The sequence below is a fragment of the Dipodomys spectabilis genome, unplaced genomic scaffold, assembly GCF_019054845.1.
Source record: "Dipodomys spectabilis isolate Male_0828 unplaced genomic scaffold, ASM1905484v1 ptg000039l, whole genome shotgun sequence".
NCBI classification, from domain to species: Eukaryota; Metazoa; Chordata; class Mammalia; order Rodentia; family Heteromyidae; genus Dipodomys; species Dipodomys spectabilis.
This window is the reverse complement of record NW_024870716.1, coordinates 11,774,924-11,896,819: the sequence shown is the minus strand read 5'-3', so window position 1 is coordinate 11,896,819 and position 121,896 is coordinate 11,774,924. Positions and strand designations below refer to the sequence as shown.

The 121,896-nt window shown below is 45.4% G+C and overlaps 3 protein-coding genes across 5 annotated transcripts; 2 read left to right on the top strand and 1 right to left on the bottom strand.

The window, feature by feature from the left end:
* Window positions 1–6,758: 6,758 nt before the first annotated feature.
* Etfbkmt (electron transfer flavoprotein subunit beta lysine methyltransferase) lies at window positions 6,759–14,294 on the top strand. Of its 3 annotated transcripts, XM_042677646.1 has the most exons (5): window positions 6,821–6,836; window positions 7,291–7,328; window positions 7,981–8,386; window positions 10,056–10,186; window positions 13,856–14,294. In XM_042677646.1, exons 3-5 carry the CDS (start codon window positions 8,076–8,078, stop codon window positions 14,197–14,199), a joined length of 786 nt encoding a protein of 261 aa, XP_042533580.1. In that variant the 5' UTR covers window positions 6,821–6,836; window positions 7,291–7,328; window positions 7,981–8,075; the 3' UTR covers window positions 14,200–14,294. The 3 variants fall into 3 exon arrangements, with proteins under 3 accessions (XP_042533581.1, XP_042533582.1, XP_042533580.1); XM_042677647.1 differs by lacking the exon at window positions 7,291–7,328 and having other exon boundaries at window positions 6,759–6,836; XM_042677648.1 differs by lacking the exons at window positions 7,291–7,328; window positions 7,981–8,386 and having other exon boundaries at window positions 6,776–6,836.
* Window positions 14,295–16,635: 2,341 nt separating this feature from the next.
* On the bottom strand, window positions 16,636–62,898 carry Amn1 (antagonist of mitotic exit network 1 homolog). The gene is made up of 7 exons (XM_042677616.1): window positions 62,789–62,898; window positions 51,046–51,178; window positions 44,450–44,594; window positions 28,799–29,016; window positions 27,851–27,907; window positions 24,855–24,966; window positions 16,636–17,100 (listed from the first exon to the last, which is right to left on the bottom strand). The coding sequence occupies exons 1-7, from the start codon at window positions 62,824–62,826 to the stop codon at window positions 17,027–17,029; spliced, it is 777 nt and encodes a 258-aa protein (XP_042533550.1). The 5' UTR covers window positions 62,827–62,898; the 3' UTR covers window positions 16,636–17,026.
* Window positions 62,899–104,729: 41,831 nt separating this feature from the next.
* Window positions 104,730–107,039, top strand: LOC122106232 (golgin subfamily A member 2-like). The gene is made up of 2 exons (XM_042677524.1): window positions 104,730–106,333; window positions 106,421–107,039. The coding sequence occupies exons 1-2, from the start codon at window positions 104,730–104,732 to the stop codon at window positions 107,037–107,039; spliced, it is 2,223 nt and encodes a 740-aa protein (XP_042533458.1).
* The last annotated feature ends 14,857 nt before the right edge of the window (window positions 107,040–121,896 follow it).

The window sequence follows — 121,896 nt, the reverse complement described above, 5'->3', positions numbered from 1 at the left end:
CTCACGGTCTTTCCTGCCCGGGCTGGCTTTGAACCGAGATCCTCAGGTCTCAGCCTTCTGAGTAGCTAGGATTACAGGCGTGAGCCACCAGCGCCCGGCATGTGCAGAAACTTTTTAAGGTAGTCCCATTTGTTGAGTCTCTCTCCAATTTGTTGCGACCCTGAGACTCTGTTCAGGAAGTTCCTGCCTGTGCTTATAAGCTCAAGTGTCTCTCCTACTCTGTCCTGAGGTAGTTTCAGAGTTTCAGATTTGATGTTAAGGTCTTTAATCCATTTTGAGTTGATGTTGGTGCATGGTGACAGGCTGGGTCCACTTTTGGTTTTCTGCATGTGGCTGGCCTGTTTTCCAAGCACCAATAGTTGAAGAGGCTGTGCTTCTTCCATTGTATGTCTTTGGCTCCTTTGTCAAATATCAGCTGGCTGTAAGTGTGTGGTTTTATTTCTGGATCTTCTAATCCATTGGTCTGTTTTTGTGCCAGTACCAAGCTGTCTTTGTTATAATGGTAGAGTTTGAAGTCCGGTATCATGATCCCTCCCGTGTTGTTTTTGTTTTTGCCTAGAATTGTTTTGGCTATTCTAGGTCTTTTGTTGTTCCATATCAACTTTTGGATTGTTTTCTATATTTCAGTAAAGATATAATTGGGATTTTGATGGGAATTGCATTGGATTTGTATATCAATTTTGGCAGTATGTCCATTTTCACTCTATTAAGTCTGCCTATCCAAGAATATGGAAGGTCTTTCCATTTCCTGGTATCCTCTATGATTTCTTTCTTTAAGCTTTTATGGTTTTCATTAAATAGTTCCTTTATATCTTTGGTTAATTCCTAGATACTTATTTTTTGAGGTTATTGTGAATGGGGTTGTTTCCTTTATTTCCCTTTCTGCTTGTATGTTGTTGATGTACAGAAAGGCAACTGATTTTTGTGGGTAAATTTTGTATCCTGCTACTTTGCCAAAGTGGTTTAGAAGTTCTAAGAGTTTGGGGGTGGATCATAAGCAGAAAAAAAAAAGCCGGAAGGGGCTGGGAAGGTGGCTCAGTGGTAGAGCCCTTGCCTTGCATGCCTGAGGCTCTGGGTTCGATTCCTCAACACCACATAAGCAGAAAAAAAAAGCCGGAAGTGGTGCTGTGGCTCAAGTGGTAGAGCGCTAGCCTTGAGGTGAAGAGCTGAGGGACAGTGCCCAGGCCCAGAGTTCAGGCCTACGACCGGACTCAAGAGAAAAAAAAAAGTTTGGGGGTGGAGTTTTTGGGATCATGGAGGTATAATATCAGGTCATCTGCAAAAATGGATAGTTTAACTTCTTCCTTCCCTATGCGAATTCCTTTAATGTCTTTTTCTTGCCTTATTGCTCTGGCTAAGGGTCCCAGGACTATATTGAAGAGGAGTGGTGGGAGTGAGCATCCTTGCCTTGTTCCTGATTTTAGGGGAATTGGTAGTTTTTTTTCCCATTAAGTATAATATTATCTATTGGTCTGTTCTATATGACTTTTATTGTTTTAAGGCATGTTCCTTCTATTCCTATTTTCTCCAGAGCTTTTAGCATGAATGGATATTGTATTTTATCAAAAGCCTTTTCCACGTCAATGGAGATAATCATGTGGTTCTTGACCGTGGACCTGTTGATGTGATGGATTACATTTATTAATTTATCTATGTTAAACCATCTCTGCATCTCTGGGATGAAGCTTACTTGATCATAATGTATGGTTTTTTTTTTTTTTTTTTTTTTGGGTCCGGTCGTGGGGCCTGAACTCTGGGCCTGGGCGCTGTCCCTCAGCTCTTCAGCTCAAGGCTAGCGCTCTACCACTTGAGCCACAGCGCCACTTCCGGCTTTTTTCTTTTTGCTTATGTGGTGCTGAGGAATCGAACCCAGGGCCTCAGGCATGCAAGGCAAGCGCTTTAACCACTGAGCCACTTTCTCAGCCCCTGTATGGTTTTTTTTTTATATATGTTTCTGGATTCTGTTGGCTAAAATTTTATTAAGGAGCTTTACATCTGTGTTCAAGGAGATTGGTCAGTAGTGCTCTTTTTTGTTGTTGTTGTTGAGTTTTGCCTGGTTTGGGGATGTGATATTGGCTTCATAGAATGAGTTTGGGGTTGCTCCCTCTGTTTCTATTTCTTGGAAGAGTTTGAGGAGTATGGGTATTAGTTACTCTTTAAAGGTCTTATAGAATTCCGTTGTGAATCCATCTGGTCCTGGGCTTTTCCTTGTTGGAAGACTTCTGATTGCTTCCTCTATCTCATTGTAAGATATTGGCATATTTAATTGATTTATTTCCCCTTAGTTCAGTTTGGGCAATTTGTATTCCTCTAAAAATGCATCCATGGGGCTAGGAAGGTGGCTTAGTGGTAGAGTGCTTGCCTTGCATGCATGAGGCCCTGGGTTCAATTCCTCAGCACCACATAAGCAAAAAGAAAAAAGCCGGAAGTGGTGCTGTGGCTCAAGTGGTAGAGTGCTAGCCTTGAGCTGAAGAACTGAGAGACAATGCCCAGGCCCAGAGTTCAGGCCCCACGACCGAACCCCCCCAAAAAAAACAACAAAAAATAAAAATAAATAAAAAATAAAAAAATAAAAATGCATCCATTTCTGCTAGGTTTTTCTTCCTTAGTGAGTATAGATTCTGGAAGTAATTCTTTGTAATTGTTTGGATGTCTTGGGTATTTGTTTTAAGTGTTCCTGTGGTATCCCTGATCTTATTGATTTGGGTCTCCTCTCTTCTTTTTTTAGTTAATCTTGCCAGAGGTCCATCAATTTTATTGATCTTGTCAAAAAATGGCTTTTTGTTTTATTAATTTTACTTGTAGTTTTCTTAGTCTCTATCTCATTAATTTCAACTCTTTTGGTTATCTCACTCCATCTAGTAACTTTGGGTTCCATTTTTTCTTGCTTTTCTAGCAGTTTTAATTGCAACATGAGATTATTTACTTGGTCTGTCTCTATTTTTTTTTTGCTGTGTGCACTGAGAGCAATAAATTTGCCCCTTGGGATTGCTTTTGCCCTGAACCACTGGCAAAAAAGAAAAAGAAAAAGAAAGAAATGTTCTCAAGACACTTTTTTGGGGGTACCAGTCCTGGTGCTTGAACTCAACCCCTGAGTGCTGTCTTTGAGCTACACCTCCACTTTCAGCTTTTTGTGGTCATTAACTGGAGATAAGAGTCTCACCAACTTTCTTGCCTGGGCTGGCTGCCAACCAGGATCCTCAAGACCTCAGCATCTTGGGTAGCTAGGATTGCAGGTATGAGCCACTGGTGCCATAGCTGATGTATCCGTCATTCTAATATACAAAGAAAGTTGAGATTGGGAGGACTGAAGTTCTAGACCCGCCTGGTTAGAAAAATCCACAAGACTTCATCTCACTAGAGAGGCTAGATGCAGTGGTGCATGCCTGTGATCCCACCAATTAGAAGCCTGAAATAGGTGAATCAAGGTCCAGGCATATACCTGGGCAGGAATTGAGGCCTTATATTTAAAATAAACCATGGAAATCCAGATACTAGTGGCTTACACCTGTAATCCTAGTTACTTAGTAGGTTGAAATCTGAGGATCATGATTCAAAGCCAGCCCAGACAGGAAAAGTCCATTGAGACTCTTTTTTTTTGGGGGGGGGGGGGGGGGCGGTCGTGGGGCCTGAACTCTGGGCCTGGGCGCTGTCCCTCAGCCCTTCAGTTCGAGGCTAGAGCTCTACCACTTGAGCCACAGTGCTACTTCCAGCCTTTTCTGCTTATGTGGTGCTGAGGAATCGAACCCAGGGCCTCATGCATGCAAGGCAAGCACTCTATCACTGAGCTACCTTCCCAGGCCCCATTGAGACTCTTATCTCCAATTATCCACCAAAAAAAGCCAGAGGGGAGCTATGGCTCAAGTGGTAGAGTGCCAGCCTTGAGTGAAAAAGCTAAGGGACAGTGCTCAGACCCTTAGTGCAAGCTCCAGGACCAAGAGATTCAGAGTTAGTATTTGTGGTTATTCAGCCCCCATGGGTGGGTTTCTAGAATGCCTAAAGGCTTGCCAGGAAAATATGATCTGTGACAAATAGGTATAGGTATACAGTGTGTTCTAGGCACTGTTTAAGGTGTGTGTGTGTGTGCTTTTAGATTTAATTTCTCCTATTTCTACAGGAGGTCAACACTACTTTTTATGTATCTATTTTTATTTATTTTGTTGGTTATGGGGCTTGAACTCAGCCTAGGTGTTGTGGCTACCACTTTAAGCCACAGCTCCACTTTTGGTTTTCTGATGGCTAATGGGAGATAAAGGTGTCACAGACTTTCCTGCCTGGGCTGTCTTTGAACCACATTCCTCAGATCTAAGAGTCCTGAGTAGCTAGGATTACAGGCAAGAACCACTAGTGTCTGACTTCCATAACTACTTTTTTTGGGGGGGGAAGGGGGGGACTTGAACTCTGGGCCTGGGCACTGTCCCTCAGCTCTTCAGCTCAAGGCTAATGCTCTACCACTTGAGCCACAGCACCATTTCCAGTTTTCTGGTGGCTTATCAGAGATGAGAGAGATCCCCAGATGTCAGCCTCCTCAGTAGCTAGGATTACAAGCATGAGTCACTGGCACCCGACTCAGAACTACTTTTTAGTTGTCTTATCGGTGAGAAAACTGAGGCTCAAAGCTTAAGCACCATATCAAAGTTCACCTACATGATAAATGACAGGACTGGAATTTCAGGCACAGGATGTGTCTACTGGGAGCTCAGTTTGTGCTTGGAGTATAATGTCCACCTGCTCAGTACATCCATTTGAAAGAACTTCCATGTCTGATCAGTTCTCTGTGACTGCTATCAAGGGCCCAGCCCTCCCTCTTCTGGCCACTATGTGAAACTGCAGCTTCTTTATTAATCACAGCTTCATCTTGGTCCATTGCTGACCTCAGACCAAGATAAAAATCTTTTAAGATATCCAATCCTGGTTGTAATTAAAAGTTATCTAAAGGTATTTTATCTGAGCTGGGAAGGTGGCTCAGTGGTAGAATGCTTGCCTTGAATGCATGAAGCCCTGGGTTCGATTCCTGAGGACCACATAAACAGCAAAAGCCAGAAGTGGCTCTGTGGCTCAAGAGGTAGAGTGCTAGCCTGAGCTGAAGAGCTGAGGGTCAGCACCCAGGCCCAGAGTTCAAGACCCACAACCGACAAAAGAAAAAAAAAGGTATTTTATCCAGTACTAATGGGTCAGATCTACAATCCTAGCTACTCATGATGCTGAGAGTTTGAAGCCAGCCTGGGGAGACAAATCTGAGAGACTATCCTCCAATTAACCATCAAAAAGCCAGAAGTAGAACTGTAGCTCAAATGCAAAGTTCTATCCTTAAGAAAAAAATCCAAAGCCGGGTGCTGGTGGCTCATGCCTGTAATCCTAAAGCCAGAAGTAGAACTGTAGCTCAAATGCAAAGTTCTATCCTTTAAAAAATCCAAAGCCGGGTGCTGGTGGCTCATGCCTGTAATCCTAGCTACTGAGGAGGCTGAGATCTGAGGACTGCGGTTCAAAGCCAGCCCGGACTCTTATCTCCAACAAACCACCAGAAAACCGGAAATGGCTCTGTAGCTTAAGTGGCAGAGCGCTCGCCTTGAGCTGAAGAGCTGAGGGACAGCTCTCAGGCCCGGAGTTCAAGCCCCATGACAGACAAAAAAAAAAAAAAAAAATCCAAGAAAGCATGAGGTCCTGGGTTCAAGCCCTAATACTGGCACAAAGACAATAATGATTGCAAGCTGAGTTGTGGCTGAAATGGTAAAGAGCCAGCCTTGAGTGAAAAAATAAAGGTTTTTCTAAGGTCATGTCTATAACAATGAGATTGAAGGATATTGTTTTGCACTTAGGAACCTTTACAAGAAACTGAATTAGAGATTTTTTTTTCTTTTCTTTTCTTTTGCCAGTTCTGGGGGACTCTGTGTTTATTCATGTAAAGGTCTTTTGAGTGTGTGTGGCCAGTATTAGGGCCTGCACTCAGAGCCTGGGCACTGTTCCTGAGCTTTTGGGCTCAAGTCTAGAGCTCTACCACTTGAGCCATGTGTCCATTTCCAGCTTTTTGCTGTTTAGTAGGACTTACTTTTCTTTTTCGTTCGTTCGTTCCTTCCTCTTTTTTCTTTTTTTTTTGGGGGGGGGGGGTCCGGTTGTGGGGCCTGAACTCTGGGTCTGGGCGCTGTCCCTCAGCTCTTCAGCTCAAGGCTAGCGCTCTACCACTTGAGCCACAGCGCCACTTCCGGCTTTTGTCTTTTTGCTTATGTGGTGCTGAGGAATCGAACCCAGGGCCTCATGCATGCAAGGCAAGTGCTCTACCACTGAGCCACCTTCCCAGCCCCTTTCCTTTCTTTCTCCTTCCTTCCTCCCTCTCTCTTGCTGTCTGTCTCTCTTTCTGCCAATGTCGCCTCTTCCTTTTTGTCGGCCGTGGGGCTTGAACTCAGGGCCTTGCACTTACTTGGCTTTTTTTGCTCAAGGCTGGAAATCTACCACTCGAGAGTCACTGCCACTTTTTGTCTGTCTGGTCTGGTCTCCAGCTTGAACCCTCAGATATCAGCCTCCAGAGTAGCGTCCTTTCCAAGCACGAGCCACCCGCCCTGGGGACTCGCAGCTGCACGCCGTGTCCTCAGGGGCTTTCGTGTCACCTCCCCCACTCTATGTGGGCTGTCACAGACTGGCACACGCGCTGCTCGCCGGCCAGATGCTGCCCACTCAGCAAACACGCTCGCAGGCAGGGCTTCCCGCCCCCGGAAGTGCTGGACAGGCTTGGCCTCCCCAGCAGCCGGAAGGCGGGGGCGGGGCTTGAGTCCAGAGATCCGCGACTTTGGGGGCCCCATTGCGCACGCGCAAACGAGCGGGAGGGCAGCCCCAGCCAGGTAAGCCCACCAGAAGGTCCGCACGTCCCCTTTAAGATCAGTTCCTGTTCCCTTGAGCAGAAGTGTTTTCTTGGTTGGCTTGTCAGGCTAACTAGATGACCCATGACCTCTCCCCCGTCCTCAGGCTCTGCAGGCCCAAGCTGGATCCCCAGCACCCGCTCATTCCCCACCCCCCGCCAGGCAGGCTGGGGACTGAGCTGCTTCCTGCCCGGCCCTGTATTTTGCTGCTTGAGTGTAGGTCTGTGTTTAAAGTAGGATTTTCCCTGTGCATGTCAGGATTACCCTGAGAAACTTAATTTGCCACCGTCTGCCACAGCCGCTTGCAGACTCTCCTGTTGTCGCTCATTCACCTAGGGTCCGCCCACAAGCACAGGCATTTGTTTTGGAGACAGGGTTTTTCTCTATTGACCCAAGCTGGCCGCCAAAACATAATCCTCCTGCCTTCGCCTTCCAGATTCTGGGATCACAGATGTGCCCCACCATGCCCAATTGGTATGTGTGTGTATTAACTGGGGCTTGAACTCACACCCTGGGCTTTGTCCTTTAGCTTTTTTTCCCCCTAGTCCTGGGGCTTGAGCTCAGGCTGAGCACTGACCCTGAGCTGCTTTTGCTCAAGGCTAGCACTCCACCACTTGAGCCACAGCGCCACTTCGGGCTTTTTCTGTGTATTGAGGAATTGAACCCAGGGCTTCATGCATGCTAGGCAAGCACTCTACCACTAAGCCACATGCCTGGCTTATGTCCTTTAGCTTCTTCACTACAGTCTGGGTTTTGTTTTGTGTTTTTTTTTTGGTCGGTCGTAGGGTCTGAACTCTGGGCCTGGGCGCTGTCCCTCAGCTCTTCAGCTCAAGGCATGCAGTCTACCACTCAAGTTTTTCTGGTGGTTTATTGGAGATATGAGTCTCACAGACATTTCTGCCCGGGCCTGACTTTGAAGCATGATCCTCAGATCTCAGCCTCCTGAGTAGCTGGGATTACACGTGTGCGCCTCCAGTGCCTGGCAGTTCTGGCTTTTTGGTAGATAATAGGAGATAAGAGTCTCAAAGACTTTCCTACCTGGGCTGTCTTTGAACTGTGACTCTTCTGAGTAGCTTCCCAGCTACAAGCATGAGCCACTGGCCCTTCTATCTTATTTTGTTTTCAGATATCTGGAGATTCCAGTTACTATCAAGGTGGGATGCTCCAGTTTGTTCTTGGGCAAGGAGACCCCATTTTGCAGCTGGGTTTTGGAAAGGGCTAATGGCATTGAGCTGTGGCTGCAAAGCTCCCAGGAGGCAGTGGCATGTCCTCAAGGCCTGGAGAAGTGCTGGCTTCTCCCTGTTTCCAGGGCACCGTTGTCCCTGGAGAGGAGCGGGAAGCCCTGTGGACCCAGAAGTGAAAGTGTTTCTGGAAGAGAACACCGAAGTCACCAGCACTGGCAGCCTCACCCCCGAAATCCAGCTACGACTTCTGACCCCCAAATGCAAGTTCTGGTGGGAGAGAGCTGACCTGTGGCCTTACAGTGATCCTTACTGGGCAATCTACTGGCCAGGAGGCCAAGCCCTGTCTAGGTACTGCCCTATTGGAATGGGGGTCGGGGACCGCCGCTCATCCTTTCTCCTCTCAGCCCCTCCAAGGCCTCATTCTCCATCTACCATACTTCATCAAAACCCCAAAGTCACCGAGGCTCACTGAGCCCTCCACTTGGTGGTGGTTTGGATGGTAACCTAGGGGAGGGTTTTATTGTGGGAAGAGAAAAGTCATCTTCTCTTAAGATTAAAAAAAAAAAAAAGCCTCCTACAGTGGAGCATGGTAGTACATGCCTGTAGCATTTGGAAAGTGGAGAAAGGAGCAGCATGAGGTTGAAGCCAGCCTGAGCTATGTGGCGAGACCTCAAAAACTCAAAACTAACAACAAACAATTAGACAAGCAGGAAGCCTCGTCCATACTTGGCTTTGGTATTTGCCAGAATGAGGAGGTCTGAAGCCTCCCAGAGGATGGATTTTCAGTTGCCATCAAGAGAGAAGACAGGAATGATCACCAGTAAATTCCCAGGGAGCCAGAGTGACCTCCACAATGCTCTCCGTTGGTCCTCTCCAGGCTTCACACAGGCATAGATGTAGATTTATTAAAAAGAAAAAAGAGCTGGGTCCTGGTGGCTCACCCCTCTAATTCTATCTACTCAGGAGGCTGAGATCTGAGGGTCGAGGTTCAGAGCCAGCCTGGGCAAGAAATTCTGTGAGACTCTTATGTCCAATAAACCACTCAGAAAACTGGAAAGTGGCACTATGGCTCAAGGAGTAGAGCGCTCGCCTTGAGCTCAAGAGCTGAAGGACAGTGCCCAGGCCCAAAGTTCAGGCTCCACGATCCACAAAAAAAAAAGAAAGAAAAAAGAAAAGAAAAAGCTAGGCACTGGTGGTTCATGCCTATAGTCTTAGCTACTCTGGAGGCTAAGATCTGAGAATCGCAGTTTAAAACCTGCCCATGCAGGAAAGTCCAGGAGACTCTTCCACTAGAAAACCAAAGTGGCACTGTGGCTCAGTGATAGAGAAATAGCCTTGAGTGAAAGAGCTCAGGGACGGCGCCCAGGCCCTGAGTTCAAGCCCCACAATGAACAACAACAAAAAAAGTAGACACTCTTTCCCCGCCCCTCAAAATAACAAAACAAAACCCATGCAAATCTCCTGTGTTTGTGTGAGTACTAGTACTGGGGCTTTTCCTTTTCTTGGCTCTTTCATTCAAGGATACTCTATCACTTGAGCTGCAGTTCTATATCTACCTCTTTGGTGGGTAATTGGAGCTAAGAATCTAATAGACTTTTCTGCCTGGGCTGAATTGGAATTGTGATCCTCAGATCCTAGCCTCCGCAGTAACTAAGATTACAGGCACAAGCTACTGGTGCCTGGCTTGTTGTTTTGTTTTTTCTTTTGTTGGTCCTGGAGTTTGAACTCTAGGCCTGGGTGCTGTTCCTGAACTCTTTCACTCAAGGCTACCTCTCTATCATTTTGAGCCCCAGCACCACTTTCGGTTTTCTAGTGATTATCTGGAGATAAGAGTCTCAAGGACTTTCCTGCCTGGGCTGGCGTTGAACTGCAGTCCTCAGATCTCAGCCTCCTGAGTAGCTAGGATTATAGGCGTGAGTCAATGGTACCCAGCTTTGGCTGTTGTTGTTGTTTTGTATAGTCCTTCCAGAACTTTCCCCATATCCCTGAGATGTTTTTTTCTTCTTTTTGAATCTAGGTATCTCTTGGATAATCCTGAAACTGTGAGAGGAAAGTCGGTGTTAGACCTTGGGTGCGGGTGTGGAGCCACAGCCATGGCTGCCAAGATGAGTGGGGCCTCAAGGATTGTGGCCAATGACATAGACCCTAGTAAGGATTCCATATTGCAAAACATTGAAAACTTAATCCTTTTTTTTCTTTCAGGATATAAATATGTGCAGACATTCAGCAACAGGATCTCATGTAGTTCTGGGTGGCTTTGAAGTTGTTATGTCACCTAGACCAGAATCAAACTCTGTGTGTGCATGTGTGTGTGTGTGCGTGTGTGTGTTTGCGTGCGCACGCGCATACGCATGTGCTTTAGTCCTGGGGTTTGAACTGATGGCTTGGCCTCTGTCCCTGAGGATTTTTGCTCAAAGCTAGCACTCTTGCACTTGAGCCAGAGCTCCATTTCTAGCTTTTGGGTAGTTAGAGATGAGAGTCTTATGGACTCTTCCCTGCTGAGGCCAGCTTTGAGCATCTTCACATTTCAGCTACCTGAGTTGTTAGGTAATGGACACAAGCCATCAGCATCTGGCTCATAGTGTTTATTTTTATTTGTATAAGTACGGGAACTTGAACTCAGAGCCACATGTTCTTACTTGGCTCTTTTTTTTGTTTTTTTCCTGCTAATCCTGGGGCTTGTACTCAGGACTTGGGCACTAATCCCTGAGCTTCTTTTGCTCAAGGCTAGCACTCTACCACTTGAGCTATAGCCAGTTTTGTTTTGTTTTTTCTATTTATATGGTACTGAGGAATTGAACCTAGGGCTTCATGCATGCTAGGTAAGCACTCTACCACTAAATCGCATTCGCAATCCTTTTTTTTTTTTTTGCTGGTCCTGGGGCTTGAATTGAACCTGAGCACTGTTCCTGAACTTCTTTTGCTCAAGGCTAATGCTCTATCATTTGAGCCACAGGACCACTTCCAACATTTTGTTGTTGTTGTTGTTGTTGGTCTTGGGGCCTGAACTCTGGGCCTGAGCACTGTCCCTCAGCTCTTCAGCTCAAGGCTAGCACCCTACCACTTGAGCCAAAGCGCCACTTCCAGCTTTTTTTGTTTATGTGGTGCTAAGGAATCGAACCCAGGGCCTCATGCATGCAAGGCAAGCACTCTACCACTGAGCCACCTTCCCAGCCCCATATATATTTTTTTTTGTTGTTGTTGTTTTGGGTCCGGTTGTGGGGCCTGAACTCTGGGCTTGGGCGCTGTCCCTCACTCTTCAGCTCAAGGCTAGCACTCTACCACTTGAGCCACAGCGCCACTTCCAGCTTTTTTCTTTTTGCTTATGTGGTGCTGAGGAATCAAACCCAGGGCCTCAGGCATGCAAGGCAAGCGCTGTACCACTGAGCCAACTTTCCAGCCCCCCAGCATTTTTTTGGTAATTTATTGGCAATCTAAGAGTCTCACACTGACTTTTCTGCCCAGGTTAGCTTTGAACTATGATCCTCAGATCTCAATCTTCTGAGTTTGCTTGGCTTTTATAATCAAAGCTGTAGCTCTACAACTTGAGGCACATCTCTACTCTTTTTTTTCTCCAGTCCTGGGGCTTGAACTCAGAGTCTGGGTACTGTCCTTTAGCTGCTTTTTGCTCAAGGCTAGAGCTCTAGCACTTGACACAGCACCACTTCCGGCTTTTTCTGTTTATGTGGTACTGAGGAATCAAACCAGGACTTTAAGCATGCTAGGCAAGCACTCTACCACTAAGTCATATTGCAGTGCCTACTTCAGCATTTTGATGGTTAATTGTAAACAAGAGTCTCAGATTTGTCTGCCCAGGCTGGCTTGGAACTGTGATACTCAGATCTCAGTAGCTAGAATTACAGGTGTGAGCCACTGGCACCCAGCATTTATGTTATAATGTTTAAGTAGTTGTACAAAGGAGTTGTCACTTAACAAAGCAGTTTATGAATACAATGTGTCTTGTTCAATGTCACTCTTATCTATTAGAATTTTTTTCTTTTCTTTTTTTTTTGGGTCCGGTCATGGAGCCTGAACTCTGGGCCTGGGCGCTGTCCCTCAGCTCTTCAGCTCAAGGCTAGAGCTCTACCACTTGAGCCACAGCGCCATTTCCAGCTTTTTCTGCTTATGTGGTGCTGAGGAATTGAACCCAGGGCCTCATGCATGCAAGGCAAGCACTCTACCACTTCCCAGCCCTAGAATTTTTTTTCTTATGCCAGTATTAGAAGGTGAACTCGGAGCCTCTTGATCTTACTTGACTTTTTCCTTCAAACCTACAACTTGAGCCACACTTCCACTTCTGGCTTTTTGCTGATTAACTGGAGATAAAGAATCTTAGAGTTTGTCTACCAGGCTGGGTTGAGACCTCAATCCTCACATGTGAGCTTCCTGAGTAGCTAGGATTACAGGCATGAACCACAACACCCACCATATTTGGAATAGTACGTTTTTTTTTTTTGGTCAGTCATGGGGCTTGAACTCTCGGCCTGGGCACTGTCCCTCAGCTCTTCAGCTCAAGGCGAGCATTCTACCACTTAAGCCACAGCGCCACTTCCAGTTTTCTGGTGGTTTATTAGAGATAAGAGTCTTATGGCCTTTCCTGCCCAGGCTGGCTTTGAACCACGATCCTCAGATCTTAGCCTCCTGAGTAGCTAGGATTATAGGCATGAGCCACCCACGGCTGGCAGTACATGTTTTAATACTGGGATACATTTTAGTGTTCTTTCTTCCTCCCCCCTCCTCCTCTCTTTCTCTGGGTCAGTTGTGGGACTTGGCTTGAACTCAGGACCTGGGTGCTGTCCTTGATCTCTTTCACTCAAGGCTAGCACTCTACTTCTTTGAGCCATAGTTCAACTCCCAATTTTCTGGAGGTTAACTGGAGATCAGAGTTCTCTTGGCCCGGTATTGGGGGCTCATACCTGTAATCCTAGCTACTCAGGAGGCTGAGATCTGAGGATCACAGTTCAAAGCCAGATGGAGCAGAAAAGTCTGTGAGACTCTTATCTCCAATAAACCACCAGAAAACCGGAAGTGGTGCTGTGGCTCAAGTGGGAGAGCATTCTCCTTGAGCTGAAGAGCTGAGAGACAGCACCCAGACCCAGAGTTCAAGTCCCAGGACCCCCCCCCCCCCCCAAAAAAAAAAAAAAGAGTTCTCAAAGACTTTCCTGCTCTGGCTTTTTTTTTTTTTTTTTTTTTCCCCAGTCCTGAGCATTCAGGGCCTGGGCATTGTTCCTGAGTTGCTTTTGCTCAAGGCTAGCACTCTACCTTGAGCAATATCGCCACCTCTGGCTTTTTCTGTGTATGTGGTACTGAGGAATCAAACCCAAGGCTTCATACATGCGAGACAAGCCACTAAGCCATATTCCTAGCCCCCCTGGCTGGCTTTGAACTGCAATCCTCAGATCTCAGTCTCTTGAGTAGCTAGGACTACAAGTATGAGCCACCAGTGGTCTGGCCTTATCTTTAAAAAACAAAAAATCCAAAAACCATTTTTACCAGATGATGGAGGCTCACATTTGTAATCCTCGCTACTTAGGTGCCCGAGATCTGAGGATCACCGTTTGAAGCCCAGGCAGAAAAGTCCATGAAACTCTCATCTACAACTAATCAGCAAAAAGCCACAAATGGAGCTCTGCCTAAGTGATGCAGTGCTAGCCTTGAGCAAAAAGTCTTGACAGTGTCTAGGCCTTGAGTTCAAGCCCCAGGATTAACACCAAAAAGGGGTGGAGGGAGAGGTGGGTTAAATTGTTTTTTAAATAAGGTTTTAGAATAGTCTATTGGTTTATATGCTAACCCATTAACTAATCATGATTTTTAAAGTTGCAGGAATGGCTGTTGCACTTAATTGTGAACTGAATTGTCTGAGTCCTTTCCCTATCTTAACTGAAGACATTTTGGATATGGAACAGGAGAAATGGGACCTGGTTGTCCTTGGAGATATGTTTTATGATGATGATCTTGCTGACAGACTCCATCAGTGGTTGAGGAGCTGCTCTCGGACCTATGGAACCCGAGTCCTGATTGGTGACCCTGGGCGCCCCCAGTTCAAAGGACACTGCATCCAACAGCAGCTGAGTAAAATAGTGGAGTTCTCCCTGCCTAAGCCCACCTGTCAGGAAAACAACGGACTGACAACAAGTGCAGTGTGGGAATTTTGGCCTTAAATTGTTGTCGTGCTTTTAAGTATCAATACAATCCTGTGTGGAAGACTGTAATCCTGGCAATTTGGGAGGCAGAGATGAGGGGATTGGGGTTCAAGGCCAGCCTGGTTTGAGACCAGTCCAAGCATAAAAGTTCTCAAAGCTAGGTACTGGTAGCTTATACCTGTAATCCTAGCTACTCAGAAGGCTTAGATCTGAGGATCCTGGTTTAAAGCCAGTCAGGACAGGAAAGTCTGTGAGACTCCTATCTCCAATTCACCATCAGAAGTGGAACTGTGACCCAAGTGGTAAGGAGCTAGCCTTGAGCTTTTTAAAAAAGCTCAGATAGTGCCCAGGACTGATGTGTGCACGCGTGCGCACTGATTTTGAACTGTGATTCTCAGATCTCAGCCTCCTTAGTAGCTAGGATTATATGTGTGAGCCCACCAGCACCCACTCTCAAGTTCTTTGTGACACTGAAACTGTATAAATATGCCCCTTATAAGCCTGACCAGAAGCTGTAATCACTAAATACATCACTAATAATATTATTATTTTGAACACACACACACACACACACACACACACACTGCAGCCAATGACTGTCATCCTCAACTACAGGGAAGTATAAATAGGAAGATCACAGATTATGGCAGCCTGAGCATACATCAAATGATGGAGAGATGTATTCTCCATCTGCTTGCTTGCTCAAGGCTGGGCTCTGTCTCTTGGGAGCCAGTTCCACTTTCAGCTTTTTACTGCCTTGCTAGAGATAATAGTCTCAAGGACTTTCCTGCCTGGGCTGCTTTTGGATCCAGATTCTCAGATCTCAGCCTCTTGAGCAGCTAGGATTATAGTTGTGAGCTATTGACATTTAGCCCAAGTATACTTCAAATAAACTTCATGAGCAGTATGAGAACTTTAACAGCGCACCCTCCTCTCTCAAGTTTGTCAGTCATGGGGCTTGAACTCAGGGCTAGGGTGCTGTCCCTGAGCTCTTTTGTTCAAGGCTAATGCTATACCACTTTGGGCTACAGCTCCACTTCCAGTTTTCTGGTGGTTAACTGAAGATAGAATCTCATGGACTTTTCCTGCACAGGCTGATTTTGAACTGTGATTCTCAGATCTCAGCCTCCTTAGTAGCTAGGATTATATGTGTGAGCCCACCAGCACCCACTCTCAAGTTCTTTATGACACTGAAACTTTATAATATGCCCCTTATAAGCCTGACCAGAAGCTGTAATCACTAAATACATCACTAATAATATTATTATTTTGAACAATCTATTGTCTGTTAGATCAGCTAAGAATAATGGGCTGGGAATGTGGCTTAGTGGTAGAGTGCTTGCATGAAGCCCTGGGTTCAGTTCCTCAATACCACATAAAGAGAAAAAGCTGAAAGTGATGCTGTGGTTCAAATGGTAGATCACTACCCTTGAGCAAAAGAAGCTCAGGGAAGCCCCAGGACAAGAAAGAAAGAAAGAAGGAAAGAAAGAAAGAAAGAAAGAAAGAGAGAGAGAGAGAGAAAGAGAAGGAAGGAAGGAAGAGGCTTTGAACCACGATCCTCAGATCTCAGCCTCCTGATTAGCAAGGTTTACAGGCATGAACCACTGGTGTCCTATTAAAGATTTTTTTTTTGTCCGTCCTGGGGCCTGAACTCTGGGCCTGGGTGCTGTCCCTCAGTTCTTCACTTCAAGGCTAGCGCTCTACCACTTGAGCCATAGCAACACTTCTGGCTTTTTTCTGCTTATTTGGTGCTGAGGAATCGAACCCAGGGCCTCATGCATGCAGGGCAAGCACTCTACCACTGAGCCATCTTCCCAGCCCTAAAGATTTTTGTTTCACAGATTGCTTTATATTGTGAAAATACCGTACAGAGGGGCCTATTAAATACCATACAGAGGGGACTATTAAAGATTTAACTTCAGCTTCTGATACCCTCCTTCCCTTCTGCTCTTGAGGCAGGTTCTTGCTATGCAGTCTGGGCTATAGCCCAAGCTAACCTTGAACTGTAGTCCTCCTGCCTTAGCCTCACAGGTGCTGGGGCTGTGGGTATGTGCCACTGTGGCCTTCCTTTATGTAGCTATATGTTTCTGAGATATAAGTACTTCTTCAAAAAGACCTATTTTTAAAATTTCTCAATTTTTCTTTGTGCATTATGAGGTGAGTTGAACTCGGGACCTGGGCACTATCCCTGAGCTTTTTCACTCAAGGCTACTGCTCTACTGCTTTGAGCCACGGCTCCACTTCTGGCTTTTTGGTGGTTAAAATTGGAGCAAAGAGTCTCATGGACTTTCTTGCCTGGGCTGGCTTTTAGCTGTAGTCCTCAGATCTCAGCTTTCTGAATAGCAAAGATTACAGGTGTGAGGCACCTGCCACTGGCACAAATGGACATTTCAATACTTTGTGAAGTAAGAGCCAGAAATAATCATGGCAGAATAATTATGCTTTTAGAAAGACTTTTACTTCAAAGAGTTCTAAGGTTTATTTGTACTAGTTAATATCTCAGAACAGCTCTAATACCTACAGAGGAGGGTATTTCAAGGGAAAACATCATTTGAAACTTACTTCACAAAACAGTCTCTTTCTCTGCCTGAGTTCATATCAGGATTAGCATTTTATAAACAAATACTTATCAAACAAATACAGACTCAAAGTCGTAGTAACATGTTTAGGAATCTGGCTAGCTTTACAGCACAAACTGCATTCATGGGGATTTAGTCTACTCTCTGAGAGCATAGCTTAAATAACACAATAGTCACGAAGTAATGCTAAATTAAGTGGGCAGCAGATATCTATTGACCCTATCTGGAAGGCAGAGTCCAGCTTTCATTGACAAATTTCCATAACCTCAGTACACAGTCCACGATACTTGCTTTAGTTTGTTTGGGCCTACTAACTGGTCCAAGACTTCTCGTGAGTGATCTATAAAAGAAAACAATGACAGTATATTAATTCACAATAATCAAAGGAAAACAATAATCAGATATAAGTTGATTATTTTTATCTCAGGGTTATTTAAAGTATTAAATATCACCATATATAGAGTGAGCATAGTATACCACTGAATAACTCATGAATTAATGGTAAGTCCTTAGTTTTTTTTTTTTAGTCATGGGGATTAAACTCAGGGTGTGGGCACTTTTACTCAAGGTTAGTGCTTTACCATTTTGAGCCACAGCTCCACTGCCAGTTTTCTGGCAGTTATTTGAAAATGAGTCTTACAGACTTTCCTACCCAGGCTTTGAACTGCAATCCTCAGATCTCAGCCTCTTGAGTAGCCAGGATTACAGGCCTGAGCCACCAGCATCCAGCTTGTTCCTGAACTTTTTTTTTTTTTGCCAGCCTGGAGCTTGTGCACTCTGGGCTTGGGCGCTGTCCCTGAGCGTTTTTGGCTCAAGGCTAGCATTCTACCATTTGAGCCACAGCACCAGTTCCAGCTTTTTTTTTTGCCAGTCCTAGGGCTTGAACTCAGAGTCTGGGCACTGTCCCTGAGCTTCTTTTGCTCAAGGCTAGCACTCTACCAGTTGAGCCACAGTGCCACTTCAGCTTTTTTTGTTTATGTGGTACTGAGGAATCGAACCCAAGGCTTCATGCATGCTAGGCACATACTCTACCACTGAGCCACATTCACAGTCTCCAAACGTTTTTGCACTACATTTGAACAGTGAACCTCCTGGCTTTTTTGTTTGTTTTGTTTTTAACTGGAGATAAAGAGTCTCACAAAATTTCCTGCCTGAGCTGACTTTGAACTGTAATACCTATATCTCAGCCTCCTAACTAACTAGGATTAACAGACATGAGCCACCAGCACCTGGCTTAAATAAAATTTTCTTTTTTTTCTGGTTTTGGGGCTTGAACACTGGGCCTGAGTGTTGTCCCTCAGCTCTTCAGGTCAAAGCTAGCGCTCTACTACTTGAGCCACAGCACCACTTGCCATTTTCTAGTGGTTTATTGGAGATGAGTCTCACGTACTTTCTTGCCCAAGATGGCTTTAAACCGAAATCCTCAGATCTCAGCCTCCTGAGTAGTTAGGATTACAGGTATGAGTCACCAGTACCTGGCTTAACTCAGATTTTTGACAGGTCTATTGTCCATTGCTAGGTAGGTGCTCTGTCACTTAAGCCATGCCAGTAGCCTTTTAAAAATTTTGTTTTCGAGGGGTGCTGCTGGGGATCAAACCAAGGATGGTCTCTGGAAGTCACAAGTTTATGGCAGATCTGGTAAACATAATGAGACTGTCTCAAAGAAAAGGTAATACTTAAGAACGAGTTTGACAAAAGTTAAAATTTTAATGCCTCTAACAAGCTGGGCACTGATGGCTCACACCACTAGTTACTCAGGAGTCTGAGATCTGAGGATCACACTTCAAAGTCAGCCCAGGTGAGAAAGTTGTGACACTCTTAACCAGCAAAAGGCAGAAAGGAGAGCTGTGGCTAAAGTAGAGCATTCGCTTTGAGCACGAAAGCTCAAGCTCAACATCTATGCCAAAGTTTAAGCCCCAGGACTGACACATACACACAGGAGTAGGATCTGCAAACTATAAGCATTATTGAATTAAAGAAGATCTAGGCAAACAGAATCACAATCATTCTCTTGACTGTTTTCTTTTAGGTCAGAAATCAGGATTTGATCTCCATACGTGACGCTTTTGCTGATAGTCTACCAACTGAGGCCACACCTCCAACCCCCCAAGAGTTGGTTATTTTTTTTCTTTTTAAAATGTTTATTGTAGACATGAATCATCAGCACAAAGCAAAAAAGACAGCCATTCTGAGCACAAGTGGCTCACATGCCAACCCAGGCAGGGAAGTCCGAGAGATTTTTATCTCCAATAAACCATGCAGAAAAAGCCAGAATTGGCACTGTGTCCCAAATGGTATAGCACTAGCCTTGAGCCAAAAGCTCAGGGACAGCACCTAGGACCAGAAAAAAGTAAAATAAAAAGGTATTGCTACAATGTCATTATTCCCCAACGTAGCTAAAAATTCACTGCATACACCATCCAATTCTCCACCTTGTCTGCCTCCCTTCCTACCTCCCCCTCCCCCTTCCTTCCTTCCTTCTTCCACTGCTAACAGCCAATGCAATTTTTTTTTTTTTTGGTCAGTCATGGGGCTTGAATTTTGGGCCGGGGCGCTGTCCCTGAGCTCTTCATTTCAAGGTGAGAGCTCTACCACTTGAGCCACAGCCCCACTTCTAGATTTCTGGTGGTTAATTGGAGGTAAGAGTCTCATGGACTTTTCTGCTCCAGCTGACTTTGAATTGTGATCCTCAGATTTCAGCCTTCTGAGTAGTTAGGATTACAGGTACGAGCCACCAGCACCTGGCTAGCCATTACAATTTTTAAAAAGAAAATCAGAGATATAGTTCTGAATTTCATTTTATCTGGTGGTGGTTTTTCAGATTATTTTGTCAGTAGTCCTTTAGTAAGCATGTCACCTAGTTTTATGTAATTTAAGAAATCTGACACTAGATGGCAGCATATTGCCACATAACACAGATGTCATAACCAGTATCCTTAAGCAGCTCTATCACATGAAAATCTACAGCAGTTAGACTAGGGTGTTTGTTGTTGTCGTCGTCGTCGTCATCATCGTCGTTGTCATCATAATCGTTGGTCGTGGGGTCTGAACTCTGGGCCTGGGCCCTGTCCTGTCCCTCAGCTCTTCAGCTCAAGGCTAGTGCCTTGAGTGCCACTTGAGCCACAGAGCCACTTCCAGGTTTTTTCTGCTCATGTGGTGCTGAGGAATCTAACCCAGGGCTTCATGCATGTGAGGCAAGCACTCTACCACTGAGCCACCTTCCCAGCCCTAGACTAGGGGGTTAAGGTAGTGAATAATATCAATAGTTTCTCTCTCTCTCTCTCTTTCTCTCTGCCACCTTCCTTTCTCCCTTCCTCCCTTTCCTTTCCTATTTATTTATTAGCTGGGTATGGTGGCTCACATCTGTAATCCTAGCTAATCAGAAAGCTACCCTCCTACCCATCCCTCTCCCATCCAGCACTGGCAGTGATGGGTCAGATTCATAGCTAGCAAGCTTTAGCACAAACAAGAGAAGCTTCTAATAACATTGTTAGGTCCAAATAGCCAAATGTCCTTATCTTGAGGCCCCAGAACAGTGCCTTGATTCAATAATACTCCCACCTCTTTCCCAGACCAGATAAACTCATGAAGCAGGCACAGACTCAAATGTACTCCCAGTGTGGACCTTGAGCAGATACGCAGCCCTTGCTTCCTCCCTAGCTCCAGCTGTGACCTTGTTTCCACCATTTCTCTCATTCTGGTTATTTCCAAACCACTCCTATTAGACAGTTCTAGTGCTCTTTCAGACCCACTGTGAATATTTCAGAGTGAATCTCTTGCTTTGGCTGAAGGTTCCCCCATGCAGTTGTGTGTGTGTGTGGCACATGCGTGTGCATGCATGCGTGTGCACGTGTGCTAGTCCTAGGACTTGAATTCAGGGCCTGGGCACTGTCCCTATGGCTTTTTGCTCAAGGCAAACATAGAGCTACTGGTTCTACGTTTAGGTGGTTAATTGGAGGTAAGAAATTCATGGACTTTCTTGACTGGGCTGCTTTGAACCAGGATCCTCAGCTCTCAGCCTCTTGCGTAGCTAGGATTACAGGCATGAGCCACCAGTCCTATTGTTGTTGTTTTTGTTTGTTTGTTTTGTTTTCTAATAAACCCATGCTGCTATTCTGTCTGGCCTTTTTCCTCTTTTTGAATCTAGCAGACATTGCCTTCCCTACTGCAGATTTCCTCCTTGAACCATGAGGGTTGTTAGGTCCCAAGAGCCCTTCGCTCTTATCTTGAGGTCCCAGACCAGAGCCTTGATTTACTAACACTCCCTCATTATCCTCTCTCTAACTGGCTGAACTCCTGTGTCTTGAGTTGTGCTCAATTGGGCCTTGAGCACAAAATCCCAGTCCAGCTTCTTCCCTGCCCTCAACTGTGACCCCTCTCCACGAGAGTTATGTCCTACCATTAGTTTTCTTCATACCAACCCTCACCAGACAATGTTGGTATCTCCACTACAAATACACCATGAGTAAGCTAGGAGGCTGTAGCTCTAGCTGGGGAAGGAGGGTTCCCCTTCTACAGGTTTTTCCCCCCAATAAACCTATGCTGGAGTTGAGCCTTCTCTTGTCTACTATGTGCCTTTTTGAACCTAGCCAGGGTAGAGAGCATACATTTGCCTTGTCTAGAGTGTTAGATTAGTATTAAAATCTATAACAGGCCGGGCACAGGTGGCTCACACCTGTAATCCTAGCTACCTACCTAGGAGGCTGAGATATGGGGATCACCATTCAAAGTCAGCCCAGGCAGGAATCCCCATGAGAATCTTATCTCCAATTAACCATCAGAAAACTGGAAGTGGTGCTGTGGCTCAAGTGGTAGAGCACTTGCCTTGGACACCCCATGACTGACAAAAAAAAATAAATCTAAAACAGTTTTTTTTTGTGTGTGGGGGTGTCTGGTTGTGGGGCCTGAACTCTGGGCCTGGGCTCTGTCCCTCAGCTCTTCAGCTCATTGCTAGCACTCTACCACTGGAGCCACAGTGCCACCTCTGGCTTCTTTTTTTTTTTTGCTTATGTGGTGCTGAGGAATCGAACCCAGGGCCTCATGCATGCAAGGCAAGTGCTCTAACACTGAGCCACCTACCCAGACCTCTAAAACAGTTTTAAGGACAGACATGAGAGAGTTTTAGTGGTAATAATTCATGAACTATTAGAGAGAATATTAAGAAAAGTTGGAACTACAGGTCAAGTAGGAGAGTACCAGCCGTGAAGCAAAAAGACAAGGGAGAGCCCCAGGCCCTGAGTTCAAGAGTACAACCCCACACCCAAAAAAAAAGAGTACAAACCCCTGTGTGTGTGTGTGTGTGTATTATTATTATTCTTAAAAGAAAAAAAGCTAAGCCCTGGTAACTTATGCCTTGAGATCATCTAAGGATTACAGTTCAAAGCCAGTCCAGGCAGGAAAGTGTGTAAGACTGTTATCTCCAATTAACTGCCAGAAAATGGGAAGTAGAGCTGAGGTTCAAAGTGGTAGAGCACTACTTAAGTATAAAAGCCTAGGCTCTGAATTCAAGCCCCATGACCACCAATTAAAACACACACACACACACAAATCCTGAGCAACAAATCTCTTTTTGAGCCAGGTTCTAGTGGCTCATGCCTGTAGTCCTAGCTCAGGAGGTTCAGATCTGAAGATCCTGGTTGGAAGTCTTGAGAAACTCATCTCCAAATGACCAGCAAAAGACCAGAAATGATAGTGTGGCTCAACTGGTAGAGCACCAGCCTTGAGAGAAGAAGCTAAATAAGTGCATAAGGCCCTGAGTTCAAGTCCCAATACTAGCACACACACACACACACACACACACACACACACACACACACACACACACACAAAGAAGGAAGTTAGTGCCATCTGTTTATGAAAAATTAAGCCTTTTAGAAAGCAGATTTGTAGGGCTGAGAATGTGGCTTTGTGGTGGAGTGCTTGCCTAGCATGCATGAAGCCCTGGGTTTGATTCCTCAGTACCACATACACAGAAAAGCCAGAAGAGGCGCAGTTCTGGCCTTGAGCAAAAGAAATTCAGGGACAGCGCCCAGGCCATGAATTCAAGCCCCAGGACTGGCACAAAAAAAAAAAGGAAAAAAGAAAGCAGATTTGTAATTAAAGAAAACATTGAGCTGAGTGTAATGGTTCATGACTGTAATCTCAAAATTTAATAGACTCAGGCAGGAGGATTGTGAGTTTGAGGCCAACCTAGGCTAAATATTTGAGACCCTGCTTAAAAAAGAAATAGGTCCAGGAAATGGAAACAAGCATTCTCTTCATTGCTGTTTTCATTTTCTGTTCTTTTTGTCTTGTTTTATCTATCGTTGGGAGGGTGAGGGGAGGCACAGAAATGGAGGGACAAAGAAGTGGTACTCACTAGACACTATGTGGAAAATGAACATACAACGTGTGGCTGAGGCTGGGAGGAAAAACTGGGAGGAGGAGGGAAGGGGTGACATTGTCCAAAAAGAGATGTACTGTTTTGAAAAAAATTTTTTTTTCTGGTCCTAGGGCTTGAACTCAGGGCCTGGGCTCAGTCTCTGAGCCTCTCTGTGCTCAATGCTAGCGCTCTACCACTTGAGCCACAGCACCACTTCCAGCTCTTTCTGTTTATGTGGTTCTGAGGAATTGAACCCAGGGCTTCATGCATGCTAGGCAAACACTCTACCACTAAGCCACATTCCCAGCCCAGAAGTGTACTCTTTACCTGACTTATGTTAACTGTAACCCCTCTGCACATCACTTTTATAGTAACAGTAATAAATATTTAACAAGTAGAGACAATGAAGATAATAGTTACCTGAGAAGCACCCTATGTTGTTCAGTGTGCATGTGAAGTTCATATGTATCCACTGGGGTAGATGTACAGACTTTTAGAATTGGACCTAAGAATTAAAGGACTTTCCTACCTCTGCTGGCTTCAAACGTTAATCCTTATAACTCAGCCCCCCTGAGCAGTTAGGATTATAGATATGAGCCACTAGCCCTCAGCTGGGTCTTGCAGCCTTGCTTAGCTTTTCTGTTTCAGGTTGACACTCAACCACCTGAGCCATACTTCAACCTCCAGCTTTTTGTTCCAGTTAACCAACTAGAGATTAGAGTCTCTCCTATTTTCCTGCCCAGGCTGAACTGGAACCCAGATCTTCAGATCTCAACCTCCTGAGTAGCTAGGATTACAGGTTTGAGCCATAGGTTCCTGGAGGTTATGGCTCTTTTATGCTCCATCAGTGAAAGGCTCATTATTCCTGAGTCAGAATTATTCTGAATCTCAATGTCTACAGCTTGCTGATGTAACTTTATAACAGATAAGTTTATTGTCTACATAAAGCATATATTTTGGGTGAATGAATGAATGAATTTTTGCTGGTCCTGAAGCTTGAACTCTGGGGCTTGGGTGCTATCCCTATACTTTTTGTTCACCGCTAGCGCTCTACCACTTGAGCCACAGTGCTATTTTTGACTTTTCCTGTGATTTAATTGGAGAAAAGAGTCTCAGAGACTTTCCTGCCAGGGCTGGCTTTGAACTGCAATCCTCAGATCTCAGCCCCCTAAGTAGCTATAATTACAGGTCATGAGTCACCAGTGCCTAGCTAAATTGTGTGTGTGTGTGTGTGTGTGTGTGTGTGTGTGTGTGTGTGTGTGTGTGTGTGTGTGTGTGTGTGTGTGTGTGTGTGTGTGTGTGTGTGCTGGTCCTAGGGTTTGAACTCAGGGCCTGGGTTGCTGTCCTTGAGCTTTTTTTCCCTGCAAGGCTAGCATTCTACCACTTGGGGCACAGCTGGACTTCTATTCGTTTTGGTGCTTAATTGGAGATTAGAGTCTCATGGACTTTCCTGCCAAAGCTGTCTTCAAACTGAGACAATAAGATCTCAGCCTCCTAAGTAGCTAGGATCATAGGCATGAGCCACCAGTTCCTGGCTTACACATCATGTTTGATAAGCAGGCCATGACCAGGGCTGCGGCCATCAGCCTCAAACAGCTGACATTTAGTGAGGGAGGTTCCCAGTGTCATAAGTACAGAGAAGGAAACAGAATAGATGAAGTTATTTCCTCAAGGTCTCCCAGTTAATATACATGAAGATGAAAGTGGAGGACTCCAAAGTCTCTGGGACTGACCTGTTATCAGGGGGCATCCATGGAAGCACAATATGCATATCTGGGGGCAGTAGGTAAGAACAGCTTCCACAGCATCATCCGTCAGATTGACACAGTGCCCCATGTGAATCTCCTGTTATGAAGAAGAAGAAGAAATCAATATGTAGCAAAAGATTATGTCTGATTAATCTTAAAACTACTGAATGAACCCAGTGCTGGTGGCTCATACCTGTAATCCTAACTACTCAGAAGGCTGAGAGCTGAGGATCATGGTTCAAAGTCAACCTGGGTAGAGGTGAGACTGAGACTCTTATTCTAATTAACCAACAAAAGCCAGAAATGCAAATATGGCTCAAATGGTAGAGCTCCAGCCTTGAGTGAAAAAGCTAAGCAAGAGCACAAGTACCGACACACACACACACACACACACACACACACACACGAAAGTAAAAGATGAAAGCAAGGAAGGATGACATTGTCCAAAAAGAAATATACTCAGTACCTGACATGAAACTGTAATCTCTCTGTACATCACCTTTATAATAACAAAAAATAAATTAAGAAAAAACTCTTCTACTGAAAAAGGAGGAGGAGAAAGCACATCTACAGTAACAGTATGAAAAAGTTGGGATGGGGAAGTGGCTGGGAAAGTGGCTCAGTGGTAGAGCACTTGCCTTGCATGCCTGAGGCCCTGGGTTTGATTCCTCAGCACCACATAAGTAAAAAGAAAAAATCCGGAAGTGGTGCTGTGGCTCAAGTGGCAGAGCTCAAGCCTTGAGGTGAAGAGCTGAGGGACAGCGCCCAGGCCCAGAGTAGTTCAGGCCCCACGACCGAACCCAAAAAAAAAGAAGGAAAGAAAAATAAAGTTGGGAAACCATTCAGATACAAAAACAGTCTACTCACAACAAACAAACACAAACCAACTAAATAGAAAGGACCAGTATAATCCTAAAGAACTTTGGACGATAAACTAGCTTTGAAGCCAGGTGCAGGTGGCTCCCACTTATAATCTTAGTTACTCAAGAGGCTGAGATCTGAGGATTCAGGTTTAAAGCCAGTCTGAATAGATAACAGGCTCTTATCTCCATTTAACCAGAAAGAAAGCCTGATATAAAGGCTTGATTCAAATGGTAGAATACCAGCTTTGAGCAAAAAAGCTAAGGGATAGCACCCAGGCTTTGAGTTCAAACCTGCGTACCAGCATAAAAAGAAAAAAAAATTAAAAAAGGAAAGAAACATAAAAACAGGCCTGGAAGGTATCAGTCTAGTGATAGAGCATGATAGGGACATGAACATGAAATATACGTCTAAACAAAGACTTGTATCTAAGTCTAAACTGGAAACAAGTGAAATATCTACCATATGATGAAAGTATAAATAAAACTGTGCAGATCTGTATTGCAGAATACCATTCAGCAAGAAAAGGCAGTGTCATTAACACTGAAGCCATAAACTTTGCACTAAATGAAAGAAGTGAAAACAGAAAACAAACAAAAACAATACAACAAAAACAGAAATGACACCAGTGGCTCACACCTATTATCCTAGCTATTCAGGAGGCTAAGATCTGAGAATTGTGGTTCAAAGCCAACCTGGGAAGTAAAGTCCATGACACTCTTTCCTCCAATTAATCACCAAAAAGCTGGAAGCAGAGATGTGGCTCAAGTGGTAGAGCACTAGACTTGAGCACAAAAGCTCAGTAACAACATCCAGACCCTGAGTTCAAGCCCCACACAAAAACAAAACAAAAATAAAAATAAAAAATAACAGACTGTATTCTCAACTCTCTTCTGATATATGTCGATCCTTGTGTCCAAAGACTGAATACTAATTTAAGATCTTTTAATGGTTCTGGGGATTGAACCCAAAATTTGGAGCATGCTAGGCAAGTGCTCTACTCTTGAAGCCACACATTTAGGCTTCTATTTTTATTTTGTGTTTGAGCCTAACTTTGTCACTCAAGATCCTTCTGACTCTACCTCCTGAGCAGTTGGGATTACAGGTATACACCACCATGACTGGCTCTAATTTAAATCTTTTTCAAAATGGTTGTAGAAAGTGTCTACTAATAAAAATAAGAGTCTGATAGGCACCAGAGTTTCATGCCTGTAATTCTAGCTGCTCAGGAGGCTGAGAGCTAGTCTGCTAGGACTTTCCTGCCAATCTGGCAGGAAAATCTGATACTCCAATTAACCAGCAAAAAGACAGAAGTAGAAGTACTGCTCAAGTGTCAGAGCACCAGTGGAAGAAGCACTGAGTGGAAAAAGCTAAGGGAACACAAGAGACCCTGAGTTCAAGCCCCAGCACTGGCACAGACACACAAAAGTTAGGTTTTTTGTTTTTGGGGGGTTTTTTTTGGTCCGTCGTGGGGCCTGAACTCTGGGCCTGGGCGCTGTCCCTCAGCTCTTCAGCTCAAGGCTAGCGCTCTACCACTTGAGCTACAGTGCCACTTCCGGCTTTTTTCTTTTTGCTTATGTGTGCTGAGGAATCGAACCCAGGGCCCCATGCATGCAAGGCAAGCACTCTACCACTGAGCCACCTTCCCAGCCCCGAAAAAATTAGTTTTTTTGTTTTGTTTTTGTCGGTCATGGGGCCTGAACTCAGGGCCTGGGCACTGTCCCTCAGCTCAAGGCTAGCACTCTACCACTTGAGCCACAGCGCCACTTCCAACTTTTTCTGCTTATGTGGTACTGAGGAATCGAACCCAGGGCCTCATGCGTGCAAGGAAAGCACTCTACCACTGAGCCACCTTCCCAGCCCCAAAAAGTTAGGGTTTTTTTGTTTTTGTTTTTGTCGGTCATGGGGCCTGAACTTAGGGCCTGGGCACTGTCCCTCAGCTCAAGGCTAGCACACTACCACTTGAGCCACAGTGCCACTTCCAACTTTTTCTGCTTATGTGGTACTGACGAATCGAACCCAGGGCCTCATGCATGCAAGGAAAGCACTCTACCATTGAACCACCTTCCCAGCCCACATAAAAGTTAGTTACATCAACTTTACAGATATTTTCAAATTACCTCTAACTTCTTAGCACATGGTCCACTAACCAACGCAAGCACACCACTGTCAGAGACCTAAGTCAAGGAAAAAGAAACAGCCCATAAATGGAGAAAATAAAAACAGAACTTTCTAGAATGGATTAATCACTTAGCTATAATTATCTCCAATCTCCTTACATCCCTTCCACCTCTGTCGCTTAAAGCAATGAAGGGCACGATGCCAAATTCTATTATAATTATTTAACCACCCAAAACATGAAATAGTAAAAAAAAAAACTTTATTTTTTGTCAGTTGTGGGTCTTGAACTCTGGGTCTGGGAACTGTCCCTGAGCTCTTCAGGTCAAGGCAAGTGCTCTACTACTTAAGCTGCAGCGCCATTTTTAGTTTTCTGGTGGTTAACTGGAGATAAGAGTCTCACAGACTTTCTTTGCTCAAGCTGGCTTTGAATTGTGATCCTCAGATGTCAGCCTCCTGAGTAGTCCTGGGGCTTGAATGAGTTAGGGCCTGGGTGGTCTCCCTGAGCTTTTTTACTCAAGGCAGGTGTTCCACCATTTGAGCCACACTTTTGCCAGACCTGGGGCTTGAACTCAGGGCCTGGGCACTGTCCCTGAGCTTCTTTTGTTCAAGGCTAACACTCTATCACTTGAGCCACAGCGCCACTTCCGACTTTTTCTTCTTATGTGGTGCTAAGGAATCGAACCCAGGGCCTCATGCATACAAGGCAAGCGCTCTACCACTGAGCCACCTTCCAAGCTCCATTTTTGGCTTTTTGCTGGTTAAACTGGAAATAAGAATCCTACTGACTTTCTTGCCTAGTCTGGCTTCAAACAGTGATCCTCTGATCTCAGCCTCCCGAGTAGCTAGGTCTACAGGCATGAGCTAGTCATTTTAACAATAGAGAGAATGCTGTTGTGATTAGTCCTGGGGATAATTGTGTGGATACAAAATGAAGTTATTTCATTTACCTGGCTGGCAGAAAAGTCAACGCATTGCAAAAAGGGACAGTTTTGTCCTAGAGCATGTAAGGCCATGTCAGTAATACTCAAGCATCCACCTAAGTCAATGATCTTCAGCAGCCGGCAGTTGAGCGCAAGTGCAAGGACACCTTCATCAGTGAGGCCGCAGCATCTTTTCAAAGAAATCTCATGCAAGTAAGAGCAAGATGCAGCCACAGCTTTTATTCCTGGAGAAAAGCATAATGACATACCCATGAGTGGCAGGTGTGAATTTGTGAGCTGTAAAATGAAGCATTCACAAAGAAACAAGGAGGATAGAATTACTGCCTCAAGTGAACACCACAGGAAAGTCGGTGTGACTTGAGCTGAGCTGTGGCTCAAGTGGAAGGGTGGTAGCTTTGAGAGAGAGAGAGAAAAAAAAACCCTCAGAACAGTGCCTTTGCATTAAAGTCCTAGGACCTGCACAAAAACAAACAAAAAACAATCCAAAACAGTAGATAACTTCTTCCCATGAAGAAATTCAAACACAGACAGACTAACTTATCCTATAGGATAAGATTTACTGATTTATTTATTTACTTTTTATTTTTTTGTGTGCCACAACTGGATCTTGAACTCAGGGCCTCATACTCTTGCTTGTTTTTCTACTCAAGGCTGGCACTCTACCACTTGAACCACATCTTCACTTCTAGCATTTTGGTGGTTAGCTGGAGATAAGAGTCTCAGATGTTCCTGCTCAGGCTGGCTTCCAACTGAGATCCACAGATCTCAGCCTCCAGTAACCAGCTATGGTTACAGGCCTGAGCCACCAGCATCTGACAACAATGGACTTATAACGTAACAAAGCAAGAGATCCAGGCCCCAAACCTAGCATCAAATACCCTGTAACCAAGAAGTTTGTTGTTTAACCATGAATAACCTTGTGAGCTGATCCTAGAGGTGGTAATGCTCCAGGCCCTTAAATATCAATGAAAAGATGAGCCATGCCAGGTGCTGGTGACTCAGGTTTGTAATCCTAGCTGCTCAAGAGGCTGAGATCTGAGGATCATGCATGGTTCAAAGCCAGCCTCGGCAGTCAAATCCGAGACACTCTTTTTTTTTTTGTCAGTCGTGGGGCCTGAACTCTGGGCCTGGGCACTGTTCCTCAGCTCTTCAGCTTAAGGCTAGTGCTCTACCACTTGAGCCACAATGCCACTTCCGGCCTTTTCTGCTTATGTGGTGCTGAGGAATCGAACACAGAGCCTCATGTATGGAAAGAAAGCACTCTACCACTGAACCACCTTCCCAGCCCCCAAAGACACTCATTATCTACAACTAGCAATAAGCCAGAAGTGGATGTGTGGCTCAAGTGGTTGAGCGCCATCCTTGAGGGTAAAAGCCAAGCAAGAATGTAAGGTCCTGATTCAAGTTCTAGTACTGTTAGTGAAATGAGCTCCCTTCAATAGCTTATTCGACTCCTTCCCTCCTCCACAGTTTAGCATGCTCCCTTCCTAGGCAACAGTAGGCCCAAGTAGTAAAGGCAGTAAATAATCAACTTCCAACCCCCTTTACCTTGGGATGGCACTTCTCTGGGGCAGCTACCACCGTATAAGGAAGGCAACAGCAGCCGGGCGCGGGTGGCTCACATCTGTAATCCTAGCTACTCAGGAGGCTGAGATCTGAGGATTGTGGTTCAAAGCCAGCCTGGGCAGGAAAGTCCGTGAAACTCTTATCTCCAATAAACCACCAGAAAACTGGAAGTGGCGCTCTAGTTCAAGTGGTAGAGCACTAGTCTTGAGCTGACGAGCTGAGGGACAAAGTTCAGGCCCAGAGTTCAAGCCCCACGACAGAAAAAAAAAAAAGGCAACAGGAGCCCCTTAGAGTGACCTTCAGGTCTGGGCAGCTGCAGGACCCTTATCTACTATTTGGACAGCAGCCATACATCCTAGTCTGCCATGATGAAGCCCCTGATCCACACTTCCACACCATCTGTGCCTCCTAGCCCCTTCTAGTGAAAAGTGGAAAAATACCGACAGCCTCCCTATAGCTATTCAGGGCCTACCCCCCTCTCTGTATCTGGGTACAAGGGTCAACGATCATCTGGCCCCGAAGGAGAACAATCCGGACTGACTAAGCAAGCATTCCCAGACGCCCACCCAGATCTGGACTCAGGAGATAATAGCCACCTGGCGACTGGTGGTCTGGAAAAACTCAGGACTTTTACGAGTTATCAAAAATATGTTAAATTAATGGTACATTATAGATACTAACCGCCTACTTCTGCTTCTGTACCTCGCTTTTGCCTAACAGTAGAATAAGTAACTTCGTTGTTGTACGCGGTATACCACAAAAGACTAAGCCTAAGCATCTCCTAAGACTGCAGATAAAGCCGGTCAGCAAACAAGGGCAGGCTGTCCGCACAGACGGTGCCTGTTTTCACAGGGCGCCGGAAAATACTTGGAATTCCAGGGAGCCCCTCCCGGGCTCCCGCCACTGTTACCTAAGCGACCAGCCCTGCAGTTCCCACCAAGCCACATTTGTAATTTTTCGCCAATCAGTTTGGAGCACCTCAACCCCTAAGCCACCCTATCCCCTACCCCCAATCCTTTCCCGCTCTCGAGTGCGCCAATTATACACCATTATACGCCGAATGAGATGATTCGCCACAGAATGTTAGGACGACTGTCAAGCCCTGGCCCCGCCACTAAAACTGTATAAAAAGCCTTGTAACCGCGGATTCGGGGCGCTCAGCGTCACTAGTCCCGAGTGCGCTGAGGCCCGAGTTCGAACTCGCAATAAAACGACCCTTGCTTTTTGGCTTTGGACTCTGGTGATCATCTATGGGGGGTATTAGAATTTGGGGTACTTCACTAGCCCCTTCTAACCCTCCCTAGGTTATATAGGTCACCTCAGAAAACAGTGCTTCTTTGTGAGAATGAGTCTTCCGGCTCCCTTTCCCGGCAATAAACCTTTCTTTTTTCTTTGTACCTGGATGTCTGCATGGTTCTTAATCTTAATCTTACAAGTACTGTCACCAAATGCAGGTGAGGGTTAATCAAGTTTCTCTTTAAATGTAGGAACTCGCCAGGCGCAGGTGGCTCACACCTGTAATCCTAGCTACTCAGGAGGCTGAGATCTGAGGATCATGGTTCAAAGCCAGCCCGAGCAGAAAAGTCCGTGAGACTCTTATCTCCAACCAACCACTAGAAAACAGGAAGTGGTGCTGTGGCTCAAGTGGTAGAGCGCTTGCCTTGAGCTGAAGAGCGCAGGGACAGCGCCCAAGCCGAGTTCAAGACCCGTGACTGACCAAAAAAAATGTAGGAACTCTTCACTTCGGGTCTTTGACTTGATCACAGTGTAAGAATTCCTGGACAAGTCACCATGGTAAGAAAACTTGGCACAGCTTTATTGAGGAAGTATGCAAGCAAGCAAGCAGACAGACAGGCAGAAGGGCAGGGATGCACTTTAGCATGCCCTCATAGGGAGACAGAGAGACGCACAGCTCCTTGGGCTGTTGGGGTATTTATATGGTAAAGACAGGGGTCTGGTTTCATAGTTATGCCAAGATAGGTGCTTTGTCTTTGCTCTAATCACACCTGGTGTATTCTTCCAGAGTTTCCAGGTAAGAATACACCCTGCCTTAAAACAGATCCTTATCCTTGAGATAAGTAGGAGCCCTGCTATCTGAATTTTAGGCAGGAGGTTGCTTAGGTTTGGAGCATTTCTCCCAGGAAGGCATAATCCTGTCAGACAAGTGTTAATTCTTGGGGTCAGGAATGCATCCTGTTGTTTCTCTTTGAAACAAAGATGGCACTTCTGAGGAACCTAAGCAACGTCATTTTACTTAAGACCCCATTTCAGTTCTGCAATTTAACCCTTGACCTACTTCATCCCCAATGCCTTGCACAAACAATTCTCGGAACCACAGATGGTGTTTGCTTGAGGCAAGATGTCGGAATACCTGAAATGCCAGAACAGCCCCTCCAAGGGTCTGATGACCATTATTTAAACCAGAAACCCTGTAGTTTAGCATATATGTTCTTGAGACAACCGTGTGGTACAAACGAACCAGTTTAAAGTACATCAGCCCCTTGATCTAAGCAACAACCTGTTTCTGGTCCTTTCCCACTTTGTAGTGCACCAATCATACTATAGAATTGTTCTATGATTTTCCCACGGTGTGCAATGATTTGTTACAAGATGCTATGATATATGCAAAGCCCCTGCCTTCCCTAAAAATGTGTATAAAAAGTGCTGTAACCCAGGGCTCGAGGCCTCTCAGCATCATTGTTGGCTGCTGCCATGTTCGCGGGGGGACCAAACTTGAGCTTGCAATAAAGACTCCTTTGCTTTTGCATTGGTGACGGTCTCTGGTGGTCTTTTGGGTAGGGATTTCCAAACTTGAGCATTACACTTCTATGTTTCTAAATACCATTATTTCTGAGTTGCCTTTGGAAAGTGAAGGACTAAGCTAACTCCATTCTAAAAGCAAGCCATCATTTCCTGTGAAACTGACCTCAGGTTGAGCTTAAGGGACAGTTATTGGAAAAACCAGTTCTTGGAAGGTTCTCGGAAAGCCCGCAAAAGCCCACAATCGAAACTGCAATTATACCCCTAGTAGCCAGTTAGACAAGGGTTGAGAAACACAACCCTAGTTACTGAAAACTGGACGGGATGGTCAGATTCCTGGTAGAAGGATCTACAGGGTCAGGGTGACCTAACCCAACAACAGGAACTGCCTTAACCTGTAAACTCCTGGCCACGACCAAACCAAATCGTTTAAAAATATATTGCTGCCAGCATTACTGTGATCAGTCTTATGTATCCCAACCAATTATCTGCTTGCTATATATGAGTTAACCAATCCTGTAACTACTAAGCTGGAAAGCCCCTATCCTTGCTGGAAATGATTATGCCCCTAACCAATGAGCCTACCCTGAAATTTGCCCGTGAAATGTTGACTAATTACGTAAAAGCCTGTGAACCTTAAACCCCCTCCTATTTGCAGGAAACCCTATAAGAACCCTGCTGAGCATGTGGTTGAGGTTCACAACTCTGATCAACTGTGTCTGTGACGATTTTGAGTCCAGGCTCGAGCTTGCAAACAAAAGCTGTTTGCATTGGTCGTGGTCTCTAGGGATCGCTCGGGGGTCTCGAGTTCGAATCTAACAAAGGATTTGAAAAGGATTGCCTTAAAAATGTTTGTATCAGAGTGAAAAAGGGAAGAAGACAAACCCCAGAAAGTTTAAGTATGTAGCAAATGGTATGTGTGTGTCTTAAAATTGGAGCTTATGAGTACAGCTGGTATAAAAATAAGTTAGCTGTGATATACAGAGTCAGGACTGGTAGAAGAAAATGTAAAGGCCTGGGCTGGGAAGGTGGCTCAGTGGTAGAGAGCTTGTCTTGCATGCATGAGGCCCTGGGTTTGATTCTTCAGCACCACATAAGCAGAAAAAAAAAAAAAAGCCGCAAGTGGTGCTGTGGCTCAAGTGGTAGAGTGCTAGCCTTGAGCTGAAGAGCTGAGGGACAGCGCCCAGGGCCAGAGCTCAGGCCCCACGACCGGACCGCCCCCCCCACCAAAAAAAAAAAAATGTAAAGGCTTTAGAAAAACTGCATGAGGGACTCCATAAACGCCCAGCTAATAACCTGGACTTCAGATGGCTATATAACCCTCTGGCTCAATGGGTAATTCCCCTAGTAGGGCCTTTGCTACTGTTAATTGTTACAATTGGACCTTGCATAATCAACAGATTGGTCCCTTTCAAAAAAGAGCAAGTCAATATAGTTCAGTTGATGGTACTAAGGGCTCAGTATCAACCCACAGAAAATATCCAACTCCTTACCAGGGACCCATGATTGTCTTCCTTAGTTAACTGTGAAATGTTCCAATAACATTCGGCCCATAACTTCCCTAGCAAAAGCCATCAGTGGATGACAGGAAGGTACCTAAAGCTCCAGATGTTTCTTTTTTTTTTGTTTTTTTGGGTCTGGTCGTGGGGCCTGAACTGTCTATCCCTCAGCTCTTCAGCTCAAGGCTAGCGCTCTACCATTTGAGCCATAGCACCACTTCCGGCTTTTTTCTTTTTGCTTATGTGGTGCTGAGGAATCGAACCCAGGGCCTCATGCATGCAAGGCAAGCGCTCTACCACTGAGCCACCTTCCCAGCCCCTCCATATGTTTCTTAAGATAGCATAGTTAACATAGTTTGTTGCTTAACTGCTCAGCCCACACACGCTAGTGACAAGAGTCACTCACTAAATGTCACCCAATCATATAACAGCTAAGTTGGAAACCCCCTACCCTTGCTATAACCATAATAAAAACCCTACTAGCCGGGCGCTGGTGGCTCACGCCTGTAATCCTAGCTACTCAGGAGGCTGAGATCTGAGGATGGCGGTTCAAAGCCAGCTGGGGCAGAAGAGACTGTGAGACTCCTATCTCCAACAAACCACCAGAAAACCGGAACTGGCGCTGTAGCTCAAGTGGTAGAGCGCTCACCTTGAGCTGAAGAGCTGAGGGAGAGTGCCCAGGCCCAGAGTTCAAGCCCCACGACCGACAAAAAAAAAAAAACAACCCTGCTAAACTGGAAGTCAGGGCTCTCAACTCTGACCTGCTGCCTTGGTGACAGTTGTAAGTCCAAGCTCCAGCTTGCAATAAATGACTCTCATGTGCTTGCATCGGAATAGGCTCCTTGGTCTTTGGGGATCCTTTTCTGGGCATAACAACTTCACCAGGCCTCAGTTTTCCTTAAGTTATCCTGTTTTAGTACCAACACACACACACACACACACACACACACACACACACACACACACACACACACAGATTGCACTGTTGAACTTCTCTTGAGACAGCCACTTTCTTCTACAAATATGAATCTTTCTGTTCTAAATAAACAGTCTTGCTTGAAATCTTTTCTGGGGCTGGGAAGGTGGCTCAGTGGTAGAGCGCTTGCCTTGTATGCGTGAGGCCCTGGGTTCGATTCCTCAGCACCACATAAGCAAAAAGAAAAAAGGCAGAAGTGGCATTGTGGCTCAAGTGGTAGAGTGCTAGCCTTGAGCTGAAGAGCTGAGGGACAGCGCCCAGGCCCAGAGTTCAGGCCCCACGACCAGACCAAAAAAAAAAAAGAAATCTTTTCTGGAATGAACCTAAGGACACAGAACACAGGAGGAATGGTACAATGCCACAAACAAAAGCACTTTAGAGTAATCCTGGCTCTGTGGTCAAGGACAAACATTGTCACACTGTAACAAGATACCTCTATAAAAAAAATACTTGAAAGGGGGATGAAAGGGGGATGTTAAATTCATGAGTAGATAATTTTTAATTTTTTTCTATAACCAAGAAAGAATGACTGTTCATTCATTAATGTCCAACATGGACACCGTAGACATACATACATAATTTGTCTCTAGTTCATGCACAGGCCAAAAACAGAATTTCCTGATTGGTAGAAGTGTCTTTTTTTTTTTTACAAGTCCTGTGAAGTTATGCCTCCATCAGAAAGAATGACATTGCCCCATTTGTTAGGAAGTGGAAAGGCTTGGAAAAAATTATATTAAGTGAAGTAAGCCAGGCCCAAAGAAACATAGGTCCCATGGTTTCCCTTATTTGCAATATCTAGTATATGTCTGAGTCAAGCAGAAAAGGTCAGATAAGGTGATGTTAGGGAAATGAACCCTAAGATATGTATTCAAAAATTTTTTTTATTTCATGCGATTTTTTCTAACACATTTATAAGATTATTTCTTTGTTGCTTTGTATGTCCCTCCCCCACAGTATAACCCCTGCTTTCACTGTATTTGATGTTGGTATAATTTGTAGAAGGGAAGGGGAAAAACAAATCGTTTAAATAGGGATACAGGTGGACCCAATGCAACAAGGAGATGCACAAGTCGTTATGTCGAAAACTGCAACAATGAGATGTACAAGTCCTTATGTCGAAAACTTTACAACTTTGGTGGGGGAAGTGGGGGTTGGCGGGGAGGATTGGGGGGGGGCAGGGGGAGGATGGGAAGGGGAAACAAAGGAGGAGGCTACAATGCTTGATAAGAAATGTACTCATTATCTTGCCCATGTAATTGTAACCCCTTTGTACAATATTTTCACAATTAAAAAAAAAATTAACCAAAAAAAAAAAAAGTCCTGTGAAGTAAGGAGGTCAGGTATGGCTGGCGCCAAATTGGCCACATGGTGGCCTATAATATAAGTCTGGCATCCCCTCCCCATCACCTGCCTCCCAGGTGATGGATGTGCCTGGACCCCTGGAGGCAGGGGTAGGCCACTTGGCTGATTGACTACTGAATCTGTCAGTCCACTGCCTGGGACTGGGAATTTCCTGAGGATCTGCCCCCTGTGCCAACCTGTTTAGGCCCAGACCAGCCTAGCCGCCAGCCTATCCACCAGCTCTCCATTGGAGCTTGTTGGTATTGTTTTTGTTATTTCTTTCCTCTTTAGCACGTTTCCTACCTGTGTTATGTGTATTTGCGTGCTGCAGGGCTTTACAACAACTGCTGGCCTGTAGCCTGTTATTTTACAATGTGGCTTCTGGGATGATTTACCTTACAACACTGTAGCTTGAACTCAGGGCCTGAGGACTTTCTCTGAGTTGTTTTTGCTCAAGGCTAGCACTCTACCACTTGAGTTTTGAACCACAATCCTCAGATCTCAGCCTACTGAGTAGCTAGGATTATATGGGTCAGCAACTAGTACCTTGCTGTGTTGTGTGTGTGTTTGTGTGTGTGTGTATGTTGTATCTGTGTGTACTGGGGCATAAAACTTGAACTCAGGGCCTCATGCATTCGCTTTGTCAATGGCTCCCGGTGAGAGTTTGTGACGCTTCTCCCTAGACACCACTTAGGGTTTTGCTCCCAGGTCCTTGACTTCAATCACAGAATATGAGTGACAATGGTAAAAACAAAACAAACAAAAAAGTGGCAGAGCTTTATTAAGTCAACAAGCAGGCAAGCAGAAATGCAAAGGCAGGCTCTAACAGACTGTGAGTGCTCAAAAGGAGACACGTGGAGCTCTTTGACATCAGAGGTATATGCATATACATATATATATATATATGAATGATAAAGGTGAGGCAGGATAGATTAGGGAAAATGAGGCCATGGTAAACACTTGCTAGGAATTCAAAAAAACTTAAATACAGGAGATATTTATCCATCTACTTTCCTTAAGATTAAGGGACCAGCTAAGAGCTGGTGGCTCACGCCTGTAATCCTACTCAGGAGGCTGCGATCTGAGTATCACAGTTCAAAGCCAGCCAGGACAGAAAAGTCACCAGATTCTTATCTCCAATTAACCACTAGAATACTGGAAGTGGCGCTGTGGCTCAAGTGATAGAGAACTAGCTTTGAGCTGAAGAGTTCAGGGACAGTGCCTAGGCTGTCCCACAACCAACCCCCCCCCCCAAAAAAAAAAAAAAGGGAGAGAGAGAGAGAGAGAGAGAGAGAGAGAGAGAGATTTAAGGGACCAAAGTCATTTAAGGGGAAAGTGAGGCCCGGTGAAGGCAACCCAGAATCAAGGTATTTAAGAAACATAGGAGCACTATCTTTGCTTCTAAGATAGACACCAGGATGCCTTCTTTTGTTTGGTGGCAGGATGCACCACTTACTGAAAGACAAGTCCTCTAAAATTAAAGGGTGGACCTAAAACATAAACAACTAGGATGGTAAATAAGATCCAGGAACTTGGGGCTGGGAAGGTGGCTCAGTGGTAGAGTGCTTGCCTTGCATACATGAGACGCTGGGTTTGATTCCTCAGCACCACATAAGAAAAAAGCCAGAAGTGGCGCTGTGGCTCAAGTGGTAGAGCGCTAGCTTTGAGCTGAAGAGCTGAGGGACAGCACCTAGGCCCAGAGTTCAGGCCTCACGACTGGACCCAACACCCCCCCCCCCCAAAAAAAATAAAAAAATAAAAAAGACCCAGGAACTTAGAGAGTATAACAACATCAAAAGTGATTGAGAGCAGAGATAAAGACCCATTTTTTTGCATAACTTTAAATCAGACCACCTTCCTTTATCTTATAATACCCTTGATGCTACAGAGCTTTCCTTTCGAGAGCACCCACTCTGTTAGTGTGCCCCTGCCTGCCTGCCTGTCTTTTTGTCTGTTTAGCTGCTTGTCTCTTGCTTACTTAATAAAGCTCTGTCAAGTTTTCTCCCCATCATGACTATAAGCTTATTCACCCCTAATTTGAGTTGCCAGCCTTTACCCTGGGTCATCCACAGGCCAGGCCTGGCCACAGTTCTCTATTCCCACTGGCCCAAGCTGCGTCAGCAATGTAATCTGGATGCACAGTCCCAGTCACAGGTGGGTCCTAGTGTATAGTCACAAGATGTCAGCTCTAGAATGTATTGTCTCTGCTATAGAATGTTTCCCCTTGCTACATGACAGCTATAAAATGTATTGTCTCTGCTACATGCCAGATATAGGATGTTTTCCCTGGCTGCAAGCCAGCTATAGAATGTCCTGCCCTGGCTGTCTGATATTTCCAGTGTCCAGCTATGACTACAATGTTTTTTGCCTCAGATTTCCTGCCCCAGACCCTTCTGCCTTCAGACTCCTGACAATATATTTACCTCTATGGCTCGGCTCTGAGAGCATTTAGCAACTCTTTATTCCATGAGAGATAGCCTGTTAGCTTCCAGCTGACATTAAACGCGTCTTTCTTGTATGTGACTATGTGTCTGAGTGGTTTTCTGGGTCAGCGCTTACAATGACTTGTTCAGAAATTCTTATTCTGCGATCACAGTCAAAGACCCTGAGTGAGGAGTCCCTACTTCTAGAGGAAATCCTCGCAAACCCTCACGTGCATCGGGCATAGTTTGGCTTAAACGTTATTGTAGGATAAATATTTTCTTTGTCTTTGCACCTGGTATCCCGTTACTCTTGGTGTTGTACTCTTATCACTTGGGCTCAGGGTCTCATTAAACTTTGATCCTTCTGTTTGGGCGGCTTCCTTCAAGAAAGAATGCATTCTGCCATATATTTTTAAGACAGATGTTTACCCGAGATTAAGTACTTTGTGCCAGGAGGAGTCATTCTCCTAAGTGTTTGCTTCTCCAGGATTGATGTCTTTATTTATGTTCCTGCTCAGTTTTCAGAGCACGCTCATTGTTTGGGGCCAGGAGGCAAGGTCAGATGGAGAAAGCTGTTCCTGCTCTTTTCTTTTTCCTTGTGCTAATACTGCAGTTTATGAAGGAGTGTAAGTGGTATACCATGTTTGTTTCCAAATTCCTGGCTGGCATTTACTGTGCCCTAATCTATCTCGCCTCAGCTTGCTTAGCCTTTACCTCTGGAGCCACAGCTCCACTGTTGTTTTTTTCACTGGTTCCTTGGAGATAAGACTCTTGTAGACTTTCCCACATGGGCTGGCTTTGAACCATGATCTTCAGTTCTCAGTCTCCTGAGTGGCCAGGATTACAGGCATGAGCTACCAGTGCCTGCTGATTACAAGAACTCTGGAGCAAGGACACGTGATGGCAGAGACCTCCACACCCGCCTTGGGAACAGAAACCCCTGTATAGAGCTTCTTTTAGATCTTACCCAATGTGTCTCTATTGGCTGTTAATTTATATCCTTTATGGTACTGTTTGTGATAAACTAATAACCAAAAGCAAAAAAAAAAAAAAAAAAAAACCCAAAAAACAAAAAAACCAATTCCCTGAATTCTGTGAGCCACTCTGCCAAAGTACTGAACCTTGAGAAGGAGGTCACTGCTTATAGCTGGTTCATCCCTGTGCAGTCAGACATACCAGGAACCAGGACTTGGGAATAGAGGCAGTCTTGGGAGCCTGAGCTCTCAAAGAGGCCATTGGTCACTGGCTTATAATTACCTCCATTTGTCTCTGTCACTTCAAACACCTCCTCTGAAACCCCAGTCTCTGAGTCCACTTTTTCTCCCCAGCTGTCACCAGGGATTAAAAGGACAGGCTTTATCCATAACACCTCTATGACCAGGGACTGAAACTGCCCCCAGGGAATGGCAGTCTGTGAGGACTCACCATACCCAAATGAGGGCAATTATCTGCTTTAACAAGGTTTGCCCTCAAGCAAGAGAAATCACCTCAGGGGAGCCAGCCTGGTCCTCTGAAGAGAAAACCAATTCTTCACCCATTCAGAACAAGAACTGGACCACACAGGCCCCTACACAGGTCCCACCAAGATCAACCACTCTGTCTGTTCTGGATGCTCCAAACTCCTCCTTTAATACTCCTTTCCTCTCTCCCTCCCTTTCTTCCTTATTTCCTTCCCTTCCTCTATCCCTCCCTCCCTTCTTCCTTTCTTCCCTTCCTCCTTTCAACTTTATGGGCTGGGCCTGAGGCTTGAACTCAGTCTGGGCACTCACTGTCCCTGAGCTTTTTTGCTCTAGGCTAGTGCTCTACCAGCTGAGCCATAGCTCCATTTTCAGCTTTTTGGTGGTTAATTGAAAATAAGAATCTTGGGATGTGAAGGGTAAACAAAGGAGGAGGCTGCAATGCTTGGTAAGAAATGTACGCATTATCCTGCCCATGTAACTGTAACTCCTCTGTACAGTATGTTCACAAATAAAATTAAATTAAATTTAAAAAAAAAAAAAAAAAAGAAAATAAGAATCTCATGGACTTTACTGCCTGGAATGGCTTCAAACCACAATCCTCAGATTTCAGCCTCCTGAGTAGCTAGGATTACAGGCATAAGCCACTGATATGGTGGAGGAAGTAAAGATGGAATATAATATTTTAGTTGGATTGTGTAAAATGGATAATGAATGATTTTAAGATATAAATGTAAGTGTGCTGTGGATAAGACTTTCCTGGTAACTAGCTATTTTAGCTAGTAACTGTAATTGTAACTCGGTAACCATATAACTCTAACTCTGTAACTCCACTTCTGCTGTTTTCTGAGCAATGGAAGCTCTAACCCAGCAGAACCATCACCACCCTTTGTTCTAGTCCCCTGATTCCCGCCAGCAAAATCTTGGTGGGAAATTTAAACTTAAGGTGCAAATTTCTTGTAACAATCATTGGCTAAAAACAACATCCAGCCTCCCCCTTCCCCCACCCTAGCCCAAAATGCTTAAAAGCCGATGTGGGCTGGCAGTCGGGGCCATTTCCTGGGATCCTGACTCCAGGTGCGGTCTTGGCACGTGAAGCACTTTTTCCTCAATAAAATCTTTTACATTTTCACTATGGACTGATTAGTCTCACTGCCCCTCCTCACTACACCATCAGTGCCTGGCTTTCTTTTTCCTTTACTTATTTATTTAGCCTGTCTTCAGGCTTAAACTCAGAACCAGAAAATACTATTCTCCTTTAGCTTTTTCACTCAAGAAACAGAACTCCACCACATGACCAACACTTCCACTTCTAGCTTTTTGCTGGTTAATTGTACAGAAGAGTCTCACAGATTTTCCTGCCCAGGGTAGCTTGGAACTGTGATCCTCAGATTTCAGCATCCCAAGTAGCTAGGATTATAGGCATGGCACCTTACTTGGCTTTTTAATTATGGATGGGTGGTCTACTTCTGTTGAGATTCCCAGTGTTGGGCTTAGGGTTTCATTAATTTGTGGATTATGCTACTAAATCCAGATAGATAATGTCAGAATTGAATTAAATTTTAGATTCCTAGTTGGTATATAGACAGCTGGAAAATTGAAAATATGCTGTCAGAAGGGATGAAGTTTTTTTTTTTTTTCCCAACAGAATTTTTTCCCCCCAATCTTGGGACTTTAACTGAGGGCCTGGACACTGGCCTTGAACTTCTTTTGCTCAAGGATAGCCACAGAACCACTTCTGTTTTTTTTCTATTTATGTGGTACTGAGGAATCGAACCCGGGCTTCATGCATGCTAGGCAAACACTCTACCACTAAGCCAGATCCTAGCTTCCCTCCCCCCAGCCCCCCGTCCTTTTTTAATGTAAACATTTGCAAGACTTATGTTTGTTTGCATAACATGATTGGGAAATAAGTCCACAAAAATTTTCAGGAACCTACTTTTCTAACCAAGTTCTCCCTTTTTTCCTTCTCCTCTCCTTCCTTCTTTTACCCTCCCCTCCTCTCCCTTCCCTGTCCTTTCCTTTCCTTCCATTCAAACTGATGATTAATACTGTTGTAATATAGTATCAAAAGAGCCATCACCACTGGCTGTGAGTGGTTCATGCCTGTAATCCTAGCTACTAAGGAGCCTGAGATCTGAGGATCAGTGTTCAAAGTCAGCCTGGTCAGGAAAATCCAATTAACCAGCAAAAAACTGGAAGTAAAATTGTGGCTCAAGTGTTAGAGTGCTAGCCCTGAGCAAAAAAAGTTCAGGGATAGTGCTTAGGCCCTAAATTCAAGCCCCAGGACAGGCACATGTGCTCAGCTCTTTTTCAATATACTTTCCCTTTCTCTGTTCTAAAATTATACCATGCATAAGCAGAAAAAAAAAAAAGCTGGAAGTGGTGCTATGGCTCAAGTGGTAGCATGCTAGCCTTGAGCTGAAGAGCTGAGGGACAGTGCCCAGGCCCAGAGCTCAATCCCCACGACCGGACCCAAAAAAATAAAAATAAAAATAAAATTGTACCATGGATGGGTGGGGATGGGAAAGTTGGGGAAGAATGATAGAAAGGGTGACGTAAGCTGGGCACTGGTGGCTCATGCCTGTAATCCTAGCTACTTAGAAGGCTGAAATCTGAGGATCACAGTTCAAACCCAGACTGGGCAGGAAAAGTCTTATTTCCAATTAACCACCAGAAAACCAGAAGTGGCGCTGTGGCTCAAGTGGTAGAGCACTTGCCTTGAGCTGAAAAGCTGAGGGACAGCATCCAGGCCCAGAGTTCAAGCCCCTCAACCAACACATACCCACAAACAAAAGGGGCTGGGGGTCTGGGAAGGTGGCTCAGTGGTAGAGCGCTTGCCTTGCATGCCTGAGGCCCTGGGTTCGATTCCTCAGCACCACATAAGCAAAAAGAAAAAAGCCGGAAGTGGCGCTGTGGCTCAAGTGGTAGAGCTCTAGCCTTGAGCTGAAGAGCTGAGGGACAGCGCTCAGGCCCTGAGTTCAGGCCCCACGACCGGACCCCCCCAAAAAAAAAAAAAAAAAAAGGGGGCTGGGAAGGTGGCTCAGTGGTAGAGCACTTGCCTTGCAAGCTCAAGGCCCTGGGTTCGATTCCTCAGCACCACATAAGCAAAAAGAAAAAAGCCGGAAGTGGTGCTGTGGCTCAAGTGGTAGAGTGCTAGCCTTGAGCTGAAGAGCTGAGGGACAATGCCCAGGCCCAGAGTTCAGGCCCCATGACCGGACCCCCCCAAAAAAAAAAAAAAAGGAAAGAAAACGGTGTCATTAAATTAAGATATATTTTACTGGTAAGTACAGATGGCCCATGCCTCTAATCCTACCTACTGTTAGGATTGAGGTTCAAAATCAGCTCAGGCAGGAAACCTGAGAGACTCTTATCTCTAATTAATCACTTAAAAGCCAAAAGTTGAGCTGTGGCTCAAGTTGTAGAACACCAGCCTTGAGCAAAATAGCTAAGGGACAGCACCCAGGCTCCAAGTTCAAGCCCTAGTAATGTCACAAATAAACAAATAATAAAATGCATTGTACTTCTAAATTGACATGTTGAAATGAAATCTTTTTGTAAAACTAAAGATAATAGAAAAAATTATATCAGATGCTAAGTAGCAGTGTGTGCTTATTTAGTATGTATAAACATACCTTCAGAAGTTATGGAAACTCTGTTTTCCTGTGAGGAATTTAAATTTAATGCCTTCAGTTTTTTGCAGGTACACACATGTTGGAGAGCAACATCTGAGATATCACAGCTCCGGAGATCTAGGATTTGCACTTCAGGATGTAAAATCTGCAGCAAATACAGGACTTTGAGAAATTAATTTTCTATAAATAGACATATATCCATATAGATATATTTAAATAATATACATTTATATAATTATATATTATATATAGCATACATTTATATAAATATTTACTTATATTAATATTTACTTATATTAATATTTACTTATATTTATTTACTTATATTTATGTAGATATATCTATATGTATAATTATATAAATAGATGTAATATATAAATTTTATGAAGATATTTCTTAATATTTAATATAAATATAGACTAATTTCATGACAGATGTGCCACTGGGAGAAGATACAGCAAAGAATGTAGAAACAACCAGGCGCCAGTGGCTCATGCCTATAGCCTGAATAGCTAGAATCCTAGCTACTCAGGAGGCTGAGATCTGAGAGTCATGATTCAAAGCCAGCCTGGGCAGGAAAGTCCATGAGACTCTTATCTCCAATAAACCACCAGAAAACCAGAAGTGGTGCTGTGGCTCAATAGAGCACTAGTCTTGAGCTAAAGAGCTGAGGGACAGCACCCAGGCCCAGAGTTCAAGCCTCACGACTGACAAAAAGAAATAGAGAGAGAGAAAAAAAAAGGAATGTAGAAACATGTGATAAGGAGATAGACATAGAAAACAAGGAAAAATCCTCCTCTGCTTCCTGCTGGAGGTACAGCTTTCCCAAACACAATGTACTGATAAACATGGCTGGAGATGATATGGCTAGAGATGGTAGGATTGTTGGACCTAAAAAGTGTGAGCTCTGGCAGTGAGTGACAGTCCTCCCCACACAGCTCCCAGCTGTAATTAAGGACTGGCTCATACCTGTCACCTTGGCTATGCAGATGGCAGAGACTGGGAGGGTCTCAGCTCCAGGCTAGCCCAGGCAGAAAAGTCCATGAGACTCCAAGTCAATGGAAGAAGGGGGGCCGGGGGGGGGGGGGCCTTGGTGTCTGTCATCCCAGCAATGATTGGAAATTAATAGGAGGATCCCCCAGTAATCCAGGAACATTCTCAGGCAGGAAGTGAGACCACATCTCAAAAATAAACAGGGTTGCTGGGTGCTGGTGGCTCATGCTTGTAATCCTAGTTACTCAGGAGGTTAAGATCTGAGGATCTTGATTGAAGGTCAGCCAGGGTGGGGAAAGACCATGAGACTCTTAGCTTCAATTAACCTCCAGGGCTGGAAGAGGAGCTGTGGTTCAAGTGGTAGAGCACAAGCCTTGGGCAAAAACAAAGCTCAGGGACAGGCCCTGAGTTCAAGCCCATGACTGGCACTAAGGCAGGGGAATATATACATGGTTTGCTTAGAAGTAATACACTTAACCAGGCGCCAGTGGTTCACACCTGTAATCTTAGCTACTAAGGAGGCTGAAATCTGAGGACCATGGTTCAAAGGAAGCCAGCCCGGGCAGGAAAGTCCATGAAACTCTTATCTCCAATAAACCACCGGAAAACCAGAAGTGGCACTGTGGCTCAAGTGGTAGTGTGCTAGCCTTGAGCTGAAGAACTGAGGGAAAGCGCCCAGGCCCAGAGTTCAAGCCCCACCACTACCACTACCACCAACAAAAAAAAAGTAATATATTTGTCCAGCAAGCAGGAGGCTCTAAGTTGAAACCCTAGTGTTTAATAACAATTAAAAATTAAAATATAATATCAATGCATTATTAAAATAATGCTGTATTACTAAAACAATACCATATTACTATATTTTATTAATAAAAGATAAATAAAATTGGGGCTGGGAAGGTGGCTATGTGGTAGAGTGCTAGCCTTGCATGCATGAGGCCCTGGGTTCGATTCCTCAGCACCACATAAGCAGAAAAAAAAAATCAAAACACGGAAGTGGTGCTGTGGCTCAAGGGGTAGAGTGCTAGCCTTGAGCTGAAGAGCTGAGGGACACCGCCCAGGCCCAGAGTTCAGGCCCCATGACTGGACCCAAAATAAATAAAATAAAATAAAAAGATAAATAAAATAAAGACTAGACTTACTATTAGAAGAACCTGGGTTCCAACCCCCTGTGTTCCCCTGTGACCTCCAATATTAGTGATTTTTATGTCAAGTAAGAGTGAGTGATTAGTTAGAGGGTTTCTTTAGGTTTTCCTCTAAGGATCTAAGGATCTCAGTTCAAAGAGAGACTAGGCAGAAAAGTCTGAAGGACTCTCTCCAACAAATGAGCAAAATGCCAGACTGGAAACATGGTTTAAGTGGAAGGGTGCCAGCTGAGACTGAAGAAGTGTCTTGCGGACTCCTCTGCCTAGGCTGGCCTGAAACAGAAATCCTCCTGGTCTCAGCCTCCCAAGTAGCTCAGGTCCAAAAAAACAAAAACAAAACAAAACAATAAAAGGGCTGGGAAGGTGGCTCAGTGGTAGAGCGCTTGCCTTACATGCCTGAGGCCCTGGGTTCGACTCCTCAGCACCACATAAGCAAAAGGAAAAAGCCGGAAGTGGCGCTATGGCTCAAGTGGTAGAGCGCTAGCCTTGAGCTGAAGAGCTGAGGGACAGCGCCCAAGCCCAGAGTTCAGGCCCCACGACTGGACCCAAAAAAACAAAACAAAAAAACCCCAAAAACCAAGTAGCTCAGGTCACAGGTGTGAGTGAGCCCACTGGTGCCCAGCTGAGGTATGGGCGCATCACAGTGGCCCATCTCCAGGCCTCTTTTATCAGCTCAACAGGGCTGATACAAACTGAGGTCAGACCTCCAGTATCTGGCTACAACAGAATGTATTTGCTGCTTAAACAACAACAACAAGATATCTGCAGAGCACACCTATTTCTAAAGAAAACCAAATTGGATTATGATTCCTAATGCAGGAACAGAAGAATTAGAATAGCAGGACCAAAGCGTAATAATATGCTAAAAAAAAATAAAGGACGAGAAAATGTTCTAAGATAAAACAAAACCAAAAAGGCATAAAAAGATAAACTGGAAATATGACGTATGAAAACTAAAACAGATGGAAAAGAGCAGGATAGGCAAAGTAAATAGACAAGGGTCCCTGAGCTTTTGTGCTCAAGGCTACCTCTCTACCACTTGAGCCACAGCCACGCTTCTGGCTTTTTGGTGGTTAATTGCAGACAAGAGACTCATGGACTTTCCTTCTTGGGCTGGCTGCAAACTCTGATAATCAGATCTCAGCTTCCTAAGTAGCTAGGTTTACAGGTATGAGCCACCAGTGCCAGGCTTCACTTTGCTTTTGTTTATTCTACCTTCTAAGGATTAGTTGACAGTAAAGCATAGCTCACAAGGATTAATTGCACACTGAATTGGTAAGGAATGAACAAACAGTCTCTTCCCCAGCACTCCTTAGTCTCAAAGTATAGGAGGTCACACCAGAGAGAAGCAAGTCAGAAAGGCTAACCATAACAAAAGCCACACAAGAAATTTTAATTGACACAAAAACTTTGACCACCTGTATGTATTTTTTTTTAATTTTTTTAGATCAACCCAATGTGAACTAGGTAAGACCCACACAACCCATATTCCAGAAGAGGTTATTTTCAGAACACTGGAAAACCAGAAGGTTGTTTGGAACCCATATAGCTTCCCTTCAAAAATTATGCAAAAGACTCTGTTAGGAGCTAGGCACCAGTGGCTCATGCCTGTAATCCTAGCTACTCAGGAGGCTGAGATCTGAGGATCATGGTTCAAAGCCAGCCTGGGCAGGAAAGTCCATGAGACTCTCATCTCCAGTTAACTATCAGAAAACCAGAAGTGGCACTGTGGCTCAAGTGGTAGAGTGCTAGCCTTGAACTGAACAACTGAGGGACAGTGCCCAGGCCCAGAGTTCAAGCCACATGACCCCCCCCCACCCCCCCCAAAAAAAAAAGACTGTTAGGGCTGGGTGTGATGTCTCTCACTTGTAAACCTAGCTATTTGGGAGGCTGAGATGTGGGGATCAGGGTTCAAAGCCAGCCCAGGCAGACAAATCTGAGACTCTTATCTCCAATTAACCAGAAAAAAAGCTAGAAGCAGAGCTGTGGCTCAAGTGGAAACCCTAGCCTTGAGCTTAAAAGCTCAGCAAGAGACAAGGCCCTGAGTTGAAGCCCCAGTGCAGGCAAAGAAAACAACAACAACAACAAAAACTCAAATGTAAAGACTTCTTCAGGGGAAGGGAGTTAAGCTGGTCACTGAAGGCAGAACCTGACATCATTCAATATGACATCTTGGTTATAAAGCTCATTTGTTGGAGAGAGTCCTTCAGACTTTTCTGCCTAGTCTCTCTTTGAACTGAGATCCTTAGATCCTAGTCTCCTAGCTAGGACTATAGGTGTGATCTACCAGCACTCAGCTGAGACTCCCATTTGGTAGAAGCTGGGAGTGATGCTGTGTGCCTGTCACCCTGGCTACAGCAGGAAGTATTTTTTTTTTTAAGTATAAGAAGGGAAAAAAAAGTTAAAAAAAAAAAAAGTTCAGGAAAAAAAAAATCCAGCCTATGCTGACATCAAACCACAGTCCTCAGATCTCAGCCTCCCGAGAAGCTAGGATTACAGGCGTGAGCCACCGGCACCTGGCTTAATGAATTTCTTTGCTAAAGGCTAGTATTCTGCCACTTCAGCCACAACTCCACTTCCAGCTTTTATTTTTTTGTTGGTGGTGGGGCTTGAACACAGGACCTGGGCTCTGTCCCTGAGCTGTCTCCTGTGTTCAAGGCTAGCGCTCCAGCACTTGAACCATAGTGTCACTTCCAGCTTTTTCTGAGTAATATATTGGCGATAAGAGTCTCATGGAAGGCACTGGGAAGGTGGCTCAGTGGTAGAGCGCTTGCCTTGCATGCCTGAGGCCCTGGGTTCGATTCCGCAGCACCACATAAGCAAAAAGAAAAAAGCCGGAAGTGGCGCTCTGGCTCAAGTGGTAGAGCGCTAGCCTTGAGCTGAAGAGCTGAGGGACAGCGCCCAGGCCCAGAGTTCAGGCCCCACAATCGGACCCCCTCCCCCCCCCCCAAAAAAAAGAGTCTCATGGAAGCTGGGCGCTAGTGGCTCACACTTGTCATCCTAGCTACTCAGGAGACTGAGATCTGAGGATCGCTGTTCAAAGACAGCCTGGGCTGGAATGTCCTGTGAGATTCTTATCTCCAATTAAAACACTAGAAAACTGGAAGTGGCTCTGTGGCTCAAGCAGTAGAGCACTTGCCTTAAGTGAAGAGCACAAGGACAGCGCCCAAGCTCCATGACTGACAAAGAAAAAAAAAAAAAGGAGTCTCATGTACTTTGCTGCCTGGGCTGGCTTCAAACTGCGATCCTCAGATCTCTCTCAGCCTCCTGAGTAGCTAGGATTATTGGCATGAGCCACAAGCACCCAGCTGCACTTCCAATTTTTTTTTTGTCGGTTGTGGGGCCTGAACTCTGGGCCTGGGCGCTGTCCCTTAGCACTTCAGCCCAAGGCTACTGCTTTACCACTAGAACCACAGCACTGCTTCCAGCTTTTCCTGATTAGCTGGTGCTGAGGAACTGAACCCAGGGCCTCATGCATGGGAGGCATGAACTCTACCATTGAGCCACCTTCCCAGCCCTCACTTCCAATTTTTTTTTGGGGGGGGGGGGGTCTGGTCGTGGCGCCTGAACTCTGGGCCTGGGCACTGTCCCTCAGCTCTTCAGCTCAAGGCTAGGGCTCTACCACTTGAGTCACAGTGCCACTTCGGGCTTTTTTCTTTTTGCTTATGTGGTGCTGAGGAATCGAACCCAGGGCCTCATGCATGTAAGGCAAGCACTCTACCACTGAGCCACCTCCCCAACCCCTCACTTCCAATTTTTATTTTTATTTTTTTTTTGTTTTTGGGTGCGGTCGTGGGGCCTGAACTCTGGGCCTGGGCGCTGTCTCTCAGCTCTTCAGCTCAAGGCTAGCACTCTACCACTTGAGCCACAGTGCCACTTCCGGCTTTTTTCTTTTTGCTTATGTGGTGCTGAGGAATCAAACCCAGGGCCTCAGGCATGCAAGGCAAGCGCTCTACCACTGAGCCACCTTCCCAGCCCCTCACTTCCAATTTTTAAATGGAGATTAAATCTCACAGACTTTCCTGCTTGGGCTGGCTGCGAACTGTCATCCTCAGATCTCAGATCTGAGTAGCCAGGATTACAGGTATGAGCCACTGAGACTGGCTGCTATATGATTATTTTTTTTTTGTTTGTTTGTTTTTTTGAGTCTGGTCATGGGGCCTGAACTCTGGGCCTGGGCGCTGTCCCTCAGCTCTTCAGCTCAAGGCTAGTGCTCTACCACTTGAGCCACAGCACCACTTCCGGCTTTTTTCTTTTTGCTTATGTGGTGCTGAGGAATCGAACCCAGGGCCTCAGGCATGCAAGGCAAGCACTCTACCACTGAGCCACCTTCCCAGCCCCTATATGATTATTTTTAGATGATTACTAACCCTACTGTAATTCCTTTGCTTCAGAACAATCAGAAACTGTGTCTTAACAGTAAACTATAACCTGCTTTACCGGCGAGCACTCTCTTACCTCACTTATATTGGAATCTGTTATCCGCCCTTGAGTACTCATTATCTTAATCAGCCTATCTTTTATGTTAGGAGGCAAAGGCTTAATGTCTGTGATGTATCTGGAAATGTTCTCCATGAAGCACCAAAGGCACCTGAAATACAAATACAATCACCAGTTACAGTGTTCCTACTAGTTGTTCTTATTTTCTTGCTGTGCTGGTACTTGGGCTTGAATCAGAGCTTTACATTTTTGCTTGTGTTTCTCCCCTCCCCACTCAAGGCTGGTGCATTACCACTTGATTCATACCTCCACTTCCAGCATTTTGCTGGCTATTTGGAGATAAGTGTCTCACAGACTTTCCTGCCTGTGATGGCTTTGAACCATGATCTTCAGATCTCAGTCTCCTGAGTAGCTAGGATTACAGGCATGAGCCACTAGCACTGAGCTGGTTGCTCCTTTCAATGCTGTGTATTACCATTTTGCTTTTTCATGAACACAATTTACCTTTTCGTTAATGTTTAAAAAAATCTTGAAAAAACAGAAAAAGCCAGAAGTGGTGCTGTGGCTCAACTGGTAGAGTACAAGCCTTGAGCAAAAGAAGCTCAAGGACAGTGCCCAGGCCCTGAGTTCAAACTTCAGGACTGACACAAAAAAAAAAAAAAAAAGAAAAAAGAAAGAAATTATTTGGGCTGGGAAGGTAGCTTAGTGGTAGAATGCTTGCCTAGCATGCATGAAGCCCTGGGTTCAATTCCTCAGTACCACATAAACAGAAAAAGCCAGAAGTGGTGCTGTGCTCAAGTGGAATAGTGCTAGCCTTGAGCAAAAGAAGCTCAGAAACAATGTCCAAGCCTGGAGTTCAAGATCCAGGACTGGCAAAAAAAAAAAAAAAAAAAGTCTCGATTTCACAGGATTCAAAATCTAAGTGTAGCTGGGCACCTGTGGCTCACACCTATAATCCTAGCTACTAAGGAGGCTGAGATCTGCGGTTCTCAGTTCATAGCCAGCCTGTGCAGGAAAGTCTTTAAGACTCTTATCTCCAATCAACCACCAGAAAACTGGAAGTAGTGCTGTGGCTCAAGTGGCAGAATGCCAGCCTTGAGCTGATGAGCTGAGGGACAGTGCCCAGAGTTCAAGCCCCATGCCCCCCCCAAAAAAAAAAAAAACCAACCAAACTAAAAAAAACCCTCAGTGTATGTAAAGTCAAAACACATTAAAAATTAATAAAAGGAAGTAATTTATTTAGTTGTCCTTTTCCTAATTCTTTTAAATTCTAAGACATGGTTACTAGCACCCAGATTTGAAGACCATAACTTGAACTTGGTACCTGATACTTTTTGGTCTTTGGCTAATGCTCTACCAGCTAAGCCACGCCTTCAACTCCCAGATTTCAATTATATCTTCCTATATCAACTTTAAATTGGAGTCCATTCATTTCAAGTTTTTATTTCTTAATCCTGCACTGTTTCTCTATTTTGTTAAAAAAAATTGTGTTAAAAAATATTGTTAAAATATTTTGATAAAAAATTATGTGGGTTTAAAAAAATCATGTGAAGCCAAGAAATAGTAGATCACATCTGTAATCTTAGCTAAGATCTGAGAATCGTGGTTCAAAACCATTCTGGATTAGAAAGTCTATGAGACTGTTATCTCCAATTAACCACCAGTAAACCGGAAGCAGTAGTGTAGCTCACAGTAGCAGAGTGCTAGCCTTGAGTGAAAAAGCTTAGGGACAGCACCCAAGCCCTGACTTCAAGTCCCATGACTGACTAACAAAAACCCACATGCAAACAAACAAACAAAAAACAGTAATGAAATCATTAGAGGGAACTGTCACAGAGATTGACAAAGAATCAGTCATGCAGACACGTGTTCTTTCTTTTTTTTTTTTTTGGTAGGTTGTGAGGCCTGAGCTCTGGGTCTGGGTGCTGTCCCTCAGCAATTCAACTGAAGGCTTGTGTTCTACCACTTGAGCCACAGCGCCACTTGTGGCTTTTTCTGCTTATGTGGTGCTGAGGAATCAAACCCAGGGCCTCAAGCATGCAAGGCAAGCGCTCTACCACTGAGCTACCTCCCAGCCCCTGGCAGTTGTTCTTTTTTGTGTTTGCTTGCCAGTATGGGGCTAGAACTCAGTGCCTTATGTTCTCCCTTGGCTTTTTTACTCAAAACTGATGTACTACCCACTTGAAGTTATACATTTACTTGGGCTTTTTGCTAGTTAACTAGAAATAAGAGTCTCACAGACTTTTCTGCCCAGTCTGGCTTCAAATCACAATCCTCAGATCTCAGCCTTCTGAGTAGCTAGGATTATGGTTGTGAGCCTCCTGCATCTGGCTAGACTCTCTTATTCTTGCATGGAATTATCAGAACAGGCAACAATCAAGATCCTGAAGGAATTGAGGATAAATAATTGGCTCTAAGATATTCTGATTTGGTATATTTACTATTTCAAGCTGAAAGCCCTCTACCACATGATTTTTTGGTAGTATTAGGATTTGAACTCAGGGCCTTGCACTTGCCAGGCAGGTGCTCCACTACTTGAGCCACATCCCCTTTCAGCTGAAGTTGAAACACACACAGACACACACAGACACACACACACACAGACACACACACACACAGACACACACACAGACACACAGACACACACACACACACACACACACACACACACACACACACACACACACACACACACACACACACACACACACACACACACACACACACACACACACACACACACACACACACACACACACACACACACACACACACACACACACACTGGTCCCAGGGCTTGAACTTAGGGTCTGGGTGCTGTCTTAAGCTTTTTCTCCCCCTCAAGGCTAGCATTCTACCACTTGAGTCACAGCTTCACTTCTGGATTTTTTGGTGGTTAATTGGAGATAGAGTCTCACAAACTTTCCTGTTCAGTCTAGTTTCAAACTGTGATCTCAGATCTCACCCTCCTAAGTAGCTAGGATTACAGGTCTGAGTCACCAGCCTCCAGACTTTCTCTTTCCTTTTCTACAGAGAGCAAGCCATAAAAATTCCTTTGAGGAGGGTACCTCCCTTGCACCAATGCCAGAAAGGCTGGAATTGGGCACTGTTGCCTGGATGGCTTCTGCAAATTTGAAGCAGCAGTTTGTATTAGCTTTATACTTTCCCAGGACAGCTCAGCCACTCCCCCACACATCCCAGCCCAGATCCATTTCTCATTTTCTATCCTCACGTTCTCCTTTGTAAGCACTATAAAAGCTTCCTATGTTGGCCCTTTCTCAAATGACTCATTCTCCTGTGGGTCTACATGTACATGTAAAAATAACACTTGTAATGCTTTTCTCTCCTTCATTTGCCTAATTTCATCATCACTAATTTCATCAGTGGCTTCAAATTCCAACCATCTAAGCTCATATGTTAAAGAAATAAGCATGAATTTTATTTTTGTCTACAAATACCCAATCATTTATGTAAGTTTATACTTACAAATTAATGAGATCATATACTTACAATTTTTCTTATTTGCATAAGTTAATTGTAAAAAGAGGTTTCGTTGTGTCATTTCCTATACACATATCATATACTTTATCAAATTTACTTCTAGTATAGTTTTTCTTTCTTTTTTTTTTTTGGTCAGTTGTAGGGCTTGATCTCAGGGCCTGGGCACTATCCCTGAGCTATTCTGTTGAAGGCTAGTGCTCTACCACTTTGAGCCACACCAGTTTCGGGTTTTCTGGTTGATTGGTAATAAGAGTTTCGCAGACTTTCCTGCTCTGTTTGGCTTCAAACTTTGATCATTTTATCTCAGTCTCCTAAGTAGCTAGGATTACAGGTGTGAACCTCCCCTGTTTTTTTTTTTTAAGTATTCAGTGAGGTTTTCTTATTTTTTCCCCCCTGCTGCCCTAGGGCTTGAACTCAGGGCCTGGACCCTGTCTCTGAGCATTTTTTTTTTTTGTCTCTGAGCTTTTATGCTCGAGTAGCATTCTATCATTAGACCCACAGCTCCACTTCCAGCTTTTTTGGTGGTTAATTGCAGGTGAATCTCATGGACTTTTCTGCCTGGGCTAGCTTTGAGCTGCAATCCTCATATCTCAGCATCCTCAGTAGCTAGGTGTATGCTACAGGTGTCCAGTGTCCTTAGTCTTTCCATAATATATGTGTAATATACTTTGATCATATTCACCTCTCAGCACCCTTTCTTCCTTCCCCCCTCTCATTGGTTCTCCAACGAAACACTTGTATTTTATTTTTGCCAGTCCTGGGGCTTGAACTCTGGGCCTGGGCGCTCTCTTTGAGTCACAGTACCCTTTTCAGCTCTTCCTGACTTTATTGGAGATAAGCATCTAATGGATTTTCTTGTCTAAGCTGGCTTCATTTTTTATTTTTTTTAATTTTTGGGTCCGGTTGTGGGGCCTGAACTCTGGGCCTGGGTGCTGTTCCTCAGCTCTTCAGCTCAAGGCTAGTGCTCTACCACTTGAGCCACAGCGCCACTTCCAGCTTTTTTCTTTTTGCTTATGTAGTGCTGAGGAATCGAACCCAGGGCCTCAGGCATGCAAGGCAAGTGCTCTACCACTGAGCCATCTTCCCAGCCCCTCCAAGCTGGCTTCAAACTGGGATCTTCAGATCTCAGTCTCCTGAGTAGCTAGGATTACAGGCGTGAGCCATTGACTTGTGACTAAAACATTCATACTTATTAACATGTCATATGATTACTTCTACTATTACTGTTTTTTTTAGGTCCATGAGAGAAAATGTGATGTGTGTGTGTGTGTGTGTGCTGGTCCTAGGATTTGAACTCAGGGCCTGGATGCTTTCCAAGCTTCTTTTGTTTAGGGTTCCACAACTTGAGCCACAGTCCACTTCTGGCTTTTTGGTTGTTAATTGGATGAGTCTCATGAAGTTCCCTGCCTACACCAGCTTTTAAACCATGATCTTCAGACCTCAACCTCCTGAGTAGCTGGTCTACAGATGTGAGCCACCAGTACCCAGCAATACTTGTCTTTCTTGAGCTTAGCTCATTTCCCTCAACATCATTAACTCTAGTTCATTCTTTTTCCTTCAAGTAACATAACTTCGTTCTTCCTTATGGCTGAATATGCTCTGCTGTATCCATACTGTCTTTCAGTTGTTGGGACACCTATGCTGAGTCCATTGCTTAACTGTTGTGAATAGTGCTGCAATAAACATGGATGTGCTGGTATCTCTACTTGTGTTGTGTACAATGCTTTAGTTATAGGCCTAAGAATGCTGTAGCAGGTCATACTTTTAGTTTTTCTAAGTGACCTCCATACTTATTGCCATAGTGGTGCACGAAGTTACATTTCCATCAAACGTTTCAGGGTTCCTTTTCCTCCTCTGTTTTTTGCCAGCAATTGTTTTTCTTTCTCTTCTTTATTTTTTTGGAGTTTGTGTGACTTGAATCAGTGCCTCATGCTCTGGTTTGGCTATTCTTCTCACACATCCACATCCAATTCTAGCTTTTTTTTTTTTCTGGTTAACTGAAGGTGAGTCTCTCAGATTTGCCTGCCCAGGCAACCTTGATCCTAAAATCTCAGCCCCCTGAAAGATGGGATTATAGGTGAGAGCCACCAGCACCCAACTATTGTGTTTTTGTTTGCTTGCTTTTGATAATTGCCATTTTGACCAGCGTTGACGGAATATTAATATTTGCTTTATATTTCCTTTAAAACTAAGGATGTTGTACATTTCTCATGTTTCCATTTGCCATGTATGCTTCTTCTTTTGAGAACTGTTTGTTCAATTCATCTGCCCAAATACTAGTTGACTTATTTGTTCTTGAAGTCTTTAACATTTTTACTTTTTATATTTCTGGATATTAATCCTTTCAAGAATAGCTTGCACAGATTTCCTCCCATTTGATACATTGTCTCTTCATTCTGACATAATTTCAATTTTTGATGTACTGACTAATTTGAATGGATCACATATCTTGTTGCTCTATTTCCTGAACATCTAAGAGTCCTATTCAGAATATTGTCTCTGTCTATATTTTGTAGTGTTTTCCCTGTGGTTTCCTGTAGTAATTTCAGGTCTTACCATTAACTTTTGTGTGTGCATGTGTTGGTACCAGAGTTTGAACCTTGATCCTCATATTTTAGCCTTCAGAATAGTTAGGATTACAGGTGTGAGCCACAGCAGCCTACTTTGCCTCTCATTCTTACTCTTCTTATTGCACTCCCTCTTGAATCCATGTCTTTGGATGTTCAAATGCTCAATGCTGTTGTCACCTGGAAAGGTTGGAAGTCAGGATCCAGTGGGTTGTCTATCTTGCTGAAGAAAGAATCCAGGGGCAGACACACAGGAGTTTCACAAAGCAAGGTTTATTAAGGTGAAGTGCAAAAGTATACTCTAAAGAAGACAGAGCAGGCAGTCCTAACGAGTGACTGAGTGCTCATTGTTATGCTGATGACCAATGACAAGGCTAAAGAGATGTTCATAATTATGGACCCTTCTAGGAACAGGGGATAGCTTTTCCAGGTCTGACTAGAGAGATTTCCATGTAAGGTCATTTGATCCAGATGCATTGCACTCATAAACTAACCTGTTGAACTAACCCATTTGTACAAGTACTTAAATGTAATTTTTAAAAAAAAAGATAGTGATCTGGTCAGGTGCTGGTGGCTCATGCCTGTAATCCTAGCTACTCAGGAGGCCCAGATCTAAGGATCACAGTTTAAAGCCAACCCAGGCAAGAAAGTCCATGAGACTCTTATCTCCAATAAACCACTCAGAAAAACTGGAAGTGATGCTGTGAATCCAGTGGTAGAGCTCTACCCTTGAGTTGGAGAAACTGAGGGACAGTGCTCAGGCCCAGCATTCAAGCCCCACAACTGGACAACAACAACAACAACAAAAAGATGGTGATTTGTAAGGTACCTTAGCCGGGAGCTGGTGGCTTGTGCCTGTACCCTAGCTATTCAGAAGGCTGAGATCTGAGAATGGCAGTTCAAAGCCACCCCAGGTAGGAAAGTCTATGAGACTTATCTCCAATTAATCACCAAAAAGAATGGAAATGGAGCTGAAATTCAAGTGGTAGTGCACTAGCCTTGAGCAAAAAACTCAGGGATAACGTCCAGGCCGTAAGTTCAAGTCCCAAGGCCAGCACAAAAATGAACAAAAAACAAAGCCAAAAAATACTGCCACCTTAATCATATGTGAATAAGATCCTCTGCTTACCCAGTTAGTGATTTCTGCAGCATTAAGGTGAAGCCACATGGCTAGGAGTTCACAAAACCATCAGAAGCACAGAATGTAAATGAGGGTGTTGTGACAAGGATGTGGGCCAAGGATAGAAGCAGAACAGGGGTCAGAAAGCTCTTGTGGAAGTTCCTTGTGGCTGGCAGCTGGGTCCAACCCTGCCCTGCAGCCTGATACTATCTATCAACCTGCAAATATTATTTCCTTTATAGAGCTGTCTCCTGGCTTAAATGTTCTTTTTTTCATCAGAAATTTCAAAAATACTCTGCTCATCCCTATTTCCTGGTACTGTTCTGCCCTCAATTACCATTATTTTTTTCTTTTCTTTTTAAAATTATTTTTATTGGACTGGGAAGGTGGCTCAGTGGTAGAGTGCTTGCTTTGCATGTATGAGGTCCTGGGTTCGATTCCCTAGCACCACATAAAGCAGAAAAAGCCAGAAGTGGCACTGTGGCTCATGTGGTACAATGCTAGCCTTGAGCTGAAGAGCTGAGGGGCAGTGCCCAGGCCCAGAGTTCAGACCCCACAATGGAGGGGGAAAAAATTAGTGTTATTATTAAGGTATACAAAGGAGCTACCATTACCATTATTTCTTTATTTTGTTTTTAGTTAACTATTTATTTTGTGCCAGTACCAGGGTTTGAACTCAGGGCCTCCCACCCCAACTTGGCTTTTTCACTCAAGGTTAATGTTGTACTATTTAAGCCCCATTTTCACTTCGGGCTTTTGACTGGTTAATTGAAGATAAAGAATATCACAGATTTTCCTGCCTGGGCTGTTTTCAAACTAGATACCACAGCTCTCAGCCTCCTGAGTAACTAGGATTACAGGTGTGAGCCCCCTCGCCCAGATCACTATAATTAACTATAGTTATTTATAAACTTGTACTAGTCTCATCAGATTGCACCTCACTATGCATGACGATGGAAATCCGCTCTGTTGCTCCCCTGGCATGGCCCACTGACCCTCCTTGCCTTGCCTTGCCTCCCCCCCACCATCCCCAACTTTCCCAGAATTCTCCTCTCTGAAATCTTATTGGCTAATATCATCCTGAAAGCGTGCCACCCTTGGCACCAGAAGGATACCCTACATCCCAAACAGAGCAGTTTGCCACAACCACATTCCAAGGAACGCTCATTCCTCAACTGTACTTGTAGCCTGTTCTAACCCTAGGTTCTCCACTCATTTCTCCCACCTGGCTCACTGTTACTTGGAGTCCTTCTGCAGCAATGATTAAAGCCTGTTCTGATTTGTTGAGGTTTCTGCCTTCTTTCCTTTCGTCCGCTTGATCTTTCCTAACACTTGATTTCACACAATCTGTGGCAAAGAGCCACACAAAGCACGTGTGTTCTTTAAATTTATGCTCACGTCAGGTATGGTGGAAATCCTAGCACCTGACTGGAGGATAACAGATTTGAGGCCAGCCTACATATAGGAAAACCCTGTCTCAATAATAATAATAACAACAGCAGCAGCAGCTGGACACCAGTGGCCTATACCTATAATCCTAGTTATTCACAATGCTGAGATCTGGGGACTGAGGCTCAAAGCTAGCCTGGGTAGTAAAGTCCATGAAATTCACTCCAATTTACCAGTGAAGAGCCAAAGTAACTCCATTTTGAGATTAACCCCACCATCTTGTGCTGGGCTGCCCTCAGAGTAACCCCGAGAGAGAAAGAAAAAAAAAACAACTCTCAGATAAACCGCAGGTTGTCACCACCCCTGCCCACCCTTAAGAAACAGAACAATTGCCCAAGTGTTCCAGGAACAGAACATAACAGTTTTGCAACCATCAAACTGTCAAATGTGGACCAATAGTTCAGAAAAAGGGCAATGTGGTTAGTGTAGACTCAAACCTCAGTACATGGGCCAATAAAAAAATGACTATGCATCTTTATAAATGTTAACCAATCATGTAACTGCTTGTGTGGAAATTTTCTAAACTTGTTTGTTCAATACTATAAAAGCTGTGCTGATTTTGTGCTCGGGGCCTCTTAGCGTCACCAGTTACTGAGTGCGCAGAGCACCAAGCTCAAGCTTGCAAATACCGACTCTTCTGCTGTTTGCATTGGTCGTGGTCTCCGATGGTCTTTCGGGGGTCCTGAAAGTGTACAACATCAGCAAAAAGCCAGAAGTGGAGATGTGATTTAAGTGGTACAGCACTAGCCTTGAGTGAATAAGCCCAGTGAAAGCAGAAAGCCCTGAGTTCAAGCTCCATTACTGACATCCACACACAAAATAAATAAATAGATAATGAAAATAAATGCTCTATGGATTTTACTTGTACTGGCTTCTGATCTTCAGGACAGCTTGATGATATTTTCCATTTCTAGACTCTATCACTGAAGCCCAGACAGGTATATGATTTGCTCATGATTGTAGAACTAGTATGTATTAAATGTATGAATAGATCTATGGTAGTCTATCTTCATACTTACCATTCTTATCATTAAGGATGGAAATAAAATCCCATTTGGATCTGATGTAAAACTCACCAGTAACTAATGCAACTGGGCACTGGTGCTTCAGACCTTGTAATCATAGCTACTCAGGATGCTGAGAACTGAGGCCCAGACAGGAAAGTCTGTGAGACTCATCTTCAGTTAACCAGCAAAATGCTTAAGTGGAGCTAGGGCTTAAGTGGTAGAGAGCCAATCTTCAGTGAAGATTGAGCATAAGGCCCTGAGTTCAAACTCCAGTACTGGCATACTGGCACACACCCTCCCCCCCCCCCCCCCCACACACACACATGAAAAGAAAGAATGAGAGGAAGGAAGGAAAGAAAAGGCTGGGGGCGGTGGCTCACACCTATAATCTTAGCTACTCTGGAGGCTAAGATTTGAGGATCCCAGTTCTTAGCAAACCTTGACGAGAAATTCCATTAGATGCTTATCTCCAATAAACTACTCAATAAAAGTTGGAAGTAGCACTGTGACTCATGTAGTTGAGTGCTAGCCTTGAGCACAAAGAGGCTCAGGGACACCACTCAGGCTAAGTTCAAGCCCCAGGGTCAGCAAAAAAGAAAAGAGAGCCGGGTGCCAGTGGCTCATGCCTGTAATCCTACTCAGGACGCTGAGATCTGAGGATTGCGGTTTCAAGCCAGCCTGGGCAGGGAAGTCCATGAGAGTCTTATCTCCAATAAACCACTAGAAAAACCGGAAGTGGTGCTGTAGCTCAAATGTTAGAGCACTCACCTTGAGCTGAAGAGCTGAGGGACAATGCTCAGGCCCAGAATTCAAGCCCCATGACCAACCAAAAAAAAAAAAAGAGAGAGAGAGAGAATCTTGGCTCACAGCTGTAATCCTAGCTACTGAGGAGGCTGAGATCTGAGGATCAGGGTTTGAAGCCAGTCCAGGCAGAAAAGTCCCAAGAGACTCTTCTCTGATTAATGCAAGTGCCCAAGGACTAGCCTTGAGCAAAATAGCTCAGGTATAGCACCCAGGCCCTGAGTTCAAGGCCCAGGACAAGAAAGAGAGAGAGGGAGGGAGGAAGGAAGGAATCAATCAAACAAGCAAGCAAGCCAGGCTGAGATCTGAGGATCACAGTTCAAAGCCTGTTTGGGCAGGAAAGGCCATGAGACTCTTATCTCCAATAAACCACTAGAAAACTGGAAGTGGTGCAGTTGTGGCTCAAGTGGCAGAGCGCTCGCCTTGAGTGAAGAGCTGAGGGACAGCGCCCAAGCCCAATGTTCAAACCCCATGACCGACAAAGAAAGGAAGAAAGAAAGAAAGAGGGAGAGAGTGAGGGAGAGAGGGAGGGAGAGAGGGAGGGAGAGAGGGAAGGAGGGAGGAAGGAAAAGAAAAGAAAGAGGGAGGGGAGAGGAGAAAAGTAAAAGAACAATAATGCCAGTTATTTCCCTCAGGTCTCTACTGAGTTCCAAATTCTCCCACGGGAGAATCGAGGATTTCTCTTGTTTGGACAGTGACTGCTGCCTCAGGGCCAAGAGCTTGGGGGATGACAAGCCAAATCTCATAGTTTAGAGGGCCTCGTGCAGATTAACTAGATTGTTCTCCTTCGCCTTCAACCGTGGCAACTCCTAATGGACTCGAGAGTCCCGATGCCATTGCCATGGTAACTGCAGTTTCTCTGTGAAACGTCGTGGTGTTTCCACTTGCTGGGCAGGCTTCCGGTGCCGTCCCGAGGTGTCCGGCCCACCCCTCCCTGGGGTCCCCGAGGTGGGTACTGCGAAGGCCCGCGGCGGGGCGCGAGGCCCGGACACCGGCCGGAGAGGCCCCGCGCATGCGCCAACGGCGCCCAGCCAGCAGCGCCGTTCGCAAACCCCTACTCCCCGGGGTCCCCGGTTTCCTGTCACCCCCCCTCACTCGCGGCGACTGGGCAGGGTTTTACTGGCGGTTTTGGAGAGGCATCTGGAGACTGAGACTGATGGAGGCCGGGGATGCTCGCCGAGGGGAGGCCCGCCCCGCAGACCCCCGCTGCACAACGGTCCTCGGCTACGAGACCCTCAGCACGAACGGGCCTCGGTGGGGAGGGGAGGGCCGCGCGGCCCGGCTGCCCGGAGGGGAGGCGGGGCGGGTGCACTCACAGTTCCAGGAGCTGACTGACCCGCCGCTGGGAAGGCATCGCGGCCCGCCTCTCTCGCAGGCCTCTTCCTCAGTCTCAGAGCCACCGCCACCCCAGCCAGGGACCATCGGCCAACTGCCGTCTCCCGCGCGAGGCGTAGGTCCTGGTGACGTCACGCTGAGCCCGGTGACCAGGGCGTCCCGGGCGGGGGAGCGTCGTGGCCTCCGCGACCGACCTATGGAGGGCTGTGCTGAAGGAGTTGTGAGAAAAGATCGACGAGCCTTAAGCCATCGCGAAGCACCATGGGAGTTGTAGTTCTTCCTGCGCCGGGGGCTCAGGGAAGTTTCTCCAGAGTTCCAGTGGCACAGCAGCCTCAGAGAGTTCCGTGGTGTCCAGGGACGGCCGAGAGGTCAAGGTCATAGGACAAAGGGCCACCGAGAGGTCAACATGATTGGTGTCGCTCCTGCTGCAGCGATGCGCTGGTGGCTGGGCCCGGCTCCTGGCAGTGCACAGGCAGGCTCGCGGGGAGGGGAGTACGGATCCCTGTGCTTTCATACCGAGCTTGTTTAGAGGCTCCCAGAGTGACTGCCCTTTACTGGTTTAGTTCTCGAGTATGATGTTCTATGGGAACTGAATCAGGGAGACAAAGAAGTTAAGCTTTAAGAGATGGAGTTGTGAGTGTAAGGTAAACAGGTCTAATTAAGTAGCTGATGGAGAGCACACCAGATGATATTGGGGCTGCCCTGCCGTGTATTGTGGAGAGCACAAGGCCAAAGGGGCAACCCGTCCGCAGGCTCAATGGGGCAAAGGAGGGGCTGGGAAGGTGGCTCAGTGGTAGAGCGCTTGCCTTGCATGCATGAGGCCCTGGGTTCGATTCCTCAGCACCACATAGGCAAAAAGAAAAAAGCCGGAAGTGGCGCTGTGGCTCAAGTGGTAGAGTGCTAGCCTTGAGCTGAAGAGCTGAGGGACAGCGCCCAGGCCTAGAGTTCAGGCCCCACAACCGGACCCAAAAAACAAACAAACAAACAAACAAAAAAACCCATGGGACAAAGGATCCATACTGGATCCAGATATGACCTTAGGTCCTGGGACCCTCCCCAGGTCCGATGGGAGTTGTGAGGGGGTGGCGGGATGGCCAAGGACGTGACCATGGAGGAGGGGGCGGGGGTGACTGTTTCCAGGTGTACCAGTTACCTAGGTAAAGCAAGTACTGGGAGGAGATTTATGCAGGAGGTAGGGAGGGCAGGTTCCAGGGCAGACTGTAATAATTCCCACCAAAAATTCAAGGTACCTGAGTTACTATTCACTGGCAGAAAGTTCCTTCCATTTTCTAGCCTCAGTCCCTCCTGCAGGAAACTTACCCTCTTCCCTGAGCCCCTTTCCCTTGAAAAAGAATATCCATGGGAACAAAAATGTGAAATCAGAAACATCAAGCCAAGGGCCCGTGGCTCACACCTGTAATCCTAGCTACTCACAAGGCTGAGATCTGAGGATCACATTTCAAAACCAGCCCAGGCAGGAGAGTCTGGGAGACTTTTCACTCCAGTAAACAATCAGAAAACGAAGTGGTACTGTGGGTCAAGTGGTGGAGCGCTGGCCTTGAGCTGAAAAGCTGAGGGACAGCGCTCAGGCCCAGAGTTCAAAACCCACAACCTAAAATAAAATAAAAATAAAAAAGCAATCATCTCTCCCTCTCTCAAGTTTCTCAGGCTGGCAACTTTGCAGTTTACCACAAACTTTACTGAAGGCCACTGACAACCTTGAGGCTTATCACCAGCTGTACTGAGTTGCTGTATTAGTCAGGAACATATAATAAAAATCATTTCGGGAGCTGGGAGGGTGGCTCAGTGGTAGGGTGCCTTGCATGCATGAGGCCCTGGGTGTGATTTCTCAGCACCACATAATCAGAAAAAGCCGGAAGTGGCACTGTGGTTCTAGTGGTTGAGCACTAGCCTTGAGCTGAAGAGCTGAGAGACAGCACCCATGCCCAGAGTTCAGGCCCAGGACCAACAACAACTGTTGTAAGGTAAATCATCCCAGAAGTTACATTTTAAAATATAGAATATTGGAGTCTTTATTATACAGTTAACAGGCTGCAGACTGAAGTACCCCATTTTCGGATGCCCCCTCACAGACCACCAGAGACCACGATCAATGCAAACAGCAAAGAGTCGTTTATTGCAAGCTCGAGCTTGGTCCTTGGCGCACTCCGCAACCAGTGACACTAAGAGGCCCCGAGCATAGAATCAACACAGTTTTTTATAGTATTGAACAAACAACTTTAAGGAACTTTTACATAAGAAATTACATTATTGGTTAACATTTAAAGCAAGCTAAGCTAGGCAAATATGATTGGTTGACCTTTACAGGAAAATATCCTTGGTCCATAGCTTGACCACAAACGGTTATGAGTCACACCTGGACCAACAGTATGCATGGCATGTTTCGCCCTGGGCTCTGAAGAACTGGTTGGTCGGAACATTATATGGTTTTAACTGAAACTCTTAGCTTATGGTCAGTCAGGGGCAAAGTCACTTGGGGGCTAGCACCTGCTCCAAGAATTGTGTATGGCTTTCTGTCATAAATTCCTAGCATTGGGGCTAAAGTGGGCCACGAGTTAAGTCGCAGAACTGAGATGGGGTCTTAAGTAAAATGGAATTGCTTAGGTTTTTCACAGACTGCCAGTTGTTACAAAGGCCTGCAGCAGGCAAATACACATAACACAGCTAGGAAACATGCTAAAGAGGAAGAAATAACAAGAACAATACCAAAAAGCCAATTCAGCTCCAATGGAGAGTTGAATTGGGATGCCATGATGACTGGAGACAGCCAGGAGACAGGACATAGGACATGGTCACAGAGACACACGTGGCATGGTGTCCTGGCAGCTGGACTGGTCTAGGCCTAAATAGTAGGGATGGCACCGGGTGGGCAGATCCTCAGGAAACTCCCAGTCCCAGGCAGTGGACTGACAGATTCAGTAACCAATCAGCCAAGTGCCCACCCTTGCCTCCAGGGGTCCGGGCACACCCCTTACCTGGGAGGCAGGTGATGGGCAGGGGCTTTTCCTGCCCCCATCATGAAGACAAGATGCCAGACCCTACAATCCACCATGTGACAAATATGGCACTAGCCAGACCTGACCTCCTTACTTCATAACAAAAATCATTTCTGCAAAGAAAATTTCAGTGCACCCCCAACCATGGGAATGAGTTTCTAATGTTTTGAGAACCATGGAACAAGTTTCTAATGTTTTGAGATTTAAAATATACTACCCCTTCCCAAAGTTATGTTTGACTTCAGTAAGCCAAAGATATGTGTTAGGGAAATGAGCTCCCTTCCCATAGCTTAGTCCACCCCTTCCCTTCTCCACAGCTTAGCATGCTCCCTTCCTAGGCAACAGTAGGCCTAAGTAGTAAAGGCAGTAAATAATCAACTTCCAGCCCCCTTTACCTTGGGATGGCGCTTCTCTGGGGCAGCTACCACCATATAAGACAACAGGAGCCCCTTAGAGTGACCTTCAGGTCTGGGCAGCTGCAGGACCCTTATCTACTATTTGGACAGCAGCCGTATATCCTAGTCTGCCATGATGAAGCCCCTGGCCCACATGTCCACACCAGGGTCTTTGCCTCCTAGTCTCTTCTAGCCCCTTCTAACCCCACCCCCCTAGGTTATATAGGTCACTTCAGACAGTAGCCAGTGCTGCTTCTCACTTCCCTCTTGTGAGAAGGAGCCTTGCCAGCCTCTTTTCCCAGAAATAAATGTACTTGGCTATCTACGTGATTCTCTGGCAAAGTCTAATAATCTTTCATTTAATCTTGCAAAATGTTTTGACTTTTTGTAATGTCAATAGCATTGATAGTATTGATCATGCTAAGTCAAAATTAGGTTTTGCCTATGCTCTTGTGACTCAAGGCTAAGTTTTGCTTCTGTAACCTTGCTTGTTTGCTTTGGTAAACATCACCTACTTGTAACCCCTTCCTATAAAAATCCCCATGAAGGGGCTAGGAAGGTGGCTCAGTGGTAGAGCGCTTGCCTTGCATGCCTGAGGCCCTGGGTTCCATTCCTCAGCACCACATAAGCAAAAAGAAAAAAGCCGGAAGTGGCGCTGTGGCTCAAGTGGTAGAGCGCTAGCCTTGAGCTGAAGAGCTGAGGGACAGTGCCCAGGCAGGCCCAGAGTTCAGGCCCCACAACTGGACCCAAAAAAAAAAAAAAATCCCCATGAAAAGCAAAGGGGGCTGTTCTCCAGCTCTGTGGGCTAGGGACAGATGCCATTTGGCTAATAGAAAGGCTTCTAGCCAGTTTGATTGAGTGCTGGTGACTCCTTTCATTGATGCGGGTTCAAGTCCCACTGGTCCTGGGAAGCTGGAATACTACACAGACCTTACAGGAAGTCTTTATTAGAAAGTAACTGCAAGTGGACTCATGTCCCAGAGAACCCGCAGCCCCATGTGCAGTTATTACAAAGCTTATTAAAAGTAAAAAACACATCCAGGCAGACATCATATGGTATGGGGACTAGCAAAGTGTGTTCTACTGAAGCAAAGCAATAGGGGGAACAATCTGGGGCAATCAAGGCACAGTTAGCTGTGCCTTGGAACAATCAAGGACAACCAGGGGCAAGTTATTCTCTGGAGCAAAACTTTTCTGGAGCTAAACAACCAACCCATGATGCACCTGCAATTCAAAGAATACACTTTTATAGTGCTTAACAACTCATAACAGCTATAGTTCAAAGAAGTCCTCTATAGTTCAAAGAACTGGCTGAAAATTCCCCAGCATGTTATGATGCCAAGATGGTGATGAGGACAAGATGGCATTACTTAGCTCCAGTATCCATGTTTCATTCTATAAATCATTAATATAAAGATATGCAAAGATGAACTTACTCGGCCTTATTTTAGTGAAGAGGACATTCCATGGCTCAGAACGGCATTGAGGGGAAAGAGTAGACTTCAGGTTAGAGAGAAGGGGCATCTTTCAGGTAGAATTTATTCTTTTTCTCTGTTTTTTGTTTTGTTTTGTTTTTTTCCCCATCCACTTTTGTAGAATTACTTTGTTAATTCTGTGTCAAAGCTTCCCTTAAATTCATCTAACATTCGGATGCTGCAGGGAGGAGAGTCCACCAATCAGATACAGCCTCATGCAAAAAGATGAATTTATTGGGGAAGTGGATAGCTGACAGGCCAGGAACACAGCACAGACTCAGAAGCTGAAACTGTGACCCTGAATGGCCCACAAATGTAGAGGGGAAGGGTCTCCTAGTGTTAAGGGGACCCAAAACTGACTCCATCTTTAATGCACTAGGAGTTTGCCCTGCCCCTGAGAATCAAAATACCAGTTTCCCAAAAATACCTCAGGGTCAGGCAATATGCTTTTGCCTGCCAAAATGTAAGCCTCACCTTTTGCCCACCAAATTCTCGCACCAATTCAAACCAAAATGATAGGTTAGTTTTAAACAGCTAAGTTTTATAAGTTTAAACAGCTAAGTTTTATAAGGCAGACTGTAACTCCATTGGCCACCTGCCTGATACGACTACAAACCCATTGGTCACCTGTGTGTGGGCAGACCTCACTGCATGGATTTTGCCTTTAAAAACCCCAGCTTGAGGACTGCTTGGCATCACAGTTTCAGCTCCTCGGTCTGTGCTGTATCCCTGGCCGGTCAGCTATCCACTTCCCCAATAAAGTCATCTTTTTACATGAGACTGTCTCTGAGTGGTAGACTCTTTTCCCCATAACACAAGCTAGGGTTTTTAAAGGCAAAAATCTATGCGGTCAAGCCTGGCCTGCAGGCCAATGGGTTTGCAACACACACAAAAGATTGCATAGTCACACAAGACTGAAGCCCAATAGACTAGGAAAAATGAGGTACGGTCAGCTAACAGCAAATACAGGAGATATTCCTTCATGTACTTCCCTTAAAATTAAGGGAACTGAAGTCGTCTGATTCCATTTTGAGCTCTGTCTTTGTCTTAGGGATTTTAGATTTGATGGGCCTAGTTCCCCGGAATGAAAAAATAAAATGCATCTGGTCTCCCTTCCCTTAACAACCTTAATCCACCCCTGATTGTTGAGTTAAAGACTGACTCTTAAACTGGGCACCGATGGCTCACGCCTGTAATCCTAGCTACTCTGGAGGTTTGAGATCTGAGGATCTGGGTTCAAAACCAGCCTGGGTGGAACATCCGTGAGACTCTTACCTCCAACAAACCACTAGAAAACCAGAAGTGGCGCTGTGGCTCAAGCAGTAGAGCACTCGCCTTGAGCTGAAGGTGCACAGGGACAGCACCCAGGCCCAGAGTTCAAGCCCCATAACTGCCAAAAAACAAAACAAAACAACAACAAAAAAAGACAGACCCATAAAACAGATAGGTTGTAATCTGGCTCCAACTGGCGACACCACATGCTTATGGCAAACCCTGTCTTTTGCATGTGCTATGGTTAACTCTGCCTTTTGCCCACAAAAAGTAGACCTCACCTTACCCACTAAATTTGCATGCCATTTTAAATCCAGGTGACAGGCTGCTTTAAACAGCCATTACAGACAAACAGTAACCTCATTGGCCACCTGTGTGTGGTCTGGAATGATTGTACAATCCTTTTTGCGTGTTATGATCCCATTGGTCACCTGCGCGTGACCAGGCTCGACCTCATGGATTTTGCCTTTGAAAACCAAAGTATGGGGGCCGCTCCGGGTTGCAGTATCAACTCCAGAGCCTGTGCTGCCGGTCTGTATAGGAACCTTCTCAATAAAGTTGCTTCTTTGTTAATGTAGTAGGAAGACCCCTAATCAGGCAGGCAAGCCCACTGCAACAAAGTTGTTATTAAAGAAGCAACTTTATTGAGAAGGTTCCTACACTGACTGGCCTGGGCCGCAGCACAGGCTCAGGAGCTGATACTGCAACCCCGAGTGGTCCACGGCCTTTGTTTTTTTTGTGTTTTTTTTTTAAGGGGGGGGGGTCCAGTCATGGGGCCTGAACTCTGGGCCTGGGCGCTGTCCCTCAGCTCTTCAGCTCAAGGCTAGTGCTCTACCACTTGAGCCACAGAGCCACTTCCGTCTTTTTTCTGCTTATGTGGTCCTGAGGAATTGAACCCAGGGCCTCATGCATGCAAGGCAAGCACTCTACCACTGAGCCACCTTCCCAGCCCCCGTACTTTGGTTTTTAAAGGCAAAACTCATGAGGTCAAGCGTGGTCACGCAGGTGACCAATGAGATTGTCACACACCCAAAAGATTGCTCAGTCATACTAGACCACATGCAGGTGGCCAATGAGGTTACAGTTTGTCACATAATGGCTGTTTAAACCAGCCTATCACTTTTGGTTTAAATGACTCACAAATTCAACAGGTAAGGCGGAGCTTAGGGTAAGCATTACACAAAGGAGGAGTTTAGTGGAGATTACCATAAGCACGAGAAAAAGGCGGAGTTTACCGTAAACTTGTGTTGTTGCCAGTATGAGCCAGATTACAACCTGTTTTAATAGTCAGTCCTTAACAGAACAATCTAGGTGGGTTAGGTTGTTAAGGGGAGGGGGACCTAGAGGCATTCTTTCCATTCCAGGAACTAGGCTGGTTGGAGCCAAGGTCTAGTTAACCTTGTTTAAAGGTGTTTTTTTTTTTTTTTTTCTAAAATCCCTAAAAAAAAGACAAAGCCTGGAGAGAAGCTGTATCAGTTCAAGTCTCCTCTCAGATACTACTTCAGTTAACAATTCTGTTGCGGTGGGCTCTGTCACTCCAGACAACTAGGTGAGCTTGCCTGCCTGTGTAGGGGGTCTTCCTACTACAGGAACAAAAGTCATTTTGAGGGAAATGTGAGGAACCTAAGCAACTCCATTTCACTTAAGACCCCCATCTCAGTTCTGCAACTTAACCCTTGATCCACTTCAGCTCCAATGCTAGGAATTAGGACAGCAAGCCTTGCACAAACAATTCTGGGAACCACAAATGGTGTTTTCTCAAGACAGTATGTCAAGGTATCTGAAATTCCAGAACTGCCCCTCCTGGGCTCTGGTGACCATTATCTAAGCCAGACACCCTGCAGTTTAGCACCTATCCTCTTGAGACTCCTCCGTGGTGCAAGCCAACCAGTTTAAAGTCAGTCAGCCCCTTGATCTAACCAACAACTTGTTTCTGGTCCTTTCCCGCTTTGTAGTGCGCCAATCATGCTATAGAGTTGTTTTATGATTTTCCCGTGGTTTGTAGTCATTTGTTACAAGAAGTTATGATGTATGCAAAGCCCCTGCCTTCTCTAAGAAAATGTATAAAAAGTGCTGTAACCCTGGGCTCGGCATGGGCTGCTGCCATTTACGCGGGGGGGACCAAGCTCGAGCTTGCAATAAAGACTCCTTTGCTTTTACATTGGTGACGGTCTCTGGTGGTCTTTTGGGTAAGGATTTCTGAATTCAGCTTTACAAATGAAGCAGGATAACAGGGAAACTGAGGCCTGGTGTAGGTGAGAGACCAAAAATAAGTGTAGCAGTAATTTCAAACAAAACTATAAGGAAAATCTGTCATCTCTTACTGGAAAATAAGTGTTAGTTCTGCTCCAAGACAACAATACAGTAAAAATTACTAAGAGGTCAGGCCGCTCTGACCAGTCCAGGAATTTGAGACCGCCCTGACTGGTTAACACACTTACCCTAGCAGGAAGCAATTTAGTGCAGGAAATGATTTAGGAACAGCACCCTCAATTTAACATTCCTGTGGTCAGCCCACCAATGAGATGCTTGCTATGTATGATTTAACCTATCCTATAGCCATTAAGCTGGAAAGCCTCTTCCCTTACTTACTATACATGATTATACTACACATGATTTTATCCCCCAACCAATGAGCTTGACCAATCACATAACCAATGTTGTAATGATCCTTCCCCCTGCTACATATTCAATAAAAACCCTGCTGGACAAGGGGTTGGGGCTCACATTTTGGACTTGCTGCATCAGGGAAGATTTGTGAGCCCTGTGTAGTAGGAAGACCCCTACTCAGGCAGGCAAGCCCACCTAGTCATCTGGAGTGAAGAAGCAACCAACTTTATTGAGAAGGTTCCTACACTGACCGGCCAGGGCCACAGCACAGGCTCGGGAGCTGATACTGCGACCCCGAGCGGCCCACATGCTTAGGTTTTTAAAGGCAAAAATCCCAAGGTGAAGCCTTGGCGACCAATGAGATTGTCACACACCCAAAAGATTGCACAGTCATACCAGACCACACGCAAGTGGCCAGTGAGGTTACACTTTGTCACATAATGTCTGTTTAAACCAGCCTATCATTTTGGGTTTAAATGACTCACAAATTCAACAGTAAAGTGGGCTTAAGGTAAACATACACAAAGGAGTTTAGTGGAGTTTAACATATACATGTGAAAAGGCGGAGTTTATAGTAAACTCAGGGTGTCGCCAGGAGGCCAGCATGAGCCCATTACTGGCTACCTGTTTAGTTGGTCAGTCCTTAACAGAACAATGAAGGTGCGTGGAGTCGTTAAGGAGAGGGGGACCTAGAGGCATTCTTTTCATTCCAAGAACTGGGCTGGTTGGAGCCAAGGTTTTTGTTTTTTTTTTATAATCCCTAAAACAAAAACAAAACCTGTAAAGAAGATGTCCCAGCTAGAGTCTCCTCCCAGGGCCTAGTTCACCTGCTTGAGCTGTAATAAACCACTCTCATGCACTTACATTGGCAACGGCTCCCTGGTGGTCTTTGGGGGGAGTGGGTCTGGGGCCTGGTACTTCATATGCAACTCAGAAATATGGTGTCTAAAAACTTAGAAATGCTAACTTTGCTTCAAAGAGAGGCAACTGAATGCATTCTTTCCTAAGGGATGCATTTCTCACCCAAGAATTCACAACTGCCTGACAGGATGCCCCAAATGCAGATAGCAGGGTGTCTCCTTGTTTCAAGGATAAGGATCTGTTTTATGGCAGGATGCATTCTTACCTGGAAATTCAGATAATAACACCAAGTGTAGTTAAAGCAAAGACAAAGCACCTATCTTTGCATAACTTAAAGCCAGAACCCCTGCCTTTACCCTATAAACAATACCAAGCCAATTCAGCTCCAATGGAGAGCTCAATTGGGACTCCATGATGACTGGAGATGAGCTGGGAGTCAGGACACAGGACACTATCTCAGAGAACCCTAGCAGCTAGGCTGGTCTGGGCCTAAATAGGTCGGGGCAGAAAGATCCTCAGGAAATTCCCAGTCCCAGGCACTAGACTGACAGATTCAGTAACCTATCAGCCAAATGCCTGCCCCTGCCTCCATGAGTCCAAGCACACCCACTATCTGGAAGGCAGGTGATGGGGGTGGGGGGGTGGTTTCCTTCCCCCAGCATGAAGACAAGATGCCAGACCCTACCATCCACCATGTGGCCAATATAGCACCAGCCAGACCTGGCCTCCTTACTTCAGTACTGTAAGGTTTGCTCCTGGATGGCAAGCAGACTCCACCCTCCACGCAGCAAAGTCTCCACCCAGTACCTGCATTACCTAGGCAACTGGGACACCTGGAAGAGGTCACATCTGCATCTACTGAGGTCACATCTGAATTTGATTCGGCCACACCTTTCCCCGTCCATACCCTAGATAAGGCCCAGCCCAGGCCAGACGCTCTCTTCTAGCTCTTTTCTAGCTCTTTCCCAGCTTCCTCTCTTGCCCAGTTCTTTCCCAGCTCTCTCTTTCCCATATGTCTTTCCCAGCTCTTTCCTCTCTTTTCTAGCTCTTTCCCAGCTTCCTCTCTTTCCCACCTCTCTTTCCCAGCTGCATGGAGGGCCAACATGAATAAACCTACCCCTTACCTGAATACTACGTGCGTGGTGGTGTGGTTCTTACTCTGCTACCTCTTTTTAAAAACCTAACAAGTGCCATCCCTAGCCCACAAGTCCACCTCCTTGTACGACCTCCAATCCTGCAGGAAGGTTGTCCCTCACTGTTCCTCAATTAACAGTCCTTGCCTGTTGTGATTGAGTCAGGCCTGTTCTTTCTCCTCCATTTTCCTAACAGTATGTATGTATATAGTTACAAAGAATTGGCAATAGTTACATGGAGAGTGACAAGATTATTGAAGGACAATGGGCTTACTGAAAAATAAAAAATTAGAGTTACATTTTACAATTACTAACCCCCCTCCCTTCTGGAAATAAGGAATTGAGTAAAAAGTCTCTCGGAGCCCAGATGCTGGCCCAGATGCCGGCACATGGGACAAGGTTTGTGGTCATAGATAAAGAACAAACAAGTAAATTCCCCAAGTGACCAAATGGGACCCAAGATAGGGACCCAAGATAAGGACCACCTGGCAAGTCCAGCAAACTAGGCCAAATGTTAATCAATCACAAGCCTGTAACTGTAAACTCCCTAACCCTTATCTCCCAGAGTGACTACCTCCGTTTGATCATCAGCACCAATTGTTTTATTACAAAGAGTGTTATAAACTTCCCCACATAGAAAAAATGATTGCTGGAGTGTATAGTGACTTTTAAATGGGCCAATCCCAGGGACACCTGGTGTTATATGCTAATCTTGTGGTTTTTGCCTTTAAGAATGCCTGTAACCACGGTTCGGGCTCTCTCCCTTGCCGAGGCAGAGAGACCGTTGGCGCAAACGCTGAATAAACTCCTCTTGCTTGTTGCATCTACTGGTTTGGAGTCTTGGTCTCTGGGGCGCCCTCCCATAGACAAAAGTGTCCCAGGAGTCTGGGGTCTTTCACTTACCACCTTTTTTTTTTTTTTTTTTTTTGCAAATGGATAACAAGTAAATATTTGAGGTTTTATGGGTCCTATTGGCTTGATGACTATTCTTCAAAGAAGTGATTTCAAAAGCAGCCATATAGCGGCTGAGAAGGTGGCTCAGTGGTAGAGCGCTTGCCTTGCATGCATGAGGCCCTGGGTTCAATTCCTCAGCACCACATAAGCAAAAAGAAAAAAGCTGGAAGTGGCGCTGGGGCTCAAGTGATAGAGCGCTAGCCTTGAGCTGAAGAGCTGAGGGACAGCGCCCAGGCCCAGAGTTCAGGCCCCACAACCGCCCCCCCCCCCCAAAAAAAAAAGCAGCCATATATTGCATGACTAGTATGGCTGTATTTCAGTGCAACTTGGTTATAGTCACTAATGTTTGAATTTCAGGTACAATAATTCTGCCTTACTATAAGGTCTGCCCTGGGCCACGCAGGCCTGGTGTGGACACATCCCTACCTTTTGGCTAAGTTTCCACCCAGTACCTGTTACCTAGGTAACTGACAGGCTGGGAAGCAGTCTCCTCCCCATCCTGCTAGGTTGAACTAGGCCCTGAGAGGAGACTGGAGCTGGGACAGCTTCTTTACAGGTTTTGTTTTTGTTTTAGGGATTTTAGAAAAAAACAAAAACAAAAACCTTGGCTCCAATCAGCCCAGTTCTTGGAATGAAAAGAATACCTCTAGGTCCCCCTCCCCTTAACTTAACCCACCTTCATTGTTTTGTTAAAGACTGACCGATTAAACAGGTAGCCAGTAATCCAGCTCATGCTGGCATGCTGGCTGGCATGCTGGCGACATACTGAGTTTACTATAAACTTCACCTTTTTCACATGCTTATGTTAAACTCCACTAAATTCCTTTGTGTATGTTTACCTTAAGCTCCGCTTTACCATTGAATTCACGAGTCATTTAAACCAAAAGTGATAGGCTGGTTCAAACAGCCATTATGTGACAAAGTGTAACCTCACTGGCCACTGGTCTGGTATGACTGTGCAATCTTTTGGGTGTGTGAAAATCTCATTGGTCGCCTACGTGACCAGGCTTCACCTTGTGATTTTTGCCTTTAAAAACCTAAGCATGTGGGCCGCTCGGGGTCGCAGTATCAGGTCCTGAGCCTGTGCTGTGGGCTCTGTCACTCCGGACCATTAGGTGGGCTTGCCTGCCTGAGTAGGGGGTCTTCCTACTACAAGGTTACATTCTGGGTCACCTCTGGCCTTCCACCTGACCATAGGTGGGACCCAGGTCCTGAAGTCACATCCAGATCCAATATGGCCACCCTTTCTCCCACCTGGCCACATCTCTTTCTGTCCCAGGCTTAGAAAAGTCCTGGTCTGTGGGCAGGTCTCCCCTTTCAGCCAGGCCTCTCCACCATGTAGTGGGGGTAAATAAACTTCTTTATTCTGTAAATAAACTTCTTTTCCTGCCTGAATAGTGCGCGGTTCTCTTCATTGGCTACCTAGTGAAACCTACCTACTTAATATACCATATACTTACCAGCAGAGAGATTTCCAAGACTTAAATAACTATGGGTCCAAAACTATGACACCATGTGTATTGCTAGCCCCTGAAGAAAGCCAGTGACTTGAGGGCAAGATGTTGGACAAATTGTTAAAGGATTTATTTGGAAAGGTAGCAAATCACAGAAGATGGAGCCTATCATCAACAAAAATTATCTTGTTAGCCAGGCTCTGGTAGTTCATACTTCTTGGTTACTCAGGAGGCTCAGACGAGAGGATGGTGGTTCAAAGCTAGCAATGGAAGAAACTTCTGTGAGAAACTCATCTCCAAAATGAAGCAAAAATCTAGAAGTAGAAGTGTGGTTCAAGTGGTAGAATGTCAGCCTTGAGTGAGGAAGCCAAGCAACAGTATGAGGCCCTGAATTCAAACCTTAGGATTGACACACAGACAAAAAAAAGTCTCATAGCTGAAGTCTGTAAGGTTTTAGGTGAGGAAAGGTCACACAGGAGGAGGTAAAGGTGAAGGAAGGAAAGTTTATTGGGGTATACTCCGGGGCAAACTCCCTGGTCAGGATGAGAGAGGTCACTCAGAGTCTGCTTGTAGCAGAGTTTAAATGGCCAGGGTCAGCAGGAACTTTTAGCATGTAACTTGTTTTGCAAGTTTGGACAGTTTTGGGCTAGTGCCTCCAAAGGACAGGACAATTGGGACAGGTGGTCTATAAGGAAGTGGCTTTTCTCAGTTGCCTCTACCCTCTTGAGGCCTGTCATTTTGGCATCTTTTTGGTAATAGGACATCCATAGTTGTCAAACCCCTATCCGTGACCTGGTGAACATGGCCTTTAAAGTTTTCCATGCCTGTGAGGAACAGGAAAAGGCTGATAGGGAAGGCTGCTCTCACCAAGGCAGCCTACCAAGCCCCAAGCCCTGCTCGCTGCCCTAAGGCCCTCTACAACAGATGGCTCTGGAGAAAAGCGCCAACTACCTGGACCCTGCTTCAAGTGTGGCCAGGAGGGACACTGGACAAGGCAATGACCTAAACCCCATCCTCCCCAGGCACCATGTCCGCTGTGCAATTAAAAGGGACGCTTGAAGACCAACACCCCTCTACGCTTAGCCTTGGAAGTACAGTTCTTCCCTCCCCTGACTTGCCCCCTTTGGTCCTGGGCCTGGCCGCTGAAGACTGAGGATGCCCTGCTTTGCCGACCCCGGTCACTCTTGTCAAGCCAAGGGTAACGATCCAGGTAGCAGGTAAGGCCATTTACTTTTTGGACGATACATGGGCTACCTATTTGGTCCTCCCTTCCTACTCAGGCCCCTTAATTCCTTCCCAGATCTCAGTTATGGGAGTTGACGGACTTCCCTCCCAGCCACCAGCAATGGGCCCTCTTATGTGCCTGATAAATGCAATGGAGGCAATAAGAGGAATGAGACCCAGCCCTGCTCTTAGCCTTAAAATCTAGCAAACTTCTCCACCGTAGCCCAGTGACTACTGACATCCTGTTACCAAAAAGATGCCAGAATGATAGGCCACTGGAATGCAGAAACAGTTGAGAAAAGCCACTTCCTTATACACCACCTGTCCCAATTATACACCACCTGTCCCAATTATACACCACCTGTCCCAATCGTCCTGTCCTATGGGGGCACTAGCCCCAAACTGCTCAAACTCGCAAAACAAGTTACATGTTAAAAGTTTCTGCTAGGGGCTGGGAAGGTAGCTCAGTGGTAGAGCGCTTGCCTTGCATGCCTGAGGCCCTGGGTTCGATTCCTCAGCACCACATAAGCAAAAAAGAAAAAAGGCGGAAGTAGCGCTGTGACTCAAGTGGTAGAGTGCTAGTCTTGAGCTGAAGAGCTGAGGGACAGTGCCCAGGCCCAGAGTTCAGGCCCCACGACCAGACGCCCCCCCCCCCCAAAAAAAATTCTTGCTAGCCAGGCACCAGTGGCTCATGTCTGTAATCCTAGCTACTCAGGAGGCTGAGATCTGAGGATCACTGTTCAAAGCCAGCCCAGGCAGGAAAGTCTGTGAGACTCTTATCGTCAATAAACCACTAGAAAACCGGAAGTGGCACTGTGGCTCAAGTGGTAGAGCGCTTGCCTTGAGCTGAAGAGCACAAGGACAGCACCCAATGCTAGAGTTCAAGCCTAACTACCGACCAAAAAAAAAAAAAAAAAAAGAAAGTTCCTGCTGACCCTGGCCATATAAACCCTGCTACAAGCAGACTCTACGTGTTCTCTCTCATCCTGACCAGGGAGTTCACCCGGGAATGTACCCCAATAAACTTTCCTTCTTTTCTCACTTAAAAACCTTACAAAGTCTTTTTAGTTTCTTTCCCCAGAAAGTTACTTCTGCAGTCAAGTTCTAGAAGATTGAGGTGTCCAACTCCAGAGAACAAAAGAAGCAAGGAGAAGGCTATTTTTTCCCTGGGGGACAAGGGAGATAGAGAAAATCAACTTTCCCTAAAGGATAGAAGAAAGGAAAAACTGACTATCATTGGATAAAATAGTGAGATGCAAGCCAGGTCCCAGTGGCTCAGACTTGTAATCAGAAGACAGATTTGAGGATTGCGGTTCAAAGTTAGCCTAGGCAAGAAAGTCTGTGAGCCTCTTTATCTCCAATAAACCAACAAAAGTCAAAAGTGAAGCTGTAGCAGGACACTGGTGGCTCATGCCTATAATCCTAGTTATTCAGGAGGCTGAGATCTGAGGATCACAGTTGGAAGCTATCCCAGGCAGAAAAGTCCTGGTGAGGCTTCTGTCTCCAATTAACCATTCAAAAACCGGAAGTGGCACTGTGGCTCAAATGGTAGAGCTCTAGCCTTGAGCACAAAGAGGCTCAGGGACAGTATTCAGGCACTAAGTTCAAGCTCCACAGCCAACAACAACAACAAAAAAAAACAAAAGAAGCTGTGATTCAAGTGGTAGAACACTAGACTTTAGCAAAAGAGCTCAGGGACAGCCCAAGGACTGACACCAAAAACAAAAACAAAAAAAATTGAAATGCAGCTTTTCAGACACGATTTTCATTGGCTAGTGCTCTACCAATTGAGCTAAGTCTTCAACTTTGCCCTACGCTATATTTAGAATACATAGTGAAGAAATGAGAAAGGAGACAGAGGATAGAAAAGTGGGGTACTAGGGGGTCCAGTGCTCACCAGCCTCTGAACCCTGAGCTACAGTTAGCAAGCTTATTTATTTAGTTCCTTACAAGCGAGGTGTCCCGACCCGCAGGACGTCAACGAGGGCAGAGAACCTAAGCGAGAAGGAATGAAGGGACAAGAGACACGAAGAATGACAGCAAGACAAGGATTCTGATTGAAAGACCCCCAGTGTTTGGGGTGCCCTTCGATCTGGAGAGACCCTCTCCCAAGGAACAACGAGACCACTTGTGCGGATGCAATCAGCAAGAGGTTTATTCGGGCATGCCCAGGCTCCCAGGTACACACGACCTCGAGATCCACAAGGTTCGGGTCGGTGGCTGGGAACCTGTTTGGACACAGGGGTACCCGGGGCGACAAAGTCTATCGGGAGACTTGCGCGCCGGGGCACATGAGAGCACCCTTTTTATTGGGCAGCTGGAAGCAGGGTTACAGAAGCGAGATGCATGGTTACAGGGTGTTGATTGGCTAATTTTGAGTCATGTTTAGGGTAGGGATTGGTGAGTCAGGCGAGCGGGTCAGGCGGAGTCCGCTCGGGTTAGCGGTGGGACTTTCCACAGGCAGTTCAGTTAACTGACGTGTCTGTACTTGCCCTTCAATTGTTAACTCAGAGACTCTTTGTTCCTCATTCCCGGTTAACGGTTTAACCACAACATCCTGCCTCGCCCTCTTTGGTGTTTTTCCACCCACATAGTTTCACGGGGGTTGGTCAGCAGTTTTTCTGGGGTACCTAGTGGCCAAGCATAAACTGGAGTCTTTCATGATCAAGCTGCAAATTTTTATTTTTCACACAGGGGTATTTATATGCTTGGAATAAGGAAGCTTTTTCATTGGCCATTAAGGAAGTTTTTTCATTGGCCATAGCAGTGCAGGATGCTTGCTTAGGGCAGGGGGAAAGGGTGGTGGTTAGCAGTTGCAGGATGTTTGCTTAGGGCAGGATGAGGGTCGGATTCTGTAAACTCAGCCTCAAGATGTTCCAGTGAGATGGTCAAGCCTATCATGTTGAGAGACTCAACTTTTGGCTCCCGACATCTCCCCCTTTCTTATTTAGAAAATTGACCATCAATTGTTGGCTGCTCTTTTTAAGGGGGTGACAGAGGCTCTGTTCCTCTAAGGGCCCAGGGTTTTTCTCTGCTCCCGAGCAAGCGTCCTCACTCGGGGAGGGAATTTTAAAGGCCTTGGCATGTTTTTTGAGGAGACGGCTTGTGGGTATGCATGCACCAGAGCTTGCCACTCAGGGGTCTTGGGTTTTGGGATCTCGCGGATCCATCCCTCTGCAGTCTTACCTGCACCCTTGATTAGAACATTTTTTCTTCCTCCCATAGGTGCATCCTCCCCCAAGCGGAGGGGCCTATAGGAGGAGGGGCGAACCTATCCCTTATGGCAATAGGTCTTGCCCGTTGAGTGGTCAGGAGTTATGAATGAGGAGAAGGGTTTTCTAAATAAGAAAAAAGGAAGGGGGGGGGGTTCCCACTGGAACAAGCTCATGGCAAAACACTAATTAAAAGCCTGGGGTAAATCCTAGATTTTAATGCCTTGGTCTGCCATATCAAGGTGATGGTAATGAACCTGTATGGTCTTAGAAGCCAAGAGATCAATCTGTTGTTTAATAAAAGTTACAAGCTTATTTAAAGCAATCCTCCGATGTTGGTCTGTACTGTTGCTCAAAGGTAAGCCACTTTGTTTCCACAGTCAACCATTTGGCTCCAGCTACCGGGGTCCGAATAAAATCCCCCTTTGCATTCTCAGGGGACACCAAAAAGAGTGGTCATGAGATTTTTTGTAGCTGGAGGGCCAAGGCCACTGTATACAAAACCCCTTTAAAAGAAACACTTCAAACAGGAGGGTCCTGGTCTGGAGTTCTAGCTGCATCTGCAAGAGAAAAGGCATCATCCTGGGGGGGGGGGGGGAAGGCTTCCCCTGGGTTGTGGTAAGCCATTCACCTGTTTTATCAAGCGTTCTGGCAGCCACCTTGGGGCCGGTTGTTCTTGATCTAAAATACAGGCTGAACCTCACCCCCAGATAAGAACAGGATCTGGGCCCTTCCATTTGCCTGTAAGGGGGTCTCGCCACATGACAGATGGGCGAGCAGAACTGGAAGATGGGTGCCAATGCCTGTCAGCTGCCGAGTGGCCTTCATTGTCCAGTGTTAGAAAATTAAGGGCGAACAATGTGTGACTAAGGCGATCCCTAGGAGTGGAAAATGAAAAGGCAGAGGCTTTGAGGCGAGTAAGCCAGGTTTTTAGGGTGTGGTGGGCTCGTTCTATGATGCCCTGATCTTGGAGGTTATAGGGAATCCCAGTAGTATGACAAATCTGAAAAATAGCACAAAACTGTTTAAACTTGGCACTGGTATAGGCTGGGCCATTGTCTGTCTTTATGTGGGCTGGTTTTCCCATTACAGAAAAGGCTAAAACAAAGTGAGAGAGAACATCTTTGGCAGTTTCTCCTGAGTGTGGTGAAGCAAAAACAAACCCGCTAAATGTGTCTATGGAGACATGTATATATCTTTCCAAATTCAGGAAAATTAGTAACATCCATTTGCCAGATTTGATTGGGTAGCAGTCCACGGGGGTTAACACCCAGGTGTGGTACAGGAAGGGAGACAACACAGGCAGGGCATGCCTTTACTATCTCCCGTGCTTGTTGTCTAGTAATTTTACAAAGCAATCGAAGGCTCTGGGAGTTTAGATGGTGGAGATTATGTAATTCTGTAGCCTTTTGGACAGACCCAACAAAAACTGGAAAAATGGAACGAGTGGCCGCATCAGCTTGAGCGTTACCCTGTGTAAGAGGGCCAGGGAGATCAGAATGTGCCCTAATGTGTCCCAGAAAAAACGGATGTCTCCTGGCCTGAATTAGCTGTTGAAGCTGAGTAAATAAAAATGCCGCATTGGAAGAAGTTTTAATAGCGGGTGAAATTTCTAGCAAGGGAACAGAATGAGCGATGTAAGCACTATCTGTATAAATATTAATAGTCTTATCAAAAAACGTCATAAAAACCTGTGTTATAGCAAATAACTCCACAAGCTGGGCTGATTGGTAAGGGGCATCAAAGGTGGTGGAATGCTTGTTAACAACAAAGGCTGCGCGGCCATTGCTTGAGCCATCTGTAAAGACAGTGAGGGCTTGAGGAATGAGAGCCTTTTGAGTAACCTTGGGAAAAACAAATGGATGTAGCTGGGCAAAGTGTAAAAGGGGATCATTGGAGAGATGATTGTCAATTAGTCCTAAAAATTCTGACAGGGCGATGCCCCATTCATCCCCAGTCTGAAGTAAAAATTGAGTCTGGTCTTTGGTGTATGGAATTAAAATGGTATCAGGGTCCTTGCCGAAATATTGTCGAGAAAGCAAGCGACCTTTGATAATGATAGAAGCTACCTGGGCAGGGTAAACAGCGATAACCTTGGGGGATGTGGTGGGTAAATGGACCCAAAGCAGGGGGCTGCCCTTATTATTAGAGTGGGGAATCCGTTGCCAAAACAATCCTGTGGGTGTATGAGGGGTATGTAAAATAATTAAGACCAGAGGAAGATTATAGGAAATCTGTGTAACAAACTGCTGGGCAATGGCCTCAGTAACTTGGGTTAAGGCATTTCGTGCATTGGGAGTAAGCTCTCGAGGAGAGGAGGGGTCAGAATCCCTTTTAAAATCTCATTAAGAGGCAAAAGCATGCTGGTGGGCAACCTTAGGTATGGCCTAAGCCATTGAATATCTCCAAGCAACTTTTGAAAATCATTAAGGGTGTGAAGATGGTCTAAACGAAGTTGAATTTGAGGAATCCAAACTTGATTATTTTGGAGTTCTAGACCCAAATAATTATAGGGGTCCTGTGTTTGAACTTTATCGGGGGCAACTTGTAGTCCCAGGGCAGTAAGGGCTTTATAAAGGTCTAAATAGCAGTTTCTAAGTTCGTGGGTGTCAGGTGCAGCAATCAACAAGTCATCCATATAATGTAATATATAGACGCTCTGCCATCATTTTCTCACAGGGTCCACTGCCTGGGCAACATATTTTTGACAAAGGCTAGGGCTATTAGCCATACCTTGGGGGAGTACCTTCCATTGAAATCTTTGTATGGGGCCTTGAAAGTTAATGCGAGGAAGGCTAAAGGCAAAATAGGGTCTGTCCTCAGGATGTAGGGGAATGGTAAAAAAAAAACAAAAACAATCTTTTAAATCAATAACCATTTTGTAATGGTCCCTGGGAATAGCCACCGGTGTGGGAATGCGTGGCTGTAGCGCTCCCATTGGGCGCATAGCTTTATTAACGGTGTGTAGATCTTGTAAAAGGCGCCATTTGCCTGATTTTTTCTTGATAACAAAAACAGGAGTATTCCATGGTGAAGTAGAGGGCTCTACATGGCCTGCCACCAACTGTTCCTGTACTAACATGGAGGCAGCCTCCAATTTTTCTTGGGTAAGGGGCCACTGATCCACCCACACAGGGGTTTGGGATTCCCAAATGATTTTATCTGCATGGGGCACAGGAGGGTCAGGGGCCGATACTAAAAATCCGAATACCCAAGCCCATGTTTATCTGTTTTTTGGGTAGCTTGGATGGGCTTAATGGTTCCTTGTCCTGATTTTCCAAGACCCATACCAGGGACAAAATCATACAGAGCGTTTGATGTGTAACCATAGAATTGGGACTAGCAAGAATAACTTCCATCTGGGTCAAGATATCCCGGCCCCATAGGTTAACAGGGAGGTCAGGAACAACAAAAGGAGTAACAGTTCCCCTATTGCCCTCTTTGTCAGTCCAATTAAGAACCCTGGAGCTGACCAAAGGGTTTTTTGACTGCCCTATGCCTTTAAGGTCAGTTAGGGACGAGGTAAGGGGCCATCTTGGCGGCCAATATTTTTGGGAAATAACTGTGGCATCCGCACCAGTATCCAAAATTCCCTGAAACTCCTTTCCTTCAATTCGCAGGGTGAGGGTGGGTCTTTTTTGAGTGATAGTCTGAACCCAATATGCATCAGAAGACCCCAAAGAAGCAGTTCCTCGCGGTGTGGTCTGAGCAGTGGAAGAACCCCCTGAATTTAATGGGAGCAGTACCAATTGTGCAAGCCTAGTTCCAGCTGGAGTAACTGCAATTCCATTAATGGCCGTGGCCAAAATTTTTATTTCTCCTGTATAATCATTATCAATAATATCAGGAAAAACTTGGACACCTTGTAAGGTAGCAGAGGCTCCTCCAAGAATAAGGGCACACATATGAGACGGAGGGGGTCCCAGGGTCCCAGTGGGTATTATTTGAGGTCCTTGTATAGAGTCTAGTACTGTGTCGGTGGCGGCACAGAGGTCCAGTCCTGCACTGCCTGGGGTTGCCCGCTAGGGGGAGGCAATCGTGGAGAGAGGTGGGGGGCTTGTGTTGGACTGGGAGTTTGGGAGGGGACAAACCCTATCGCCCCTGGGCTTGTCTTGGGTATAGTCAGGGCCAGAGGCTGGCCCCGAGGTAAGTTTCCCGAAAAACAGAGAGATTGGGTTGCCCAAGGGCATTTGTTTTGGATCTACATTCGTTGGCCCAATGACGGCCCTTACCACATTTGGGACAAAGAGTGGCAGGGAGTGGTCTACCTGTAGCTTGGGAGGGCATTGCCCCTTGGCTTTGTTTGCCAATGGGACATTCACGCGCAAAGTGACCAGGTTGTTTACAATTAAAGCAAGTATGCAAGCTGGGGACTGAACTTTGAAATGCCTTAGTAAAGGCGAGCCCCGTGGTGTGAGTGGTTCCTACTCCAACACAAAGCCTAAGGAACTCAGAGAGGTCACCCTTGTTTTTATGTGGCCTGAGAACATCTTGACATGCCCAGTTAGCATTTTCAAAGGCAAGATGTTTAACAAAGGCACTTTCACTTTCACTCTGCCCAAGAAGCCTTTCTGCAGCCAAGTTAAGCTGCGAGACAAAGTCACTGTAGGGTTCATCTGGCCCCTGTCTAACTTTTGCCAGGGAAGTAGTAGCCGATCCCTTTTGAGGGAGACGCTTCCAAGCATAAAGGCCAGCATTTTGAATTTGTGCCAAAAGTCCGGTAGGAAAGCGCGCCTGTTTAGCATTGGTATCAAAGGGCGCATTACCCAAAAGTTTAGTATAGGTCCAGGTTTTTGAAGATGTTTTAGCCAAATTTTTTTGCGTGGTCTCTATACATTGTTCCTTAAAGTCCGCATTCCATAAAACAAAGTCACCCCCACTAAGGGTAGCGCGGGCCTGAAACTTCTAATCATTAGGGGTGAGCCAGTGCGCACTTTGGTTCTCTAACAAGGCTAACGTATAAGGGGCAGTCGGACCATATTGGGCACATGCATTTTTAAGCTTTTCAACAAACGGAGGCTAAGCCTTTTATACTCTTGTTGGCCTTTTCCCTGGGTGGGTTGTTCTACTTCATCCCCAGTATCCTGATCCTCATCCTCCTTTTCCTCTTCTTCTGATTGGTCCTCCTCACCCTCTGAGGTCCTATCTGTCTGGCTCCGAGTTACTGGAAAGGCGAAAACTGATTGATGGTGTGATCTAACCTTAATTTTATTAGGCGGTTTTGGCGTATCGACCAAGGCCAGTGTGCGGAGTTCATAATCAAGGGACCGCAGTTCTTTTAAAAGTTGAAGGTGTTCTCGCCTATGTTGAAGGGTCTCGCGTAAAGGGGCCAGGTTAGGTAAAGGGGGGAGAGAAAAAACATCTGGAGGGGCAGTGGGCCCTTGAAGGGCTGGGCCACAAAAGGAAGGGGGCTCATAGGAGGAATGCGGAATATTTGGGGTAGAGGGTTTAGTCTGAGGTAGGGGGTGACTGAGTAAGGGGGGCCAATCAGGCTGACAATATTGGGCCGCCTCCTCTTCCAGGGTGGCCTCCTCCTCAGGACTTAAATTATCCTGAGGGGAACGCGCAGCCTGGAGTACAGGATAAAAATGTTCATCTACCTTTTGAGAGGGAGTTTCAAGATATTTTAGGGAGGTTTTAGATTTTTGAACAGGATTTTCAGTAAATTGACCAGAAGGCATATCTAATACAACCGATGGGCAAGCCGCGGGGGAGCCGAGAGGCATGTTGGAGAACCTCCTCTCCCGTTTTTACAAGTTTTAAAATTCCACTATCAAATAGAGAACATTTTAAAATGTCATTAATCAAATTCCAATAGGAAAAGGCAGTAGCAGGAACTTTTTCCAGACCAAAGGTTTCATAATAATCTTTTAAACAGTCTCCTACTCTTTGCCATCTTTGTGCATCTATGATTCCTTCAAAGGGGAACCAAGGACACAAGTCCTCTATGAATGAGAAAAATAATTGTAAATCCCTTTTCTTAACCCGTGTTCCTCATGTCTTGAAGGCCTCCTTGAGGTCTGACAGAAATAGATCATGTGATGATATTGCTTGTCCCATGGTGGGTCACTCACCTTGCGCCATCCCCACTCTCCTCCTGGATCTGTCTCTCAGCGGGGTCTGTCAAGGCGATCTCGGACTGTACTTGGCCAAGTTTTCCCGGAGGATGGTGTTCCTTCCTTAGTCAGAGGCTCGTGCCCCACATTGGGCACCAGTTGTCCCGACCCGCAGGGCATCAACGAGGGCAGTGAACCTAAGCGAGAAGGAATGAAGGGACAAGAGACACGAAGAATGACAGCAAGACAGGGGTTCTGATCAAGCTGCAAATATTTATTTTTCACACAGGGGTATTTATATGCTTGGAATAAGGGTGCTTTTTCATTGGCCATTAAGGAAGCTTTTTCATTGGTCATAGCAGTGCAGGATGTTTGCTTAGGTCAGGGGGAAAGGGTGGTGGTTAGCAGTTGCAGGATGTTTGCTTAGGGCAGGATGAGGGTTGTATTCTGTAAACTCAGCCTCAAGATGTTCCAGTGAGATAGTCAAGCCTATCATGTTGAGAGACTCAACTTTTGGCTCCGGACAGGGAGGCAACTACAAGTATGTGCCCAAAATAAGATACCAATCTATTTTGTGGTTACAGCCATTAACATGAGGTATAATTTGTATGTATAGTGATAATGGACACCCTAATTGTTAGGGAGCAGTGGTAAACATTTAACCATAACACAAATATTCATCTTATTCCCAAGGTCTCAAGCTTTATAGGGTCCTAACAGCTCTAACTTAAACATCTTAGGGTCTAGTTAATTGTACTTTAAACGTTTGTCTTTGCCTGTCTGTTTGACCTTTCCAGGGTCCAGTTTTCAGCCTTCTGAGTACCAGCAATCCAACCTTAACCCCTTACATATATGTGTGTGTGTGTGTGTGTGTGTGTATGTGTGTGAAAAAATATGTAGTAATAAATGAAAGTTCCAATCCTTAAAATTATAATTCAAAAATTGTGCTGGTTGCTGGTGGCTTACACCTGTAATCTTAACTACTCAGGAGGCTCGTAGTTAGAAGCCAGACTAAGCAGGACAGTCCATGAGATACTTTTCTCCAACTAACTACCCCTCCCCCCAAAAAAAAGCCCAAAGTGGAGCTTTGGCTCAAGTGATAGACTTAAGAGAGAAAAGTGGTGCTGTGGCTCAAGCGGTAGAGCACTCACCTTGAGCTGAGGAGCTGAGGGACAGCGCCCAGGCCCAGAGTTCAAGCCCCATGACCAACAACAACAACAACAACAAATTATAAAAAAGGGCTGGGAAGAGCGCTTGCCTTGCATGCATGAGGCCCTGGGTTCAATTCCTCAGCACCACATAAGCAAAAAGAAAAAAGCCAGAAGTGGCGCTGTGGCTCAACTGGTAGAGTGCTAGCCTTGAGCTGAAGAGCTAAGGAACAGTGCCCAGGCCCAGAGTTCAGGCCCCATGACCGGACCCCCCCCCCCCCCAAAAAAAAAAAGAGAGAAAAAAAAAAGGTCAGGGGCAGTACTTAGGGCGCTGGTGGCTCACACCTGTAATCCTAGCTACTCAGGAGACTGAGATCTGAGAATCTTGGTTCAAAGCCAGCCTGGGCAGGAAAAGCTGTGAAACTCTTATCACCAATAAACCACCAGAAAACTGGAAGTGTCACTGTGGCTCAAGTGGTAGAGCGCTAGCCTTGAGCTGAAGAGCTGAGGGACAGTGCCCAGGCCCAGAGTTCAAGCCCCACGACCAATGAAAAGAAAAAAGACGTGAATTCAAACCTTAGAACATTGTAAGGTTTTTTGGAAGGGAAGTTATTTCAATAAAGGGATATGCAGAACTTAGGCAGAAAAGGTCTCAGGGAAGAAGTGGGTGGCTTATCTTTTATATACCCCAGGATACAGGAAACAGGTGTCTGTGAAAAGAGGAAGGGAGGGAGGCCAAGAGAGTCTTGGGTTTTAGAAACTCACAAGAGCTAGGCTGGTAACAAACAACAGGAAACCCCAGATAGCATATGTTTCCTGTACTTTAGACCTCCAACATAGCCAGGGTTTGGTTCTACCTAGAACAAAGATTCAAATAAGGTTCAGAGCCTAGCTATACTTGTTAGAGAAGACTAAGGTGAAGTTCAAAGTCGACCAGTTTTGTCACTAGCTTAAATTATTTTAGTCTCAAGATAGGTATGACAGAGAAGGAAGAGCCAACTCTTTGTAAAGCATATTTGTGTGTGGCTTAAACATTTCAGAATGTTAATTTCTGCTCCATGTTCAAATGGCAGAGTGCTAGCTTTGAGGAAAAACTCAGGAAAACAAAAACCACACAATTAACATCCTTTATTTGTCATAAACACCTGTTTTTTGTTTTTGGTGTTAGTCCTGGAGCTTGAACCCAGGGTATGGGTGCTAATCCTGAGCTTTTCAAGGCTAGCCCTCTACCACTTGAGCCATAGTTCCACTTCTGGCTTTTTTAATAGTTAAATGGAGGTAAGAGTTTCAGGGACTTTCCTTTCCGAGCTGGCTTTGAACCTAAATTCTCAGATCTCAGCCTTCTGAGTAGCTAGGATTACAGATGTGAGCCACCAGCACCTGGCTCATAAGTACATCTTGATGTTTTTTTGTTTTTATTAATGTTTTCAGATGTGGGCACTTGGGCCACTTGATTGTGAAGAGCCAAAGTAACTCCATTTTGAGATTAACCCCACCATCTTGTGCTAGGCTGCCCTCAGAGTAACCCCAAGAGAGAGAAAAAAGACAACTCTTGGATAAACCGCAGATAGAGAAATAGAACAATTGCCCAAGCACCGGGTGTTCCAGAAACAACAGTTTTGCAACCATCAAACTGTCAAACGTGGGCCAATAGTATAATCTCTGTAAATATCTACCAATCGTGTAACTGCTTGTGTGGAAATCCCCTAAACTTGTTTGTTCAATACTATAAAAACCATGCTGATTTTAGGTTCGAGGCCTCTTAGCATCACTGGTTACAGAGTGCACGGAGGACCAAGCTCGAGATCACAAATAAATGACTCTTTTGCTGTTTGCATTGGTCATGGTCTCTGGTGGTCTTTCGGGAGTCCTGATTTTCGTGTACAACAATTGACAATTGTCAATCTTTCTTGGTCTCTAAGAACTGCCACAGGCAACAGCAAGGATGGAACCTGAAGCTGATCCTTTGTGGATCTTGAATCCCTCCCATTGTTAGTGACATTGCAGGTACTCTTAAAGGTCCTGAAGAGGACCTTACAGGTCCCCAACTTCAGTACCTCAGTTTTTGCCAAGGTCCTTGGAGCTATCAAGCCAATACAGCAGCAGCTCCTTTTGGAGTCCCTCAGAGCTATTTTTTGTTTGTTTGTTTTTGGTCAGTCATGGGACTTGAACTCTTGGCCTGGGCTCTGTCCCTCAGCTCTTCAGCTCAAGGCTAGCACTCTACCACTTGAGCCACAGTGCCACTTCCGGCTTTCATAAATACTTTTCTTTTTTCTTTCTTTCTTTTTTTGGTCGGTCGTGGGGCCTGAACTCTGGGCCTGGGCACTGTCCCTCAGACCTTCAGCTGAAAGCTAGCCTTCTACCACTTGAGCCACAGTGCCACTTCCAGCTTTTTCTGCTTATGTAGTGCTGAGGAAGGGAACCCAGGACCTCATGCATGCAAGGCAAGCACTCTACCACTGAGCCACCTTCCCAGACCCTCTCAGAGCTGTGATCAGAGCAACTATTGCTGTTTAAAAACTCTCTTTGCTATTTCTAGGGACACTTCAGACTTGCCATGACAGCCATAGAAGATTATTGGTGGCAGGGAGCCCATGGCTTACACCTGTAATCCTAGTTTTTCATGAGGCTGAGATATCTTAGATTGCTGTTAAAAGCCAGCCCAGGCAGAAAATCTGTGGGACTGTTATCTCTAACCATTCAAGAACTGAAAGTCAAATGTGGCTCAACTGATAGAGCTCCAGACTTGTACAAAACAGCTCAAGGGGGCTAGGAAGGTGGCTCAGTGGTAGAGTGCTTGCCTTGCATGCATGAGGTCCTGGGTTCGATTCCTCAGCACCACATAAGCAAAAAGAAAAAAAAGCCAGAAGTGGCGCTGTGGCTCAAGTGGTAGAGCGCTCCTTGAGCTGAAGAGCTGAGGGACAGTGCCCAGGCCCAGAGTTCAGGCCCCATGACCGGACCCCCCCCCCCCAATAAAAAAAGTATCTCTACTTTTAGATGACATGCTCTTGGACATAGAACCCATAAAAAAAAAATCCACAAAAGGGGCTGGGAATGTGGCTTAGTGGAAGAGTGCTTGCCTTGCATGCATGAAGCCCTGGGTTCCATTCCTCAGCACCACATACAAAGAAAAAGCCAGAAATGGCTCTGTGGCTCAAGTGGTAGAGTGCTAGCCTTGAGCAAGAGAAGCTTAGGGACAGTGCCCAGGCCCCAACTTCAAGCCCCAGGACTGGCACCAAAAACAAACAAACAAAAAACACACAAAAGGCTATGCATTCATGACTCACACCTGTAATCTAGCTACTCAGGAGGCTGAGTTAAGAGGAACACAGCTCAAAGCCAGCCAGGGCAGGAAAGTCTGCGAGGCTCTTATCTCCAATTAACCACCAGAAAATCAGAAGTGGAGCTGTAGCTCAAAGTGGTAATCCACTAGCCTAGAGCAGAAAAGGCCCAGGGACAGCTGCCAGGCCCTGAGTTCAAACCTTAGGACCAATACAGACACAAAAATAAATTTATACAAATAAAGAGAAAAATACTTAAAAGGTTAATTGGGCTCATGGCTGGGCAAAACTGCTTGTGCTTTGGGGACCAACCAGAACCAATCATCTCCCCTTATTTACAGTATGCAGACAACCATAAGAACTGGGGTAACAACCACAGATGAGATATTTGGGGACATTCAGGAGGTGACTCACCTTACATTTGTCTTCTGTGTCCTGTGCCCTCTGTTCACCTATATTCTGTATGTCCCCACTTCCTATATCAAGCCCAAGAGGAACAGTCCCTGACGCTCTAGGGACTTCATCATTCACCAGCAAAAAGCAGAACTGGAGGAGTGATCAAGTGGCAGAGTGACTGCACGAAAGCAAGCTGAGAGTACAAGTTCACGCCCCAGTACAAGCACAGAATAAATAAGTTGTTCAAACTATTTTAAAATTAGTTGTTTCTCTGACTGTATTTCATCTTACAAAACTAGAATGAAAAGAGGAGGGAAAGCTGAGTATTTGTGGCTTACACCTATAACCCTACCTAATCAGGAGGCTGAGAACTGAAGACCCTGGGTCAAAGCCAGCCTGGGCAGAAAAGTCTGTGAGACTCTTATCTTCAATAGCCAACAACAAGCCAGAAATAGAGTTGTGGCTCAAGTGGTAGAGCACCAGCCTTGAGCAAAATAAGCTAAGCAAGAGTGGGAAGCCTCTAAGTTCAAGCCCAGTACCCACATGTGCACATGCGCATGCACGCGCGCGCGCGCGCGCACACACACACACACACACACACACACACACACACACTTTACACCCAAATATTTGTGGCAATATATTTTACTCAAAGCTCACGCTCTACCACTTGAGTCACACCTCTACTTCTAGAACCCCACCCACCAGCAGGAAAGCCCTTATCAGATGTGGAACAGATGTTAACATCATGCTTTTGGATCTTAAAAGCTTTCAGGTGAATAATAATCATCTATTCCTTAAAAACTATTCAGAAAACTGACTAAGCAATAGAAAGCAGACTAAGACACTGCTATTGTATACCAGTCTTGGAGGCAACTTCCCCAACTAGGAATCGATCGCTTCTTCCTCGCCCTCAAATTTTAAGCACTTTGCACAGGCAGCAGGCTTTAAACCATCAAGCCACCTATCTCTACTGCTGAGAGCTGTGAAAATGCTTCTGTTAAGTCTTTCACATGTTTTCATAGCCTATGCCTTGAAAAGGCTTCTGTTCTTCTGTTGCTTGCAACCACAAATTCCTAACTAGCTGTGGACACTTATATTAGGGACTTAAATTCTGTTACTATCAGGAAAACCAGATTTACATATTTGGATGTCATGAAGTTTAAACATAAAACAAACTTAAAGGATTTAGTATACAGTAGCCACAATATACCTCTGATCTCCAAACTCAACAAGCCCCTAATCAAGCTTGGCAATTCTTCAATTTGCTCTGAGCCATATGCTCAGATTTTTTTTTTCTGTCAGTTATAGGGCTTGCTCTGGGCCTGGGCGCTGTCCCTCAGGATAGAGAGCTCTACTGCTTGAGCCACAGCACCACTTCCAGCTTTTTCTGTGTATGTGGTACTGAGGAATTGAACCCAGGGCTTCATGCATTCTAGGCAAGCGCTCTACCACAAGGTCACATTCCCAGCCCCATATGCTCAGATTTTTGCAAACATTTACAGGTGTGTGTGTGTGTGTGTGTGTGTGTGTGTGTGTGTGTGTGTATGCATGCATACACACGCCCACACACACTCCTGTTGGGACTTGGAACTCAAGGCCTGGGCACTGTCCCTGAGTTTGTTTGTTTCTTTCTTTCTTTCTTTCTTGCGGTTGTGGGGCTTGAACTCTGGGACTGGGCCCTGTCCCTCAGCTTTTCAGCTCAAGGCTAGTGCTCTACTACTTGAGCCACAGCACCACTTCCAGTTTTCTGAGTGGTTTATTGGAGGCAAGCACTGTACCACTGAGCTACCTTCCCAGCTCTCCATGAGACTTTTATCTCCAGTTAAGCACCAAAAAAGCCAGAAGTAGAGATGTGGAGCAAGTGGTAAAGCACTAACTTTGAGCACAAAAGGTTAGGGACAGTGCCCAGGCTCTGAGTTCAAGCCCCAGGACTGGCACAAAGAAGGCAGGAAGAAAGGAAAGAAAAAAAAATCAAACATTTCACCTATCAGATATCAGATGCTATGCTAAAAGTAGTGAGAAATGTAGTGCAAAGAGAAATCTTTAACAAAATAATCCAAATAAAGCTGTGGCTCATATCTGTAATCCTAGCTATTCAGGAAGCTGAGATGAGAAGATTTCGGTTTGAAGTCAGTCCAGGTAGGAAAGTCTATGAGACTCTTTATCTCCAAGTAACCAACAAAAAGCCTGAAGTGGAGCAGTGTCGCAGTGGTTGAACACTAGCCTTGAGCTTTTTTTTTTTTGCTCAAGGCTAGTGTTCAGGCCCTGAGTTTGTTATACCCAAGTCCTAGAGACCCTCCGACCACCACCGAGAGACCAGGCAACCTGAACTGCAAAATGCAAGGTTTATTTAACAAGCCAAGGCTCAGGCCTCGTCCCGTACCTCCAGACACAGCAGAGGAAGGGAGGGGGCCCTGAGCAACAGTATAGCTGGGCTTATAAAGGCAAAAACCACAAAATCACAGCCATGCTATGGTTTAGGGACAAGTTCGATTCTAATTGGTCAGGGACCAGGTACCGGCTTGAGCCATCCAGGCTGACATCTCCTGTGGTTAATCTTCTGCTGACTTGGTCTCAAAACTATCCTGTTCTGGGGTATTCTACAATCTTTAAATAACAGTTCCCAAAAATTTTTCACAGACATGTTATTGTTTAACTCATTTTTTTTTTTTTTTTTTTGTCGGTCGTGGGGCTTGAACTCTGGGCCTGGGCGCTGTCCCTCAGCTCTTCAGCTCAAGGCGAGCGCTCTACCACTTGAGCTACAGCACCACTTCCGGTTTTCTGGTGGTTTATTGGAGATAGGAGTCTCACGGTCTCTCCTCCCCGGGCTGGCTTTGAACCGCGATCCTCAGATCTCAGCCTCCTGAGTAGCTAGGATTACAGGCGTGAGCCACCAGCGCCCGGCTGTTTAACTCATTTTTGCAACCTTTGCAACATTAACTCAGAACAGAAATTAGGGACTGACACAAGTTAACTTTTAGAAGCTGTCACAAAATGGCTTTAGTTTGGTTCTTACAAGTTCAAGCCCAAGGAAGGAAGGAAGGAAGGAGGGAGGGAGGGAGGGAAGGGAGGAAGGAAGGAGGAAGGGAGGGAGGGAAGGGAGGAAGGAAGGAGGGAGGGAGGGGAGGAGGGAAGGAGGGGAGCAAAAGAGGGAGGGAAGGAGAGAAGGAGGAGAGGAAGGAAGGGAGGTAGGAAGGGAATGAGGGAAGGAAGGGAGGGAGGGAGGGAGAGAAGGAGGGAAGGAAGGGAGGGAGGGAGAGAAGGAGGGAAGGAAGGGAGGTAGGAAGGGAAAAAGGGAAGGGAAGAAGGGAGGAAGGGAAGGAGGAAAGGAATGAAGGAAGGAAGGAAGGAAAGAAGGGAGGAAGGAAGGCAGGGAGGAAGGAAGGGAGGAAGGCACGTGAGCTGGGAACAGGTATACCTGCAAGTAGGAACACTCTGTTTTCCTGCTTTCTATGCTTGGCCCTAAAAAAATCAGTGCGCCAGGGACCAGTGTATCACCCTAGATACCAACTGCCGTCTCCCCCAGATTGCTCAATAGTAGGAAATCTATTCTCCTTTTGATGCCCTCAGGGGAAGGGGGTGCAGGAGTCTCTCCTTTAAGGAGAGGCACAGCCCATTACATGAGTCCCTCCATGACAGCAGAGCCTCCTACTCCCACCTCAGGGGAGGGTGTAGAATGCTGCTTAGGGCCGAGTGCTGGTGGCTCATACCTGTAATCCTAGCTACTCAGAAGGCTGAGATCTGAGGATCACAGTTCAAGGCCAACTCGGGCAGGAAAGTCTGTGAAATTATTAATTTCAATTAACCACCAGACAACTGGAAGTGGCGCTGTGGGTCAAGTGGTAGCGCACTAGCTTTAAGCTGAAGACCTGAGAGACAATGCCCAGGGCCAGAGTTCAAACCCTATAACCGACAAGAAAAAACAAAAGAATGCTGTTTGGGACTCCTGGAGTCTGGAGCTCACCACTAGCCCTGGATATCTGGGTGTGTGAGGAACTGGGAAGGCAGGCCTCATCCTTTCCAGGGCACCCTGCCTGTTTATCCAGGGAGAAATAAAGAAGTCAATGGAAGGGAAACTTCCAGAGGAAAAAACCTCAGAAAGTGGCAGAATGAGGTCTGGGTCCTCAGCACCAGTGTGTGGGTTTGTAGGAGGAACAAGTCAGGCGGGAATCCTGTAGAGAATATAACTGGTTTTCTCCTGAGTGATCAGCCTTTTATCATTCATGTGGTTGGTTCATAATTGGCAATTCCAGTCCAAATTTTCTCCAAAAGACATCTGCTTTTTTTTTGGGTGGGGGAGTCTGGTCGTGGGGCCTGAACTCTGGGCCTGGGCGCTGTCCCTCAGCTCTTCAGCTCAAGGCTAGCGCTCTGCCACTTGAGCCACAGAACCACTTCCAGCTTTTTTCTTTTTTTGCTTATGTGGTGCTGAGGAATGGAACGCAGGGCCTCATGCATGCAAGGCAAGCGCTCTACCTCTGAGCCACCTTCCCAGTCCCGCTTTTTTTTTTTTTTGGTAAGTCCTGGAGCTTGAACTCAGGGCCTGGGCACTGTCCCTGAGCTTCTTTGCTCAAGACGAGCACTCTACCACTTGAGCCACAGCACCATTTCTGGCTTTTTCTGCTTATGTGGAACTAAGGAATTGAACTCAGGGCTTCATACATGCTAGGCAAGCGCTTTACAGCCAAGCCACATTTCCAGCCCATGCAGCTGCTTTTAAGATTGGCCCTTGAATCCAGATGAAACAGGAGTATAATTGTCCCTCATTGTATTTCGGTTCACTTACTGTGGCTTCGCTATATCTTGTGTTAAAAAAAAGAAATCTAAGCTGGGTACTGGTTGCTCACACCTGTAATCCTAGCTACTCAGGAGGCTGAGATCTGAGGATCATGGTTCAAAGCCAGCCCCAGCAGGAAACTTGGTGAGACTCTTATCTCCAATAAAACCACCAGAAAGGGGCTGGGAAGGTGGCTCAGTGGTAGAGCTCTTGCCTTGCATGCATGAGGCCCTGGGTTCGATTCCTTAGCACCAAATAAGCAGAGAAAAGAAAAAGCCGGCAGTGGCGCTGTGGCTCAAGTGGTAGAGCGCTAGCCTTGAGCTGAAGAGCTGAGGGACAGTGCCCAGGCCCAGAGTTCAGGCCCCATGACTGGACCCCAAAAAAAAAAAAATAAATAAAACCACCAGAAAACTGGAAATGGCACTCACCTTGAGCTGAAGAGCTGAGAGACAGTGCCCAGGCCCCAGAGTTCAAGCCCCATGACTGACAAACAAAAGTCTAAATCTATATCATAGAGTTTTTGCTATATGGTGAGATTTTGTGGTATATAGTATTTATATAATATTTATAATTTTAATTATTTTTGCCTAAAATATAAAGCAATATAAAATATAAAACATTAATTCAAACATAAAAAATTAAATTGAAATAAAATACAGTATATAATTCATCAGCTGATGAATGCTGTACTGTACACAATGGAAATGCAGTATGCCATTACCACTTATTCAGGTTTGCCAACCTGAGATTGTACATGGCATACTATTGGCTGAACAAATAGAAGGTAACCAGCCATTCCTTGGCGCTAATTGGCTCAGTGACTGTATCATTGGTTTGTTCACTCTCCCACACTGTGCCCATATGTTCAGCATCTTTCCTTGTCTACTGCATATTGACATCTGATCGTTGTGTGTAGTAGTGTTGTGAAATTTTTGTGAAATTTTCATGAAAGTTTGAATTTATTTCAAGTCCTACGATGCCATCCATCCATTCTTCACCTTCTAAGACTTCTGGCAGGGGACTGGGAAGGTGGTGCATGAGGCCCTGGGCGATTCCTCAGCACCACATAAGCAAAAAAAGGCAGAAGTGGCTCAAGTGGTTGAGTGCTAACCTTGAGTTGAAAAGCTCAGGGAGAGCGCACAGACTCAGAGTTCAGGCCCCACGACAGACAAAAACAAACAAACAAAAACAACAACAACAACAACAAAAATAAGACTTGGTGGGGGGTGTGTTGCTGAGGAGGTGGGAGGGCAGGGATGGTAGGGGAAAAACAAAGGAGGAGGCAACAATGCTTGATAAGAAATGTACTCATTATCTTGCCCATGTAACTGTAACCCCTCTGTACAGTATTTTCACAATAAAAAACTTAAAAAAAAAAAAAAAAAGACTTCTGGCAGTGAACCCAAATGGCAGAGGAAAATGCTCACCATCAAAGAAAAGGTGGAACTTCTTGACAAGTTGAGGGAAGGCAAAAGCTACACAAGTGTAGGTCACCATTATGGGAGCAATGGATCTACTGTTCACTACTAAAGACAAGAAGAATATTAGGTCTATGGCAATTAGTCTATGACTTTTAACAAGACTGAAAAAAAGGGCGTTCACTTCCCTCAATAAGGCCATTGTGAGGATAGAATCTGCCTTGTCCCTGTGGATAAATGACTGCAGAAAGAAGAATATCTCACTGGATACCAATGCCATCTGGACGAAGGCCAAGAAACTTGATAGTTCTGTGGGAAGCACATACATTCATGAAGGTGACAAGGATGATGACGCAGAAGCAGCAGCATCGAGTGCTTTCCCACCAGACCAACCCCACGCAGTGCCAGCAAGGGCAGTTGAACAAATTACGTAGACACTTTGGACTCAAGAGCGTTTTTCTGCATGGAGAAGCTGCATCACCAAAAGAAGTCGGAGCTGAGGAGTATGTGAATAACATGTTCAAATCCATCATCGAGGAAGGGAGCTATAAGTCCCAACAAGTTTTTCACATGAATAAGATAAAGTCAGCAAGGGAAGAAGAGGATGAGGAAGAGGACAAACGATAGGTTGAAGAGGGAGAGTGTAAAAGATTTGCCTTTTCTTTACCACAAATAAATCATCAAGCCCCTCATCAGCGCTTCCAATGGAAGGTGTTACCCCCAAGGAATGATGAACTCTCCAACCATGTGTCAGATATATGTTGATAAGGCCTTAAAACTTGTTAGACAAAAATGGCCTCACATTTATATTTCTCATTATATGGATGACATTTTATTTACAGGACCAAATATGTCAGAATTAGAAATGGTGTCACAGTGCTTACCTTCTATATTTAAAGATTTTGGATTAATAATAGCACCTGAAAAAATACAAAAAGATACGGTGGTAAAATATTTAGGATATGTTGTTTCTAGACAAACAGTGGCACGTTTACGACGTGATCAGTTACATACGTTAAATGATTTTCAAATTTACTAGGCGATATTAATTGGATGCAACTGGCCTTAGGAATTCCTAGTTATCCAGTACGTAATTTGTTTTCATTGTCACAAGGGGAGCCTGATTTACATAGCAAAAAAATTTAACTAAGGAGCCTGAAAGAAAATTACAATTTGTAGAGCAGAAAATAAAAAAAAATGTTTTTACATTGAGTAACGCTGGATCCACCCCTACATTTATATATTTTGGATACATGAAAATACCCAACAGAAATTATAGAACAAAATGAGCTACCATTAGAGTGGATTTATACACGACATAGATTTACAAAAAATATTATGCCTTATAAACAACAGTTGGCAATTATTATTCAACAGGCCAGGCAATGTGTATATACTCTATCAGGGTATGGTTTATTTAAAATCATTTTTCCTTTACCAAAAGACCAAGTAAAATATTTGTTAAACAAGTCTAAAATGCTACAAATAGCATTAGTAAATTTTACTGGGCAATTTTCCTATCATTTTCCCAAAGGTAGATTGTGGGATTGCTTGCGTAAACAGCAATTTGTCATTAATGATATAATTACCAAGGCCCCTATTCCCACTGTTCTTACCATTTTTTACAGATGGCTCCAAAACAAAGAGTGCTTATTAAACGACAAATAAATATTGGGTACAAACAACTACTTTAGCATCAGTTCAACAAAATAAACTTTTTGCTATTATTAAGGTGTTGCAAGATTTTGTGGGAGATATTAATATTGTTACTAATTCTGCCTATGCTGTAGGAGTTGTGACTAATACAGTCACTGCTGTTATGTATTCATCTAAACCCCAGCTAAACCAATTATTTGAACAATTACAGGCATTACTGCAACAACGTAATGCCAAAGTGTTTGTAACTCACATTAGGGCTTACTCTTCGTTACGTGGGTACCTTGTATATGACAATAATCAGGTTGATAAATTAGTTAGTTTTGCTTCTGCTAAACAGGATCACGCTCATTTATATACAAATGCTGGCCATTTACATATGCATTATAAAATACCTTATTTTTAAGCTAAACAAATTATTTTAAAATGTCCTATTTACAGACCAATACATCTGAGAGTTGTACCTGCTGGAGTAAATCCTCGAGGATTACAACGTAATGAACTTTGGCAAATGGATATAACTAACCCATGTACAAGCCTTTGGCCGTTTTTCCTTTGTACATGTTACAAGAGATACTTATTCTAAATTTGTTTGGGCTTCTGCCCTTACGGGAGAAACTGTTAACCATGTAATACAACACTTATTGGAAGCTTTTGCTTCCACTAGCAGTATGTGAAATGCTTTGTAGTATTTCTTTTGGATCCAACCCTTCCAACTGTTTAATAAATGCATTAGCAATATTAGAAGCATCATCATTTGCAAATTGTTTACCAAAAATATCATGTACATTAAATTGTAACTGAGTAATCAATTGAGCAGCAGTAGAATTTCCAGATAAATACTGCTGTATTACATTCCAATCATGTATAGATTTATTATATTTTACAGTAGTAATGCAAAAGGTAGTAGGATTCCAATCACATTTTAATAATAACTGTTTTTCCACAACCAATAACTTTTTTCCTAACCATCCCACCATCTGTTCAAGAAAATTAATCTGTGTTTGTAACTGAGCATCAATTTTTACCTGTGAGACCCACAATTCATGTGAATCCCAGTGCCAATCTTCCACAAAGTGTTTAGTTTGTAAGGATGTGTGTAGGGCAATTCCAGACACCACAGCAACAGTGGTAATAGCAATTAAGCTTAAAATCACAGCTACAATGGAGGAGATGGGGACAAACAAGTTGTTTAAGGATTCAGGTGGATCTGTTGCAACAATGAGAAGTACAAAATGTCATGTCAAAAAGGAGCTTTACAATGTCGGTGTGGGGGGGGGGAGGGGGGGTATGATTGGGTGGGGGGGGAGGGGGGAGGCTGGGAAGGGAGGTGAAGGGTAAACAAAGGAGGAGGCTGCAATGCTTGGTAAGAAATGTATGCATTATCCTGCCCATGTAATTGTAACCCCTCTGTACAGTATGTTCTCAAATAAAATAAAATTAAATTAAAAAAAAAAAAAAAAGAGGGGCTGAGAAGGTGGCTTAGTGGTAGATTCCTCAGCACCACATAAACAAAAAGAAAAAAGCCAGGAGTGGTGCTGTGGCTCAAGTGGTAGAGAGCTAGTCTTGAGCTGAAGAGCTGAGGAACAGTGCCCAGGCCCAGAGTTCAGGCCTCACTACCAGACCCCCCCCCCAAAAAAAAAAAACAGAGAAAGTCTTTAAGAGAATAAGAGAATATGCAGTGTTGATAGAGTATGGGAAAAGTTAGTAAGTGAGTGGGACAGGTTTATAGAAGAGTGGGAAGGGTTTTTAAAGGCTGAAAAAATTATAAATAATAAATGTAACACTGCTACTTCACAGATTTTCACCTTTGGAGGGAACGTAACTCCTGCAATAGGCTAGGGATCACTGGAACCATTTGTTGTTTGTGTGTGTGTGTGTGTGTGTGTGTGTGTGTGTGTGTGTGTGCACTAGTCCTGGGGCTTGAACTTGGTTCTAGGCGCTGTCCCTGAGCTTTTGTGCTCAAGGCTAGATCTTTACCACTTGAGCCATGGCTCTACTTTCAACTTTTTTGGTGATTATTTGGAGATAAGAGTCACATGGAGGGGCTGGGAAGGTGGCTCAGTGGTAGAGCGCTTGCCTTGCATGCAGGAGGCCCTGGGTTCGATTCCTCAGCACCACATAAGCAAAAAGAAAAAAGCCAGAAGTGGTGCTGGGGCTCAAGTGGGAGAGCGCTAGCCTTGAGCTGAAGAGCTGAGGGATACGGCGGACCGGCTCTGTCGGGGCGACGGAGGACACCTAGTGGAGGTAACTGGAACAGGTGGGGAGATGGCAAACAGACAACTCACACAAGAGGAGTGAATGCTGAGTGCGATTTACTGCAGAGGATAACAAGCTCTTATAGAAAAAAGTCTCCATGAGAAAGGGCAGAAGGTTACACAATCTTGCTGCAAGGCTTTGTTCTTGAGTGGTCACCAGCTGGTCGCCTGATCTTGTTTTTGGATGATGAGCTATGACAATAGGTACTTGTTCCAGGCCTTTCCTCTATTTTTTCTTTTTTTTGGGGGGGGGGGGGTCCAGTCATGGGGCCTGAACTCTGGGCCTGGGCACTGTCCCTTAGCTCTTCAGCTCAAGGCTAGCGCTCTACCACTTGAGCCACAGCGCCACTTCTGGCTTTTTTCTTTTTGCTTATGTGGTGCTGAGGAATGGAACCCAGGGCCTCTGGCATGCAAGGCAAGCACTCTACCATTGAGCCACCTTCCCAGTCCCCTTTACCTCTATTTTTAAGAATAGCAAAATACAATCAGTTTCAAGATGCTTATCACCTATTAACCATTAACCAGAGCATATGGGCAAGGTGCTAGACAGAAAGGCATGAACTCGAGTACTTTATTGTTACTTTTGTTTAGTTTTGCACTTTATGCATTTCAAATCTTTTCTAAGCAATTGTGCTTCTTTGCCATTCTTTAGAGGGTCCCCAATTTGTGGCCAAAAATCATGATATTCAGTATACTTAGTTAAATCTGGCCATATATCAAATTAGGCTCATAGTGTCTTCTCTGTAACCCTTTCACATAATCGTTTACTCTTCTCCATAAAGGCCTTAACTATCTCATAAGATCTTCCTTGTTCCTTTTTTGATAGTAAGCACCAAGGAGACCTAGATCTAGCAAGTCTCTCAGTAAATGGAAGAGAGTAATAGGAAGTTCTTTCTCTTAAGTAGTTTACCCAATGGTTGCCATCCTTATCATACACAACTGTAAAAGGCTATGGATCTGGGAGAAGTCTTTGGGGTCCTCTAGATGATGGAGGATCCCACCATTTTCCTCTGATAAGCCATTGCCACCTTCCATCTATCAACCTTTTAGGAATCTTATTTAGCTTTTGGTCTAATATCCCTCTACATCTTTCTTATCTACAGGATATCTATATGAATCTATTGTATATGCTTCAGGATTAAAGGAAAGTCTCCAGTAACCATACACTCTTTCTGCTCTAGCCGTGCCTACAGCTTCTTGTAAATCTCTTACAAACAATTCCTTCTGCTGAAGTGACATCATGAAACCCCCAATGCTTTTATATTTACTTATGATTTGTCTAATAGCCTCCATAAGAGGGGCTTTCAGGGTAGCACTTAACTCTGGTGAGTTAGTCATATTCTCAAGACACTCATCAGATGTTGGAGTCGTTATCTCTTCCAAGAAAGAGCCCTGAATAAGGGAACATTGAGCATGAGTAAGTAGAACAAGCAGCAGGAACAGTAAAAGATTAATGGACACTCCTATACAGCAAAAAAAAGAGAAACAGGAACAGGAACACATCTTTCCCAGGGGCTTGCCAGACTTTCCAGGAGGTAGGCCTCTTTGAAGTCCCACTCTCAGAAGTAGGCTTCTGTGAAGCCCCATTCTCAGAGGTAGGCTTCTGTGAAGCCCCATTCTCTGATAGCAGGTATTCCATGCTAAGCAGACTCCACTGGAGTAGGCGTGGCAGAGGGACTGTGCCCAGGCCCAGAGTTCAGGCCCCATGATTGGACCCCTCCCCCCCCCCCCAAAAAAAGAGTCACATGAACTTTTCTGCCTGGGCTAGCTTCTAACCTGAGATCCTTAGATCTCAGTCTCCTGAGTAGCTAGGATTATAGGTGTGAGCCACCAGCACCTTTTAGAGTTCTTTCACCTGTGCTGGCAAAATCTCTCATGTTGTGATTGGCTATCAGGATGGTGATTTTCAGGAAGCTAGAAAGTGTTGTCAATGAAAAAAATCTCCCATTCAAGAGGATTGTTCTTTAAAACAATACATTAGGATTCAGATCCTTGACTGGCTGGCTGGTTACCAACCCAGTTGACAGTTACAGTTTGAAGCCAAGAAGCAAATAATTCCAGGAAATATCAATACAAAATATTGTCTGGTGACAAGTTGGATATAGTTTGGTTTTACCAAAAATATTGCTTTTTTCTAACATTAGCAAGAGGAAAAAGCAGATTACAAATGTTCTCCAGCTCATAGAATTTGCAAACTCATGTGACAAAGCTTAGGAGCACCTATTCCTGTCAACCAAACACCCCTAAAAACAGACTAGGATTAAAAGAAATATTATTGTATGCAAAGTATTTGCTTATTGTTTCAGTATCAGCTACTTATGCTTAATCATCCTTTCATTAGGAAACTAATAGAATTTCTAGGGCTCCCCAATGTGATTTATTCACCACTTATTATGTGGTCAGTACACCACACCAGTGTGCTGGGGAAGTCCTTGCAGAGAGCTGAGACAATACGATGCAGTTGGGTTGGGATGGGGAAAAGAGCACAAACATATTAACTGGGCATTAGAAGGCCCCTGGCAAGTGTTCAGTTCTGATTCAGTCCTGGAGTGGAATCCCAAGAGAAAAGCAAGTTGGTTCCAATGCCTTCTCTATTGGAGCAGCATACACTAGATGTGCAGGAAAAACAGTAGCTAGGAAGTGGATCTAGAAGTGAATCCAGGTAAGTAGAGGACAGACACACTACCAGGATCTGAAACTTTCCACTAAGGAGTGAGAGAGTTGCAAAACTAGGGCGGACCAGAAGACTATATGATGAATACATTGGAAGTAAATTCACATTGTGAAATGAGGGAACAGACTGTAAAGTGATGCACTGCCCCTGCTGGCTGTCACTCACTCATCACCTGCATTCTGGTGTCAGAGAAAGGTGGGTGAGGGAGGGGCGGCAGAGTAGATCTCATGGCTCCATTCCTTCTGCCTGGATCAGAAGGGTCTGACCACGCCCCCTTTTCTTCTATGTTTCTCTGACCAATGGGATACAAAAGAATTGAGGCCATGCCCACATTTCATGCTGCCTAATAGCACTAGGATCCCCTCTATTGGCTCACACCACTACAGCAGTTGAGGGAGGTAGAGGTGGTGAGTGGTGAGTGAGCGAATCAAGGTGATTTGGGAGATATAGTTAGAGGTAGACAGAGTTACTGGTGATAGAACAGAGTTGATTTTAGACAGCCTGGGAATGTGGCCCTCCCACCTTCGCCGTCCCAGTGCTGGGATGTCTGAGAAAAAAAGAAGAAAAAAAGTAGCTTCAGGAAGAAAACTACTGCAACAATACCAGCAGAGGAATGGTCCTGCTAGACCTGCAGAATCCAAGAAGAGGAAAATGAAAGAGGGAGGTAACCCCAAGACAAACACCGCTGGGGACTGTCCTTTACTCAAGGGGGCAGCTCAAGACCACGCAGACCCTGAGCCTCCCCCTCCCCTGGGCACTGTCACAGCTGCCAGGGTCCAGAGCGTCACAGGTCCCAATAACACCAAGGACCTGGAGAGACACAACCAACACCTGGTGCTTGCCCTGGACTCCAGCACAATACAAAAGCAGCAGCTCTGCATTGAGATCCAAGAGCTGCAGGATCAACAGGGAAAAGACAAGGAGAAGATGGCCTGTGTGCACGAAGCCCTGAAAGCAGAGCTGGAGCAGCACAAGCTGTCTATACAGATGCTGATTAGAGACAAATCAGACTTACAATCTGCCCTGGCCCACAAGCAGCAAGAGGCCGATGAAAGAGCACTGGAGCAGGAGGGTCTTACCAGCTGCCTGCAGGCTGCACAGCAGCGCGTAACAGAACTGGAAACAACATTGTCTGCAGTCAACACCACGCAGAATGAGACCGAGCACAACAACGTAGAGCTCATGAAAGCCCTGAATCGCGTGAAGCTGCAGCTCCAGGAAAAGGTCAAAAGCTATGAAGACCTGGAGGAGGAGAACACCGAGCTGCAGGAGAGGCTGGAAGTGCTCCTGACACAGAAGGCTGACATGAAAATGGAAATCCACAAGTTCCAAGAGGAACTAGTGGAGCGGGCAGAGTTGGAAAGCCAACTCAACAGCATGAAGGAGTTGGTGGCAATATTAAAGGTGGAGAGAGGCACCTTTGGGGAGGACCTGAGGCTGGAGAGCTCCACGGGGAAGGAGAAAGTCCAGCAGCTGCTAGAGCAGGTGAGCCAGCTGAGAGAGGAGAAGGAGCAAGGGGTGAGGCAGGTGTTGGAGTTGGAGAGCAAGCTGGTGGAGCTGAGAGAGCAGCTGTCAGAGCTGCGGCCCCCAGAGCCGCCTGCAGGGCCAGCTCAGGCTGAGCAGCAGCTGCAGGCCCACACCCTGCAGTTGCAGGAGGAGCTCAAGACCCTGGAGGAGCAACTTCACCTCCAGGTGGAGGAGAACCAGAGCTTCAGTCTCCAGAACCTGGAGCAGCAGCAGCGGCTGTGGATACTGGAAAAAAAGGCTGAGGAATGGGCACAGCATGCCGAGGACCGGCGCAAGATCCTGGAGACCATGGAGAAAGAACATGAGACCTTGACATGCACGCTGGTGCACAATTGTGAGCTGAAAGAAGAGCTGGCCCAGCTGCAGGATGCCTTGCAGAGGCTGAGCGCTGGGAAGGGGGAGCTCGCCAGCATCCTGCACACAGAACAGCAGGAGAAGACAACCCTGCAGGCGAAGCTGGATGAGCTGGAGGAGAATTTGAGAGAAGGAAAGGACTCCGATGAATTCAAGCGCCAAGCAGCTGAGGATCTGCAGGAGCTGCATGACAAGTACCTGGCCCAGGTGCAGGAGCTGAGCGCCACCTGCAAACAGCACAAGGCCACCAGCCAGCAGCTGATGTCAGAGAAGGAGGCCCTGCAGCAGCACCTGCTGAATCAGAGCCATCTGATGGAGCAGCTGAAGCAGGAGCAGGTGCAGAGCAAGTTGCTGGCCCAGATGGAAAGGGAGAAGTTACAGGACACTCTGATGTGTCTGGAAGCAACAAGACAGGAGAATGCGTAGCTGCAGGCCCAGCTGAGCGCCCTGGCTTTCCCCAGGGAAGATGAAGGCCTGAGCCAAGAAGAAGACAAGGGTGAGGAGGCAACTCCCCATGATGTGACTGTCCCAGAGGATGTAGACAACCCGCAGAGCATGTGGGATTTTTACATGGACGCACTGTCCATCGCAGAAGGCAGGAAGGCGAGGATGAGCCGGCAGCTTCAGGAGCAGCAGGCCCGCTGCGGGTGCCTGAGTCAGCTGGCAGCCCAGTGCCAGAGAAAGCTGGAGAGCCAGGCCACCTTCCCCCAGCGCTGCATCCACGGGCTGTTCGCCAAGAGGAAGCAGGACACACAGGCGCCCAAGAAGCAGCTGCACATCTGCTTCCCTGAAGACCTGGCCGGCAAGGGGCACCCCCAGAGTCACGTGGATGACCTCCACCATCGCTGCAGCCAGCTGGCCCTACACGTGAGTGCCATGGAAGAGACCATCTTGCTGTACAAAGAACAGCTGGAAGTCCTGGAGAAGCTGTGTCAGGAGAAAGAGCAGTGTGTGAGCCAGCTGTCCCAGGAGAAGAGGAGGAAGAGGAAGGAGCTGAAGGAGCTGTTGCTGCGCCTTACAGGGGAGAGCACAGAGTGCCAGGACATGATGCTGGCAGCCGCCCAGACCCCTGCTGTGTAGGCCCTCCCTCAGACCTCTCAGGCCCCCTGAAGACAGAGGTCAGGGAGGAGCAGCAAGGCTCTGAAGATGTGCATCTTCAAGAAAACTTGAAGCCTGTCCCTGAAGAGGCTGGGGTGCCTGGGCCCCTGGAGAACCCCATTGCAGAGCCTCCTGTGCCGCTGCTGCCTGCCATCCAGCCCCAGCAAGAGCCCACAGATGGGGGTGGAGAGTCCGGCCTCCCTTTCTTCTATAAGCCAGAAGCAGATGATGCATTCGAGATCATTACCATCTAAAGACTGGGGCTACTATCCTCCAAAAGATACTTTGGGGCATGCGAACTTAAGTATAATGGGGTGGCAAGAGAAGAGGGTAACTGTAGGTTACAGACAGAGCAGAGGCTGGCAGGAAGTGGCCCAGGCAAGGGTTACTACAGAGAGTTCTTTACAACAGATGGTGCAGAGGGATGCTGTTGTTTTATATTATTATTTTATAGTCAATATTTCATGGCAGAGTTTAATACTACTATATTATCTCAATTTCATGGTATAGTTTAATGCTGTATTTTAATTTCATAACATTATCCTAATTTTTACACACTATTTTTATATTACTGTATTGTATGATCTATGACTCATTCCATGTTATATATTGGTACAGTCACATGTATCTTTAAAAATATATTGAATGTTTAACAAATAGTGAGTTTTCTTGTTTGTATGTTAAAATGCTACAATGGATGACACTGAGATGACGAAATAAAAGCTTGGAAAAGCAAGAAAACATTATTAATTCTGAAAGTTTGGATTAAAAGGAAAAATGTGGGAAGATACACTACTATCGAGGATACAATTGAGATGAGTTGCAATTGAAAAACATGGACCAATGTACAATGTAGAGAAATATAATCCAAAAATAATACAGAATTGTCAACTATATATAATATCACATCAGTAATTTTTCATGGAAACATATTACAATGGTATATGTCAAATCTTCGTTAAATAAAACACTAAATTCATTTTACCTGTTGTTTTTAATTCACGGAAGTTATTAGAAAATTTTAAAAGTTCCATATGGAACCTCTTTTATGATTTATGATATCTGTCTTTAGATAGTGCTGGTGTAGTCTGTCTAGAAATTTGCTAATCGTCCCATAAAAGTGATTCAAACTACACTTAGAATAAAACTGATCAGGGCTGGGAAGGTGGCTCAGTGGTAGAGCGCTTGCCTTGCATGCCTGAGGCCCTGGGTTCAATTCCCCAGCACCACATAAGCAAAAAGAAAAAAAAAAGCTGGAAGTGGCGCTGTGGCTCAAGTAGTAGAGTGCTAGCCTTGAGCTGAAGAGCTGAGGGACAGCGCCCAGGCCCAGAGTTCAGGCCCCACCACCGGACCCAAAAAAAAGAACAAAACTGATCAATATTATTTGTTTAACCTTCTTGCAAGCTCTCAATTAGTCACAGCAACCTGCTTGGAATTGTTTAAAATGATACTTCCTCTCCCCCTCCTCTTTTCTTGTTGGAGCCTTGAGCATTAATGACTGAATTTCTCTGTGTGTGTGTGTGTGTGTGTGTGTGTGTGTGTGTGTGTGTGTGTGTGTGTACAAGCAGGCAGGCTGCTCCCCTTTTTATCCCCATCTCAGCAGGCCCTGCCCCCTGCTCCCATTGGCGAAGCTCAAATTCACAATCTGATAGAAAAGATGCTTTGCTCACATGCTCTATCATCACAGCCACAACTCCACTTCTGGGTTTTGGTTTTTTGTTTTTTAGTTTATTGGAGATCTCACCGACTTTTTTGCCCAGGCTGGCTTTAAACTGCAACCTTCAGATCTCAGCTTCCTGAGCAGCTAGGATTGCAGGGGTGAGCCACTAGCACCCTGCTGCATTCTCCATTTTTGTTTATAATAATAATAAAAAAGAAAGAAACAAAAATAGGTTGTGGAGAAGCCAAGGGAAACACTGGGAGAAAAGGCAAAGAATCTGGCTTGCTTCCACGCACCTGAACCTATTGGTGGTTCCCACGTGGCGTATCAGGGTTGGCTACCCAGCGGGTACTTAAGGCTGTGGGGAATTTTCCCCGGGGTTGCGGTCAGAAGATTACTCAAAGGTCCTGAATAAACTGCAGAGAGAAGAGCTCGGTGTCGCGTCTTCCTTGCTGGTCGAGGTGGCCGGGACAGTGCTTGCCTACTTTGATGAGGGCAGTCCAGTTTTCTGCCTCTTTCACTCCACTCCTCAAGGTTTTAGCAGAGTTTTTAGCAAGCAAAGGTACAGAAGCGAAAATGGCTGTTAGGTGCTGTCTATATATGTTTACGTTCTTCAGTAGGAAAGTCCGTGAGACTCTTATCTCCAATAACTCATCAGAAAAACAGAAGTGGTGCTGTGGCTCAAGTGGTAGAATGCTTGCCTTGAGCTGAAGAGCACAGGGACAGTGCCCAAGCCCAGAGTTCAAGCCTCACGACCAACCAAAAAAAAAAAAGTCTCATGGATTTTCCTGTGCTGGCTTCAAAACACGATCCTCAGAGCCTAGCCTCCTCGTTCACAGACCACACAACCTCCAGAATCTGACTATCAGAGCAATAATTGGTCACCCTATGATATTTCTTGCTGATGGTCTATGTGTATAGGCTTACAAGATCATTGGGAAAGTTGTCTTTCCCAATTGGGAAAGAGCTCTTTAATCTTTGTTGGGGAGATTTCTAGGGTACTAGGCTTATTCCCTGGTCAGGGAAGTCACTGCAGATGGACCATTCATGGAGCTGCCATAATAGGACAGCAAGGCATATCTCCCAGAGAAGAAGGTGGGGCCCATCTTCTCTGGATGAAATGGGGATGCTGGGTAAGCTCACACTTGTTGGAAACACACAAATCTCCATACAAGATGTAATGATTTCACATACAAGATGTAAAGGAGATTGTGTCAAGGCAATTTACTTCTGTGCAGAAGGGTGCCACTCTCTGTAGAGAGTGATAGAGACAGATAGGCATACTGGCTGGAGATAGTCTTGTAAAATGTGAAATCAGAAATAGAACAAAATTATTAATTGTTAAAATAGAGCAAAGCAATAAAGGGAAATTCTAGAGGTAAAGACCCAAAGTAAAGAATGAAATTATAAACAAGTTAAACATCAGGTTACTGGAATGTAGCGGAATTCAGGAAAAGCCTGGGAATCCAGAAGGTAATTTGGCTTTAGAATTGGTAAATAGGAACCTGGGAGGTGTGAAATATGTTTTTGGTAAATAGGATGTGTTGTAAATAGAAAGCTTGGAGCATGTTTTGGTAAATATCAGTTAAACCCCTAACAAAGGAAAAATCTGGAATATGGTCTTTGCTTCTGATTTTGCCTTGTTTACTGGAATTTGTTATTTATGATTATTGACTGTTTCTGTCAGGTACATCACTACCTACATGTAGCTCTTGTCAGTATACTGCCACCTGCACATGATCTCTTTCCTATATAAGCCATGCTGTGACAGAGCCTGACTGCTATGCTTCACTGTCTGACAAGGGGAGCGTAGTCGCCACCACTAACAAAGACTCCTTGCCCTTTTTTTTTATCTGAGTTGGTGGATATATTTGCAGGAAATACATTTGTAGGAGCTGGGATTCTATGGTCTGCTTGATTTTCATCCTAACCCAAACTGTCTCTCCTTACCAAAAAGTCAGGCTCCCACTTTATTTACGATTGGTTATCAGAATAATGGGTGACACAGGGAAAATAGACAGCACTCCTATCAATAAAAAGTTCTCACTTTCCAGGCTCCAGCAGCTTATGCCTGAAATACTGGTTGCTTAGAGGCTGAGATCTGAGGATTGAAGTTCAAAGCCAGCTTTAGCATGAAAGATTAAAAATTAGAATTACATTTTACAATTGCTAACTGCTGATTTTGCTTTTGTAAACTTGCTCGCGCTTTCCCTTCTGGAAATTAGGAATTGAGTGAAAAAAAGTCTCGGAGCCCAGATGCAGGCCCGGGACAAGGTCTGTGGTCATAGATAAAGAACAAACAGGTATATGTTTTTCTAGTTCCTGTTTGAAAATTCCCTAAGTGGCTAAATGGGATCCAAGATAGGGACTCAAGATAAGGACCACCTGGCAAGTCCAGCAAACTAGGCCAAATGTTAATCAATCACAAGCCTGTAACTATGTAAACTCCCCTCCAGGGTGACCGCTCCCCCTAGACTTGCCCGGAGCCAACTGTTTTACAAAGAGTGTTATAAACTTCCCTGCATTGTAAAAATGATTGCTGGAGTGTATAGTGACTTTTAAATGGGCCAATCCCCGGACACCTGGTGTTATATGCTAATCTTGTGGTTTTTGCCTTTAAGAATGCCTGTAACCGCTGCTCGGGGCTCTCTCCCTTGCAGAGGCAGAGAGACCATTTGCGCAAATGGTGAATAAACTCCTCTTGCTTGTTGCATCTACTGGTTTGGAGTCTTGGTTTCTGGGGCACCCTCCCGTTGACAAAAGTATCCTAGGGGACTAGGGTCTTTCAAGCAGAAAAGTCCGTGAGACTTATCTTCAATAAACTACCAAAAAGCCAGATATTGAGCTGTGGCTCAAGTGATAGAGCACTAGTCTTAAAAAGAAACTCAGGGACAGTGCCCAGGCCTTGAGTTCAAGCCCCAGGACCAGCACAAGAAAAACAAATTTAAAAAAACAAAAAACTCAGCCAGGTGCCAGTGGCTCATGCCTGTAATCCTAGCTACTCAGGAGGCTGAGATCTGAGGATCACAGTTCAAAGCCAACCCGAGCAGGAAAGATTGTGAGACTCCTATCTCCAATAAACCACCAGAAGACCAGAAGTGGCGCTGTAGCTCAATTGGTAGAGCACTTGCCTTGAGCTGAAGAGCTGAGGGACAGCACCCAGGCCCAGAGTTCAAGCTCCACGACCAACCAAAAAAAAGGACAACCCCACCCCCCCAAAACCTGAAGCTTCTTTCCAACCATCTGAGACTGAATTTGAAAATGAATCTCAGCTCTGTGAAGTCCCTGGATGGCTGTTCCTGGCAGACTTTTTTTTTTTTCAGGTCCAGTCATGGGGCCTGAACTCTGGGCCTGGGCGCTGTCCCTCAGCTCTTCAGCTCAAGGCTAGCGCTCTACACTTGAGCCACAGAGCCACTTCTGGCTTTTTTCTTTTTGCTTATGTGGTGCTGAGGAATTGAACCCAGGACCTCAGGCATGCAAGGCAAGCACTCTACCACTGAGCCACCTTCCCAGCCCCTAGCAGACATTTTGATTGCAACCCTCCTGATCTGCTTGGAACTCAGCTAGATCTCACCAGGGCTCTTAGCTTTCTCCAAAAACATACATGTGTGCTTTTAAGTTGCAAAGGTGGTTTTTCTTTTTACTATTTTTGGGGGAGGGCAGGTACTGAATCTTGAACTCAGGGCTTTGTTTTTCTGCTCTATCACTTGAGCCATACTTCCACCTCCAGCTTTTTGCTAGTTCATTGCAGATAAATCTTTCAGCTTTGTGTGCCCAACCTAGCTTTGAGCTATGATCATCAGATTCAGCCCCCTTGAGTGAAAGAAGACTAGGTCTAAGGAACATTGCCTTGTTTTCACAGCCATCCTGGAGCCTAGCTGGGTGATGAGGGATCTTTACCCACCTTTAAAGGCCTAGAGGTGAGACAAATCATTCTTTGAATTGCGATGTTCAGCTCCAGGAGGGCTAGGAAAGCTGTGCTTCAGAGAATATGTATCATGCTGTTTAGCCACAGGAGAGCTTTTGCTACAGAAAATGCTCATCCTTGGTTATCTCCCTAAATGGTTTTAAGATGTACCCCCCTTCCCCCTTCTGGAGCTTATTTCCCTAGATGGAAAATCCTTCCATAACATTCTTGCTCCTAGGGCTGGGGTTGTGGCTTAGTGGTGGAGTGTTTGCCAAGCATGCATGAAGCCCTGGGTTGTATTACTCAGTAACACATACACAGGAAAAGTCGGAAGTGGTGTTGTGGCTTAAGTGATAGAATGCTAGCCTTGAGCAAAAGAAGTTCAGGGACAGCACCCAGGCCCTGAGTTCTGTTATGCCCGGATTAGGATCCCCAAAAACCACCAAGGAGTTGACTGATGCAAGCAGAGTCATTTGTTGCAAGCTCGAGCTTGGACTCACAACCATCACTCGCACAGCGGGTCAGAGTTGAGAGCCCTGACTTTTCTTTTAGCAGGGTTTTTATAGGGCATCAGGGGCTCCCTCTAGGTTCCCTCTCAAAGGCTAGCCAATGTAGGCTTGATCTATTTGTTCAGGGTTTCCAGGCCTTGAGTTCAATCCTCCTTGAATATTAACTGGGACAAGCCATCCCAGCAACGAGCACCTAGATTCAGCCAGTCTGGGGAAGAAGGGAACGTGACAGGAGTAAGAGGAGATGATGTCACATCAGCTACTTTGTGCCTGCCCTTTCAAAATTAACCAGAGCCAGGAGGTCAGTAGAAGTAAGCAGCCTGCCCATCTAGTGTCCATACCTGTCTACCTATTAACTGAACAGGAATTTATATTCTTGCCTTTGTCACCTGACTTCTCTACCTAGTCGCCAGATGTCAGAAGTAGCCAGGGACATTTCTACCAACATTTTCAGCCCCAAGTCCTTCCTCTTGCCATTTATTTGCTCTCCAGTATTTTTTTTCCAGCCCCTCAATGCTCATGAGACTTCTCCAGACTTCATCTAAGGACTCAACGCCACCAAGGGACAGCTGCTGCTTGCTGCCTTCTCTGGGAGGGGACCAAATTCCAGCCTTTTACCCCTAATGTCAACGCCCCTTGTCAGCAGGAAGTAGCCAGGGAGAATCTGTGCCCTATTTCATGATTATTAAAAGGCTGGAATGTAAGGTCAGCTCCTGGATGGTGAGCAGTCTCCATCCTCCTCGTAGCAAAGTCTCCACCCAGTCTTTCTCAGCTCTTTCCTTCTCTTCTCTTTCCTAGCTCTTTTCTCTCTTTTCTATGTCTTTTCGCTTTTCCAGCTCTCTCTCCTTCTCAGCTTTCCCAGGCCTTTCCCCACCATGTGGAGGACCAAGATGGCCTGGTGCCAGCCGGAATGATGAATAACCTACCCCTTACCTGAATACCACGTGCGTGCTGCTGTTCTTATTTGATCACCTCTTTGTAAAAACCTAACACTTAGCTTGTCAGTTACATGATTGGTTAACATATAGCAAGCAAGTCTTGTCACATTCTCATTGCTAGGGAACATGGGCAAACTGCAAGAATGTTAACTGTGCTATCTTATGAACATCTGGAGTTTAGGTACTTTCCTGTCATCAGCTGATGGCTATTACTAAGGAAGTTATGGGCCGAACATTATTGGGACATTTCGCACAGTTTTTCCAGGAACCTGATTTCCTACTGTAGTAGGAAGACCCCTACTCAGGCAGGCAAGCCCACCTAGTTGTCCGGAGTGACAGAGCCCACCACAACAAAGTTGTTAATAAAGGAGCAACTTTATTGAGAAGGTTCCTATGACCCGCCAGGGCAGCAGCACAGGCTCCGAAGCTGATACTGCGACCTCGAGTGGACCTCGAGTGGCCCACGTACTTAGGCTTTTAAAGGCAAAATTCACAAGGTCAAGCCTGGTCACACAGCTGACCAATGAGATTGTCACACACCCAAAAGATTGCACAGTCATACTAGACCACACGCAGGTGGCCAATGAGGTTACACTTTGTCACATAATGGCTGTTTAAACCAGCCTATCACTTTTGGTTTAAATGACTCACCAATTCAACTGTAAGGTGGAGCTTACTGTAAGCATACACAAAGGAAGAGTTTAGTGGAGTTTACCATAAGCACGTGAAAAAGGCGGAGTTTATGGTAAGCTCGTGATGTTGCCAGTAGGAGCCAGATTACTGGCTATCTGTTTAATCAGTCAGTCCTTAACAGAACAATGAAGGTGGGTTAAGTTGTTAAGGGGAGGGGGACCTAGAGGCATTCTTTCCATTCCTGGAACTGGGCTGGTTGGAGCCAAGGTCGAGTTAACCTTGTTTAGAGGTTTTTTTCCCTAAAATCCCTAAAACAAAGACAAAGCCTGGAGAGAAGCTGTACCAGTCTCCTCTCAGGGCCTACTTCACCTACTTTAGGTAAAAGTCTTTACAATGGGTACTTTCCATAAAGACCTTCACAATGGATACTTTCGGTAAAGGCCTTCAAAATGGAGTCTAAGTCCAGAATGGCTGTACTTTGGCTAAGGCCTCTCAGTTCAAACCCCAGGATTGGAAAAAAAAAAAATCTTGCTCCCCTTTCTCCAAGGCTGATCCTGTTTTTTGTTTAGTTTTTGTCAGTGGTGAGGCTTGAACTTGGGGCGTGGGATCTGTCCTTGTTTTTGTTTTTTTGTTTGTTTGTTTTTTGCAAGGCTAGTGCTCTACCACTTGAGCTATAGCACGGCTTCTGGTTTTTCTAGTGATTAATTGGAGATAAAAGTCTCACGATGAAAGACCCCAGACTCACTGGGATACTTTCTCAACGGGAGGGCACCCCAGAAACCAAGACTCCAAACCAGCAGATGCAACAAGCAAGAGTTTATTTGGCGTTTGCGCAAACGGACTCTCTGCCCCGGTCAGTCAGAGAGTCCCAAGCAGAGGTTACAGACATTTTTAAAGGCAAAAACCACAAAATTAGCATAGAACACTCTTTGTGATATAATTGGCTCATGGTTGGTCTAGGGGGGGTTACATGGTTACAGGCCTATGATTGGTTGACATTTGGCTTAGCTCGTGGTCTTGCCTGGTGGTCGTTGTCAAGGTCTGTCCCGGGGATTGTTGAACTAAACTGGAACTGAAAAACATAAACTAAAGCTGAAAAACATGTACTATCTATAACCGCCATCCTTGTCCTGGGGCGGGCTGACATCCGGACATCTGGGCCGGCCGATATCCGGATATCTGGGCCTAGAGACTCTGCCCAGTTTTATTTTCCAGGGAAGGGGGGTCTGAATGCAAGCACATTTACAGAAGCAAAATCAGCAGTTAGCAAGTTAGTAATGGTAATGGTAAAGTGACGTTTTTAATTTTTAACCTTTCAACGAGCCGGGCGCTGGTGGCTCATGCCTGTAATCCTAGCTACTCAGGAGGCTTAGGTCCGAGGAGGAGCGCAGTTCAAAGCCAACTTGGGCAGGAAAGACCGTGAGACTCCTATCTCCAATAAACCACCAGAAAACTGGAAGTGGCGATGTAGTTCAAGTGGTAGAGCACTTGCCTTGAGCTGAAGAGCTGAGGGACAGCACCCAGGCCCAGAGTTCAAGCCCCATGACTGACAAAAAAAAAAAAGTCTCATGAATTTTCCTGCCTGGACTGGTTTTGAACTGTGGTCCTCAAATCTCAGCCTCCTGAGTAGATAGGATTGCAGGTGTGAGCCATTAATGTCTGGCCTAATTTAGTTTTAATCTTCATTTCCACAAAGCCACAGCAGGAGGTTGTGGTAAATTGGTATTCAGATTCTAATCTCTGTACTGTTGAACTACATGGGTAATTTTCTTTCTTTCTTCTTTTCTTTGAGAGGAGGGGGACTGTCTTGAGGCTTGAACTAGGCCTGGGTGCCTGTCCTTCAGCTCTTCAGCTCTGGCCTAGTGCTCTACCACTTGAGCCACCAGCACTACTTCTGGTTTTCTGAGTGGTTTATTGGAGAGAAGAGTCTCACAGTATAATGCCCGGAGACTTGAAGCACCCGAAAAGACCACCAGGGACCAAAGATCAATGCAAGCGGCAATGAGTCGTTTATTGACGAGCTCAAGCATGGACCTCTCTGTGCACTGATGTCCGAGTGCAGAGAGAGGCCCCCAGCACAGGGTTACAGCACTTTTTATATGTTCTTTGGTAGGGGTAAGGCCTCAGTATGTATTGGCAACGAATCAATACACTACATGGGAAATTTAAATCATAATTCTAGTGGATGATTGGCGCAATACAAAGCGGGAAAAGGGCTGGGGCTAATAATTGGTCGGGCTAGCGGACTGTTGTGCTCTAGTGCTCTAAACTAATTGGATGGTACTTCTAGGGTGACTTAGGGGAAGTGTTTGCCAAATGGCCACTCTCTCTGATCCCGGGCCCGGGTGTGGGGGGGTCTGGAATGTGTACTTTGTCATGTACTCCCTGCCGGAGGGTCGTTAGCTTCAGCTCCAGATCCGAGAGTGTCTGGGGCTCGAGGGCGGGTAGAATAGCAGCTGTATTCTTCAAGGTTTAGCAAGCATGTGTACTGAAGCAGAAAGGCAAGTTAAAGAAAATACAAAATGACAAATACAGGTCTAATACAAAATGGCAAATATAGGTCTATCTGGTTATATATCACGCTTCTCAACAGGCCTTTCTGTTCGGGCTGGCTTTGAACCACAATCCTCAGCTCTTAGCCTCCTGAGTAGCTAGGATTATAGGCGCAAGCCACAAGCACCCCGTTTATGAGACTTATTTCCAATTAACCAAACAAAAAAAGCTGGAAGTAGAAAGTGGTGCTGTGGCTCAAGCGGTAGAGCGCTCTCCTTGAGCTGAAGAGCTGAGGGATGGCGCCCAAGCCCAGAGTTCAAGCCCCAAGACCGACCAAAAACAAAAGCAAATAAAAATAAAACAAAAAAAAAAAGCTGGAAGTAGAGCTGTGGCTCAAGTGGTAGAGCACTTTCCTTGAACACCATGTGCTATTCAGGCAGGAAAAGAAGTTTATTTACCGAACTGCTGCCCCGCCATGCATGGCGGAGAAGCATGGCTGAAAAGGATGTGGTGACCGACCCCTGGCCAGAACTTATCTAGGTCAGGAACAGGAAGAGGCATGGCCAGGTGGGGGAAAGGTGTGGCCACACTAGATCCCGAAGTGACCTCAGGGTCTGGGACCCTCCTAAGGTCAGATAGGAGGCATGTGACCAGAAGTGGCGCAGGTTGTGACCTAGCAGGAGGGGAAGGTGACTGCTTCCACGTGTGCCAGTTACTTAATAGATACTAGATGGAAACTTAGCCAAAAGGTATGGAGGTGTTGCTGTGTAGACCTTACACAACCACAAAAACTCTGGAATGGCAAATGGACCCAGAGTTCCAGCCCCAGGACAGGGAAAAAAAAAAAAACAAAGCAAAACTTACCTGGAGTCTTATCTCACATTCCAGCAACCTCTCTCAGCCGACTATCAGAAAACATTTAGACTTTGCCCAGTAAGGTTACTCGTTGCTGTGGTGGAAATCCTCAGAGAGATTGGCATTAAGTCATACTAGAGAGATTGAGATATTTCTTATCCTAAAAGGCAAGCATCCAAGATCGTTCCTTTTCTGTAACTAAAAAAGATTCATTTAGATTGAGCAGCAGAGATTTTTCTCCTTCCTTTGTTGACTTCTCCCACAGGCATTCCCAGATGTATATTTTTTAAGTCCTTCTACACTTTGACCTCTGGTGGCTGTTAAGTTTTTAAAAAGAGGTAGCCGATTAAGAACAGCACCAGCATGCACATGGTATTCAGGTAAGGGGTAGGTTTATTCAGTAGACCTGCTGGAACCAGGCAAGGTTGGCACTCCACATGGCTGGGAAAGGCCTGGGAATGAGAGAGAGCTGGGAAAGAGAGGAAAGAGCTAGAAAAGAGCAGAGAGAGGGGTAAGAACAGTAGCACTCACGTGATATTCAGGTAAGGGGTAGGTTTATTCAGTAGACCTGCTGGGACCAGGCAAGGTTGGCACTCCACGTGGCTGGGAAAGGCCTGGGAAAGAGAAAGAGCCGGGAAAGAGCTAGAGCAGAGAGAAAGCAGAGAGAGCTAGAAAAGAACAGTGAGGGAGATAGGTAGCAGAGAGCTAGAAATGTAACAGAGAGAGAGAGAGAGCTAGAAACGAACACTGAGAGAGGCTGGGCCTGCGCTAGGCCTTATCTAGGGTATGGGTGGGGAAAGGTGTGGCCACATCAAATTCAGATGTGACCTCAGCGGATGCAGATGTGACCTCTTCCAGGTGTCCCAGTTGCCTAGGTAACGCAGGTACTGGGTGGAAACTTTGCTGCAAGGAGGGTGGAGTCTGCTAGCCATCCAGGAGCAGACCTTACAGTGGCCACTCAGGCTTTTATCTCCAATTCAGCACCAAAAAACTGAGAGTGTTGCTGTGGCTCAAAATGGTAGAGCATTAGCCTTGAGTGAAAGAGCTCAAGGACAGTGCCCAGGCCATGATTTCAAGCCCCACAACCACCACCACCAACAACAACAAAAAAAGAAATTAATGGTGGGACAAAGGTGAGCAAAAGAGTCATAGCCTGAGGCAGGGAAGAAGTAACTCCAAGTCAGCTCCAAGCCCTGGTCTCCCACAGCCAAATGGTTTACATTTGGTCAAAGAGAAGGTAAGGCAGAGTGTTAGTAAATCAAGGCACTGGTCTAGGCCTCAGCGCAAGGACACCTGGATCTAACTCATACATGTAAATTCATCCTTCTAGATTTCAGTGGGTCACCTGGGGGACACTGGGCACAAGAGACCCTGTAGCAGTATTTCTCTGGCTATTGTAAATGCTGTGATTAGAAGAGTTATTGTTGTACACAGACTCAGGATCCCCAAAAGACCACCAGAGACCATGACCAATGCAAACAGCAAAAGAGTCATTTATTTGCAAGCTCGAGCTTGGTCCTTTGCACACTTGGCAGCCGGTGATGCTAAGAGGCCCGAGCATAAAGTCAGCACAGCTTTTATAGCATTAAACAAGTTTAGGGGATTTCCACACAAGCAGTGACATGGTTGGTTGATATTTTCAGAAATTGTACCATTGGTCCACACTAACGGTTCAAGCCCTGCAAAACCACACTGTCCTGTCTCTGAGAATCTGCCATTCGGGCAGTTTGTCTATTTTTTCCTGATTGGCTGTTGCTAGGGGCTATGTGGGGCTTATTTGTTTGGCTGGAACTTCTGTGGTCTTTCTGTGAATTGTTTCCCCCCCCTCTCCCCCCCCCCGCCCCCGTTATTTTGGGGACTGCCTGTCACAAGATGGTGGTGTCAGCTTAAAATGAAATGATGTCAGCTCAAAATGGAGTTACCTTAGTTCCTTAGTTATGACCTCCGACCTCTGACCTGTGTCCCTTAGCTCTTTTGCTCAAGGCTAGCACTCTACCACTTTGATATATCTCTTTCTGACTCGATATAACCCGTCTTAAAGAAGTTGGTGAAAGGGCGCTGCTGGCTCATGCCTGCAATGCTAACTATTCAGGAGATTGAGATCTGAGGATAGCCATTTGAAGTCAGCCTATCAAGGAAAGTCCTGGAGACACTTATTTACAATTAACCACCAAAAGGTTGGAGGTGGAGCTAGACTAGCCTTGAGCACAAAAGCTCAGGGATAGCACCCTGGCCCTGAATTCAAGCCCCAAGACTAACAAAACAAAAAAAGTTGGTGCTGGGCCCTGGTGGCTCATGCCTATAATCCTAGTTACTTAGGAGGCTGGGATTTGAGGATCAAGGTTCAAAGCCAGCCCAAGCAAGAAAGTCCATGAGACTCTTATCTCCAATAAACTACTTAGAAAAAGCAGAAAGTACTGCTGTGGTTCAGGTGGTAGAGCATTAGCCTTGAACACAAAGAGGCTCAGGGACAGGGCAGCACCCAGGCCCTGAGATTAAGTCCTGGAGTAGCACACACATTTAAAAAACAATTCATAGAGAACATCCTCAGGACCACATTTTCAAAGATGGCCCAGGTCCAATCTCACACTGCTGTGGCAGTGTGAGAATTGAGCCTAGAGCTGGCATGATGATTTACATCACAGATACGGTTGGAGTTCCATCATTTCAAAGATTAAAACAAATGCAGTGAGAAACAAGCTTAGAACACACACACACACAAATACTTTGAGGAGGTGAATGTGATCACTCACGAAAGAGACCACAAAAGTATTATGTGGCAATTTTTAATCTAATTTTTTAGGGGTAAGCAGGAACTTGGGTGTTAATAATTGTAATAATTGGGAGAGGTTATTAATGTGAAATTGGGAGAAATTATCAAGCTCATTGTATCTTTTAGAGATGTAATGCTAAGAAGCTTGTTATCTGGGAATGACTTGACAGATAGCCTAATGGTATACAATCTGCAAAAGAAAGAGGGAAGAAGAGATTCCTGATGTTAAAATGTTAAGTGTGGTCAGGCCAGTGCCTAGTTGCTCATGCCTATAATCCTAGCCACTCAGGAGGCTAAGATCTGAGGATCATGGTTTAAAGCCAGCCCAGCCAGGAAGTACATGAGATACTTATCTCCAATTAACCACTATAAAGCTGCAAGTGAAACTGTAGCTCAAGTGGTTGAGTATTATCCTTGAGCAAAAATGGTCAAGGACTGCCTGGACGATGAGTTCAAGCCCTAGGACTGGCACACACACAAACAAAAGTTTAGTGTAGACCCTGTACCAAAGTATCTTCTAGGAAATGAAAGTGAAAACATCTGAGAGAATATCGCTAACGTAGATGAGGAAGTGAAAATTCTTAGTAGACAGAACTGGCAAAGACAGAAAGGGAAGCCATCCCACAAGGATCGCTTTCTCCTAACTCTCTTCCCCTTATAGAATACCCAAGGTGCATCAGAACTATAATAAACATTTTATGACTTGGGTCAGGAACAAGTCATCTCTAAGTAAGCATGCATAACTTGTTTCTCTAAGTTGAATAAAACACCTCAATTATGATTTAAATTTGACACCAGAGGCTTTTTTTTTTTTTTTTTTTTTTGTCACTTGTGGGGCTTGAACTCTGGGACTGGGTGCTGTCCCTCAGCTCTTCAGCTCAAGGCTAGTGCTCTACCACTTGAGCCACTTCCTGTTTCCTGGTGGTTTATTGGAGATAAGAGTCTCATGGACTTTCCTGCTTGGGCTAGCTTTGAACTGCGATCCTTAGATCTCTCAGCCTTCTGAGTAGCTAGGATTACAGGCATGAGCCACTGGCACCTGGCAACCCCAGAGGCTCTTGAAGGCAAAGC

Coding starts and splice junctions, on each gene's coding strand:
- Etfbkmt (XM_042677647.1), top strand. CDS start 8,076: ATGGCATTGAGCTGTGGCTGCAAAGCTCCCAGGAGGCAGTGGCATGTC. Junction 8,387..10,055: donor GGAGGCCAAGCCCTGTCTAG/GTACTGCCCTAT, acceptor TTTTGAATCTAG/GTATCTCTTGGATAATCCTG. Junction 10,187..13,855: donor GGCCAATGACATAGACCCTA/GTAAGGATTCCA, acceptor TGATTTTTAAAG/TTGCAGGAATGGCTGTTGCA.
- Amn1 (XM_042677616.1), bottom strand. CDS start 62,826: ATGCCTTCCCAGCGGCGGGTCAGTCAGCTCCTGGAACT. Junction 44,595..51,045: donor CAGATTCCAATATAAGTGAG/GTAAGAGAGTGC, acceptor TATTTGCTGCAG/ATTTTACATCCTGAAGTGCA. Junction 27,908..28,798: donor TTGACTTTTCTGCCAGCCAG/GTAAATGAAATA, acceptor TCCTTGACTTAG/GTCTCTGACAGTGGTGTGCT.
- LOC122106232 (XM_042677524.1), top strand. CDS start 104,730: ATGAAAGAGGGAGGTAACCCCAAGACAAACACCGCTGGGGACTGTCCT. Junction 106,334..106,420: donor GCCCAGATGGAAAGGGAGAA/GTTACAGGACAC, acceptor GGCTTTCCCCAG/GGAAGATGAAGGCCTGAGCC.